Below are 144,179 nucleotides of genomic sequence, written 5' to 3' on the forward strand. Positions count from 1 at the left end.
GTGGATATGTCCCCCGCCCCACCCCACCCTGGAAAAATCCTCAGAAACTGCGCTGTTGAGAAGGTTTGTTTACATGTTTTTAGTAGATTGGTTGTCTAAATGGCGCCCTCAATATCGCTTACTATATTTATAGCCAATGACATCATCCTTTAAAGTGAGACTAACAAAATATAACTCCTTTGCTTTTCACTGCTGTTTCTTTTAACCAAGGACAGTCTGTTATAGAACTATTGCGATGTATCTTTAGCAAGTCATTATGTTTTTTAATGACAAAAAGGAGAAAACATGTTACTAATTGAAAGAAAATGATGTCTCACGTTATTTGGAAAATGAATAACGATGCGTTGGAGTCTACGAAGAACCAGGTCAAAGGTGAACAGTATTTCTCAATTTGGCGGGTTCCCACATCCTCCCAGGATGTTTGTCGTTGAAAAGCATATGTCTCGTGGCCAGCCGGGTACCACTCCTTATTTGTGCCACACTTTTTTGGTGGAACTCTCTTGTTTCGGAGTATGCCCGCTCTTGGAAGACACAAAATAACGGATTTTCGCCAGTTTTGTTCCCAAAATCTGGTTGAAAATGCCTACCAATGGGGCTGCAGACGAGCGGGCCGAAGATCTACATGACAGCTGTGACGATAGCGAAGACGAACAAGAAATACTGGAAGAAAGTCCGTGCGGTCGGTGGCAAAAACGAAGAGTAAAGGTGCGTGCATACGATTTGTGTACAAATGCACACGTTTAGTTGGCCGAATCCCCAGTTGGCCATACGTTTCCAAGTGGCGGGGTATTCTGCAATTACTCCCGTTGTTCTTGTACGTTTTTTTTTATGGAGAAATATCTAGACTATGAAGTGTGGTTGTTCGTAGGATCCATTAAAGCATGTTAAGATTTTTTTTCTCTGCGAAATGAATGTGAGTGGTTTGAAGTTTTATAAAATTTCTCATTTTAATTCAGTGACCATCATGACCATGGTGACTGTAAATAATTAAAAAAATCACACAAACTGTAGCCGTGTGTAGGCCTATACAAAAATTATGCGATTGTGTAGTTAAGGGCCCCTCTTCAGTTTTGATCAAATTAGAGTGAAGTTGCTTTTTATCATTCCAAAATGACCTTTTCAACCTAATGCATACTTTTCTTTTTTGTTATTTAAGAACAGTTTCGTGCGGTAGAAAATGCAATGTTTTTACGCATCTTAAGATTAGTGCCATGAGAATCAACACGATTTGTGTGTGTTCACTGTGCGTTGTGGTGATCGCTAAATTTTTCTTGCATTTGGTTTTGTCATCTTCATCGTTGCTTTACCCCAAAATGCCCCTCAAAATTTTTTAAAAACCTCCAACCTTCATCTGCATGAATGAGTATGACCATGCAAATGCATGCATGATGCATGCCATGATGACATACCTGTTAGGGAGTGTTGGTATGTAAATGTCGCTAACCAGTCTGGTAAAAGTTTACAATATAAACCTGAGCGTGGATTTTTGTTCCCTTATGCTTGGGAACAGGGCCCTACACTACACAAACGCCCTAGTTTTCTACTTAGTTTGAATCAAACATCGAACAAAAAAATCCACCGACGTTTAGTTAATTATTTCTTCCAAAAATCGAATGATTTGCTGCCAGACAATGATTCCACTCTTTGTAAGGGGGGGGGGGCGGAGGGGTGTTCATTTTTGCTCAAAATAAAAGCCCATTTTCTTAGGGTTGCAGATGCCCATATCACAATAATGTAGGTTTTTTTTGTTAAAATAGATGCAAATTGAAAATTTCTTAAGAGAAAAAAACCTTTTTTTGAATAGCGTGGAGTAGTATGTAACTTAAAAAAATAACTGCTTTAGGTTTTTGTTTTTATTTTAAATAAAAAAAATAACATGACAATTTGACAAACCAACACACCATTTCCAAATACATGTTCGAAGAACTTTTTGCCAGTTTACTGTGATGTTTATTTCATCGCAAAGTTGCGGCTTTTGTTGACTGTAAGTTTGTAACTTTTTTTTTTTGACAGCGGTTTGTTGTTCACATCCTTTTAGCAGGTTAAAGCCCTTTCTTTGATTTTTTTAATCCCCTTTGAGGCCGAAATAAAACAAAAATTGTGTGTTTATGGTTACCGACCTACCTGAATTGTTTGTGGCCAAATTTCTGACCTCAAATTTTTTCTTGCCACATTTGGTCAAAAACTAAAAAACAAAAACACATTTTGAAAATAAAGTTTTTCCTTGGAGGTCTTTGTGTGTTATTGATAGAGCAAGTAGTCCTGTCAAACAAATCATTCAAGTGACTGTTTTCAAAACAAAACAAGAATTCCCAGCCTACATAAAGCAGGATTGACTGGCCGTGACTGTGAAGCTCGATACAGCTTTGCTTTGACGGTGGGTGATTGATAAGCCAGCTGTGCACACAACTTGTCTGCTTTGTCTGTTCATGGTCTGTTGACTGAGTTTGACTAGTCACGGTGCTTGCTCGACATATGATCTCACTGCTGGTGACTAACCTATATGTTAAAAGTGTAGCAGGGGAAGTGGATGGAAATTTTGACTGTCTGTGACTGCTTAAATAGCAGGAAGGTTAAACAGGTTACTTGAACGGAATACTGTTAAAGTAATCAAAACAAGTGTGAAAGACAAAAAAAAAACCATTAAAAAAAGTTCTAAATAAAAATAATTTTTCCTAGCTACCAACATTTGCAACTTTTAGGATGTTACCGTGAACATTTTTTTTGGCTGTAGTGTATGGAATGTACATGTACATGTAATTCTTTGCCATTGATTATTTATTGCATATTATTTAAACACATTTTACAGCCGGAACAGGCACCGGATAACATTATACGTGGAACATCTATTATGCACACATGTACTGGTACGTCCATACATACATAATGCTTTCCATGAGCATTTCAAAGCACTCGCGGCTGTGAAAATAAAATGGGTCACCGCATTCATGTGATTTCATGTGCAATTAATGTCATCCAGCCGTAGCGACCCTGTATGGTGACTAATGCGTCACATAGGGCTTAGAGATGGAAATGACTTAATCGGCAGAACATGAGTTACTCGAATTCTAAATCCCTGGTGTATCACTTGGCATACTTTCCCAAATCGATGAAAACTATGAAAACCATGTGCTCCTTTTTTGGCAGTTTAAAGGGAAAATACAACATTTGCAAACATCAAAAAATAAAACTACCAAATCATTTTGAAATGCCTTGCTAGACTGTTAGTGAATGACAGTGTAAAGCATCCTGTAAAATCATGGCACCTGGTATACTGTCATTTTCAAGAAAAGTGGTATTTTTGTATCAATTTCCAACGCTGGTCGGCCGACCAGCGTTGGAAAAAAACTGTATTTTTTTCTTCAAATACTGGCCCCAATTGACCATCGCACTTGTTTGCAATCGATTACATACCTATGAACGGGTACAAGCCAGCTAGACTGGTTCCCTGACCTTACAATTCCCTAATGTATGTAAATTGCTCTGTTTCTTCTTATATGGAGTCACGTAACCAGACTACAGGAAAATGATTGTTTTTCTTGGTTTTTCTAGCATTTTCGAACTCAAAAGAGTCAGTGTAACTATATTTGCTATATATTTCCAACCCCCCAATTCCATCCATTTCTGAAAATTACAGCAAAAGCAAATGATGTACATGTATATTCCCTTTAAATGTAGAATGGACCATATCCCTAACCCTGCTGAATCCAACAGGATCCAACTATGTCACATACCCGATGGAGCCTGTTGGATTGAGCAGTAAACCCCTTGTGTACATTCCTCATGCAAAATGTTGGATTCAGCAGGCAACTGAACCGCATTATAATGCCATGTTTGAAGTTCTTCACTAAAATGTACGTACGCATTACAACAAAAAAAGGGAAAATCCCTCAATTGAACATCAACACTCTGATATTGCGCAACCTTTAGATATCCCCTTTAACAACATACACGGATTTCAACATTTTTTTCCCAATAATTTTTTACCACCAGCCGGGCTACCTTAATAAGAAATAGTGTGACTAGCCCATCGCTGTTTTGACTAGCATTTGGCTAGCGGGCTACTGCTGAAGTCGAACCCTGGTATAACATGAACTTTACTACATGTATACTGCAAAATCTGACAATTGTTTTTCTTTTCCCTGACCATCGATGTGAATACAGTTGGCGTACATCATTTGTGTATATGTTGCACCATGTATACATAGTTTGCACATATCCACCTGTTGAGTGTTGATTCTCATTATTGACCAAGTTACGTCTTCCTCTGACGTTTACGTAACTGTGACCACTGTGGTCAGGGATAGGAAGAGCATCTCGCCTTGATAACCATTATGGTTTATTTATCTAACATTGTCCGACAATGTTTACACTCCCATGATGTATTTGTGTATGGACACACGATAAGTTGAGATCAACATTCCGGGCCTAGTAACACATATAATATCCCTGACCATTACAAACAATATGCACTTTTCTTTGGCACAGATAACGGCAAACTGGTAAGGCAGCTTTCTAATCCATCCCTTAATGTTAAAGGTAATATAACACATATACATGTGCAAACATAAAAAAAAAAAAACCCAATCATTATGAAATACCGTAGCTTACTTGACTGTAACTTTTGTAAGTGAGTAAAGCATCCTGTGTAATCATGGCACCTGGTGTGCTGACATTTTCAAGAAAAGTGGAATTGTATCCATTTCCAAGTTGATGATCAGCCGACCAGCGGCTCGGCAGCATTGGAAAAAAAAGAAGTGACTTTTCAAATACTGCCCCCAAATTACCATATTTGTTTGCCATAGGGTTACACATCCCTGAACGGGTGCAAGCCAGCTACATGTAGTCTGCTTCCCTGATCTGATGTGGTCTATAAATTGCTCCGTTTTGTCGAAAGTAGGGTTAGGGAACCAGACTATAAAACAGCATGTTTTTGTTTGTTGGTTTTTCCAGCATCTATGAACACAAAACTTTACACAGGTCAGTGTAACAATATTTGCTATAAAATACTAACCCTCAATTCCATCCATTTCTGAAAATTACAGCAAAAGCAAATGTTGTATAGTGTATGTATCTTTAACAAGGGACAGTGGTTGCCAATATTCTGTGGTTGTTACACCTGGGAAGGGGGGGGGGGGTCAGAGGAAATTCTTGACACTCCCCATGGGACCCCCAACACATGTGTTAAGTAAATCTGACAAGATCAACTTTGACCTACATCTGATCCCTGTCAACTGGGCATGTAGGGAGTTGATAGGTGAAACCGTAATCATGTTAGACTCTGGATCAAGTCCATAATATGGACTGTAAAGTCTGGCCTGAGGCCAAGACTGACCAGGGACCTACAAGTAAAAACAATATGTGGAGTAGAGCGACATATGACAACTTTATTTGTCGGCAATATTACACAGACAAGGACAAAAAAAATACATATCAATAAATACCAGTGACAGTTTAGCTATACTTATTTGTCGAGAGCCAGTCACATGGTGGTTTTAAATTGTTTGATAAAACACCAACTAGCGTTAAACAAGTTTTTTCCAGTGTCACATGAGTTTGAATCCTATAAATTCTGGTAGCTTTTACCCGTTTATTGGTTGAGCATTCACAGTCTTCACTTAAGCATGTGCATTACTACAGATGAGTCCTTACTTCATAGATGCACACTACACCGGCACTGCTGCGTTCTGCGCCACGCCCGTGCCAATCTCCATGTGCAAGGAGATTTTAAATACTACTCGTGAGAGGTACATGCATATACCATAAACATAGAGCTGTTTCACTAAACATGAACTAAAATTGTTGAACAAACTTGTTGGAAATTTTATAATTTTGGACTTTTTGACCAAAAAGTATTTATGAATGGGGATAAATATGTGCTTGGACTTTTTATAAATTTTTACTGGCGCAGCCCGCAGTTGCAGCTGTCAGTTCCGAATATTCGAATATTCGGTCTAACGCAGTTTTTTGTAATCGAATACTAAATTATTCGAAAATAGACAACCCTATTGAGAATGCCAATATGCAATACAGTTTTGAATACATGTAACATTGTGTAGGCCATTCTCATGTGATATTCATGTTTTCTCATGCATCACATTTACATCTGACTTACATAAATTTTTTTCCTCATGTTTCTGTATAGCCTCGTCCTCCCAATAACATGAACAAAGACATGAAGAATGTGGACACAGCTGCAAATGTATACATGATTTCTGAACGAAAACAACAAAAACATGCGCATGTGTTATGTGTCAGTGTTCCTATGACCAGATTATATTATAATTTATCACAACATTTTCTTTATGTACACAGAAAGTAGGCCTACGTGTGAAATGTACATAACTTTGTGCACAACTTTTTCACCGTGCCGATTCAATGCAAACACAAAGTATTTTTTTGGCACAGTTTTGTGCCCGGTGAAGTGCTTTCAACCAGTGCAAACATTTGCTAAAAGTCCACAACACATGCTGCGTGTACGTGTGAATTCAGCAGGAACTAAGTTGTGGAAGCTAAGGCCAAAAAAAAAAAGTCTCTGGTTTCTGGTATGGAGCTTGCCCCAAAAGTGGTGCGGCGACGCGGCTTTTTTTTTTTTTTACCTGTTTTTTTTTTTTTTTTGGCTTCAAATGTCGGCTGATGACTGCAAATGGTGCCCGACTAAACTTAGTGCAAATATATGGGAGTCCAGAGAGGCCACATAAATCTTATTCTCGATCATAACCCCTTCTAAAAACACGTTAAAATTGTGCAGCAGCAGAATTCCAGTCAAACCAGTGAGTTTGGCGGTTTTGAAACATCATCTTGTATTGAAATTAAAAAAAAAACTTTTTCATTTTGCCGACGCGCATGGCTACGGCGACGCGCGCGCATACCAGAAACCGGAGACTTTGTTTTTTTGGCCTAAAACGACATCATTTTGTGCACAGGAGAAGGAAAATTGCGTTAATTCATTACAGCAGTTTAGTACCTTTCAGTCTAAACAGTTGAAGATCTTAGAAATGACATTTTTGAATTGTAGTAAAAACATGTAAATTTGAGTAACCCTGGAAAAATTACACTTTTTCAGACGCAGATTTCTCAAAATTGGGGAGACATGTTGAAATTGTTTTCAGATTTTCCTAACCTCTACACTTTGGTAATGGTACATTGTGAAAACGGCCTGGAAAATAAAGCCTAAATTAAGAAATGACGGCCAATTACAGAAAAGTGGTCAAAAACCAGTTTGTCCACACACATGTGAAATAACATGGTCATCTTTATTGCAGTTCCTTGTGCGTGCATACAGTGCTATTGTTTTGACCGTGTCTCATAGACTTGCATGTGGACAAACCGGTTTTTGACCATTTTTCTGTAAATGGCCGCAATTAATTAATGAAGCCTTTATTTTCAACGCCGTTTGCACCATTTACCACCAAGATCTTGTTGTTGATGAATATCTGAAAACAATTTCTACAAGTCTCTGCAATTTTGAGAAATCTGCTTCTTAAAGGGAATATACAACATTTGCAAACATCGAAAAATAAAACTACCAAGTTTTTACGAAACACCTTACTAGGATGTTGGTAAATGACAGTCTCAAGCATCTTGTAAAATTATGGCACCTGGTGTGAAGTCATTTTCAAGAAAATTTTTTATGTTTGTATACATTTCCAACGGTGGTCGGCCGACCAGCGTTGGAAAAACCTAACTACATTGTATTTTTCAACTACTGCTCCAAATTTACCATTTTTTTCAGTCCAAATTTTGTTTGCTATTGGTTACATGTTCATGAACGGGTGCAGGCCAGCTAGACTGGTTCCCTTGCCTTACAATTTTCCATCATCTATGAATGGATCTATTATATCTTTTGCGGAGTCAGGGAACCAGACTACTTGAACGTTTTTGTTTTTCTTGGTTTTTCCAACCTTTTCGAACACAAAACATAAAAAAGGTCAGTGTAACAATATTTGATCAATTATACTAACCCCTCAAACAGTTTATTTCTGAAAATTACAGCTAAAGCCAATGATGTACATTCCCTTTAAAAAGTGTCAACTTTTCTGGGCACCACCCTACATGTATATACTGCAATTGCCCTGATGGACAAAAGTCTGATTCAGTTAACATGTATGCCAACAAAATTCCTCTGGTCGGTCGACCCCAGGCCCCACAGACAAGGGACTGAGTGGTCAGTTCTGTTGAGCCAGCTTGTCTCACAGACCTTGAGTTAAGTTTGTGTGCACCTTCTCTGGGATGGCCCCTTGTTGTTTACAAACCAACTGTCACATGTGACAGCCATCCTTTATGTTAATTTGATGGAATAGTGTTCATTGAAAGCTAAGCCCCGATACATAACTGCGTCCACCTCAAAGTGGCAAACCAGGTATTGTTCATGTATTGTAATTCTCCATGCATTACATATTTGTTATTTATGGCAGTTGTAACAATGTTGTTATTCATTGTTTTGATCCGTACGCATGTGAGTGTGCAGTGATGTCCTTTAAGAATTGCTAGCTGTGTTTACAGTGTATAGAAAGTGTCCTTGGGTTAGCTCATTTGTGGCTTAATATAGATCGGTTTACAATGGAATGACACAATCCAGACTCATTGCCTCATGGCTAGTTAGAACTCATGAATATGGATGAAGCCCCAGCCATACATTTTGCATTAAAAGTTCCCTCTCTTCCGCGATTGCAGTATTCATGAATAATTAATGCAACATGCATTCTTTTCTCTCCTCTCTTCCCTGGGAGTAAGGGCTCATGAATAATTCATGAGGACATGCAGCACATGAATATTTCTGAGGATTGGACATTTGAGATCAAGTTCCTTTTTTCCCCATGGCAGTTAGAGCTCATGAATATGAGTGCATGAATATTTATAAATACTGGACCGTTGAATCCCAGTTCTCCTCCCTGGCAGTTAGAGCTCATGAATAATTGATGAGACATGCAGGACATGAATATGAATGAGGGCTGGACACTTGAATCCCAGCTCCTCTCCTCCCTGGCAGTTAGAGTCCATGAATAATTGATGAGACATGCAGGACATGAATATGAATGAGGGCTGGACACTTGAAACCCAGCTCCTCTCCTCCCTGGCAGTTAGAGCCCATGAATAATTGATGAGACATGCAGGACATGAATATGAATGAGGGCTGGACTCTTGAATCCCAGCTCCTCTCCTCCCTGGCAGTTAGAGCTCATGAATTATTGATGAGACATGCAGGACATGAATATGAATGAGGGCTGGACACTTGAAACCCAGCTCCTTTCTTCCCTGGCGGTAGCTCATGAATAATTGAGGACACAAAGTGCATGAATATGAATGAGGACTATCCCATATTGACATGTATCCTGCGAAATTATTCTGCCTGAAATTGTTTTGATCGAAAGAAAACAATCATTTAGGCCTACCTGTGTTAGTAACGGCATCCAGTTACGAAATCCAAGAAAAATTGTTCAACGATGTCTCTGTTATTTTCAAAATGTAAAGGGGCCTATAGCATCCGCTGAGCTAAAACTTCAACCGGATTTTATGCACCCTGCTTACGATTTTGAGCAATTTGGTTGCTTCTTTAAAATGGGGAAAAAGTGTAACAAGAGGCAAATGGGTGTTTTTCTTAGGGGGGGGGGGGGGTGTTGTTTGCAGCTAGGCCAGACACCCAAGGTTGATGACAATTCAATTACTGATCAACGTTCTTCGCCCTTCACAAACAGTGGAAGGAATTTCCTATTAACCAGAATCACAATGCGCATGTAATGAGCTGAGCCAAACAAGATGAATAATAGTGTCGGGTGGAATTCACTTATTGAAGCAAAACTAATGCCCAGACTGAAGCTCGGATTATTAAGTTGCCACAGAAATGTAGATATCTGGGAGTTAGTGTGGTAAAAATCGATTCAAGTCGGACTGATATTCAAACTGTTTTGCAATACTTTTTTTCCACACAATACAGGCCTTGCACTTACTTTTTTTCCTGGCTAGCCCACCGGGCTAGCCGCATGTAACTGCATATTTTACTGGCCCGTTTAGAGTTTTACCAGCCCGTGTATTTTTTGGGTTTTGCAGTTTACAGAGGGCACTGCTTAATACACACGGCTCCGCATAAACTTTGTATCAGATGCTATCTTATCCCTGCACAAAAATCAATCCTTTTCCCCTGCCATGCCTTTTACACAGGCTAGTCACCAACAGTCAGATCAAATTTCAAGCAAGCACTGTGACTAGTCAAATTCAGTTAACAGGCAAAAGCAGGCAAGTGGTAGGCACAGCTGGCTTATCAATCACCTACAGTCAAAGCATAGCTGTAACAAGTTACACAAACAGTCACAGCCAGTCAATCCTGCTTTATGTTGGCTGGGAGCTCTTAACTCTTAAAAACAGTCACTTGATCGATTTTGACTGAATGGACAACTTGGCGCAGAATGTATGTTTGCATAGGAGGGCTCGAAATATGCATTGACAAAAACAACAGTGATATTTGTACTTAATTTGAATTTGAAATAAACCACCTAGCCACCTTACCCCCTTGGCCTCCTTCATCCCAGGTGTGACTCTGCATTCAGACTACAGGATCACACGACCCTGACATTTTGGGTGTGAGGTTGGCTTATCACCTGCCCATTACAGATCCAATCAAGTCCTCAATGTAGGACTGCGAAAAATGCTGATCAGGTGTCTAGCACAACATCTGAGTTAGGCCTGGGCGACAAGTGAATTTCAATAGTCGCGGCGACTATCGATAATAAGTCTTGACTAGTTGACTAGTTGCAATTACCGTGTAGTAACATTGTTTAACCCTAAACCCCTAGGCCTTTTTGCTAGGACCCATCCTCAATCCTCCAAAATCCTCCAAAATTGTGTACTTACCGTTATGTTCAAATGGAGGATACCCAGAGACTCAATCCTTCAAAATCGTCAGACAGTCCTGCTTAGACTCAAAATGCACTCATCCTCAATCCTCCAAAAACCTCATGTGCTTCATCACCATTCATCCTCAATCCTCCAAAATCCTTGTGTTTCTCAAACACCATTCATTCTCAATCGTCCAAAATCCTCACGTTTCTCAAACACCATTCATTCTCAATCTTCCAAAACCCTCCATAACCCCAGAAGGGTTTTGGAGGGTTAGGGTTAATCATCCATTAACCCTAACCCACCTCAATCCTCCAAAACCCTCATTACGGTTTTGGAGGATTCTTGAGGTTTGAGGATGAATGGTGTTTGAGAAAAACGATGATTTTGGAGGATTGAGGATGGATGGTGCTTCAAGTGCCATATGAGGATTGTGGAGGATTGAGGATGAATGGTGTTTGAAGATGAGGATGATTTTGGAGGATTGAGGATGAATGCATTTTGAGGCAGGACTGTCTGATGATTTTGAAGGATTGAGGCGTTGGTTATCCTTCATTTGAACATGAGTGCAACATTTTGAGATGAGGAAGATATTGGAGGATTGACGATGAATGCATAAATTTTAGAAACAGGACTGTCTGACGATTTTGAAGGATTTAGGTGTTGTTGCAAAAATTATGAAAAATTTGGAAGGATTGAGGATGGTTCTTAGCAAAAAGGGCCTAGGGGGTTAGGTTAAAACTGCTGAACGCTGGTAGTACAAACTAACACGTGTCTGCCCTTGCATTATATGAATCTGGGGATGTATGGTGTCTCACACAGCTTTCAGTTTTACGTTGGTGGAGTTGAATACATTTTTTTACGGATCGTGTAAACAAGTGCGATATATTCAGGACAGCTCCGAATTGAATGCTCAATTATTTGAAACTGCACTGATTATGCAGTGGATTCGTCAATCAGTACATTGAGTCATTCAGGCTGGATTTACAATGTGAATTGCATGGTGAGAGGGTATTATGCGATGCGAGATGGGGGAGACGATGAGCAGGGGAGGAAAGTCACCAGACAGACTGGCACAGTCTTAAGCCGTGTCCGAATTATATGGCTGCGGCTTGGAATTACATACGAGTCTATGGTAGCGGCTGCAGCCACTTCACGTAGACTCATGTGTAATGTGCCGCAGCCAAGTACCGTAATTTGGACATGGCCTTATTGAGTATCGCAGGAGAGAGTCCACGGCTCAATCAAAGGAACCTAACTGATGACCAAGATCCTATCTGATAAATACTGCACTGTACTTTGCAATGTATTTAAAGCTACAGTTCATCATTTGCAGCTATCCAAAAAGTAACTGACTTAAAGGGAAGATACAACATTTGCAAACATCACAAAACGTAATGATCAAATAATCACGAAGTACCTTACTAGATTGTTAGGGAATGACAGTCTAAAGCGTCCTGTAAAATTGTGGCTCCTGGTGTGCTGACATTTTCAAGAAAAACTGTATTTTTCCAACGCTGGTCGGCCGACCAGCGTTGGAGAAAACTGTTTGTTTTTTTCAAAAAATGCTCCTAATTGTCCATATTTAGTTATTCCGCATTTTCTTTGCAATAGATTACACACTTGTGAAGGGGTACAAGCCTGCTAATGCTAGACTGATTCTTTGACCTTACAATTCCCTAAAGTCTTTACATTTCTCCGTTTCATCTCAGGGTTCTCCCCAGGATTTTTTCAAACCTGTGGGGGAAGTTTTGTTGTGATTCACCAACCTGCGAAGCCACGGCGTGGGGTTCGGGGCCCGCTTAAGGGCCCCGAAAAATTTTGAACTTTAGAGGCTCTCTGGTGCATTTTAGAGCAAATCTGGGGAGTCTTTAAGGAAGATTTTTCCTAAAAAATTTAGAGGAGATCTTGTGATATTTTTTTTAATTAGAGAAAAAAAATATCAACGTTTTTAACTTAAAAAAAAAAAATTAACATTTCAAAACCTGTGTTAACGATTTTTGATCTAGAAAGTATGGATTATATTTACAAGCAAGTTTCAAATTAAGAAATTAAGGTGAAGAAAAAAATCACTTTTGCTTCCGACTACATGGCTTTCAAAATAGCGTCGGTAGGTCGGAAAAATTATTTCGCCATTTTGTTGGGCTGCTGTTTGAATCATGGAGGAATAAAAATACATGATTGAATGGAGCATATTGAACAAGGAATCATGTAGTTTTGTGCCTGGATTATTTTCCTTTGCACCACGAAAATTATCAAGACTGACCATCAGAAGTGATTAAAACTTGCCTCACCTAATTAAAAATATATTTGAGGAGGTTGATTCCACTATGCTTAACGTACATCGATCACGGCCCCTGGCACTGCCAACATTCAGTCTGGCCGGCCGTACATCGCGCAGTATCAGTGTGCATTACTGCACTGTGTACGGCCCTACTGCTTCTAAGAAGCACGCTACGATGTTTCGCCACAAGTTCGAGCTTTGCAATCTCGTCATTTTAATGGAAAATACATACACAGAAAATAAAGATCACGTTCTGTGAATTAATTTGCAGAAATTCTCTTTCTCCATCGATGTTTGTTTGGTGTTTTTACGATCCAACTTCGGCCGACATCATCATCATGTATGCACGCACGAGGCAGTAGTCACTGGTTCCGGTCCTTCATCATAGCATTGATACTGTTAGCACGCGAAGGGAACCAGTGTACCGTGCTGTATGCGCTAATATATAGCTGGCGGTTGACGCGAAAGACCCGTCATCGTGTGCATTTTGATCACGCATGCATCAGAAATGCGGGATTTTTGTCAAGATTTTGCATGTCAAGATGAAATAATGGTGTATGAAACGATTATGTTGTGCATTTTAATGGCTTGTATAATAATTATATTGTGCGTATCGGGGGCTGAAAAATGTGATCGGCATTTTTGTCGGCGTATCGGGCCGCAATTCCAGCGTATCGGGCCGATACGCACGTTTGTACGTGGGGAGAACCCTGCATCTTAAGTAGGGTCAGGGAACCAGACTTCAAGAACATGATTTGTTGTCTTGGTTTTTCCAGCATATACAAGCCCAAAACGTGATACAAGTCAGTTTAACAATATTTGCTATAACATACTAATCCTCCAAATCGATTTATTTCTGAAAAGTGCAGCAAAAGTAAATGTTGTACATTCCCTTTAAAGCTACAGTCCATCATTTGCAGCTATCCAAAAAGTAACTGACTTAATTATTGTTGAAAAACATACTGGGTTGAAAGATAGTAAGGGGACTAACTTCCTGTGAAATTATTCTTTCTGGCATGCTGTCATTTGAAAAAATCAAGATGCATCGTTACAAATTTCCATCAGGAGTTCGTTTTTTTAATTCAAAGAAGCGCGCGCAAACATTGATGCAAAGCACACGCTCGCGCGGTTGCTATAAATTGTCAGTTCAGTGCGCGACATCGCGAAGATGCAATCGGCTGAATGAGAATATGTCTCGGACGTTGAATTCAGACCTAATTCAGCAACTTTTGATTTGAAATCGAGATCCTAAAATGTTGTTTTTCTCGAAATATACAGCTGAAGCTGAGCTGAAACTTCATCAGGTTAGTTGTTCAGCACCTGTCTTTAGATTTTGAGAACTTTTGTTGCTTCAAACGAACAAAATGCACAAATGACATATGATGGACATATGATGGTTGAGTAGATCATTTGCAGCTATCCAAAAAGTATTAAATTGACAAAATTGTTCTTGAAAATCTTACATGTACTTGGTTTAAAGATAGTAATGGCAATAAACTCCATCTGTATTTGTTCTTTCTGGCATGCTGTCATTTTGAAGAAAACAAGAAAAGAACTCAATTTCTAAAGATGCGTCAAGTGACGCATTTTTTATTCAAGGAAAGAATTCACATTAGTTACATTCAAGGAAAGAAAACAATTCCTAAAATGCACTCAGATTTAGAAGTCGAAAGAATCTCCCTCAACCTCAAAGATGCAAATTTTACCCCGTGATAAAAAAAAAACTGCGATGAAAAACCTACCTCAAAAGTCATAAACCTTTATGAAAAACTGTAATTGTAGCAGGAAATTTTAACGCCGAGCTGTGATATTGGATGTCAGCCTTAATTCAGCAATCATTTACTCACAAATTCAATAGTATAAAATTGAAAAACTTTGGATCAATGATAAAAAAAGGACAAGAAGAAGTAACCAAAAATAGACTGACCACTACATGTATATCAGATACAATGCTCGATAGTGAAATACTAGACTGGCCGGTTTTATAGATTTTATTTCTTAGTTTTCGCTACTCATATTGAATTGCAATTTTGTCTTGTGAACAAAGGCAAGATGTTCAGTGTGATATTGAGAGCAAGGCTCATTTTAGATACTGTCTGTCGTGGATCTTATTTCTCCAAGCAGCAATGAAAGATATCAATTTTTTGCAGGCAGTGCGATTCAGGAACGGTCTAGGCTTGAAGCCTGGGGGATTTAATAAAGTCAAACATGTACATTGTATCGAATGCAGTTAGATTTGATCTTGATCACAGTTTTCATTAGAACTTGCATCATAATTACATGTACGTAGCACTTTTTTTGCTTTTGTGAGAATGTGCTTAAAACTACTCACGAGTACTCGACTTTGAGTTAAAAAACTCACAACTCGCTCGGCACCCGATTTCATGAAACTCATCGTACGATGCATCGCAGCACTGCGATGCGTCGTATCCCTACGAAGCGTCGCAGCTGCAACACGTCCTGTGATCCATTTCACAAAATAATTCGTAAATGCGATTTGTCGTAGGTGTATTTGGTGACTGTTTTATGTATTTATTCAGCGTACAGTAAATAGTCGTCTGTTACTCAACAAAGAGTCATCGAATCTCCTCTTGAAAAGGGTTTAAAATGTAAAACAAAACGGCGGGTGTGTGACGCAATTTTAAAGGAAAACAAGCTCTCAGTGGACTGTATAGCTACTTTGAAATTTCAACTGCAATAATCCAGGCTAATTCATAATTATTATTCAAGGCATTTTCAATTTACAAATTTACACACATTGTCTCAGTATTATTGTCTCGTTTATGTAATTTCATGGCATAAAACTGGCTAAGAAAAGGACTCTTCTTATTTTGCGATGACCATTAGACACATCGTAACTTGCGACGTGTTTTAAGCCGTTATCAACATGATCAAGGAACTTACGACGCGTTCGCAAGTTTCATCAAATGGATCATACGTTACATGTCATAACACGGTTTGCAACGCATCGCAGTGCTTCGTGAAATTAGGTGCAGGCCTAGTATTTACATGTAATAGATTTTTCAAGTTTCCGGGCATTTTTCTGAAACATTTTTTTAAACTTCACACAAAAGTCATGGCCCTGAATATTTCTTCTCTTTCTGAGAAAACCCTCCAAAATTTTGGGTCAAAAAATTGTCTTTGCATAAACATGGCACATGTACTTTTGTACTACATGTGTTATTGGAAGGAAAATTTTACAGGCATTTAATTTTTCCTCAGATCCGCTGATTTCCTCGTTTTTTATTTCTCATGAATGCCAATACAAATTGAAAAATACTTTACAAAGTCTTGTGAGGTTTGGAATTTCCTCGTTTTTTTTCTAAATTCATGTATGTTAGGCACACATTCATGTAAAATTTATGAGCGAATGCACATAACTCCCACGGCCAGGCTCATGTTCAACGACAGTTAGGCCCCGACGTCCTAATGTATTCCATTAATGATTGATGCTCATTGTGCATAATACATGCGCCAAGATTGTCCGTCCCGTTCTTTTGAATCCACCAAATAAATACACTTGAACGGACATGGTTTATTAAAGAGCAGATTTCGCGGCAGTGTGGCAAAGTTACATAAATTCATGTTTGAATGCAGATTAAAATCTATACTCAGTTAAATAAATCATGAGAAATATAGCACAGATGTTGCAGACTTCAAAAAGTAAGTGTTTTTCACACAGTTTAGATGTAGACTTGACTGTCATGTCGTCAGACAGTTTGTCCCTCGACACTGCTAGCAAGGTTTATAACACTGTACTGGGTTTTGAACATGTACAAATAGAATGTTGCTTTGATATTTATATTCCATGTGGAGAAGAAGGAAATGTGTAAATAGGGCCGACATTTAAAAAAAAGAATAATTAACCCTAACCCCTTGAGCTCTTTTACTAGAAAGATCAAATCCTGAATCCGCCAAAATCCATCAATTTTGCCTTGCAAAAAAAGGAATGGTGGCCAGTGAGTCCATCAGAATCCACCAGTTAGCCAGGAGTAAATCTGTTGAGATCCTGAATCCGCCAAAAACCCCCAACAGCTCAATATAGAGGTATCCTGAATCCATCAAAATCCTGCTGTACCGCTTGGCTTCATGTCCTGAATCCATCAAATTCCCCCAACTTTTGCAGATATGGAGGTATCCTGAATCCGTTGAAATCCCCCGAAACAGGGGTGTGGATTTTGATGGATTCTGGTACATGTACGGTGGGGTTAAAAAATGTTTGTGTGTACATTTAGGTTGACAGTGAGACAGTAAAAAGTTTAGTGTATTCTTGTTTCAAGGTAGAGTATATCATTTGCAGCTATCCAAAAAGTAACTGACGAAATTATTGTTGAAAAGCGTAGATGATAATGGCACTAAACTCCCGGTGAAATTATTCTTTCTGGCATGTTGTCATTTTGAAGAAAACAATAAAAGAAGGTCATTTCCATAGATGCGTCTAAAGACGCAGTTTTGGAAATTTCCGTTAGTGGTTACTTCCACTATGTTTAATTCAGCCAAGCCGTGAATGGGTGCATGCAAGTATTGACACGACAAACACGCACGCGAAGGTGCTAACATTTGCCGGTTTAATGCGTGACATCACGTACATATGTAGCTGCAATCAGCTGAATGAGAATGTGTCCAAGACACTGATTTCGGGCACAATTCAAAACATGACACGGCAACTTTTGAATTGAAATTGAGATCCTAGAATATTGTTTATTCGGAATATGCAGTATTCACTGAGTTAAACTTCATCAGGTTAGTTGTTGAGCACCCTTCTTTAGATTTTGAGCACTGTTGTTGCTTCAATCGAAAAAAAAACCCCAAATGATATACTCTATTACCCAATAATAATGTGTTTTCCCTTTATACATGTAGGCTGTGTTTGCATTCTCCCACTTTTGTAAACACGTTCGCTTTGTAATCCACAGTGCCCAGACGATTCTGACACCCCTGCGGTTTCCCTCACTTTTCTGTTTTCATTCTGGCAACTGACCTTTTCAAAAATGCAGTTGATTAACCACATTGGGGGATAGTTTTGGTAAACCGTCGCAGAACAAGTTTGTACATGTTTTGTTCTCATTGGTTGCACATTTTGAGGGATTCTATTAAAGGGAATTTGTCTTAGGAATTTTCTGTGTCTTTAATACTCAGGTTCTTGATCACAAATGTGCTAAGAAAAGAGATCAGCAGGGTACCAGTTACATGCAGTGGCCATGTCTATCCTATGGCATTTTTGGCTGGTAACCAATTTTGCTCAGGAAATGTCTGTGCTAAGTGGCTTCATGACGTGATGCATGAACATAATTTACACCGTCGCGAAATTTACATCTAGTCATGGAAATGTTCACAACAGTGCAAAAAAGTTTCATGAAAAATATCACGATGTCGCCAAAATATTTGAAGACATTAACACCCCTCGTATGCCAATGGCGCTGTAGGTTTTTTCCATCAGCCTGATTATGATGAGCAGTGGCGTGTTGTCCAAGTCCCTCAACATTTCCCGTGGGCGTGATCGCATCATGATACCTGCAGACAGTGGATTTAGACAGACAACCTAATGATGCTTTATGCATCCACGGAATAACGAGGCCACACTGTAGGCCTCACTGTCCCAATGAGGGTTTTTCTCTTCCTCGAGTTTTGAATTTGAGTTTACTTTTTGAGTTAAAGGTTGACTTTTTGAGTTTTGGGTGGAATTTCCAAGTTTGGGGTGAACTTTTCTAGTTTTGGGTTGAATTTCCAAGTATGGGGTTAATTTTTCTAGTTTCGGGTTGACTTTTTGAGTTTCGGGTTGTGAGTTTCAATTTGAGTTTTCGAGCCTTGGGTTTTGAGTTGAATTGTGGAGTTTAGAGTTGACTTTTCTAGTTTTGAGTCGTCTCTTCGAGTTTCGAGTTGACTTTTCGTGCTTTGATTTTTGAGTTGACTTTTAGTTTTGAGTGGACCTTTTGAGTTTTGAGTTGACTTTTGAGTTTTGAGTTGACTTTTGAGTTTCGAGTTCAGTTTTTAAGTTTCATGTTCACTTTTTAAGTTTCGAGTTAACTTTTCGTGCTTCAAGTTTTGAGTTTTGAGTTTGAGTTGACTTTTCCAGTTTCAATTTCGAGTTTTGGGTTGAGTTTTTTCAAGTTTTGAGTGAACTTTGAGTTTTGAGTGGACTTTTTGAGTTTCTCGTTGACTTTTCAAGTTTCAGGTCCACATTTTGAGTTTCCAGTTGAACCTTTCGAGTTTAGACTCTGTTGCAACCAAGTGCCCAATTTAACAGTGCTAATTTCCCTTCGAAAATGTTAGCACCCAAATAAATTGGTTACATTTGTCACAGCGAAAATCCAGTGAAGCAAGGAGTTTGAGAATTTATGGCAATTCAAATTTTTAAAATTTTTGGTACATCTCACAGAATACTGCTGGATAACATCCCCCCCCCCCCAGCCAATCGAGGACGTCCTCGATTGGACTCCTGTCCTCATTTTAGGATGTTTCACTTGTGTGTCCTCGATTTGTACCATGTACAGACATGCACACACACACACTTGTAATACATGTGTGTACTGGACATGTACATGTACAATGAACAGCATTTGAAGAAAATCGACTCTGGACACATAAAAGTCTTCCCAGCTATCAAACAGTATTTGTGTCATAAAGGAATGTTTGATTCTCCGGGCATGGATGACCTTTTCATGTAATCAGTGTTAATAGTCCAGCCCCCCCCCCCCCCTTATCACTGCTGAAATGTCAATTGTTGACAACTCTCTCTGGACAAAGATCATGAGCGTTTGACATGTAGCAGTGTCCATTATAAACACACGTAAAGCAATAGACTATTACACGCTTGAATTAATATAACTTCCTGGTAGAACTATATAGTGGTGTTCCCTAATCTGGCGCACTTCGACGTTTCCCTCGACTTTCCTCATGCAGTGTTGCCAAACCTCTTTGTTGACAAGCTTCAAATTCATTCAGATAAATACTGGTATTTTATTTCCTGAATAATGCTTGCTGTTGAACCTTTGTGAAAAATTTCATTGTCTTGAAATTTAGTCTGGAATTTGAAAATGGTGGCACCGAAAATTGGGCGCAAATTCGGACGAGTGTTCCCTAACTTGGCGCACGTGAACAAATCTTGAGAAAGCCCATGTTAACATTGAAGAATTTCTTTAAAGTTGATAAATTCTGATCAAATTGTTATTATCTCCACTCACGTACCCAGCGACAAGTTTGTTTGAAAATTATTTTCGTATTTTTGGGCACATTTTAAAAGGGTTAATTGTGCACTTCGAAATACAAGTGGAAAATCACGCCAAAATAGAAATTAAGTCAACAGACAAAAGCAGGCAAGTGGTAGGCACAGCTGGCTTATCAATCACCTACAGTCAAAGCATAGCTGCATCAAGTTACATAAACAGTCACAGCCAGTCCATCCTGCTAATGTAGCCTGGGAGCTCTTAACTGTTAAAAACAGTCACTTGATTGAAATAACAACTTTGCACAGAATGTTTGTTTGCATAGGAGGGTTTTAAAGAGAAAAACTGAAATTGATTTGAACTCATGTATCACCTTGCAATTCAAATAATCGTGCCCGTTTTCTTTGTTCAACTGACAATTGACTTCCAAAATCATATTTTAAATATTTTTTTTTCATTCTTGGATTGTTTTTGACTTCAGGTCACGCAGCGAGATGTGCCCGGTATCGACGTGGCCTATCTGGCCATGGACACAGAGGAAGGCGTGGAAGTGGTCTGGAACGAAGTGCAATTTTCGGCTCGGAGAGTCTTCAAAGAACAAGAGGTAGATTAATAATAGTCCGAGTCATTCCCCATCATTTAACCCTCCTGCTATTTAAACAGTCACAGACAGTCAAAATTCACTTCCACTTCCCCTGCTACACTTTTAACAAAGGCTAGTCACAAGCAGTCAGATCATATGTCAGCAAGCACTGTGACTAGTCAAACTGGGTCAACAGACAAAGCAGGCAAGTTGTGGTCACAGCTGTTTTATCACTCACCCGGAGTCAATGCATAGCTGTATCAAGTTACTTCAACAGTCCCAGCCAGTCAATCCTGCTGTATGTAGGCTGGGAATTCTTAACTTGTTTAACTGAAAGGACTACTTGGCACAGAATGTATGTTTGCATAGGAGGGTTACTTAATGATGTTGTCAAATCACAGCCGTCACTGCGCAACAAAATGTCTGACAAATGTCTTTTATGTAAAAATGACATACAGGACTGGGACATTTATAGGGCATTTGGAGACATACTTATTGCATACATGCGAAGTGGGGGTTCCATTGTAACAGTGTGGTGATAATGTGGTTTTTTCAGGGGGTAGCTTGTATTTTTATAAAAGAAAATGGTAATATGTTCTGCAAATCTGCAAAAAGTAGCTGAAATAAACTGATGTCATTAAATCCACTGTGCGTTGATGACGTTAGTTGAATATCAAAAAATGGCTGATTATTAGTATCAGACTCCAAAAATAGCATCACAGAAACGATAGCACCATTTGCATTTACGGCAACAAAACGAACAGCTGTCAGGTTTAAGTTGTTGCACAGGAAACCATACAGTTGATTCATTGCGCAATTGTCAAGTGTTTCAAACGGCCAGACATTTTGGGGATTATTTTTTCGGAGGAAATTCATTTTAAGAGAAAAGTCAACATGTGTTGGCATATGTATGGAGGTGACCACTTGTCCGAATGCTATTAGTACTTTGTCGATAATGGATTGTATCCTGAGTCATGTTTTAAAATAAATAACATGCACATGTGCACATTATCATGAATTCTTACTGCGGAGAGATTTTGACATGACAGGATGTTGGTAATGTTCATTTTCGCCATCGGGTGGAATCCGGGGAAAAAATGACATGTAATGAAACTATAAAGGCGTATACATGTAGAACCATTTGCTTTTCATGAATTTTGTTCATTTCCAATACTAACACTGTTTAACCCTAACCCCTTGGGTATATGTACTAGAAAGTATCCTGAATCCGCCAAAATCCATCAATTTTGCCACGCAACAAAAATTTGGTGGCCAGTGAGTCCAGCAGAATCCACCATTTAGCCGGGAGTAAATCTGTTGAGATCCTGAATCCATCAAAATCCCCCAATTGCTCAATTATGGAGGTACCCTGAATCCATCAAAATCCTGCAGTACCGCTGGGCTTCATGTCCTGAATCCATCAAAATCCTCCAACTTTTTCAATATGGAGGTATCCTGAATCCACCGAAATCCCCCGAAACAGGGGTGTGGATTTTGATGGATTCAGGTACTTTAGGTTAAAATTTCAAAGAAGAATGATCAAAACCTGAGCTGAAACTTCAACAGGTTAGGTTTTGAACATCCTTCTTTGAAATTTTAGTGTTATTGTTCTGTGAATAACTGTGAAACACCACGCACGACCTTTTGATCATGAATCACAATTTTGCCAACAGAACCCTGGTTTGACTAAATATTGATGGAGTGTGATGGACTTGGGCCTGGAGGTCTAAAACAAAGCACGCGTTGGAAGCAGTGTGATTGATGGATTTTGGCGGACTTGGTCCAGTACTTAGTAAAAGACAGTGGGGTTAATTTAGGGTTAATGTTTAGCTCGGCAGAATTTTCCCACCCTTCCCCCCCCCAAAAAAAATGGGTATGGCTGATGGCTTCATTGATGACACAAAGTTATCTCTTTCACCTCATTGCGGTCAGAAATTAGGTCGAGATTCTACTTCATTTGATGATCCATTCTTTTGTGTATTACTGAGAAAAAAAAAACCTTCACCCATTTTTTTTCTCCTGGACAAAGAACAAAGAACCGCAAAGTTCACTGAACATTCACGTTTTCTTTAAAACATCAGACGACATGTACCTCTACTACATGCACATGTCCGTAACAACGGAAGCCACCTAAGTCAATTACCACTGAATGAGTTTTAAGCTCTGGGACCTTTTGTCCGAGAATAATAAGCAAAGTCTGTCGCTGCTGCGGCCGACAATCGTCTGTTTGCACAGGAGATTGTAAAAAGGCGGGAACTACTTATCGGAAACCCGGCAGTTGGTGTCCAGGTTCATAATTAAAGAAGAAAAAAAGATAAATAAAGATAAAAGGTTTGTTCAAAAATATCACGCTGTTGTCACATGTACATGTACATGTACATGTACGTAACTGGTTCAAACTGGAATTCTTCTGTTTTTCAATCTGATTGAGTTGTTCTGTTCTGGTTGTGACTGGTGGTCTGTTCATGTTTACTTGGCAAGCAAAAGTGAAATATTAATTCATTTGTTTTATTTTTTCATTAATTTTTTTTGGAGTAGGATCTGGGCCATCGTATAGAGACATAAATTTTTGACTGATACATGTATCGCAAGTGTGAACAAAATAATATTCAATGAAAAAAAAAATGCAAATTCCAACTTGTTATTTTCCCAAACATCATAAGTGGAGCTGGGTTAGTTCCTGATGCAGAGATAAACAAAGAGTTGTTTTCCTTGCAGATTGTTATTTTCACGTTCGGCCTGCTTTGGCACCAATACATGTACATATGGACATTCTGTGTGTCTGAAAATGGAGTATTTTTAGTTTTTAATCTTGCCAGTCTAAAAAGAAATTTGTAAGCAAAGAAAATTTCACAGTTTAAAAAGGGGGTGGACGGGACTAGGCCGGTACGACTAGTCCACTAGCAATACTAAAAGCATTGGTAGTCGTGACTATTAATTTCTAAACAGTCAACTAGTCGTTATACCGTGACTAGTCGCACCTTTTAAATTTGGTCGCGACTATTGAAATTTACTAGTCACCCACACCTGAAAATTGTGATCCAAGTTATTAAAAAATAAAGATGTTTTAAGCAATAAGGGTTTTATAATAGTAACAATGACAGAACATGAGCGCCAATTTCAGAGGCAAAAGTGTATTTTCTAGTGTGATCACTCACAACTGAGTAAATCGGGGTTATCCCTACAATGAATGATATGTAGTAGGCCTACACATGTGATTCCGTCATTACTTTGCAAGTGTATCAAAAGCTTAGTATTTTGTAGTACGCAGACATTATTCATGTGCAGGGCCCTGTTCTGATTGTAACGGAACATTTGAAAGTATGGGGATTGCTACTGAATTTCACTGGAAAGTATGCATGTACATGTATGTGAAATGAAAGATGATGTTTGCTTGTAAATAGTAACTCCATAATATACTCATTGATCAAACCATGTGTATTCATTACAGTCTGTTACTAGTCATGACTAGTCGACTATTCGGGACTATTTATCGCAACTAGTCGCGACTATTGTAATTCACTAGTCGCGACTATTGTAATTCACTAGTCGCCCAGGCCTAGGTGGGACGGGCAGTCTTTTACCCCTTGAGCACTTTTACTAGAAAGTATCCTGAATCCACCAAAATCCACCAAATTGTCATGCAAAATAATGTTGGTGTCCTGAGCCCATCAGAATCCACCAGTGAGTCCATCAGAATCCACCAGTGTACATACCCGGTACATGTATACCTCGTTCACACCAAACATAACCAAGTTAAACTGTTGAGATCCTGAATCCATCAAAGTCCCCCAACTGTGCAATGTGCAGGTATCCTGAATCCATCAAAATCCTGCAGTACCGCTAGGCTTTCTGCCCTGAATCCATCAAAATCCCCAAACTTTTTCAATATGGAGGTATCCTGAATCCGCCGAAATCCTCCAAAACAGGGGTGTGGATTTTGATAGATTCAGGTACGTTAGGGTTAAGGTTGCAAAAGTTTTTTGTTCCTTGCCAACAAAATATTCCTTTGCCAAAAATAATTCGCAACGCTTTCTACATTGCTTAGTAACGGGGTCTCACTCCCACCTGTCAGTACGAACCAAAGTCCCCTCCTGATTAGCGGCAACAACATCAATTTCCTGAGTTGTCAGACGGAGGGTATACGGGCGGATTATCCGATTTCCCGTTCCCGTCATTACGAATCAGCCTCAGACGCCAAAGACAGACTCGTGACAGCACGCCTGTCCTTTCCCACCGACGGGGGGAGACGCGCTGACCCCGCGTGCCAGGGTTACCGCTAACTAGGACATTGATTTCCTGCAAAGTGTGTAGTGTTTCCTCTTTGGCAAGCTGGACCTTAATTCGAACCCGCTTGGGAAAAGAAAACTTCCTCCATGATATTTTTTTCCCCTGATTTTTGTGTGTGTGGACATATCCAGGTGCGAAGCGCGTATGGGATGCTTTAAAGGGACGTCAACACCTTTTCTTATACCCCACCCTAATCCGGTCAATTTCTGGAACTGTTTTTTTTGTGTCAAAGATCTGTCCAAGTTATCGCTGTTGAAATTGCTGCCGATTTCTGAACCGATAAATCTTTAAGTTGTCTCCGAAGTTAATTGCAAATTTTATAACACAAGATCCACATGTGGCTCATAATACCAAGATTGCATCCTCACCACTTCCGCAGTACATAACATAATTTACATAATTCCTAACCACGCACCAACTCATTTTACTGTTATTGTGCTGAATTGACCCATCGCGTTAGAATCGCGTTAGAATCGCGTTAGAATCGCGTTAGAATCGCGTTAGAATCGCGTCAACACAGCTTGTGAAATATTGTCCAGTTACATGTTCAATTCAGTTTTCTGAATAATGCTACAGTTTGTGTTTATGCGGAAATCCCTCATTTTGGCTGGTGGCCAAAAAAAGGTTTTTGCACTCTGGGGATCTTAACAATGAAAATTGACAACGGTTTTCAGTGACGGTATGCAAAAGTGTACATGTATGTGTACAAATATGGTAGGCATAGGCAGTTCATATGTGTAACTGTGCATGTACATGTAGGCACTTACATGAGCTTAACACTTAACACGCACGTTTGACCACAAATCACTACATTTACATGTACATCATACGTGTATCCAAAATGGCAACCCATTTTGACCGTCAGAATTCCTGCACCCGATTTCACGAAGCGCTGCGACGCGTCGCAACTCGAGTTACGACGTGTAACACGTCGCAACTCGCGACGCATCGTATCATACATTTCACAAAAATTGCGATGTGTTGAACGCGTCGTAAGTTCCTTGACAACGGCTTAAAACACATCGCAAGTTACGACGTGTCTAGTGGTCATCGCAAATAAGAAGTGTCATTTTCTAAGCCAGTTTTATGCAATAAACATTTCATAAACGAGATTATAATACCGAGGCAATGTGTGTAAAGTTGTAAATGGACAATTCATTGAATAATTATGAATTAGACCGGAATATTAGAGCTGAAATTTCAAAGTACATGTAGCAATACAGTCTAATGAGAACTTGTTTTCCTTTGAAATTGCATCGCACGGCCGCCATTTTGTCCTACTTTTTAACAAATTTCGAGCGGAGATCCGACGACTCTTTGTTGAATATCAGACGACTATTTACTGTACGCTGACTTAATACATAAAACAGTCACCGAGTTGTGCTATAAATACACATACAACGCGTCGCACGTACGACATGTTTTGTGAAATTGATTGCAGGACGCGTCGCAGCTGCGACGCATCGTAGAGATACGACACGTCGCAGCGCTGCGATGCATCGTAAGTTACGATGAGTTTCATGAAATCGGGTGCAGCTCTTGTTCGAAAAAAAAATCCATTTACCAGGTGGATTTTCCCTGAAATCTACAGATACATATTTTTAAACAAGATTTGAAAAGAAAGAATTCCAGCTCTTGTTCGAACAAAAATATGACCAATTCTATTCTATCCACAATATTTTGTCAGGAAAAATCCATTTGCCAGGTGGATTAACCCCGAAATGTTCAGATACATATTTTCAACAAGATTTGAAAAGGAAGTATTTTTATTGGAGTATGTAAAATATAAAAAAAAAAGTGAAACAGATTTCTGCCATTACAAGAAAAACAATCGGTTCTGTTTTTGTGGATGATCGACAAACCATATGGACAAAATTTGCACAAGTTAAACATTGCTGACAGTGTTCAAAATCTCTACACTGATGGTTTGCAAAACTGGGGCTCAGTTCCAGCTGTGGATCCATGTTTTTTATTTAAGAAAAAATACTATGATAATGATGCCAAAGTTTAGAACATTCTATTTTAATAATATTAGCAACGTGGTGCTTATACTATACTGCTTAATATCAAAGGTCTCAAAACGTTTCACAATTATTACCCCTGTTCATCAGGCCATGAGACAAGTCTTTGCAGCAGCTCAAGATCAGCGCATTCTGGTCTCCTTCACTGGTACCCATTCATACTCCTGGGTGGAGAGAGGCAATTGTAGTAAAGTGTCTTGTCCAAGAACACTAGCACCATGCTTCCCCGTCAGGGTTCAAACCCACGTACCACGGCAATTGAGTCGAACACCATTATAAGCACTGCACCACAACTCCCCACATTTTGTTTGGCTTACTCATTTTTCTAAACTAAGCCAGAGATTGAGGCAAGTCTGCAAAAGAGGCCAAGATTTCAAAAAAATATGGGACATGATTGTTTGCACTTTTGTATCGGTATGTACAAGTGTATGTGCATGTTAATGGTGTAAATCGAGTACACACACGTGCAACATCATCAATGAATTGAGGACAGGAACCAAATCGAGGACGACCTCGATTAGAAAACGTGTACAATAGCAATGAGAGCTGTTGGAGAAGGGAAAGGGAACAATAGAAAATGCTTGATTTACACCATAAGGCCCCCCAAAAAAGTCTCCGGTTTCTGGTATGCGCGCGTGTCGCCGTAGCCATGCGCGTCGTCAAAATGAACAAGTTTATTTTTCAATGAAAGATGATGTCTCAAAACTGCCAAACGCACTAGTTTGACTGGAATCCTACTGCTGCACAATTTTAACCAGTTTTATGATGGGGTTACGATCGAGTATAAGCTTTATGTGGCCTCTCTGGACTCCCATATATTTGCACTAAATTTGTTTTTGGCCTGAATAAACCTGTGTGTACATTTTTTTGTCAAGTGTACATGTGCCCGTTCCCCCCCCCCCCCCTAAAAAAAAAAATAGAATTCATCTTTTTTTTCCCTGCTGAATGCTTAGGTACATGTAATCATCACTCGCCTCACTAATTTCTCCTTTTTTGGGTGCACGTAGACACGTTTGTAAAAACCTTGGACTTGTTGAACCATTGATTGTCTCTTGGGTACATGTACTTTGATGCATAGCACACAGTAGATATGACAGAATATACACGCAGGGTAACTGTACTTAATTGTGTGTAGTTGTGAACATGATCAACCATGCATTACATACACAGTGTGGATAAGGCATAACGTAAACAGATCAGCGAAGCGTGACATGTTCGTTGGGATTTATGATCTATTAAACTTGGAGTACAGTGCCTTGACATCATGTGAATTGCATGGGGCTGAACGTGGAGTTGGGGGAAAGGTCCTTTGCCTGTTAAAGCTACAGTCCATCATTTGCAGCTATCCAAAAAGTAACTGATGTAATTATTGTTGAAAACCATACTCGGTTGAAAGATAGTAAGGGAACTAAACTCCATGTAAAATGATTCTTTCTGGCATGCCATCATTTTGACGAAATCAGCGAAAGAAGGCCTTTCCAAGAAGACGCACCATTGGACATTTCTGTTAGTAGTTCGATTTTTATTTGGTGAAGTGCGAATAAGGTTTATTCTAACGATGGTCGGCCGACCATCATTGGAAATTGATACAAAAATTCCACTTTTCTTGGAAATGACAGCACACCAGGTGCCATGATTTCACAGGATGCTTGAGACTGTTATTCACTTACAGTCAAGTAAGGTATTTCATGATAATTTAGTAGTTCTATTTTTTTATGAGTGCAAATGTTGTATATTACCTTTAACTTTCTCTTGACATGCACCTTCTTGAATTGACCTATCACGTTCGAATCGCGTCAACGCAGCTTGTGAAATATTGTCCAATCACATGATATACAAATGAAAGCGGAACACGCAACATCTGAGACAAACAAAACTTAGCGTACAAATATTCCATAGGGTTGTCTAAGGGGCGTGGCCAACTCGCAAACAGCGAGAGGTCAATACTGTAATGGCTTCACATTTAACATTTTCCAGTTCATGATTTTTAACCTGATGTTGTTTTCCCTGTTCTTCTTATTTTTCAGGAGAAGATTCGAGTCAAGTTTGACAACCTGATACAGCTGGAGCATTGTAATATAGTCAAGTTTCACAAATACTGGGCCGACATCAGGACAGACGTCAAACCAAGGGTAGGTGGCTACGGCTAGCAATAACACACATGTCTATGGCAAGTGGCTGCAGCCGCTTCCATAGACTGTGTGTAATAGCAAGCCGTAGCCAAGTAGTTTGGACCTAGTCTTAAGGCTCACTGATTTAAAAAGGCGTGAGATTTTTCAGACTCTTGTTTGAATTCAGACTTTTTGAATCTGAGAGAAAGACATTCTTAGTATTCAGAAAGATACCGGTATGCATCTTTCAGGTCTTTCATCAATTTTCAGACTTTTTTTTTTAAATCACAATCTCATCCGTGCTTTAGGTGGCAGGTTATCATTGGAATTAGATAAATGTCATAAACCCTTGTGGTCCAGTGGTTATGATGTTCGACTCGTGGGCCCATGGTACGTGGGTTTCGACAGTGCTTGTGTTCTTAGGCAAGACACTGTACTACAATTGCCTCTCCCCACCCAGGAGTACATGTATAAATGGGTACCTGTGAAGGTAGAGACCAAATGCGCTGATCTCGAGCTGTTGCAGAAAAAGGTCTCATGGCCTGTTGATTAGGGGTAATAATTGTAAAGCGCTGTGAAACCTTGGGTATAAAGCATGTGTTCAACAATTGCTTCAACGTGGCATCATGCTCGCAATTGGCTCCGTGCGTGAAGTAGAGAGGGCGCCTGTAAAATCATGGCACCTGGTGTGCTGTCATTTTCAAGAAAAGTGGTATTTTTGTATCACTTTCCAACGCTGGTCGGCCAACCAGCGTTGGAAAAAAACTGGCATTTTTTCAAATATTGCCCCCAATTTACCATATTTAGTTAGTCCACATTTTGTTTGCAATCGATTACACACCTTTGAATGGTACAAGCCAGCTAGACTGGTTCCCTGCCCTTACAATTCCCGGACGTCTATAAAGTGTTCCGTTTCATCTTAAGTGGGGTCAGGAAACCAGACTGCAAGAACATAAATGTTTTTCTTGGTTTTTCCAGCATCTACGAACACAAAACTTAAAACAAGTCAGTGTAACAATATTTTCTATATAATACTTACCCCCAAATCCATCCATTTGTGAAAATTACAGCAAAAGCAAATGTTGTATATTCCTTTCAAATATGAATAATGTACCACTGGTCTCTCCTGAAGACGTTCAGAGCATACTGACCGGAACGTCGAGTTTGTACCTCTGGTTCTTTTCAGAACCATTCTCTTAGTTGAGAAATTATTCGCACATGGTGTTTCCGCAAACCTTTCATTATTTAGTATCTCCACCATGCAAAGCCTCAAATCTTACGTACCACTGGTTGTAATGTTAGATTTTTTAGGATTCAAATATCATTTGCTGCAATCTGTGATGTTTGTTCTCTTTTTTTTTTTTGTGCACAGGTAATCTTTATCACTGAATACATGTCCTCTGGTTCGCTACGGCAGTTTCTGAAACGCATCAAGAAAGACAAAAGGAACATCCAGGAGAAGTCTTGGAAACGTTGGTGTACACAAATCCTGTCAGCATTAAGGTAAAGGGCAAAAACTAATGAATTCAAACTTTAAAAAACATTTTATTCAAGAAAATAAAATGAAAAATGAAACATTCAGTAGGCCGAATCAATAAACAGGCCTGCAACTTTTCCTCGGATCCGCTGATTTCCTCGTTTTTTACTTCTCATGAATTCCATTACAAATTGAAAAATACTGTACAAAGTCTTGTGTGGTTTGGCGTTTCCTCGTTTTTTTCCCTAAATTCCCAGTTGCATGCCTGAGTAAAGAAATTTAAGAATTATTTAAATCCTAAGTCACAATAGTGACTGAAACATTTTTTCTTTTAAAGTGTTCGAAAATTTAAATGTCCAGAAGTCAATGTAACAAATATATATATTTTTTACGGTGGGGGACCTTTTTTCCATTGCAAAAGTTCCAAGCCTCAATTGTAAGCAGGTTTTTTAAAAAGATATACAGAACTATTACAAACTGATCAGAAATCCTCAAAACATGCAAGAAGTCCCGTTTTAATTTGTGGGTTTTAAATATTGATGCTGATTTTTCTTTGTTATGTTAACAAAATGTGGTTTTCTGCAACCGTGATAATTGCCAAAATTTGTCATAATGTTTCTCAATTCCTTAAAGCCATCATTACATGTTTACTATTTGCCTCAGTAATAGACCATTATCATGTAGCGGCCATCTTTATTTCTTCCCATTCAAATCAACGTAACCAAAGTGAGGCTGGAAGAAAAATAGTCTGGTTCCTTTTTGCACAAAAACATTGTCATTCTGTACTGTTACTGGATACAGGGAACATGACTGAAATGGTGGCAGGATGATAAAGGTCTATGGCCTCATGTTTTGGTCATCGTGTTTTTCAAACCTAAATGAAGTTTGACCGTATGTGTATGCTCTTTTTCCGTGATAGTTATCTACACACGTGCGATCCTCCCATCATCCACGGTAACCTGACAACAGACACCATCTTTATCCAACACAACGGTCTGATCAAGATCGGTTCAGGTCAGTTCTTGAATAACCGTATTGACTATGCAAAGAATAAACTCTGTGCATGGACAGTAGAGGGCGCTGTGTAAATACTTTCAAAAGCCCCATTGGAAGGCGCACATGGGAAAACTGGTTGACTGTATGTATTGTACTACATCTTGGTTCAATAAATTCTGCCTACTTTTTTTGTCTCGGTTCAGTTGCGCCCGATGCCATCCATAACCACGTGAAGACATACCGGGAAGAACAGAGGAACATGCACTATATCTCACCAGAGTATGGAGGTAGGTTACCAGCTAAGTTTCTGGTTTACTTTGATCGTTTCATGATATTGTAAAATATGAAATTGTGTCACAAAAGCTAGGTTCAATGAACTGTGTCAAAGGCATTCCTTTTCTCATTGTTCATTCCATGTAACTTACGATATGCTTGTGATTGACTTGTGATGGACTTGTGATGGACTTGTGATGGACTTGTGATGGACTTGTGATAGACTTGTTATTGACTTGTTATTGACTTGTGGTTGACTTGTGGTTGATTTGTTATTGACTTACAGTTGATTTGTTATTGACTTGTTATTGACTTGTGATGGACTTGTGATTGTCTTGTGCTTTGACTCGTGATTAAGTTGTGATTGACTTGTGATTTACTTGTAATTGAGTTGCGATTGACTTGCGATTGATTTGTTATTGACTTACGATCGATTTGTTATTGACTTGTGATGGACTTGTGATGGACTTGTGATTGTCTTGTGATTTGACTCGTGATTAAGTTGTGATGGACTTGTGATTTACTTGTGATTTACTTGTAATTGAGTTGCGATTGACTTGCGATTGATTTGTTATTGACTTACGATTGATTTGTTATGGACTGGTGATGGACTTGTGATTCACTTGCGATGGACTTGCGTTTGGCTTGTGATTTGCTTGCGATTGACCTGCAAGTGGCTTGTAATTGGCTTGTGATTGACTTGTGATTAACTTGTGATAGAGGTCACAGGCTCAGATTCTACTCTTTGATTACTCTGAACATTAATTTCTGCAAGCTCGTTAGTCTTCCGATCCCATTCATTATTTTAATCCTTTGTTCTTCAGAGTCGCAAGATCTTCTGACGACGGGGGTGGATATCTACGCCTTTGGTATCTGCGCCTTGGAGATGGCAGTGCTTGAAATCCAAACCAACGGCGACAACAAGCATATATCACGAGAAGCTATCGACAACGCAATAGAGCAACTAGAGGACCCGCTACAGAGGGTTGGTTAATCCTAGAAATAGCTAGCATTAGACTGTTTTGAAACTATTTTACATTGTGTACTCGGTCAATTTTTTGACTTTGCTTAATTAAAACCTTCCCTCTCTGGCTGGCAAATTCAACAAAGCCATCCCAGCAGTCAAAATCAATCAAGTGACTGTTTTTAACAGTTCAGAGCTCCCTTTTTATCCCCCTGGCTTTCAACCGGACAGGGGGATATTGCGATTGCGTATTCCTTCTGTGTGTCGGTGTGTGTGTTCCATTTGACTATAAAGTTCAGTCATCAATCTCAACCAAACTTGAAAGATGGTCTGTGGAGAGAAGGCCGACGACATCAAAAAAAATCCTTTCCAATATGGACATTTACGAGGTCTCTGGAGAGCTCAGCTCCAGTTGTATTACTAATGAATCTAACATAATGTCAGTAGCAGGTCTACATGTAGTCTTTGTGCAAGGGGAATGCACCAAGACTACATACATGTAGGCCGCATGGTGGCCCGTTTCTCACCCAAACTCTCCATTCAACCCAAACTCCCCATTCAACCCAAACTCCCCATTCAAGTGAGAACTGGTTCCTGCCGATTGGACCATCAAGGCCGTCACTGAAAATTATGCTTACTAACAGCCTGTACATGTATACAAACTGCCAGGATGCCGAGGGGATCGCACAAGTTTTACTTGCAGTATTTTTGCATCAAGCAGAATTGACTAGCTCTGAGTGTTTATGATATACCAGTAGCTTTGTCATGACTGTAGGAGTTTGACAAACCTGCTGTGCGTACCTGCCTTTCTCTGGGTGCAGACCAGTAAATAGGCCCAACATTGCCTACGCGGGCCAAATTACAATTGTATGCCCTCATTTTTTGCTATTAGAGCATTTTGTGGGCCATGAACTTGAAGAATTCATGAAACTGAAATGTTGCATAGCGTGAAATGTTGCGCAACTTACGCAATAAATTGTGGCGCAAGTGGACGTATGCCATTGCGTAAAGTTTCGTGAAATTTGCTGCAGACCACGAGGACATGTGCTTCCACAATATAATACTTATATTTTGTTGGTTTTAATGTTATTTTTTGTTGTCAGGATTTCATCCGTAAGTGTGTCGGTCCCGTCACCACCCGCCCCTCAGCCAGAGAGCTACTATTCCACAAGGTTCTCTTTGAGGTTCATTCCCTCAAACTCCTATCAGCACACTGCTACGTCCAAAACGAAAGTAAGTGTTTTACAGGGAATATACAACATTTGCAAACATCAAAAATAACAAAACTACCAAATTATTATGAAATGACTTAGGCCAAAAAAAAAAGTCTCCGATTTCTGGTATGGAGCTTGCCCAAAAAGTCCTTTTTTTACCTGATTTTTTTGCTTCAAATGTCGGCTGATGACTGCAAATGGTGCCCGACTAAACTTAGTGCAAATATATGGGAGTCCAGAGAGGCCACATAAAGCTTATTCTCGACCATAACCCAATCTAAAAACACGTTAAAATTGTGCAGCAGCAGGATTCCAGTCAAACCAGTGAGTTTGGCGGTTTTGAGACATCGTCTTTCATTGAAAAAAAAAAACGTTTTCATTTTGCCGACACGCATGGCTACGGCGACGCGCGCGCGCATACCAGAAACCGGAGACTTGTTTTTTTTGGCCTTACTGGACTTTTAGTGAATGATAGTCTAAAGCATCCTGTACAATGATGGCACCTGGTGTGCTGTCATTTTAAAGAAAAGTGGTATTTTTGTTTCAATTCCCAACGCTGGTCGGCCAACCGTCATTGGAAAAAAATGGCTATTTTCAAATACTGCCCCCAGTTTACAATATGTAGTTAGTCCGCATTTGTTAACAATCGATTACACACCTGTGAACGGGTACAAGCCAGCTAGACTGGTTCCCTGACCTTACATTCCATGATGTCTATAAATTGCTCCGTTTCATCTTAAGTAGGGTCAGGTAACCAGACTACAAGAACGTGATTGTTTTTCTTGGTTCTTGCAGTATCTACGAACACAAAACTTCAAACAAGTCAGTGTAACAATAATTGATATAAAATACTAACCCCCCAAATCCATTGTTTTCTAAAGATTACAGCAAAAGCAAATGTTGTATGTTCCCTTTAAGTCAATATATTTTCACCTGCGAAACAATTTTCTAATTTTCTGTACCAGGACTGTGTCATTCATTCTTTGCATTTTCTCAATACTTATTGCTTTACATGCTTTTCGTAAAGGCCTGTCCTGCGAATCCCAACTCGTAACAACTCTGGATGACATCTCCTACAATTACGATAATCAAATCACCACAGACATGGCAGTACTCGACTTCTCCAAAGCGTTCGACGTAGTTTCTCATCAAAAACTGGTTCAAAACTTAGACTACTACGGGATAAGGGGAAAAACACAGAAATGGATCAAGGAATTCTTAACCAACAGGTTACAAAGAGTTGTGGTAAATGGAAAATCTTCGAAATGGCAAAGTGTCGACAGTGGCGTACCACAAGGCACCGTGCTTGGCCCCCACCTGTTTTTGCTTTTCATCGACTACATTAGCAAATCAGTGACTGGCACAACTCGCCTTTTCGCCGACGACTGCCTGTTATACCGGAAGATCTGCTCATCAACTGATGCATTGATGTTCCAAAAAGACCTGGACAACTTGGCTAACTGGGCACAAACCTGGGGAATGAAATTTAACTCCAGCAAATGTAACATCATGCGAATCTCCAGGAAGCGGGTCCCTGGCAAAACTAACTACACCATGTTAGGATCCAACCTCGTAGAGAAAACCAACATCACATATTTGGGAATAATCATTCAGAATAACCTAAGCTGGAATCGTCAAACGGAACATGCCACATCCAAAGCAAGTCGTATATTGAACTTCATCAAAAGAAATTTTCATTCTGCATCCAGATCAGTCAAAGAAAAGCTGTACTTAGCACTAGTCAGACCACACCTAGAATATGGCAGCATTGCTTGGAACCCTCACATAGCTAAGAACATAACATCCCTGGAAAAAGTGCAACGGAGGGCTGCTCGCTTTGTAATGAATTCCAGGCTGAGCAGTGTGACCGACATGTTGACAATCCTAGGCTGGTCTTCACTGGAAGAGAGAAGGAAAGTTAACCAACTTACCTACTTCTACAAAATAATACATAACATAGTTCACATTAACCCAGCATCCATAGTCCCCAAACCAGCACCGGCTCGTAGAATTCACAACCACCAGTTCACAGAAATTGCAGCCAGGACAGACATCTATATATGCAGTCATTCCTACCCAGAACTATCCGGAAATGCAACAAGCTCCCTCAAGAGAGCATAGACGCCCCAAACCACAACACCTTTAAGGATTTAATTTAGTTCCACTTCCCCAAGGCCTCCTTGTTACACTTCCGGGTGGAGTATTCAGGAGGATAACTATAAACAGATAGCTTGACCTGAATTTTGCATTCAATACTCAGTTACCATTGAAAGCTCTGAAAATTTTAATTTTGAAAATATCATTTTACCGTCTGTAAGCACAGGTTTGATTCTGAAAACATGACGAAAGCATTTCCAATCAGGCAGTGTTTCAGATATTAAGCCATGTCCGAATTACTTGGCTGTGGCTTATAGTTATACATTCTATTGAAAGGCTTAAGCCACTTCCCATAGACTTGTGTGTTACTGCTAGTCATAGCCATAGTTTGTAAGGAAGTGGATAGTGTAGTGCTAGCCGTATACTAGTGAGTAACCTTGATATTTGTATTTTGTAGCTGTATTAGACCATGCTGACAACACGCTGATTGAGAGACTATCACCAGACACAGTCATAGCCAGTGTAGTACATGACGGCCGGGAAGGCGTGCAATGGAGGTTAGTACATGTACATAGCCATAGCCGCTCTATGTGTGTCACACTGTTCATATACAAGGTTCCTAATGGGGTAAAAAACACAATAGAACAATAGACCCCTTAAGGACGTCTGGAGAATTTGTCAAGAAGTTACATTGATTCTGTTTGTACACAGCATTGGGCGCTGTATGGGCACACATACTGAAATTTGTATCCTTGTTGAGACATTTCTTTGTTCTCGTGTATAAAGTTTTCGAATTTGAAAGTACAGTTTCAAAATGCTCTTATTTTAACCAGAATTAATTTCCTTGGCTGAAGTTCGGACTTAATATCCCTTTTCTGAAACTCGACCATTTGCGACAGATCAACATACCTTGGGAAATTCCTAGTTTTAGAGTAAAATCCATATATCTATTTCGTGAAAACCTTGTGGAGACGTATTCATCTATAGAAATTGCCCTGTGGAGACGTATACAATCTTTTGTTCCCTATTGTGTGCATGTCTCCAGTGGGCACGGTGTATCAGATCTTGCGCACAAGTACCCCTTCAACGGCCAAAAATGGAGAGTTGGGAGAGACCTAGACTAGTTCCCGGTTCATCTGCTGCGTATTTCGAATGATCCAAAGTTATTGGGGTTGGGGATTAGTCTGGGAGACCATCGCAAGATAAAACGCATTTGCGCGCCGACAACGCCCGACGCTCACGCGAAGACGCTGTGGCTAATAGCTTTGGCACATTCAGGAAGTCGTGTGTACTTCGCGCACAAACTAGTACAGTACAGTACGCACACACTGTGTATCCCGTACACGGGCTCTAAAAATTGATAATAAATCGCCCTCTTTTGTTGGCGCACGGAGCCATAGGCAGTGTATTGTTTAAGTCAACAAATGCAGCAGACATTATACGATTAAATTCTCACTATGTTCTCTACGTTCCGTAGACTGATTTTCATTCCTGTAAGGAAACTTCCAGTTAGATTTTCTAACAGCTTTTCATTGGACGATTCCTTTTTCTCTCTCTTTTTCGAAATACAGAGTTTCCCAGGTTCCAGCCCTCGAAATCGAGAAGTTCATCGAAGAAGTCAAGTGAGTTTTTAAATTTCTGTTTATTTCTTTTCGTCGCATGGCATGACATAGTGGAGATCCAGCAGTGCTGTAAATCTTCAGTGTACATGAAGGACAAAGTTTCTGAGGTCTAAAAATGGTAGATTTAACAAAAAAACATACTTACAGTCACAATACTTAGAAAATGAAACAAAGAAACTCTGGAGCAGGGCTTGAACCTGCGACCTTAGGGTTACCGGTCCAGCGCTCTACCTACTGAGATGTACTGTTTCCTGACTAGGCCTGGGCGAGTAGTTGATTTTCCAACTCAAGTGCTCGAAGAGAAATTACACTGAGTAGTCCAGCACTTGTGAGAAGTTAACTAAATTCCAACCAAAGCAGAAAAATGACATTTAAACATTATTGTGATTGACTTCGTCCAAAATAACATCAAGCATAATGAGGGATAAAGACACCTGGCGTGGCATTGTGAACGAGATCTCGGTTGTGACCGCTAGAGGATGATGACGAACATCAAGCAAATTGCATGCAAGTCACAGCTCATTCTGCACCGAGTCATTTCTTGTTGACTAACTTGTTGTACTTGCTTCTACTCATTCCATGACAAGTACTCCAGAATATGAAAACTCATGAGTAGAACAATGATTAACATAAACTACTCGCGAGTACTCTAGTTACTCGCCCAGCAGTACTCCAGACAACAGGCAGAGTATACTGTCCGAAAAGTTGAGTTTCCCCGGTTCTTTTCAGAACCTCACAAACTCACAAAAGAGACTTGTCACAAGGTGCTACCGTAAAGCTTTATCTTATTGCTACCTTCATAAAAATAATACTGAAGTCTTATATAGCACACTTATCCACCAACAATAAGTACTCAAGGCGCTGGAAATTATGTCTATTATTAAAGACAGGTAAATGAAGTACATGAGAAATACGAGAACCATTAGGCCAAAAAAAAAGAGTCTCCGGTTTCTGGTATGCGCGCGCGTCGCCGTAGCCATGCGCGTCGGCAAAATGAAAAAGTTTTTTTTTCAATGAAAGATGATGTCTCAAAATCGCCAAACTCACTGGTTTGACTGGAATCCTGCTGCTGAACATTTTTAATGTGTTTTTAGATTGGGTTATGGTCGAGAATAAGCTTTATGTGGCCTCTCTGGACTCCCATATATTTGCACTAAGTTTAGTCGGGCACCATTTGCAGTCATCAGCCGACATTTGAAGCAAAAAAATCAGGTGAAAAAAAAAAAAAAGCCGCGTCGCCGCACCACTTTTTGGGCAAGCTCCATACCAGAAACCAGAGACTTTTTTTTTTTGGCCTTATGTAGCACCTTTATAATGGTTTACAAGGTGCTGCGGCGCATATTGCAGCCACTGCCAGAAACACCGGGGCAAACCCCTTCTCTTAGCGATAAGTGTTACTGGGTTCTTTAACATGCATTGCACAACACACGGGACCTACGGCTTCACGTCCCATCCGAAGGACGAAGCAATAATGGTAAAGTGCCTTGCTGAGTTGCTCAAGCGCACAAGCACCATGTTCCCACGGTCAGGATTCGAACCCATGTACCACGGCACACGAGTCGAACACCGTAACCATTGGACCACAGCACCCCACAAACCTCATCATGCAAACCTTCAAATCTTACACAGCCCTCTGTTGGCAATCTTATACAGCCCAATTTGTCAATAACTTACAGTCACTTAAGATTTAATTTTGAAAATTTGACCCTGCAGAATCGGTGTCTATCCCCTAACGGCGTACGCGTTACCAGAACCCCACCCAGCCAAGACGAGGCCAACGTCTCCTGAGACGGCGGAGTCAGTCAAGAGCACGACCCCAGAGCCGGTGGAGGTGGAGAGTAGGGCCATCGTGCTGATGCAGTGCGATATGAAGGAGGAGGAAGAAGGGAAACTCAAGGTATGTATAGGATCCTTGCATGCACAGTAGAGGGCGGTATGACTATTCGTGAAAGCTGTATAAGAGGGAATCCTCAACCTCGCCCCCAGGGCTTACTCTGTAGTAACCCCTGGGCAGGAAACTTGCTTCCTGTATCCTGATGGGCTACCGCAGTAGCAAGTAATGGATTTATATCGCGTACTTGGTGTTGTTATTTCCATTGTGTTTTACACGTTTATGTTCACTTTCAATATATTACATCCACTCCTCCTGATAAACAATCCCCCTTTTCCATTTTGCGTATAATAATATGTTATGTGATAACTGCATATTGGATGGGTACAATTGTAACATTATAACTTTGAAGAAAAAAATATTGTTTTCGGCTTCGTGCCGTGATAAATTGATTCTGTTTTTACCCCCAGACACCGCATACAAAAACAAACGCTTATTTTAAAGCATGGACAACTCTGCCCGAGAATCAAATAAAATGGATCCCAAATTTGAAATTGGCTATCATGCGTAGCAGTGTGATATGAAGTAGGAAAGCAAACTTAAAAAGCTCGGCAAGGTTTGGTGACGCCGCCAACATATTGAATAGAACTTAAACCAAACTTGAGCTATCATGCTATCATGCCAAGCTATCATGCCCCACATTTTGTTTGCTCTGTTCTGCTGATAGATTGGTGATTACGTTTCAAGAAAAAAAATCGTTATAAATCAGTCTTTCTTCTTCTTTTTTGCGTGCAGTTGGAGTTACTACTACGAATGGATGATAAGATGAACAGGCAGCTGAGTTGTGAGATAGGAGCAGGTAGGGTCACTTCAACTATCCGGTGTTAATTATTCCCCCTCTCTCCCTAAGCATGGGTGGCATTGTGTGTAAAGCGCTCGCCTCTCACCACTGTGGCTCGGGTTCGATTCCCGGCTCGGGTCATACGTGAGTAGAGTTGTTCGTTGATTATCTCCTGTGCCATGAGGGTTTTCTCTGGGTTCTCTGGTTCTCCCTCTGCAAAATCAACCTTCCGATCAAGAGTTGTAATGACTCAAGTCAATGACTCGACTTGAGTCTGACTCGAGTCGCAATTTTTGGTGACTCGATTCGAGTCCCGACGGGTAACTGACTCGACTCAACTCGAGTCACTGTAAGCAAATCACTTGACTCGACTTGAGTCCCTTATCAGAAGACTCAATTTGACTTGAGCTAATAACACTCAAGTCCCAAAACTTCGCAAAAATATACTTGCGGTGACTTATGCAGGCATGCAACTTTTCCTCAGGTCCGCTGATTTCCTCGTTTTTTACTTCTCATGAATGCCATTTCAAATTGAAAAAAATACTGTACAAAGTCTTGTATGGTTTGGAGTTTCCTTGTTTTTTTTCTTCTAAATTCCCAGTTGCAAGCCTGCTTACGGTACAAAGTTGTTAATGTTCGCACGTGTACTTCGCGTTACCGCCAAGTTGTGGCTGCTTATCACGTACAAATATACGCCGCATCACGGACACTTCTGTCCCACCTGGTGGTTTTGTAATGTAACGCACAAACCACTATCCCGGAACCAGACTTTAAACGCATTTCCAAATTCTTGGTTTCATCATCGGCTTCAGGCGATTTCTTAAACCGTTGATGGAACTCCGGCTAAATTTATGTCCTGCTTTCAAAAAAAAATAATTAGATATTTTGTGTATAATCAGAAACAGTTTCGTTTGTTGCAATTTGGTTTTGACATTATCAGTGTAAAGATTATTCCCGACCTGATAAAACAGAAGTTTCACTTCTTGTTAACTGTTAAATGTTAAATGTCATGGTGCGTGTGCTCTTGGGCAAGGCACTTTGTCACTGGTTGCTTCTCTCCACCCAGGAGTAAATGGGTACCTGTGAGGGCAGAGACGGTTATTGTGGTTGATTAAGCTTCCTTGAGCCTAACAGGCAGCATCAAGCTGTATACTCCCCCAGGGAGCTGAGAAGGTTTCAGGAGTGTTTGCCCGTTGAAACAGGGGTAATATCAATTGTAAAGTGCTTTGATACCCCGTTGTGGCGTAAAAGCGCTATATAAATGCTTGTTATTATTATTATGTTATTATTATGTAGATCTTTGGTACGTCCAACAGAAGCTGTCTATTGGGTACCATGCAGCATATTTTAAGTCTTTTGATCTTCATAGTAAACGGGTGCCTTGTGTTTCTTATTCCATTCTGTAATTTATTATATGGTGTTCAAATGTCGGTGACTCGAATCGACTCAATCATAAATTTGACTTGACTCGACCACACACTGTGACTCAACGTGACTCGACACGACCTTTCACCTAATGACTAGACTTGACTCAAGTCACTTCCTTGAAATGACTTGATTCGACTTGAGTCACAAAATTCATTAAATTTTTTGTGCTCCATTTTCAGACGACAGTCCATGGGGCCTTGCAAATGAACTCGTAGAATACGGCTTCATCAACGACGTGAGTATCTGGTCATTGCGCAGTGGTTGAGGGCGCTCTATTGCATTAGGGCTGTCCATTTTCAAATATTTTAGTAGTTGATTATTCGAAACTGTGTTTGACTGAATATTCGAACCTCGCCGATCAAGTTTACAATGCCGGCTGCAACTGCGTAGTCTGAGTATCACCCGTATATATCCAAGCATGCGTGATGTCATTTCATACGAAATCAGGACTAAGATTGTGATTGGTCAATTTCGATGACGCGTTTTTGTAATACAACAACCTGTACAAAAATGCTACTCATCGTGGGCGTGATGTTTACGCACGTGGGGAGCTCGAATTACGCAGGTATAGAAAGCGCCTGCTGATTGGTCAGTTTCTCGAGGTCATATGCAGTCTAGTTGCATAATTAATCGCTGAATCTGTTTACGTATCATAGACTATGGTCGGCTTCGCCACCGCCAGGGTCTATTACATAGACTAGCAACTGCGTGCCATGCCAGTAAAATGTTGCACGCAATGTGCACTTATTAAAATTTGTGTGCATCGATTGATGTTACTGGACGCTCGAATGACTTGATGATCGAATATTCAATATTCAGGCAGCCTTATATTGCGTATCACTGGAGCTCAGTGTGGCACGCTTAATGTTCTAGGGCGCAGTTTCTACATCTCACTCAAGCTTTGTTTGGAAATAGACTTACTTAAGTTTTTAAAAAACCTAAACAGCTGTATTTAAGCTCTCTTAATTTTTTTCCCCCATTTTATTCCTGGTAATTGACATATTGAATCCCGTTGTCCTCCGAAATGGTGCTGATTGCATTCCATTGTAATATCAGGGATGTAGCCGAGTCTATCACAAGTCCTCCAGTCCCAACTCAACTCACAAGCTATTCAAATGAGCTTTGACAAAGGCCACTTGTGACTGGACTTGTGAATTGACTTGTGATTTACTTGTGACTGGACTTGTGGATTGACTTGTGATTTACTTGTGACTGGACTTGTGATTTACTTGTGACTGGACTTGTGATGTACTTGTGATATGCTTGTGAGTGGACTTGTGGATTGACTTGTGATGTACTTGTGACTGGACTAGTGATATACTTGTGACTGGACTTGTGGATTGACTTGTGATATACTTGTGACTGGACTAGTGGATTGACTTGTGATGTACTTGTGACTGGACTAGTGATATACTTGTGACTGGACTTGTGGATTGACTTGTGATATACTTGTGACTGGACTTGTGGATTGACTTGTGATGTACTTGTGACTGGACTAGTGATATACTTGTGACTGGACTTGTGGATTGACTTGTGATGTACTTGTGACTGGACTAGTGATATACTTGTGACTGGACTTGTGGATTGACTTGTGATATACTTGTGACTGGACTTGTGGATTGACTTGTGATGTACTTGTGACTGGACTTGTGATATACTTGTGACTGGACTTGTGGATTGACTTGTGATATACTTGTGACTGGACTAGTGTACAGACTTGACTACTTCCTGGTAAATATGCCCAAGAGGATTTAAGTGTGGTCTCCGTTGTTTTCCTTTCAGTGCGACCGAACGCGAGTCGCAGCCGTGATTGAGGAGAAACTCAACTTTCCAAACAGCCAATCCTCCGCCATTCCCGTCTCCGTCAGCTAGTAGCAAGACGTTCGCGCCGTCGACGTCACTTACACCCTGGGGTCGGAAGCCCGCAGGTTTAATATCAATGCAATTTGGATCTTGTAAAATACCAGTCTGTATATTGTTTTAACTTGTCGCAGTGTAGAGAGGAATAACACGTTAAGCTTCTGTAAAACTTTTTTTGAAATCAACTCAAAGGAAGAAGTTTAAAAGTATTGCCTGTTTGCAAGTGATCTGCTCTGTGAATGTGAGTTTTTTAATTGGCCAGTAAAGGAGCAGATACTGATTTTCTTTATTTGATGATATTTTGCTTATTTTGTTCTACAAGAAAGTTACAGGTAATTCTTGTGAACTATAACAAATTAGCTGTGACTATTCATACGATGGATTTTTTGCGTCGGGGTGATGTAAATTTAATATTAAATTTTGACCTTCACCGACATATAGACAACTCTGGCGACGGCCATTTTTCTGCGGTGGTGCAAGGCTCGTGCATAGCACGCTCAGCACGCACTCCAGGTTCCTTCTACCAATAGGAATACCAAAATGGGCACGCGCCTCAACGTTAAGAACGTGTGCAGTACGCGCGTCAGCATGACACCATCGCAGTAAAAGCTTCTAATTCTGGTCGCCGGATTCCTGTACTCTCTGGGGAAAACACTGAGTGATTTTTCACACTTTCACTCGGGAGGTAACACACTGAGTATACAGTGTTTATACATCGGTGAAGGGCAAAACTTAATATTGAAATTAGCTGTAGTTAACCAGCTCGCGTCGGAGGACGTGATACCATGCACTGGCCGTTCTTATACACAGGCACGGCTGACGGATTAAAACGTCAAGATTGCCTCGACTCGCCTCCGGGTGACGTCTACACACGCTAATCCCTCGTGCCTTTTGTACACACACACAAAGTCTGTGAAGTCTGTGGAGGCGGACCGTGTGTTGATCTTGAATTGGCCGTTGTGCACGGCCTGTTGTTGTACAATTTATGCTCCAGTGCACACCCCGGAGTATTGAAACATGAGGTTTCGGCAAGAAAAATCGTACAAAAACTGTTGAAATGACTCTTGCGAATCAGTATTTGTGGCGTTTGGCTGTATATCAGAAGTTGGCTGCAAAATTCTGCCTTTTGCAAAAATCAAGATTTTTCGGCAAAAATAATCCTGGCGCAAAGTGGTTAAGAAACTTTGGTTCAATTGGGAACATTCTCATTGTTTTAAAGTTATACTCTGAAAAAAAACCTGTAATATTCAAACATGCATGTCCCAAGAATCAGATTTAGCACAAAAGACCAAATTATGTTTAAAGCAAACTTTGAGGATATATTATGAAATATATCCAAAAAAAAGCAGTTTTGAAAATGTGCAACTCAGTTTAAAAGAGGGCGCTTGAAATGAATAATATCAGACTTAAATTTCGAAACATACTGTTACAAAAATGGAGACGTTAAGAAATTTCTAAACAAGTTTGCACTTGGTGTGCATGGCCACTTTGTTCGACCTTAAGTAAACTGCAATTTTTTTTCCTGGACATTGAATGTGCTATCAAGCTTTTGACAAGTCAGTCCACTTGTCCATTTCTGCTTTGTGGCAATAAATAACTTAAGTATGTATTCTCTGTCGCATGTCTCTAAGAAGCAAGTAACGAAGAAGGACAATTTACTCACTTTATCAATCGTATGGTAACCAATTAATACTATTCCAAAATAAATATGTATCCCACTTTTTCCTCCCTATAAACTTGCAACATATAGTGGACTTTAAAAAAAAAAATTATAAGTATCGGAAAGTCAGTTTTTATCCTTTCTCCACAAGGAAAGGATTTAACCTCAATTCAGAAACTCAGAGAGTTGTAATGCTTACGTATTGTGCATGAATGGCATATACTTATGGTTATTAGGCCCTCCTGATACATGTACATTAGTTTGAGTCTCAAGCTTTAACACGCGCTACCTCTTCATTTAACCATAATTTTAACATGAAATCTCGAGTAGTTTTAAAGGCCATTTTATCATCTGCAATATACCTCGAAAAAAATTACTCGCCAAAACGTTATTTGAGGTCATTGTACATGTAGATCAGAAACCCAAAGGGACATGACGGCCTGAAATCCCCAAAAATTTCATGTTTTGGATTGTTTACTTATCCGATTTCAAAAATCTGGTTGAAAGGAAACCCACCTAATGTCTTACCGTTCCTGAGAAAAGACAAAAATAACCCTGGTTGTTTACATCGGACACGACGGAGTATGCATACGTTTTTCCTGTCGTTTTCATTCAATGTACGATACACGTATTGTGTGTCACATAACTTACACACAAGAGTAAAAATCATTCTCAAAAATATACCGTAAAGCTGCAATCCTCCTTGTCCAAGATTTTAAAAAATATTTAAACATTGTAGAGTTTACCAAATTTGCGAAATCACTCTACGCAACACTGTGTTTCCATCAACAAAGTGCGCATTAATTGGTTCTTTTCTAAAAATATATATATATACACGTATATATTCTTCACTTGCTGTTACATAAATATTTAAGGTTAGGAATATTCAAGTTTCGATTTTGAGCGTTGTTACTCAAATCCCCCACCCCCTGAAAATAAAAAATCAAAATAAACTTCAAATGGTCTATTTGGCCTCAAAATAGTAACATTTGCTAATTATGCAAATAGAAAAGTGACAGTTTAATAGCTTCATTACCCCTAAACGTAACCCAAGAAATATTTATAAAAAAACACAGATATTATTTTAGTAAATTTTTTTAGCCAAAGACTGTAAAGACATGGAAGTAGAAACTCAGAAATGTTCAATTCTTTACGAAGCATGAAAACTGCTTATACTGCATTGTGATGCGTCCATGCTTAAATATTTATACTTGTAGATAAGTAAACTACGAAATGTTTAAAAACAGTACGTTGTAGCGTGATATAGGCATTAATAAGTCGGTATGCCAAAAACGCAAAAAGGCTTAATGCTAGATATTGTTAAATTAGTGTAAATAGTAGAGAGTTATTGCTATCGGCTTTTAGTGTTAACAAGTTAGCTCAAACTCATCTCGATATTTCGTTTCGAAAGAGTTGCTTGTAGAATACTTCTCCCTTTTTTTGAAAGCCATGTTTACTAAGTCTTCCGTCAAGTTGTACGAATTTTGCCTTTCTGTTTCAGCTATTTTACTTGAAAAGTTCACCTTTCAATTGCTATCTTTTGTGCTTTTCAGCGGTTTCCACTGTTTGGAAACAACTCCCTCACAAAACTAACAACAAGGTTCTGTCTCCTTGACACTCATTGAAAAAAAAAAGTGACCAAAATAAAAAAGTTGGTTTTTTTTTTATACAGGTTGAGTAAAAAAAACGAAACCCAAATGTGGGGACTATTGTTTCAGTGAAGTTCTGCATGTAGCACTTTCAAAATCTAGGATATGAAAGCCCAATTCATAAGCTTTATTTTAGTACAAGAATCATTCAAATCACTCATGTACTTTTCAAGTTACAGAATTTGAAACGCAACTACCGTTTTAAAGTTCTGTCCATGGATCACAAAAAAGTTGTGCGTTCTTTCAGCAAAACGAAAACAATTCACACACATCCTTATTTCGTTTTGCTGATAGAACACTTACTTGAAAATTACATGAGTGATTTGAATTATTCTTGTACTAAAAGAAAACTTGCTACAGGCAGAACTTCACTAAAACAATGATCCCGACATTTGGGTTTCAGGTTTTTTTACTCACCCTGTAGTTATAGTGACTATGAAAGGTTTCTTAAAGCATGTATTACTTGAAAAGTTACTAACAGTTTTAATTAGTCCCTTGCTCATAGTTTCACCATTTTGGGTATAGTTGTAAACTTCCACGGTCCCGGCTCGTACATGTTGACATGCTTTCTGAACACAAACCTATCTTAACTGGTGACCAGAGAATTGCTTGACTGTGTAATTCAGTGAATGCGGAGTACCAGTGCTGGGTTTTCAGAGACTACTCAGAAATGGCAACTATGGCATTAACAAGAATCAGAGAGTTAATAAAACTGAATTTTAAGCAGAAATGTCCGCCTTGCAAAGAAACTATTGACAGACGTTTCCTTCTGAAGTAATTCCTTGACAAATAACAATGGAGGAAAGAAGTGCTCATTCCCCAAGTTAATTCCATACTGAAACACAAATTTAAAAACTCAAGTCTTCAAAAATCAATTCTTCAAAAATACATTTGTAATCCACCCCTTTCGTATTTTGAGGGTACAAAAGTTAACATTGCGTATCTTCTTCAGTCTCCTGAAGATGACTAGAGCAGGCTAATCGAAACGTTGATACTAAACTTATCTCACTCCGCCTCAGTAACGATAATTGCGAGAAGTCCCACAAGGCGGTTAGCGAAAGTAGATAATAAGCAGGACAAGTTCTTTTTTAACTAAGCAGGACCGCTCTTATCAGAACTAAATCTACTGAACGACGGTAGTTATTATAGTGTTACCACAAACCGAAACTATCTTATTGCCCAAATTTCTATTTAAGAAACTGCTGAATGATTGTTGACAAAGGGATCTTTGTAAAAAGACAACAGACGTGACAGTTGCCCAGAAATATCTGTTTGGTTAGAATTACCGCGTTTTACTGATGTAGTCTCTGAAGATCTGGTTTTCCAGATTTGCATGTCGCAAGCAAATTTCAGTAAAAGCTGAGCCAGCATGATTTTTTGACAATTTAACCCAAAATTGTGAAACTTGGTATGAGCATCGACCACAACTGTACATATAACTCAAACACTATTTGGTCCTTTCCCTCCATTTAGTGTTAACAAAGGTGCAGTAGTTCCATTTGACATCGTCAATCATTCCAGATCAGTTTTGTCGCAGTGGTTTGTACAAAATATCGCTAGTCTGCAAAGAGTGAAACTCTCTCCGTCTGGGGACAATTTGGGGCCAGTTCAAAGTTGTTTGTTTTTGTTAAACAGTTAATAAATGTGTCATTTTACCAAAAGAAAATGACATGCACTGGTTCAAGTTGTGCATGATATTACCCTTTAACCCTCCTGCTATTTAAACAGTCACAGACCGTCAAAAAATACTTCTCCTGCTGTACTTTGGCTAGTCACCAGCAGTCAGATCATATTTCAAGCAAGCGCTGTGACTAGTCAAATTCAGTCAAGCCTAAAGCAGGCAAGTGGTAGACACAGCTGGCTTATCAATCACCTACAGTCATAGCTGTATCAAGTTACATAAACAGTCACAGCCAGTCAATCCTGCTATTTGTAGGCTGGGAGCTCTGAACTCTTGAAAACCGTCACTTGATTGATTTTGACTGAAAGGAAACTTTGTACGGAATGTATGTTTGCATAGGAGGGTTATTGATGAAAATACAAAGTAACTGCATGCTTATACACCACATGCGCATGAAGGACGTTTCCCTAGTTGAAAAACAAAAAGATGTACTGCATGGAGAATGGCAAGGTATCCTTTTAGGGGGTGTCATTATTATAAATGTTTTGAAAGTGTGACATGAATAATAAAAACCTTTATTTCAGGATTTGATCCAAACTTAGTGTATCTTAAATCCTGCCCAGATATCACACGCATACGCATTGAACCCTAATCCACATACGATTTTCAAATTGTGACTTGTTTTATTCTTTAAAAATGGCTCTGAAAGTTTTGTTCCCCCTTCTTTTTCTCTCAAAAAGTTTTTTGAATTTGTATTATATTTCGAGGCTTTAACAGTTTCCAAACCTTTTTCCGCCACACTTTTCTCGTTTTGTTGTACATTTCAGTGTGTGTGGAACACAGTCTTTTGCTGTTTTATATGAAAACTGCTTGTATTAAAATGAACTAACTTATCGGTTGTTAAATGATAATGTGCTTTATACTTCGACACACACACACGAAAATAATTGAATTGATATGTTTAATAATTGTACATATTTGAATTTCAGTATTGTTTAGTTTCATTTAAAAGTTAGTGGAGTAATCTACTCTCATAATATGTAATTGCTGTTGATTTGGGCCAAAATGAAACTAATTGCGTTTTCAAATTGTTGAAAACCGGAGTTGATTTAGCCCAAAAGGCGAGAGTGTAAATTGCTGAAGAAATCATAAATTGTGCATAAATTCTGTTTAATGTGAAAAAAAGCAAATATTGAAAACGCTTTTGTAAAATCTGTGAATCAAATTCAAAGTTGTGATGGTAGACATTGAAAACCCGCTTCACTTCGGGCATGTAAAGGCCCGCTTCAATAGTGGGAAATAAATAGTAACCATAGAGCTATATTTAAATTACTAGAGCGCTGACTCATGTACAAAATAATGCCAGCTGGGCGCATCCATGTTTGTACACAAACCTATGGAGAACTAGAAATTTTGTACGGCTATTTGCATATCTGTGTTTGTATTCCATACCGGTGCGTCTTCGAAGCCGATACGCCAAAAACCAAATGCACGATCAGCAAATGAGCGTGTCATTTTGCTCTACGCAAACAGTGCAACGCGTGTGCGTATCCGCTGCAGATGATTAACCGTGTTTTATTTTTAAAACCGTAACACGCGTAAGAAATTTCAGTACATTCTAGTTGCGCGTTGCATTTGGAGTACACTTTCAAAATTCACTCCATTTAATTTCATTGTTCTACAAACACGCACATGAATTCAAAATGTCTGCACCCAGGACGGCTTCAAAGCGTCTCCGCACACAAGAATGAGGAGTTGGCGCTCTAGTAATTTAATACAGCTCTATGATAGTACCGCAAAATTCATTTGCATAATTTAACAGCAAAATTCTGGGACTGTGAAATTTGTACCCAAACAACTTTTTTTTTTTGAATGGCCCTTATGAATATGTACATGCTTATTTATGTTTAGACATCTGTATCATTATTTCAGTTATACATGTATTTACATGTACTCTAATATTTTGTATATGCACTTTAAGTTTTTCTTTATTTGACGCTATGAAATATTCTATATTAAACTTTTCTTGTATCTATACCTTTTTTTTTTACCCCTTTTCTTTTTGTTTATTTTTGGAGAAACCCAAGGCTTTTGTTGACTTGTAAATATTGTCCGACTTTCAACGTTAAGCATTTTTCAGTTCCTTTTGCGAATGTGCAGTTGATTCCAATCAAATTTTAATCGTTTAATCCTTGACAAGATTTTGGGAACAAACGTTAAAGCTGAAGCGAAAAGAAATTTTCAAAATGCAGTCGATAATCCAGAACGATTGATAGCATTCATCAGTTGCTTGAATTAAAGTGCAATTTATTTGGCAATTATTTTTTTTCTACCTGACATCTGTGCTAAAAATGGGTTTCTGAAAGTAGCATTTGCCGTTGTATTTTCTTTTTTTGTTCAAATAATTTTTAAAAAATATCAAGATTTAGGTTCATCTCAGTCACTGTTATTTTACAAAGGGATGTGACTAGGGTGAATTTTGATCTTAGAAACCTGAAACATTTTGTAAATACACGTATTCATTTTTTTTTTAGTTTTCGCTCAAATTTTCATTATCAACATTACAGGACAGTTCTTGAGAAATATTGTTGCAGATAGGGAAATATTTGGGGGAATTGTGCCTTTGATGATACAAGCATAGTATTTGGCGCACAGAGTATGTCATGAGAAAGATATTTGGCTATAGGGCCATCGCAGATTTGTCCTTTGAAAAAAATATTGGTAGAATAACAAGCAATTTTCATAATTTTCAAAATGCTGCCATTGCTATATGTTTGTGACTGTACCAAATTCCACTCTTGTATCATCGAAGGCACAATCCCATCACCTATCTGCCGTACTAAAAGCTAGTCTGTCTTCTTCCAATATGTTTTCTTTGGGGATTTTTAGGACTAAGTATGTATTTTAGAACATTGCTACAGCCACAGAACCAAGAAACGCCATGAATAGGTTGACTCTCAGTAAATATTTTAAAACCATGGGCACATCAAGTAATATTGGGCACATCAAGTAATATTGTACACTTTTTCTGTAAAGGAACACCCAAATTTGAACTTTGAAATTTGACTGATTGAAGATCCATATTAAATCACACTTTTAATGTAATCAAAATGGCTATGTTATTAAGGCATTGGTGTTTGAAATTTGCATTTAATCGCATTGACAGCACATTATCTCCTTGACCTTTGAATGACCTATGACCTAAAGGTCAACATTTCTTCATGTACAAGCCCAGAATTTCAGCACAGTTATTAGTATTAATGTACTTTTGTGTAACGCTTATCCTAGTAGAAGATGTCGATGTACTATCACTATGCACTACACCTGCACGTCATGAATTTAACAATCTATATATTACTTATCTATTATTTCCTCGGCAGAATATGAAGATATTTTGAAATATTGTCTCAAAACTTTGAAGGGATTAAAACAAGATCTACCCAAGATTTGTGATGGATTAAGAGGGATTATCAGGTTCTAAGACATAAGTTTCCACATTTTTGGGGTTGCTTTAAACAAAGGTTTATAAAATGTAAGATTCCACAATTATGGAAAATGCAAATTTGGATTCTTTTGAGGGAAATGACTGAAACACCTCAAACTTTTGTTTTGAGAATAATTGCTTCAAATTTGACCTAAACGTTTATGGGCTCTGTCCATCCTCCTTTAAAACCACATTACAGGGTTTTGACTACTAAAAAGCATCAGATTGTATTGGTTATCAGTCGAGAAAATGAATCGGTGCATTTTGCTACTCTTGCAAAAAACCTACAAGTTAAATTGTCAATTGTAATCAGCAAAATCTTTGAAGCTTGTCTGTTGCATGCATTTATATTTGACATGTACAGCCACTAAAAAGTACATTAACATGTCTGATGTAATGCCAAAGTTTCTCAAATCTTGGAAGAATATGTACATTAAGTTTGTTGTTATTAGTAAGAATGTTCATTGTACTGATATGTATGCGCATATATAATATTGTTGGATGATGGCTGTTTAACCACTGGGCGAGTGTGGCGAGTACTCGTGAGTAATTTCTTTGTGAGTACTCATGGCTCATGTTGAAAAGAAATCACTACTCACCCAGGACTAATTACAGCTGGGCGAGTATTGAGACTTCTGGAATACTCAGGCTCACGAGTAACTTCTTCCTGAGTATTTGAGTTCAAAGAATCATTACTCAACCAGGACTATTACGGCTGGGCGAGTATTGAGACTACTGGAGTACTCAGGCTGACGAGTAACTTCTTCCTGAGTACTTTGAGTTCAAAGAAACATTAGTCATCCAGGACTAATCACAGTTGGGAGAGTATTAGGAGTACACGAGTACTCGGAAGTATTTTTTCACGAGTACTCGACTTGTAAAGACTCGCCGCCCAGGACTAAACTGTTGTATTAATGCTTATTTTTTATAAGTCTGTTTTGTTAGTTTTTCCTTCACTATGTCACTACTATGTGCCTTTAATGCTTGGCCTTGCATTTGTCTCTGTGCATTATCATCGTCTTCACGTAGGCGTTCTTCTGTCACTAATTAATAGGCTTTGTTATGATGACCAATGCCGCTAAAAAATATATGTTAACCTTGCTGGTTGACTGCACTAAAAACGAGCCACATTTGGTTGTTGGAAACGAGTGCATTATTACTGCGAGGATAATGTTGAGTGGTAAAGACTGGTGCTCAGCTCAAGACACTGGGGGAAATGTATTTCTTTCTGCAACAATATAGACAGGGTACCAGTCAAAAGTCATGTGTCCTAAGAGTAGTAGTTACAATGTTTTAGTCATGCAAAACATATTCGATGAAAGAACATGCCATGATCATCACAAATTGCTACAGTCAACTTTTTTGTTAACCAATAATTTTTGTAAAAGCATTAATTTTCATGTACATTACCATGTCGATATGACATAATTATTTCAGTTTATGTGAAGGAGAAGTTGTCCCCCTTTTGTCCATTTAGTAGATTTCTCAAATTGAGGAAATTTATTTATGAAGGATGTCAGATGTTGAAGCGAATATATTTACCAAGGGGTACTGTTCCCAGTGGCTGGTCAGATTTTCTAGAGACGAGTGAAAGATCATTGGCAAAAGCATGTCAAAACCTGCCAAAACCTGCAACACCCTCCCCCCAAAAAGGCCGAGAAATCGTTTGACCATGTTAAGACATAACCACCCTCATTTGGGTTTCATGTCTGCTCTTGGTTTTTCGATTTCTCTTGACATTTCCTGAATTTATTTTTAATTCCCATTTTATTACTTTTTGACGTCATATTTTTGACGTCATATTTCGTGACGTCATATTTCTTGACATCATATTTCTTGGCGTCATATTTCTTGACGTCAAAATAGTGTATGTACACAGGTATATAACTTACTGGTATGCGCTGCCACTCAATATGATGTAACAATTGGCCTTTCATAACTTTGTTCCTGGATTTTATTTGCAGGTTTTGTCGTGGTCACACAAGCAATTCAGAGAAATTAACCTTTTTTTTCTAATTCGAAAGGGATAATGGCTCTGAAAAAATTCTTGATCTGATGCAGTCACAACTTAGTTTGTTTTTTTCCTCCAGCGATATCACAAACTTAATTCTAAATTGTTGTACATTTTGGGGTTTAATTTTATTTACACTTCAAGCAATTGTAATAATTATTAATATGAAGGTTCACAGTGATTTGTCTTTTACTGTGCTGAACGATGCAAATAAAAAAGAAAATGCTGAATAGAGATATACAAACATGAGCTAGAGCCAGATTTCAAAGATGTCCGTCACGCCCGTCTGCAAATGGACCGATCCATTAAGCCCGTTATGCCCCGCCCAATGGTGCTTTGACCAATCACAGCCGTGGCTAATGTCTAACATGCGTGCACGCGCGTATGACCCGCGCGTCTGTAACATGCGGTCATGCCTGGAGGATCACGTACTGGAGGCATGATACAAAACATGCACGCTAAACGTGACGTGACGTGACGAACGCTTATTTCGAAATTATCCGTTATTAGCCTGCACCTTTTTGAGCAGGAATTTACTTGAGGAAAATTGCAAGTTCTGCCAGCTGGATTGGCGTAAAGGTTTGTTAGTTTGCAGAAAATGGAATTATCGTACTACTTCCATCCGGTTCGTTAGTAAAAACGTCATACACGCGCGCCCACCATGGATTACTAGCGCCCATTGGCTACAAACGCTCGAGCTGCGTTAACTTCCGGTTCCAATCGTGCAGAAAGTGCTGGAGGTGACGTCACACTAACGAACCGGATACCGAAACGGAAAGTGGCACGCCGACTTTGTGTGTGCGCGGCTCGTGCATGCATGCTCGCTGTCATTTCATATTCTAACTTCGCGCGCGTTGAGCTAGTCGCGGACTGGATGAAAGGCAAGTTCTATCATAAAGGGCCATATGCATAGTGGGACTAATGCTGTGTTCCAATCACTTCGTATTTCTCGTGTTCACGAGTCGTGAACTCGAGAAACAAATGTCCACATTTTGAAACTTTCCAACTCGAAAACTTTAGTACACGAGAACAAAGAAAGGACTCCACACGGATACATATTTCAGCATGGGTGTGTAACTTACATTCAAAATGCTCCTATTTAAACTAGAATTAATTTCCTGGGCTTAAATTCGGACTTAATATCCCTTACATAAAATACTTCATTTTGCGACGATCAACACACCTTGGAAATTCCTAGTTTTTGAGTAAAGTCCATATATCTATTTCATGATAACATTGTTGAGACCTTGTATTCACCTGTAGAAATTGCCATGTGGAGACGTATACAATGTTCCTTATTATGCACATGTCTCCACAGGGTACCGTGTACCAGATCAGCCGTACTGGTTGTGTGTGTGATACATAATATACACAGCACCGATACCCAAACGTTGTTGTTTCTCGCACGTCCGTAGAATGCGATGCACTCACTGGTGGAACATGTGCGGCAGGATTCACGATTAGCACCCAACAGCTCGATTTTTTAGAGTCAAAAGTTTGACCCCGATATCCGTTCTTGCAAAAATAACACAAAAAATCCCAGTCTTTGAAGGATGATTGTGTGGACGTTTATATCCATGGTCTTTCCAATTAAAGGGGCACTAGGTCCTAAAATCCCCGAAAATTATATGTTTTGGATTGTTTACTTAGCCTATTTCAAACATCTGGTTGAAAGGAAACCATCCTAATGTCTTACCGTTACAGAGAAAAGAAGGGGGGGGGGAAATCGCTTGTTTACATCGGACATGACGGAGTACGAATACGTTTTTCGTGTCGTTCTCAGTGTACGCTATACACGTTGTGTTTCTCGGGACCAGCGGTGACCAATCACCAATGCAAAAAAGTGGTCTTCAACGGCCGCAAAAGGCGAACACTTTACGCGCACGAATGAAATCACAACTAGCATCCAAACAGCTCGAATTTATGGGGTCGCAAAAGTGGACCTCGAAAATCGTTCTCGCATGCATAATACAGGAATTACACAAAAACGCCCAGTTTTGAAAGGATAGTTGTGTGTATGTTAATATCCTACTTTTAAATGCTATTTCCGACAAAATCTTCTCGTTCAAAGCGCGCTTTGTAGCCCATTTGGGCTGTTCCAGGACCTAGTGTCCCTTTAACATCATTTCGTTTAAAACGCGTTGAGTAGCTCAATTAGGCACATTCCACGGAGTAGGTTATGTCCCGAAATTATATTTTATTAATTTATTAATTATTAATATTAGGGGGTCCTCTCGCGTGTGACAGTCCTTCAGTGTATTAAGCGAATGAATTTGGTAACTATGGCAACATTATATTGTAGCCATGGCAACGGACTGAAACACTGTACACGAGTGTGTGGCTCATCGCCCTTATTGCTTGCCGCCGCTCGGAGTTGTCATTTCGAGCCAGCCAGTCATTCTCGCCGTTTCACAGCCAAGTCCGATCTCAGAAATATTGACACTTTGTAAACTTGAGTAACTGAAAAGCGAAGGTTTCGAATTGTCCGCTCATCATGGCGTTTATGTCCGAGTTCTTTGCCATTGTGGTTGCCGTTTTATCGATGAGGGCCCTCTCTGAGTCAGATTTCTGCCCCTCTCGGTCCCCTGTCAAATCCTCTTGCCCGCCAGAGTGGCAACTGTGGGGGAGCGCGTGCTATCGCCTCACTTCCTCAACGTATTATTGGGTTGACGCCAAGACAGCTTGCCAAGACGTGGGAGGCAAGATGGCCGCTCCTCGCTCGCTCGAGGAACTGAACTTCATGGTGGACTTGGCACGAAAGGTGGACAGTGAATACTGGGCCTGGATTGCTTGCAATGACAGAGATGTTGAAGGAACTTGGGAGTGTGACGGTCAGGAGGGAGGCGAGCCCTTCTTGGTATGGGATGATGGAGAACCAAATGATGGTGGTCTATTTGACAATCAAGATTGTGTTGCAATAGCCGCACGGCACAATCACAGGATGGATGATGGTCGCTGTGATGGTTCAAACAGGGCATTTTGTGTTCGTCATGCAGCTTGTGCTCATCTCTCAACCCAACCCCGTCAATACTGCGTCTCTACCGACACCCACGGCCGCATTCTCAACTCAACCTGCCTCCTCGACCACAACATCCGGGAGTTTATCACCAAGGGCGTGGTCGCCTGTGGCTCAGCCTGCGCCAAGGAGCCCGGATGCCGCTCCTTCAACATCAAGAAAACCGAAGGAGGGAAGAAGATATGCCAGCTGAACAACAGCACAAGCTCCGAAGATAAGGACAAGTTTCAGAAGACTGATTATTTCTGTACTATGTACGGAGAAGAAATGTGCTCTGACTAGTCGTTACAATAATAGAACAATTTCAGAGATGCACTCTACGAACTTGTGAATTCGGATTTGGTCTTAGATGATGAAACATTCGCGAGACACTTGTCCTTAATATTTAGATCACGTGGCAACTATTTCATTTTCTTTCGTTCTGAAGAGAAACAAAAGCTTTGGATGTACTTTGAAGTAAAGAAGATGAATGTTTTGCTCTTTTGCGAACAAGAAAAGGATTAGATTAAAAACGTTTTGAACTGATGAAAATCGTTTGATTTTTGTTCACAGATTACATAACAATTTGAAACGCTAATGCATTGTACATTCGCAAGTAGTGCTTAGTTTTTGCAATGTTTGTATTTGTCAAAACAGCAACAAAAATATAAGATCGATTTTATCGCTGATTTAATATATCTTAAATTATTACCGTCGTCATTTTCTTCACTTACAAAAAAAGTTAATTCGAAATCACTTGCGTGTGTCATAAAACAGTCCTTTCAATTGTGGCTGCCCCTATGTTTTTAAAAACTGATTTTCATCAGTTTTGGAGCGAATAAGAATTTCTCAAGTTTGCGATATGTACAAATCAAATTCTTTTGAAAATTTCAAATCGTTGGCATGACAACATGAACACATTTACTTCATTAGATTTCACATTAGTGTGCGCTAAGAAGAATCTGCACCCTCCTGCTTTGTAGGAATCTATTTTTTTTCCCGAATAAATTAATTATTGGTGTTGTAGGTAAAGGACAAATAAGTCTCATCACTTCTTGATCTTTGTGAAAGATTTAGTGGGATTTTACAGCAACTTTATCAACCCAACTTGATATATGGAGAACGGGGGAGGGCGTGGTCATATACCCATCGCGATATATGACAGTGGGGTACCCCTATGTCCCTATACCCTATTCAGTATTCACATCCTAGACTATTATTTTGTTACCTAACACATCCCCATTGACAACTCAGAAAAATTCCTCAGATTCTGGTAACACAATGACCAACACAAAAGAGGGGGGGGGTTCCCTCTGTCACATATCTTGCTACATAATTATGCGTGGTCAGGTGACCTGCACGTGACTGTGATGGAATGAACCGACATGCACGGATCTCGAATAACCATTCAGTATATTGATACATGAAAATGGCCGTTGTTTGACAAGGGCGGATCAAGAACCATTTTTTTAGGGGGGGGGGAGAGGCAAGCCTGATGTTTCAAACTAGAAAATCGCTTGGGGTGGGTGGGGTGGGGTCAGTGGCGTAGCCAAGGGGGGGGGGGGGGGGCGTGGGGAGGGGCGAAAGCCCCCCCCCCATGAAACCTTGTCGCCCCCCAGTCGCCCCCCCACTGAGATTTTGAGTTTCTGAAAAATTATCATTGATCCACATGACGCCCCCCATGAAATGTTCAGCCCCCCCAGCGCCCCCCCCCCCCCACTGAAATTGGGTGGGTTTTTTGGTGTGGCTGGTCCCCCTTTTTACACGTATTTCGAAAATCCGTAAAGGCTAACATCGATTTAAAGCCGTCCACCTCTTTTCTGGTTTAATTGACTAAACAGAAGTTTAAACTTTTCTGGAGGGGACATTCCCCCCCCCCCCCCGTTGCATTCCCTCACCCCCCCCCCCCACCTCTCGCCGGATCCGCTTTTGGCTGTCGAATGATTTATCCGAACATCGGTATCTTTGTCTTGGGTTATGCTATAGATCATAGAAAAGTAGAAATATAATTATATTTTGAATTTGTCATTATGCTCCCCTCGGCTTAATCCATTATCTGGCTCAATTATCATCAATCAAACTGCCGGTCACACTCTTTGATCGCGAGCTTGCATTTGTAAGGTTGTCTCCAAAAGATGACATTTATAATTAATTAACGTCTGATGAGCATATGCCGCTTGACAAAGACGCCATCCGGTGGTCAAATGAATTGAAGGTAAAGAGGAAGAAAAAATGATATTAATTTCACTGATATCCGGCGGATGTTTGTTGTCTCCGAAAAGACCACATAAATTGACTCAATGCCCTTGTCCCCCAAAAAATGTTTTTTTCTTAGCTGCACTTTAGGGAATATAGCTGAAAAGTTATCCCATTTTTGAATAGTATAACATTTAGTACAACATCTAGTCTAAGGATCAGATGTTCACGTGTGCAGAGCCACACTGCGAACGTCTAATATTATATCCGTGCATGTACAGCCAATCAGAGTCATCTGTAAAAGTTGTGACGTCATGTAGAGCAGAAATCCGGCCAATGCTGTTGAATGGTCAATAGCTGCCATGTTTTTTGTTTTTCACGCACCATCGCGTTACCGAAAACACGATGAAGGCGACTGCTGATTGGTCAGAATCTGGAGGTCAAGACGCAATGTTGTTTTGAATAATGGACTATACAACATCAATCATTTTGACAAAATTGCTGACAACATTGCTTCAAAAGATACTGTTTTGTTTCAAATTCTTTTTAGAAGTATGAAATTGAAAATCGTCATTGTAAATTTGTACTGATATGTTGGGATAATGAATTTTTAATCAAACATGTTCCATAATTTGTATAAGACAATGTTTTCCTGTTTTGATGTATACATGTATATATAATTTAGACTCGGTTTGAATTTTTTTTCCGACGTCTAAGTTGAGAATAACCACCAATACTGAACACGTTTTAAAAAATGTAGTTTGAAAACCTAATGATGTAATTAAAATCTAACGAGTGGTTGGGACTGACTGTGAAAATTGCACGTCATACAATCATGAGAACACTAGTGTCACACGCCGTCGAGGTCACGCGTTGCTCAGTGTGATAATGTCCAAACAAACATGGCCTTTACGTGGCGATAGCACGGTGCCTACCTTTTCAGCAATTTGTCATCCGTCGGAAAATAACATAACATAAAACGGCATTATTCACGTTCTGATCGATGATTACTGTCAGCTACAAAGCAATGTTCCATTTCTAAAACCATATTGATTCTTGATTTTCGAGAAATTTCAACCTGAAAGTGTTTAGGCAAATCACCCGTGCAAATCCTATGGTAAAAATGGCGTACCAGACATTGTTTGAACTGATCACTACGAGAGATGACCCGTCGTGACGTCACACTTCTTCGTCTTATTGCAAATGTAGGCTTAAAACCCTAACCCACCTCACTACTCCAAAATCATCATTGCGGTTTTGTAGGATTTTTGAGGATTGAGGGTGAATGATGTTTGAGAAACACAAGGATTTTGGAGGATTGAGGATGAATTGTGTTTAAGCACTTGATGATTATAGAGGATTGAGGATGAATGGTGTTTGAAGATGAGGATGATTTTGGAGGATTGAGGATGAATGCATTTTGAGGCAGGACTGTCTGATGATTTCGAAGGATTGAGGCGTTGGTAATCCTTCATTTGAACATGAATGCAAAATTTTGGGATGAGGAGGATTTTGGAGGAATGACGATGAATGCATTTTGAGGCAGGACTGTCTGACGATTTTGAAGGATTTAGGCTTTGTTGCAAAATTTTGGAGGATTGAGCATGGCTCTTAGGGTTTAGGGTCAACAGCCCTAGTTATTTTCTTATTATAAATTAGTCAGATTTCTTGTGAGACAAACCTTCCTCATTAACTTTTTAGTGACAAGAATTTGATTATAACATTTAAAAAGGCATTCGGTGGTAGAATTCTCGCTTGCCAATCAGGGAGGCCCGGTTCGATTCCCGGCCGATGCAAACAGTGAATTCTGTTTTATTGTTATTGCCACTAGTGTGTTGTTGCTCTATTTCCTTTGTAATTACATTGTGAATAAAATTGGTAACATCGTGCATCATTACGGAATGAGTAGCAGAAAAAAGGTAGTCAATCAAAAACAACATATACTTTCCCAAGTATTCGTTATTTGTTATTGCACTTCCATTGTTTTTGGCGAAATTATACAAGCTTTGTGAATAGGTGTACACACTATTGTGTATCTTAGGGCATTTCAATGCGGTCGAACGCTAGAAACAAACTTGTGCAAATGAGAAATGTCTGTGTAGTTATTGTTGCCTTATTTTGTGAGCATTTTAACGAATGAAATATATATACACGTATTCAATTTTTCGTTTTAGTTCACGTTCAACCTATAGGCCGTTAGGCCAAAAAAAAAAGTCTCCGGTTTCTGGTATGGAGCTTGTCCAAAAAGTGGTGCGGTGACGCGGCTTTTTTTTTTTTTTACCCGACTTTTTTGCTTCAAATGTCGGCTGATGACAGCAAATGGTGCCCGACTAAACTTAGTGCAAATATATGGGAGTCCAGAGAGGCCACATAAAGCCTATTCTCGATCATAACCCCATCTAAAAACACGTTGAAATTGCGCAGCAGCAGAATTCCAGTCAAACCAGTGAGTTTGGCGGTTTTGAGACATCATCTTTCTTGAAAAAAAACCTTTTTCATTTTGCCGACGCGCATGGCTACGGCGACGCGCGCGCATACCAGAAACCGGAGACTTTTTTTTTTGGCCTTATCAGAGACACACAGCCGCTGGTCTCGCTTGATAGCCGGCTTTCGTTATTTCTCTCATTATTATACACAAATATATTATTTATTTGAAATGAGCATCTGCCCCTTGAAAAGAAGCTAAAATTAATTTGAAAAAGGCATCAACTATTTATAATGGCAATTATGTCGCTTTGCCTGTGGAAACCGTTAAAGGCAATATACAATATTTGCAAACATAAGAAAACAAAGTTTAAAAATAATAACGAAATATCCTACTTGACTGCAATTGAATAATAGTCTCAAGCATCCTGAGAATTCGAGGCACATCAAATTTTGTGTATCAATAAGCCTCTGTACTAATGACGTCACACTTTATTAGATTTGAGACTATTCATAAGATGGGAATTTTGCGTCGGGGTGATGTGTTTCATATTTAGGTTTTGCCCTTCACCGACGTATAAACACTGTATACTCAGTGTGTTACCTCCCGAGTGAAAGTTGGAGAGAATTTTTTTTGAGACGTCACACTCTGTTTACATGTGCACTTTCCTATGGAGCAAGTGGGGCCTACGGTCCACTGAGCACCATAGGAAAGCACACACGTAAACGGAGTGTTACGTGATTATGACGGAGGCTTATTTCCACCGTCTAAGTTCCGCTTTGTTTTCATGCAGTTGGCATTCTTTGTTGCTATTTTCAATATTTTTTTGTCGTTCTGGCTAGAGTGACAGATTTAGGCAGTACCACACAACGGCTGTTAAATTTTACTGCAAACTACACAAGTAAAGACCACTATATAGTAATATAAGTGTTTATGAAATCGTACGATAAAACGATTACAATCAGTTTTTCAATTCAATTCAATATAACATTTATTCATATCCAACCAAGAACAAAATATGTACATTAAAGGAAAATAAATATAAATTTGGTATCAATCGTTCTCTTGAAGTGTTTAACGAGTTCAATTCTGATTCCCTACTTGGTTGTGCTACCACGTAGTATTCCTCGCTTACTTGTTTAAATTCGACATATGAACGTTTCATCATTTCGACATTATATTTAGCCTTCCACCCAACCTTGACTACTAAAATGTCCTGCAGTTTTTGGTGGTAACTGGCGAAGGTATATAAAGCTGAATCCTGCAACTGACTGAGTTTTTATTCCGTAGTTATGAAGCAAAATGAAGCCGTGGAAATTGTCCAGATGTTTGACCAAAAATCCCTTACCAACAGTTCTACTATCATTATGGTTGGCACACAAACTCAAGCATTTTTCATACGTTTTTCTTGCAGAACGTTTCAGTAGCAAACCGCAGGGAGGCAATGGAAGAATCAACCGTTTTCATTTCAATTTGCGTCCTCACTCAACTTGTACCAAATTCAGTCGTGCGGGTACATACGTGTGAGTATTTTGGAACTAATTGTCTGAAGGTAGAGTAGGTCATTTGCAGCTATCCGAAAAGAAACAGACCAAATTTTGTTGAAAAGCTTACTTTGTTTTAGAGATAGCAATGGCACCAAACTCCCTGTAAAATTATTCTTTCTGGAATGCTGTCATTTTGAAGATAACAATGAAATAAGGCAATTTCCAAAGATGCGCCAAGTGACACATTTTTGGAAATGTCCATAAGTAATTGGTTTGTAATTGGGCGAATCCGTGAATGGGTACTTTGATGCGCGCAAGCGTTGACACGACGCACACGCGCGCGCGGTTGCTGTTACTCGTAGGTTCAGTGCGTGACATCACATAGCTACGATCGGCTGAATGAGAACGTGTCCCGAAAGCAGATTTTGGGCGCATTTCAAAACAAAGGCAAAGATAAGCTGATGTGAAGAGCTGAAATCATCTGTCAAAAACATAAATGCAGTTTCGTTTTGATACCTAATCATGGTGTATGCGCCGAGAAAGATCCGGACGTAGTATTTTCTTTGCTGTAAATGTCGCGTGTGTGATCTCGATAAACAATAATGCGCAGGCGCGGATCCATAGAGGGGGGGGGGGGGGGGGGGGGGTTCAAGTGGTTAGGGGGTCAACCCCCCCCCCAGCTTTGACTCAATTTGTTTCATAGAAATACATAAAAACAATCATGTGAACCCCCACCCCCGCTCCGACACCCTAAAATGATTATACTGGTAATAATGTCCGCCTGTGCCCAAAATTCGGAGAGAGCCAGCTGTGTTTAATACGGGGTTATTGTACACTATTCTATGATATAGTGTTAATGATGGTCGGATTTGAACAGCGCCCCCATTGAAAGTATAGTACGAGGCCCCCCATCTGATTGATTGCAGTAACACTAGTTAAAGACCCCGGTGAGATGCAGTAGTTCAGCCCTCAACGTTGGAGCACTATTTTCATGAAGCTCTTCTGGAGCTAGTTCGACACCTAGAAATCACTTCACGCTTTGGGGATTTGGCTGAACCGATGCTTCGCCTTGTCTACTCTAAGTGCGAATGCGAACTCACGTTGTTCTATCTTCTTGACTTCTTTGATTCTGCTTGCTTGAGTTCTGTCTCTCATGTTTATACATCTTGCTTGCTTAATTGATATGCTTTCTGAAGCTGTCATTAATGGTGCTGTTTCTTTTGTTGAAGCCAATTAATGGCACACAGATGAACTCGTTACCATACTTTGGTGATTCTAATTTAGAAGTAAACATTTAAATGCTGAAATTTACTAAACCTCGTTGTTGATCAATTTTAATCAAATCTCGTTGTCGTCGGTAGATTTGTATTTAAAATTGCAGCTGTGGTGCTGGGCGTTTGCAGATAACGGGAGCGCGATCCTCACATTTTACATCATTCCAAACACCACTATCTGTCGCCACCGCACAGTCTTCTCTGTGGCCGTTGTTAGGTTCACCCCGCCCCCAGTCGGTGTACACCACATCGGTAGTACCATCCCGACACTCCCACGAACCTATTATGCACAACACGGAGAATAATCCAATCAATATCGCTTATTGAAGAAAGAATTTTTTTTTTCGAATGATTGTTCGAATTTCAGATTTGTTTTTCGTGAAATTACAGAAAACTACTCACAAAAAATAGGCACTGCGAAAATTACTGTTGGAGTCTTCAAAATACTCTGAACATCTTTAAAACAATGTCTCTTTCCATAAACTTTTGAACTAAATCAGTCAGGATTAATAACCGTCTCAGTTACGAAAACAGTTTTTTAAATAAATATTTTATCTTCATCTTAGTTTTTTGCTTCAACGAATTCATTTAAATATGTGGTTAATTTCTAAACATGATCATTTTCGTTTTCTTAGAGCCAGCAATAAAGTGATGACGAGTAAACAAGGCATATACAGTGGCGCACCCAGGATTTGGTTTTGGGGGGCTCACAGTTTTTGTTTTGTTTTAGAAGTTAAATTTTGTCAAAAAATTTTGGCCAAAATTTTGGGCCGCAGAAAAAAATTGGTGTTTTTTTGTGGGGGCTGACTATTTTGACGTTGGTGGCGCCACTTACAACCCTATTATACTACTCGAAAATAGGCCACATACATATCACCAACGTAAGGTCAAATCGAGGAACTAACAAAAAAAATTACCAGAAAAAAATTGACAACCTCAAGGGGGGCTCAAGCCCCCGAGCGCCCCCCCCCCCCCCTTGGGTGCGCCACTGGGCATCTTTTATGACAAACCTTCCAGATCGTTACAGTCGATCCAAAACCAGATGCTTAGGTTCTCCCGAAGGTACTCAGTTTCCTCCTGAGACTGCGGCATGACCAAGACGCTTCCTATCTTGATGCACTCCTGTTTTGCCTCAGCCCATGGTAGATTCTCGCTGAGTTGCTTGTAGCATTTGTCACCCCACTGGCTCCAAGCAGGAGGACACGCCCCTCTTATGGAGGCCCCACACCTCTCATTACCACCAGTGCATCTGATCATAAGACAAAGGCTTATCAAGCCACAGGTGTAACGTTTAGGCAACATCATTTCAACTGTTACCAGACTGGTTCCGAGTGTAGACCCATCCTCCCACACCCTCAATTGCCCCTAAGATGCCAATATCCCAATTGTCTTCACCGCTATGGTCATGGCCTCGTGGTATTTATTAAACGCTGCATCACACAAAAGAATTTCGTACTCGGCGAGTATAATGTAGCCCATTTCTTAATAGCTTTTTCCGAGTTGCCTATTATTTCTGGCCTTCACAAGCGCCATCCATGCGTAGCTTTACATTTTCATCAAATTTGTATTTACCGTAGTTACCATGACAACTATCTGTGTACAGTTGCCAAAAAAAACATTTTAAACCAGGAGGTAGATGATTTATTGGCAAATTCTGTAATTGACTGCAGTCCTGTGGCTTCTATGAATAGAGTACGCAGCTTCACAAAACAGATTCTCTTGATCGTGTGGTTTTTTTTTTTTTTTTTAGGGCAGTGAGCATGTTTTTCGGAACGAAGTCGGTTGTTTCTCTATGTGTTATTTTGTGAATTTTGTTGAACATGAATTTAAGAATTTTGTCTGCGATTTGGTGGGCAAATTGGCACTAGCTGGCAGAGTTTTGAATTAGTTCAAAAATTAGTTTTTATAATTTCGTCCGCGATTTTGGGGACAAATTGGCACTAGCTGGCGGAGTTATGATTCGAAAAACGGGCGGATTTCTAGATTTCTAGTTGGCAAAAGTGTGCGGGTAAGATGCCCAAACAAAATAGTAAAACAGACGAACTTCAAATTCATTAAAACGGGTTTTTTTTCCTATGCAAAAGGAATGTGTTGCTTTTATTCCAGGAACATTGACTTTCATTCGGATTGTATTTGTCGCGTGTAAAGACTTGATTGTTTCGGTCAAATGTTTTTTTTTATTAGTTGATGATTTCTCATGAAATTAAATTTCAAAATATAAAATATCATGAGAAATCACCTGGTATTTCTCGGGTTATTGCTAGAGAATTTTTTCCCAAGTGTTTTAATGCCCGAGTGTTTTATTTTTCAATGAACGTTGACTTTCATTCGGATTGTATTTTTCGGCGTAAACATCGTATCTCCCAAAGTTACAGCAGATTGACAATCTATAAATGGATAAATAGCTCAAATTCCCCCAAACTATCAATGTGTATTCCAAGTAGGTCATGTTGCATTGCATTTCAATGAAGGATTTTAAAACAGTTGCCGAACTAAAGTTTTTCCATGCAGTACTCACTAGACGCCCCAGCATCGCAATCAATGTCAGACTTTCTATTTTCACTTTTCCATCCGTGGCGTTTTCTGAGCTGAATTTGCATCTATTTGGGAGGAATTATTACATTATAACGCTATCCGTGAATTGCCATTCGCATGCACCGGACCTGTCTTTTCCCATAAATAAAAGAGGAATTGGAGCCCGATACGAACATGAAAAAAAGGCTCCTCCATGCAGACATTTCTCGGCGGTGGTGCACTGTACCCCGACTCGTTTACGTGAAAAAACGATACGGGCCTTCGGGACGCCCGTCTGTTAAACTGATAATGTAATAACCAACGGATAACGTATCAACAGCCGATAATGTCACACGTTATACATGTATGTGTAGGAATTTTGTCACCAATAAAACCAAGGGTTTGTGCTAATGATTACCAAAAAGACACAGAAGGCCATAGACAGGAATCCAATTAGTTAATGATTGGTGGGATAATAAAGTAGCAATTATGAGCAAAGTATGCAATTACTCAAAGGTTTCACTCTTTGTCAAGTAATTTGGTACGTGCTCGGCGAGGCGTTTATCATTTATAATAAAATGGTGGCTAATTCCTTTCGATGGGAAACTGTTTAACCTTGCATTAGTGTAGACTTGATGACAAGTCGTTTGATAGTGGTATTTTGTCCGCGAACTTCAGTCGAACATAATCGGCCGCCGGTTGCGACAAATCTAACGACTTGACGATTGCGTTCTCGCACTGTTGCGCAAGCAGCGTAATGCGTATGCAGTGCGTTTTTGCGGTGAGATCCAATCAGGCCTGCAGACGGCTTTAATTCCAAATTTTGTTTGTATTTTGTTCGACGGTTTCTCGTGAATATTTCAGTGTAAATGATGTGCTGGTGTTGCTAATCGGTATGCGCTGCCACTCAGTACGATGTTAAACAATAAAGACGTATTAAAGGGCCGCTAAGTCCTGAAATCCCCGACAATTTCTTGTTATGAATTGTTTACTTATCCTATTTCATTGCAAACATCTGGTTGAAAGGAAACCAACCTAAAATGTTCTATCCTGCAAAATGTATTATTGCATTCAGTCGTCGTTTGTATTTGGTGTGGCTATGGCAACGATGATTACTGTAGCCATGGTAACGCACTGAAACACTGTTGACGAGTGCGACACGTTGCTCATATTGCTGTTCCATAGCGCGGAGTTGTCATTTCGAGCCAGCCAGTGATTCTCGCCGTTTCACAGCCAAGTCCGGTCGCAGAAATATTGACACTTTGTAAACTTGAGTGACTGAAAAGCGAAGGTTTCGAATTGTTCGCTCATCATGGCGTTCATGTCCGAATTCTTTGCCATTGTGGTTGCCGTTTTATCGATGAGGGCCCTCTCTGAGTCAAATTTCTGCCCGTCTCGGTCCCCTGTCAAATCCTCTTGCCCGCCAGAGTGGCAACTGTGGGGGAGCGCGTGCTATCGCCTCACTTCCTCAACGTACAATTGGGATGACGCCAAGACAGCTTGTCAAGACGTGGGAGGCAAGATGGCCGCTCCTCGCTCGCTCGAGGAACTGAACTTCATGGCAGAACTGGCACGAAAGGTGGACAGTCAATACAGGGCCTGGATTGCTTGCAATGACAAAGAGGTTGAAGGAGCTTGGGAGTGTGACGGTCAGGAAGGAGGCGAGCCCTTCTTGGTATGGGCTGATGGGCAACCAAATAGTTGGGGCGGCAATCAAGATTGTGCTAAGTTAGCCGCACGTTTTAATGACACGATGGATGATGCACGATGTGAGAGTCCATGGAGGGCTTTTTGTGTTCGTCATGCAGCTTGCACTCATCTCCCAACCCAACCCCGTCGATACTGCCTCTCTACCGACACTCACGGCCGCATTCTCAACTCAACCTGCCTCCTCGACCACAACATCCGGGAGTTTATCACTGAGGGTTTGGTTGCCTGTGGCTCGGCCTGCGCCAATGAGTCAGGATGTCGCTCCTTCAACATCAAGAAAACAAAAGAAGGGAAGAAAGTATGCCAGCTGAACAACAGCACAAGCTCCGAAGTTAAGGACAAGTTTCAGAAGACCGATTACTTCTGTATGTACTCTGAGGTGTGCGTTGGTTAATCAGTGACTGGAACCGAAAAGATGCACTCTACAAACTTAAACTTGCAAACTGACTAAAAACAATTCGAATTTGGTTCTTGAAAACCGGATTACAAAATATTCGCAAGACATTTGTTCTTAATATTAAGATCACGTGGCATTTCTTTCTTTCTTTCCTTTTTTTGTTCTGAAGAGGAAAAAAAGCTTGGGATATACTTTGAGGTAAAGAAGATGAATATTTTGTTCTTTTTGCGAACACGACAAGGATTGGATTGAAAGCGTTTTGAACTGATGAAAATCGTTGGAAGGTTTTTCCCCCGCAAATTACATAACAACTTTGAAGCGTTAATGCATTGTACATTCGCAGGTAGTTCTAGTTTTTGCAATGTTTGCATTTTTTCAGCAACAAAAATATAAGATCGATTAGGCCAAAAAAAAAATAAGTCGGTCTCTGGTCAGCGCGCGCGTCGATTTTAATCATGCGCGTCGATCTTTTTTTCCCCCAAAATGTTCCGCGGTAGCTCCAACAGCGCCCTCTATTGCCGCACCTCCTCATTTTTTTTTTTACCAAAGAGCACCAAGGAATGGGAAATTGCACCAAGGCAAATGATCGAGAGCACCAAGGCAAATTATGGAGGAAACCAATGTACATGAGGACACCAAAAAAGCAAAAAAATACCCCACCTTGTCTGTTCAATCCAAGCTTGAAAAAAAAAGCGGCGTCCCCGCGTCAATTCCGGAACTTTGGTCTGACTAGAGACCGAATGGCTTTTTTTTTGGCCTTATATCGGTGATTTAATATTTCTTAAATTATTACCATCGTCCTTTTCTTTATTTACACAAACTGAAGGAATTTTAAATCACTCACGTGTATCATTAACAGTCCTTTCAATTATGGCTGCCCCAATGGTTTTGAAAACTGAATTGTATCAGTTTGGAAGCGAATTAGAATTTCTCAAGTTGCCCAATGTGTTCAAATCACATTTATTTGAAAATTTCAAAACGATGGCATGAAAACATGTCTACAGTCCATTCATTTGAATTCACATTTGTTTGCGCAACGATGAATCTGTACCCTAGTTGCTTTGTAAAATTTCATTTTTCGAATAAATTAATTATTGGTGTTGTAGGTAAAGGAAAAATAACTCTCACAATATTTTTCTTTGTGATATATTGATTGGGATTTTATAACAACTTTAAGCAATCTAACTTCATAACAGGAACCGGGGAGGGGTGGGCATACACCTGTCACAATATGTGACAGTGGGGTACCCCCATGTCCGTATAATATACACACCCTAGACTATTGCTGTGACCCCCCCCCCCCCCCCCGATATCTCCAAAGAATTCCTGAGATTCTGGTAACACAATGACCAACACAAAAGACGGGGGGAGGGGGTCCCTCTGTCACATATCTTGCTACATAATTGTGCGTGGTCAGGTGACCTGCACGTGACTGTGATGGAATGAACCGACATGCACCGACCTGAAACTAATGTTTCAACTTGGATAAGCGGGAATCATGGGTCGAGTGAGGGTTAAGGGTAGCATCGATTTAAAACAGGGGTCTTCACAACCTCGTCCCCAGGGTGTCGAACAGAACGCGCCCATCACTACCTGCTCTCTCACCCTGGTATTGGATCATTTGCATGTGCAAGATTTTTGAACACGTATGCAAATGAGGAACAGTCTGGTGCCTGGATATGCGTTACATAAGCACTCCTGTTTTGCCTCAGCCCATGGTAGTTTCCCGCTGAGTTTCTTGTAGCATTTGTCACCCCACTGGCTCCAAGCAGGAGGACACGCCCCTCTAATGGAGGCCCCACACCTCTCATTACCACCAGTGCATCTGATCATAAGACAAAGGCTTATCAAGCCAATGATGAGACGTTTAGGCAACATCATTTAAACAGTTACCAGACTGGTTCCGAGTGTAGACCCATCCTCCCACACCCTCAATTGCCCCTAAGATGCCAATATCTCAATTGTCTTCACCGCTATGGTCATGGCCTCGTGGTACTTATTAAACGTTGCATCACACAAAAGAATTTCGTACTCAGCGAGTATAATGTAGCTCATTTCTTAATAGCTTTTCCTGAGTTGCCTATTATTTCTGGCCTTCACATGCGCCATCCATGCGTAGCTTTACATTTTTCATCAAATTTGTATTTACCGTAGTTACCATGACAACGATCTGTGTACAGTTGCCAAAAAAAACAACATTTTAAACCAGGAGGTAGATGATTTATTGGCAAATTCTGTAATTGACTGCAGTCCTGTAGCTTCTATGAATAGAGTACGCAGCTTCACAAAACGGATTCTATTTAGCGTGTGGGTTTTTTTTTTTTTTTTTTTTTTTTTTTTAGGGCAGTGAGCATGTTTTTCAGAACGAAGTCGGTTGTTTCTCTATGTGTTATTTTGTGAATTTTGTTGAACATGAATTTAAGAATTTTGTCTGCGATTTGGTGGGCAAATTGGCACTAGCTGGCGGAGTTGTGAGTTGGAGCATGTGGACTTATTGATTTGCCCGCGATTTGGGGTTCAAATTGGCTGTAGCTGGCAGAGTTTTGAATTAGTTCAAGAATGTGTTTTTATAATTTTGTCCGCGATTTTGGGGACAAATTGGCACTAGCTGGCGAAGTTATGATTCGGAAAACGGGTGGATTTCTAGATTTCTAGTTGGCAAAAGTGTGCGGGTAAGATGCCCAAACAAAAAAGTAAAACAGACGAACTTCAAATTCATTAAAACGGGTATTTCTTCCTATGCAAAAGGAATCGGTTGCTTTTATTCCAGGAACATTGACTTTCATTCGGATTGTATTTATCGCGTGTAAAGACTTTATTGTTTCGGTCAATTTTTTTATATTAGTTGATGATTTCTCATGAAATTAAATTTCAAAATATAAAATATCATGAGAAATCACCTGGTATTTCTCGGGTTATTGCTAGAGAATTTTTTCCCAAGTGTTTTAATGCCCGAGTGTTTTATTTTTCAATGAACGTTGACTTTCATTCGGATTGTATTTTTCGGCGTAAACATCGTATCTCCCAAAGTTACAGCAGATTGACAATCTATAAATGGATAAATAGCTCAAATTCCCCCAAACTATCAATGTGTATTCTAAGTAGGTCATGTTGCATTGCATTTCAATGAAGGATCCTAAAACAGTTGCCGAACTAAAGTTTTTCCATGCAGTACTCACTAGACGCCCCAGCACCGCAAGCAACGTTAGACTTTCTATTTTCACTTTTCCATCCGTGGCGTTTTCTGAGCTGAAATTGCATCAATTTGGGAGGAATTATTACATTATAACGCTATCCGTGAATTGTCATTCGCAAACACGGGACCTGTCTTTTCCCATAAAAAAAAGAGGAACTGGAGTCCGATACGAACATGAAAAAAGGCTCCTCCATGCAGACATGTCTCGGCGGTTGTGCACTGTACCCCGACTCGTTTACGTGAAAAACGATACGGGCCTTCGGGACGCCCGTCTGTTACAACTGATAATGTAATAACCCAACGGATAACGTATCAACAGCCGATAATGTCACACGTTATACATGTATGAGTAGGAATTTTGTCACCAATAAAACCATGGGTTTGTGCTAATGATTACCAAAAAGACACAGAAGGCCATAGACAGGAATCCAATTAATTAATAATTGGTGGGATAATAAAGTAGCAATTACGAGCAAAGTATGCAATTACTCCAAGGTTCCACTCTTTGTTAAGTAATTTGGTATGTGCTCGGCGAGGCGTTTATCATTTAAAATAAAATGGAGGCTAATTCCTTTCGATGGGAAACTGTTTAACCTTGCATTAGTGTAGACTTGATGACAAGTCGTTAGATAGTCATATTTGGTCCGTGAACTTCAGTCGAACTCCATCGGCGCGGCTGGTATCAGACGTAATCGGCCGGGTTGCGACAAATCTAACGACTCGACGATTGCGTTCTCGCACTGTTGCGCAAGCAGCCTAATGCGTATGCAGTGCGCTTTTGCGGTGAGATCCAATCAGGCTGGCAGACGGCTTTAATTCCAAATTTTTGTTTGTATTTTGTTCGACGGTTTCTCGTGAATATTTCAGTGTAAATGATGTGCTGGTGTTGCTAATCGGTATGCGCTGCCACTCAGTACGGTGTTAAACAATGAAGACGTATTAAAGGGCCACTAAGTCCTGAAATCCCCGAACATTTCTTGTTATGAATTGTTTACTTATCCTATTTCATTGCAAACATCTGGTTGAAAGGAAACCAACCTTAAATGTTCTATCCAGCAAAATGTATTATTGAATTCAGTCGTCCTTTGTATTTGGTGTGGCTATGGCAACGATGATTACTGTAGCCATGGTAACGGACTGAAACACTGTTGACGAGTGCGACACGTTGCTCTTATTGCTGTTCCACAGCGCGGAGTGTCATTTCGAGCCAGCCAGTGATTCTCGCCGTTTCACAGCCAAGTCCGGTCGCAGAAATATTGACACTTTGTAAACTTGAGTGACTGAAAAGCGAACGTTTTGAATTGTCCGCTCATCATGGCGTTTAAGTCCGAGTTTTTTGCCATTGTGGTTGCCGTTTTATCGATGAGGGCCCTCTCTGATTCAGATTTCTGCCCCTCTCGGTCCCCTGTCAAATCCTCTTGCCCACCAGAGTGGCAACTGTGGGGGAACGCTTGCTATCGCATCACTCCTTCAAAACACACTTGGGATGACGCCAAGACAGCTTGCCAAGGCATGGGAGGCAAGATGGCCGCTCCTCGCTCGCTCGAGGAAATGAACTTCATGGCAGAACTGGCACGAAAGGAGGACGGCGAATACTACGCCTGGATTGCTTGCAATGACAGAGATGTTGAAGGAACTTGGGAGTGTGACGGTCAGGAAGGAGGCGAGCCCTTCTTGGTATGGGCTGATGGGCAACCAAATAGTTGGAAAGGTAATCAAGATTGTGTTGCAATAACCGCACGGCACAATCACAGGATGAATGATGGTCGCTGTGATGCTTCAAACAGAGCATTTTGTGTTCGTCAGGCAGCTTGCACTCATCTCCCAACCCAACCCCGTCAATACTGCGTCTCTACCGACACCCACGGCCGCATCCTCGTCTCAACCTGCCTCCTCGACCACAACATCCGGGAGTTTATCACCGAGGGCGTGGTCGCCTGTGGCTCAGCCTGCGCCAAGGAGCCCGGATGCCGCTCCTTCAACATCAAGAAAACCGAAGACGGGAAGAAGATATGCCAGCTGAACAACAGCACAAGCTCCGAAGATAAGGATAAGTTTCAGAAGACTGATTATTTCTGCATGTACTCAGAGGTGTGCCTGGGCTAGTCATGACAATAAAGGAACAATTTCAAAGATGCACTCTGCGAACTTGAGAATTTGGATTTCGTTCCGATGATAAAACATTCGCGAGACACTTGTTCTTATCTTTACATCACGTAGCAACTATTTCATTTTTTTTTGTTCGTTCTGAAACGAAAACACAGCTTCGGAGGTACTTTGAAGTAAAGAATATACATGTAAATATTTTGCTCTTTTTGCGAACGTGAAAAATGATTGGATTGAAAGCATTTTGAACTGATGAAAATCGTTGGATTTCTTTCCATAGATTGCATAACAGATTTAAATCGCTAATGCATTGTACATTCGCAAGTAGTTATTGTTTTTGCAAGGTTTGCATTTGTTAAAACCGACAACAAATATTGTAGATCAATTTTATCGTTTATTTCATGTTTCTTAAATTATTACCATCGCCATTTTCTTTATTTACACTAAAAAACAACACGAATTTTTAAATCACTCATGCACGTGTATCATAAAAGCAACATTCTTTTCAGTAATGGTTTGAAGACTGATTTTTATCGATTTTGAAGCCAGCTATGAATTCTTAAGTTGTTCGACAGTCACGTACAAATCAATTTTTTTGAAAATTTCAAATCGTTGGCACGATAACATGAACAATATATTTTACATACAGCGGTGAATCTGTACCCTGTTGCTTTGTAAGAACCTATTTTCGAATAAATGTCATTATTGGTGTTGTAGGTAAAGGACATCATAGCTGTCATAACTTGTTAGTGTTGGTGATGAACTTATTGGAACTTTATAGTAAGTTTTAAAATGGACGTGGTCAGGTGACCTGTTTGGAGAATGCGATACCCGAGTACAGAGCATAATGTTCGGGTTTTTGCCGAAGTTTGTAGCAGGATTTTAACTCTTTCTTTTCTCATAATTTAAAGCCCCTGGGAAGTTTATTACCGATTGAATGCCCACAACCAGCAGGAAGCAATTAGTATCACTTGACTGAATGACTTAACCTTTGCCTTAACCCTTGGGTGTCACATTTGCTTATGTCCAGAAATGAAACTTTTTTCCCTTCCTTTTTTGATCATTGAAATTGTCCCACATAAACTGGAAATCATGAATTATTGGGCTGTACATGTATATAATGTGGCTGTATGGGTGTATGTGTCCAGAGACGATGGCCTCGAGTGGCCACCTGTGGTTCAGCAAACTGCTCATTGGATTAACCTTCTGTTACAGTGGGCCGAGTAAAACATAAACAACGAAGTCCTGGTAACTGGTATTGAAAAGACATTGGCTTTTACAAGGCAAAATCACCTCAGGCATCGTGCACGAATGATGAACTCCGACGACAGATTAACAAAAAAATATATATATGCAACTAAAATTAAGTTTAAGGGTCAATTTTAATATAACTGACTACTAACTGCACCTAATTAAAACCCATGCAGTATCGAGCGTGTTACTCTTGCTACTCATGAGTGCAGGAAAATGTTGCGTGCGCATATACTCTCGGTGCAGGAGTATACTCCCGGTGTCACGGTCTCACTTCTCCGGCGTGCTAGCTTCTCCAAAAGGGAAATTTCGCTTCAACACGCATGCACAAAATTGCGCAGTAGTGTACATTTTCGTCACTGTATTAGTGTGCTGAGTTCTTTGGGGTTGTAAGTGTGCACGTAAGATCTTATTTGTATGAATGGATACAGGGTACCAGTCCAATCCAGAATTTTCGTGGCACGCACTAATATCTCCCAATAACAAAAAAGACTTGAAATGCACATTTATTTTAAGCCATGGTTGCAATGATAAAGACAAAATGGACCACGAACGAGCAAGGAACACGGACCAAGGAGTTCGTTCTTAATTATTCCTCCATGAACACACACACACACATGCATGACGCTGGGAACACAAATCAGAACTTTGCAAGACCATGGAATGACTTGACCCACAGAAAGTGTTACATAACACATTCTTGGGTGTCCCCATAGAGCTCGGACCCATGGTGTCCCTCACTGTTTTATTAATGGACATGGTAGACTTCAGAACACAGCCCGAGGAAAAGTAAGCACAGCGGCAGTGGCGTAGCCAGGAATTTTTCAATGGGGGGGGGGGGGGGGGGGGGGCGCGCTGGGGGGCTGGAACATTTCACGGGGGGCGTCAAGCAGGGGCGTCAATCGCTTCACAAAAGTGGGGGGGGGGGGAACATACCTTGATCATAACTGATGCAAGCGCGAAGCCCTTACGGCGTGGGGTTCGGGGCCCGCTTAAGGGCCCCGAAAAAAATTGGATTCCAGATGTTCTGTGGCGTGATTTGACGCAATTTCTTACGACTTTCCTCCATGCTTTAACTAATTTTTTCTTGGCAAAAGATAATTATTTGAACATCGTTTTCGAGGTTGGAGACATTGAATCAGCTATCGGTATTCTGAGCTATTGGCGTGGGGTTCGGGGCCAAGGGCGGATCCAGAAAAATTTTGGTCCCCCAAATCACCTCAGGCATCGTGCACGAATGATGAACTCCGACGACAGATTAACAAAAAAATATATATATGCAACTAAAATTAAGTTTAAGGGTCAATTTTAATATAACTGACTACTAACTGCACCTAATTAAAACCCATGCAGTATCGAGCGTGTTACTCTTGCTACTCATGAGTGCAGGAAAATGTTGCGTGCGCATATACTCTCGGTGCAGGAGTATACTCCCGGTGTCACGGTCTCACTTCTCCGGCGTGCTAGCTTCTCCAAAAGGGAAATTTCGCTTCAACACGCATGCACAAAATTGCGCAGTAGTGTACATTTTCGTCACTGTATTAGTGTGCTGAGTTCTTTGGGGTTGTAAGTGTGCACGTAAGATCTTATTTGTATGAATGGATACAGGGTACCAGTCCAATCCAGAATTTTCGTGGCACGCACTAATATCTCCCAATAACAAAAAAGACTTGAAATGCACATTTATTTTAAGCCATGGTTGCAATGATAAAGACAAAATGGACCACGAACGAGCAAGGAACACGGACCAAGGAGTTCGTTCTTAATTATTCCTCCATGAACACACACACACACATGCATGACGCTGGGAACACAAATCAGAACTTTGCAAGACCATGGAATGACTTGACCCACAGAAAGTGTTACATAACACATTCTTGGGTGTCCCCATAGAGCTCGGACCCATGGTGTCCCTCACTGTTTTATTAATGGACATGGTAGACTTCAGAACACAGCCCGAGGAAAAGTAAGCACAGCGGCAGTGGCGTAGCCAGGAATTTTTCAATGGGGGGGGGGGGGGGGGGGGGGGGGGGGCGCGCTGGGGGGCTGGAACATTTCACGGGGGGCGTCAAGCAGGGGCGTCAATCGCTTCACAAAAGTGGGGGGGGGGGGAACATACCTTGATCATAACTGATGCAAGCGCGAAGCCCTTACGGCGTGGGGTTCGGGGCCCGCTTAAGGGCCCCGAAAAAAATTGGATTCCAGATGTTCTGTGGCGTGATTTGACGCAATTTCTTACGACTTTCCTCCATGCTTTAACTAATTTTTTCTTGGCAAAAGATAATTATTTGAACATCGTTTTCGAGGTTGGAGACATTGAATCAGCTATCGGTATTCTGAGCTATTGGCGTGGGGTTCGGGGCCAAGGGCGGATCCAAAAAAATTTTGGTCCCCCAAAAAAGTTGGTCAAAAAAATTACGGCGTGGGAAATTTTTTTGGATTCTAGATGCTCTGTGGTGCGATCTGAGGCAATTTTTGACCACTTTAACCAATGCTTTTTTGAGGAAAAGATGGTGGTGTACTCATTGCCTGCCTTTATTGCGATGTCACATAAAAAAAAAATGGTTTCGTTTTTTTTTTTGGGGGGGGGGACATGGCCCCCTTTGGCCCCCCCCGGATCCGCCCTTGTTCGGGGCCCGTTTAAGGGCCCCGAAAAAAATTTGATTTTCGATGCTCTGTGGTGTGATCTGAGGCAATTTCTTACCACTTTAACCAATAATTATCTTAGCACAAAAGATAATAATTTAAACATAATTTGCGAGGTTTTCTCAGCTAAAGGCATAAGAAAATTTTGTGAACATTGTTTTCGAGGTTGGAGTCATTGAATCAGCTACCAGAATTCTGAACTATAGGCGTGGGGTTCGGGGCCCGCTTAAGGGCCCCGAAAAATTTTGGATTCTAAATGCTCTGTGGTGCTATCTGAGGCAATTTCTGACCACTTTAACCAATATTTTCTAAGCAAAAGATACATTGTAGTACATAATAGGGCTCATGGCGTCATGTAGATCAATGATAATTTTTTTAGAAACTCAAAATCTCAGTGGGGGGGGGGGCGACTGCGGGGGGGGCGACAAGGTTTCATGGGGGGCGGTCGCCCCCCACGCCCCCCACGCCCCCCCCCCCCCCCCCCCGGTGGCTACGCCACTGCACAGCGGACACATGAGCATCACGTAACGTGCACTGTAACGTGCTCAATTATCCGCCGCGTTCACCCGGAGAAGCTAGCACGCCGGAGAAGTGAGACCGTGACACCGGTATGACGGAGAGCATACACTTGCTAACTCGCGGGTCATATTCCTGCCGTTCGTGCGCTCAGGAGTATACTCGCGTTAAGCGCGCTCGAACGCTGCACACCCTTAGTGTTGACTAGGGCGGAGCAAGAACCACTGGGTGCCCTTTTGACTCTAGGGGGCGCTCTTTACCCCTTTACTTATCTCTTATATTATTCATATTTCACAAATCCGTAGGGGTGGCAGCTATTTCAAAACAGTAGTCCACTTGTCCTATAGTTTAATTACTTACACAAAAAAAATTGGGGGGGGGGGCATTGCTCCCATTGTTGGTCGAATACAAGTCTGGCTAGTCAGTTTCAAAATTATGACCCTCACTGAGTGTGGACTTCTCTTTTTTTGGCGGTGTTCATTTGTTATTTTACTATTATTCATTAAGTGTTATTCTATGCATAATAACTGCGACATTTATTATTTACTGCTAATCGCATCTGGCGCTTGACAAAGTAGACACTAGCGGTAAAATGAATTGAAGATATTACAATGGACATAATGGCCTGCAACTGTTGTCTGTTTAAAGATTTTGAAAAGGCTACATGAAATTTAAAAAATGCGTCAGCTTGAAAAATCCCACTTCATCTCTTTTTTTTTTTAAATATTTGTTTACCCCTCAGCCGAGAGGGTCGAGGGGTAATGTCATCGCCTTCGGCGTCCGTTCGTCCGTAGTCCGTCAGAGCGGACGTCCGGGCAGCTCAGTTTCCGGATGACATCTTGAGTTAGCAATGTCGTATGGATTTGAAACTTCGGTAGGGGGTTGCCCTTGGGAGAAGGCAAGTTGGAATTGGTTTTGAAGTCAAAAGGTTGAAGGTCAAGGTCACCGTGGTGAGTTAAAGGTTAATGGTTTCCAGGTGATAACTTGAGTTAGAAATAAGATTTTGGTGTCACACTTTGGTAGGGGGTTGCCCTTGGGTACAGGCAAGTTGGAATTGGTTTTGGGGTCCAAGGTCAAGGTCACCGTGGTGAGTTAAAGGTTAATGGATTTGGCATGATAACTTAATTGAGTTTTTGCACCCAAGGCCTTGGTTATTGAAATATCAGCAACAGCCTTATTTTTGCAAGTCTCACTTGATCAGGCGCAGATCAAGAGGGGGTCAACTCCCCAGCTCTGTCGAAAAACCAAAATTATCATACAAATGCCAAAAAAATAAGTCGAGCCCCCCCCCCCCCCCCCCGCGTGACACCCCCAAAAAAATTATACTGGTATAATGTCCGCCTGTTCAAAATACGGTACACCATTCTGCAATCTAGTGTTAATAATCGTTGAATTTGAACAGCGCCCCCTATTGAAATATGGTACCAGCAAAATGTTCAATATTCTGGTAATTTTTGGTGCTGAAATAGCTGTAACATTGAGGTTTCTGCCTGAAATGACATCACACTTTTGCTCATGAATATGTAAATTCGCATGAAAATGAAAAAGCACCAAAATACCCTTGAAAATGGCAAAATATAAATTGAAATAAGGTTGAATAGGACACAAAGGTTTATTTTCAAGGATTGCATTAAACAAATTACATTGCATGGCCCTATAAAGTTGTACTGTTCATGGGTGCATACCTGCAAATAAACTCCCATAGACACTAGTGCTAAATGCCCATACTTCAAAATTCTTTTAAAAATACTCAAAACTCTCACAGGTATTCAAGCTGCACAGAAAAATGATGATCAATGTGTCATCTTTCAATTTCTTTTCAATTTATGGTGGGTTGACCATTGACTTTTCGAGATATTATCACGCAAAGAAGACGACCCCTATTTTCCCCAAAGCGGAAAAGTAGCCATCTTGAAAAACGATCCCTCCACAACATGGCAAAATAGCGCCACTTTCGAGCCCAATATCATCCAAAATGCTCAGAATTGGAAGCCCCAAGTCCGGGCCAGAGGTTCACTACCATATCTCTTCAATTCCCCAATTTTACGGCGCTCAGAACTCTCTAATATAGAATATTTTGAGGGTATAACTTTTATTCATGAGCTTGGCGGATCGATTTACCGGTGTGTACCCTATAATAGCAGGCAACTTTTAAATTTTAACACAAAATCACATTCAGGACAAGCAGAATATCTCCAAAGTCAATATTTTGAAAAAAAAAATGAAAGAAAAATATTATGCGAGGTCGATATTAAGCCCGAAAATAGTGATTGTTTTGCCCCTGCTAAGCTGTAGAGCGCCCCCAGCGACAATAAATTGAGTTCCAGCTACTTTTAAGCTCAAAATACCCCCCCCCCTTTTCAACTATCAATTGTTGTAATCGAGTGATAGCCTACTCCTCCCTTATGATTTGGAAGCATCCGTTACGGAAAAAACCCTTGTTGATACCTTTTAAACACTTTTCCCCCCTTCCCGTAGGTTCCGCCCACTGAAAAGACCACTGCCGCGGCACAGCGCATGCGCGAAACGGCCATCTTTGTGATTCTTTATAGGGTGCATACCTGCAAATAAACTCCCATAGACACTAGTGCTAAATGCCCATACTTCAAAATTCTTTTAAAAATACTCAAAACTCTCACAGGTATTCAAGCTGCACAGAAAAATGATGATCAATGTGTCATCTTTCAATTTCTTTTCAATTTATGGTGGGTTGACCATTGACTTTTCGAGATATTATCACGCAAAGAAGACGACCCCTATTTTCCCCAAAGCGGAAAAGTAGCCATCTTGAAAAACGATCCCTCCACAACATGGCAAAATAGCGCCACTTTCGAGCCCAATATCATCCAAAATGCTCAGAATTGGAAGCCCCAAGTCCGGGCCAGAGGTTCACTACCATATCTCTTCAATTCCCCAATTTTACGGCGCTCAGAACTCTCTAATATAGAATATTTTGAGGGTATAACTTTTATTCATGAGCTTGGCGGATCGATTTACCGGTGTGTACCCTCATGGGTTTTTTTTAGTAATAATTCCAACTTCTCAACTAACTTGTAATTGTAGAGCACAGGGTGAAACTTAGAACAATACATTGCTTCAACATTAATTTACCATCGTCATCGTTTCGATATTCACAATACGTCTTGAAATGGATAACAAACAATCCAGGCAGTTTATGCACAAACCTATGGGTGTGGTCAAACAGTCAACTTTAAATCATTGGTTTTCTTCCGTATTTATCCAAATTATATCTGACCATCGATTCGCATATGAATGCGCGTAATAATAAGATTATTTTTGTAAATAAAATTAAGATTTAAAACTTTAGAAAAAAAAGAAGAAGTAATGTTGGAATTTCTTTCAGGGTACCAGTCAGCAGTCCCAGAGGAACGATTGTAATTGGTCAGTGTTTGGAGGCGTTGGCTTGAAATCTCGATTCTGATTGGCCAATATTGGCAAGGTCATGATATTCCCAGAGGGATTCCCAGAAATGTTCTTCATTCTGATAAGCTTTGAAACATGATTATTTTTTTTTTAATAAATTAGATTTCAAATTACCAATGCAATGTGTGAAAAGATTATCAAATTTGTATGGTTTGTTTGTCATTCAAACCCGAGTGCAAGGCGAATATCAAAAGATTAATTCCGTTTAACAAACACTCCTATCGTATGGCTGATGAGAATTCAACAGTTGCTTGATAGATAACGATAACAATTAACGCTTGTTAATGCTTAAAACCCTGACTTGGGGAGATATTAAACAAGAAGCATCGGTGGTTCAGTGGTAGAATTCTCGCCTGCCACGCGGGAGACCCGGGTTCAATTCCCAGCCGATGCAAGCTTTTTTTTTTTTTTTTTTTTTATATTTTTCATTTAAGCTATTTTATTGCCACCCCTTTCTTTATAAGTTAACTTGAATTTTGCATCATCAGAGTTGCGATGTCTAATTACAGGAGTTACTTTGAACATTTCCTTGCTGATCGCCTCGTGATTTATTCAAAATAAGTGGACATGACAATGATTTTCACGATTGTAGCATTATTTGGGCAATTTCCAAATATCTCGGCTTCGTTCTGGGTTGCCTACTTAACACGCTACATTGCTTTGGTTATATTTTTTTTTTCATTGTTTGACGATTCCTCTTCAATTTAAAACACTTTGTGTTGTTTTTGTTCCATGAAAGTTGTATTTTGTATTTTCGCGCCTAACATGCTACATTCTTTTGGTTATAATATTTTTATTGATTAATGATTTCTCTCCAAATTCAACAGATTTGTGTTACCTATCACGACCAATCACGAGATATAATTTCATCTCAATACAACAAATATTTCTGGATTTATCGTCTCCACAACGAGTGTTTTGTTTTTGTTCCATGAAAGTTGACTCAAATTCGACTTGTATTTTTTTGCGCTGAACACGCTATTGATGTTTTGGTCATAATATTTGTATTGATTAATGATTCCTCCTCAAATTCAATAGATTTGTGTTACCTTTAACGACCAATCACTAGATGTAATTTCACCTCAATGCAACAAATATTCCTGGATTTATCGTCTCCACAACGAGTGTGTTGTTTTTGATCCATGAAAGTTGACTCCAATTCGCCTTGTATTTTTCGTGCTTAACACGCTACATTGTTTTGGGCATGACATTTTTATTGATCAGTCATTCCTCTTCAAATTCTACAGATTTATGTTATCTTTTTAGTTTAATCAGCATACGAAATTTTAATTCAATGCACAATGTACTTCTTGTGTTATCGTCTGGAAAGCGAGAGTGTTGCTTTCGTGTCATGAAAGTTGACTCAAATTCGCCTTTTTTCGCGCTTAACACGCTACACTTTATTTCGGGTTTGGCCTATATTGTGTTTAATTGTTTGACGATTTCTCTCCAATTTCAAACTCTTTGTGTTACCTATAACGACCAATCACAAGATTGATCAGTGTTTTGAGGCGTTGGCTTTGTTTTGTGATGTTTGCAAATGTTGCTTATTACATTTAAACCTTTTTTAAGACTCTGCAGACCATGAACAGATCAGTAATTGAGGTAAGGTCCATTGCACATGGACACAAGTTCCTCATTCGTTTTGCTATTCATTTCATTCACTTTCACCCTTTTTGCAGTGAGTTCGTGCAGTGACCAGGACGTCTCCTCATCAATTCAAACCCACTGCAACAGTCGAACCCAGGTAGATTAGATAAAAAAAAAGAAGTGCAATTGTCATTTTGATCAAACCAGACTGAGTTTGGTATTTCTGCATGCAGCAGCAGCAATGATTTAATTACATTCAATCAATAATTTGAACCTTAAAGACATGATATAAACAAGCTTTACAGAACCATCATTACATCGTAAGAGCCTTTCCTTTATTTGAGTAAGAAATTATTATACAGAATTAAATGATAATCATTCCTGGATGTTGTTACCACGTTTTGTATTACATTTAATCCCACTGCTGTGTTAACTGCCAGATACGAAAAACCACAAAACTATATATGGAAAAACAGAAACGTGTTCAGGCTGGCGCCAGCAATGTCCATCTCTTAGAATTAACTGTTTAAGACTTTGAACAACATTGACTATACAATAATAACAAAACTTGACAACTACAGGTGTTAAAAGTGGAGTGTGTTCGTTGCTACTCGCAAGCGTGAAGTGATCTAGCTTCAATCCAAACACATACATGTGCCACTCCCTATTTACATTAGCAGTCCTAAACCACTGAACTGTGTGCTCCGTAGACATGGGTCATATGGCGGCAGCCTGAGGCATCTTAATATGCCCTCGACTCGACCACGTTGTAGCCGCGTCCTTCGCAGTTCAGCTTCTCAGCTGCGAGTAAGAATGATTAGCCTCCAAGCTATTATTATTATTATAATTTATAACACCCATGTTCTATTTGATACAGGTTGGCAGTTCGTCCCTCGTTTGCCCACATTCAAACGGATACGACGACACAACAACATGTCGCTCAACAGACATTCTGGACATTGTGAAGGCTTATTGTCAAGAGCGCTCTTGCAGTCTTCCCGTAAGTAGGTCGCACCTTGAACACACAGCTAAGTCTGTTATGCTCTTAATGTTCTTTAACTGTTTACACCTGTACTACATTGTATTATATTGTATCTATTCCCTGACGAATCCATGAAACCATACAGTACTTGGGCAGTTTTGGATAGTACAGGGAGTAGCAGGCAGGGTGGTTTGGGGCAGTACATACAGGGAGTAACAGACAGGGTGGTTTGGGGCAGTAGAGGGAGTAACAGGCAGGGTGGTTTGCCGGCAGTACAGGGAGTAACAAGTAGAGTGATTTTGGGCGTTACAGGGAGTAACAGGCAGGTACGTGGTTTGGGGCAGTACAGGGAGTAACAGGCAGGGCGGTTTGGGGCAGTACAGGGAGTAACAAGCATGGTGGTTTGGAGCGGTACAGGGAGTAACAGGCAGGGTGGTTTGGGCAGTACAGGGAGTAACAGACGGGTGGCTTGGGGCAGTACAGGGAGTAACAGGCAGGGTGGTTTGGGGCAGTACATACAGGGAGTAGCAGGCAGGGTGGTTTGGGGCAGTACAGGGAGTAACAAGCAGGGTGGTTTGGGGCAGTACAGGGAGTAACAGTCAGGGTGGTTTGGGGCAGTACAGGGAGTAACAAGTAGAGTGATTTTGGGCGTTACAGGGAGTAACAGGCAGGTACGTGGTTTGGGGCAGTACAGGGAGTAACAGGTAGGGCGGTTTGGGGCAGTACAGGGAGTAACAAGCATGGTGGTTTGGAAGGTACAGGGAGTAACAGCCAGGGTGGTTTGGGCAGTACAGGGAGTAACAGACGGGTGGATTGGGGCAGTACAGGGAGTAACAGGCAGGGTGGTTTGGGGCAGTACATACAGGGAGTAGCAGGCAGGGTGGTTTGGGGCAGTACAGGGAGTAACAAGCAGGGTGGTTTGGGGCAGTACAGGGAGTAACAGTCAGGGTGGTTTGGGGCAGTACAGGGAGTAACAAGCATGGTGGTTTGGAGCGGTACAGGGAGTAACAGGCAGGGTGGTTTGGGCAGTACAGGGAGTAACAGACGGGTGGCTTGGGGCAGTACAGGGAGTAACAGGCAGGGTGGTTTGGGGCAGTACATACAGGGAGTAGCAGGCAGGGTGGTTTGGGGCAGTACAGGGAGTAACAAGCAGGGTGGTTTGGGGCAGTACAGGGAGTAACAGTCAGGGTGGTTTGGGGCAGTACAGGGAGTAACAAGTAGAGTGATTTTGGGCGTTACAGGGAGTAACAGGCAGGTACGTGAGTAGTGTGTTGGGTCTTCATCGGACAAGACAAAAGAATTTTATGCATAATGCACAAAGACAATGGACTCATTAGCATATCAATGAAACTAATTAGCATATGGATGGATGATGTTAGCATAATAAAAGAGCGCATGGGCGTATGTAAGGTTTACCGGACAAGGGATGGGTCTAAAAAATGTATTGGACAAAGGGGGCAGCCCACCCGGCTAGATGGAATAGCGGACAGAGGAAGACCTGAACCGGAATAGCGGACAAAGAGAGATTTGAGCCGGATTATGAATGTCAAACGTTTGAAATGACCAAGACTATCATTTGTATTCATTCAAAGCAGTGTGCAAACAGTGGATAATAAAAACAAAATGCAGGCCACACCAACAGAGCGCCAATTAAGCCGACTAGCTGGAAATCTTGTGAAAAAATGTTTTTACTCTGGTAAAAATGGAGAGTGCGAGCGACCTTGGGAGAAGTTAATGATGAATCTCGGTCTATCAAGAGCCGCTATGTATAGACATTTAGAGGAAAACAAATTTTGTGAATGGGGGCAATGTTTTAACGCGCTTATACAGTTACTCATTTACTCATTTGATTAAATAATGAGTAATGATGAGTAACAAAATGAGTAAATGAGTAACGAAATGAGTAAATGAGTAACGAAATGAGTAAATGAGTAACGAAATGAGTAAATGAGTAACGAAATGAGTAAATGAGTAACGAAATGAGTAACGAAATGAGTAACCAAATGAGTAGCAAATGAGTGAATGAGTAACGAACTGAGTAAATGTGTAACGAAATGAGTAGCAAATGAGTGAATGAGTAACCAAATAAGTAGCAAATGAGTGAATGAGTAGCAAATGAGTAACCAAATAAGTGACGAAATGAGTAACCAAATGAGTAGCAAATGAGTGAATGAGTAACGAAATGAGTAAATGAGTAACGAACTGAGTAAATGAGTAACGAAATGAGTAAATGAGTAACGAAATGAGTAACCAAATAAGTAGATATATATTAAATGATTTCATCCGTTCCTTACCATTCGGAGATTAACCGTCAAAGCTTCAACATGAATACTATTTCTGCAGTCAAACCCTATGCTTGTCACCAGTGTGACAAACGCTTTGGACGGAGATATAACCTCTTGAGACATACCGAAAATGCACATGCTGAAGATGAATCCGACATAGACGAAGTTGAGGTGGATAATTCTGAACCTGAATTTAAAAGCAGTAGATTTGAAGATCCGGAAATGGAAAACTATGAAACTGAATCTACGTATGATGAAGAAGAAGATCTTGAGGAAAATGATTCCGAATCCGTCACGGAGGTGGAAGATGACGAATCATCTGATGAAGATGAGTCTAGTTCTGATTTGGAAGACAATGCAGCCTATTTAGACTGGTTGGGAGAGGCAAAAGAAGCGATTGATGAGATGTGGAGTGAAAAACATGAAAAGTACATCAACGAGGGCATAAGTGAAGATCAGGCCACGGAAAAGGCCAACAGGAAGACCTTGTGGGCAGTCAAGCGAATCTTTTTCAACAAATACAAAGATTTTTTGTCAAGTTACATACATCTGAAAGATAATGATACTCATCAAGAAATTATGGACGAGATCGAAGACAGAGTCAATCATTCCGGTATTCTACTGCCCACGGCTGTCAGCCGGGTCATATCTAAACACCAGGCCAAATTTGACGGCCTGTTCCATCAATTAGATGAAGATGACGTTAACGAGGAAGACAGTGACGATTAAAGACTAGTCAATGTTACATTAAGATCACTGATGATTTAATTGCAAAGAATACATTTAAAAACAAATTAAAAAAAAACACGAGTGTTTCATTGAGAAATGACGTCAATAAAGCAATGATGTTATCATGTATACACTTTCTGCAGTTTTTCTTTGTTGGTGTTGTCTTACAGTTAAACAATCGGGAAAGCCCTACTGTCAAGCAGTCATATAATTAGTGTTTGGGCGCCCTGTCAATAATCCCCGAAATGTTTACGGTCTTTAATGCTTCATGTATGGCTTTATCACGCACCGTGTCCAACTTTGGGACTTTGTTGGGGTAAAAAAGTTAGTTGCCTTATGACACTCTAAATCTTCAATATAAAATAGAAGTACGTACTATTGCTTTAACACAAAAAGACCTAGTTATATATATATATATCCTTGATTTTGTAAACAAGTCCGGCACGGTGGTACACTAGGGTTCGGTGCATTCCTGTACAGACAACGGTAGAGGGGTATTAAGGCTTGAAATCATGTTTAGTCAGTCAACTTCATTGACTTCTTTCACGTACAGATTTTTGAAGCTCCCGCACATGCCGTGCGCTGCCAATTAAGTCCCATTGTCCAATAAAGGGAGTCAGCGTTCACTACTGTTGCGTAACTCCTGGCAATCGATATTTAGAACGCTCAATAATCCATCCCCCACTGTACATGCAGGTAGGTTCAGTCGGTGAAAGATAATCGATATAATGAACACGTCTTGAAAGAATTACGTCTTTATGGATTAGGGAAACAGCGCTATCTGATCGGACGGTGTAAATATACAATGTGTACATGTAGGATGCAGTCAGTCCCTTAATACAGATGTACGTGTACATACTGTACACACCGAGCCGACCCTGAAAGTTTGTATTTTCTACGACCACCGCACACAGATATACGTACATAGATGGTTCTGGCGGTAATGTGGAAGAATACAGTCGACTCTCGTTATAACAAGGTCGATGGGACTAGCCAAATTACCTCTTTATTACCTCTTCTTTGTTATGAAAGGACAGCGAAACAAAGAAACACAAAGAGAACCTGAGATTTGGGACCTCAGAATTTGCTCTTTATAAGCAGAACCTCTTTATAAAAGTGCTCTTTATAATATAATGAGAGTCGACTGTATTGTGCAATTGTTATTGCACCTGGATAACACACGCGATATGACAAGGCAAATATCGGTGCAGAAGCACGGAGTTATTTATTTGCTCCATGATCGGTGCGGTCATCGAGGGGTGATTGACCATCGGTCTCCGTATGGAACGCATGGATTCATTAGCTCTCTGATCTATTATTAACACAATTCCTCCCTGGTTAAAACAATCATCGGACTATACCGTGCAAGTACGCTGTTCACCGGTGAGTGTTTGTTTACTATAAATACATAAATTAATTTTTTCAAACTTTTTTAAAACTCGACCAGAAGAAACTCTTGCATGTCTGTACACATACACGAACTTGTCTGTGTGGATTGCACAATGGACTACCGAGATGAGTCATTCAAAACAAATCTTAAGGGGTGTTTCATTCTAGACCATGTTCGCCGTACTCGATAATAATTTACTAAAAGATAAATTCTTCAATTAGACAATCATAATTTTTTCTTTCTTTCTTTCTTTCTTTTGGAAGGGGGGAAGGGTAATGGTTAACTGCAGCAAAAAAAATTGTAAGCGTTATGATCAATACCGCAAAATCGACAGGCATTCAATAATCGTTCAATCGTGGCATTTTTATATTCGCGTCGTTTCCACTCTATAAGCGCGTTAAAACATTGCCCCCATTCACAAAATTTGTTTTCCTCTAAATGTCTATACATAGCGGCTCTTGATAGACCGAGATTCATCATTAACATCTCCCAAGGTCGCTCGCACTCTCCATTTTTACCAGAGTAAAAACATTTTTTCACAAGATTTCCAGCTAGTCGGCTTAATTGGCGCTCTGTTGGTGTGGCCTGCATTTTGTTTTTATTATCCACTGTTTGCACACTGCTTTGAATGAATACAAATGATAGTCTTGGTCATTTCAAACGTTTGACATTCATAATCCGGCTCAAATCTCTCTTTGTCCGCTATTCCGGTTCAGGTCTTCCTCTGTCCGCTATTCCATCTAGCCGGGTGGGCTGCCCCCTTTGTCCAATACATTTTTTAGACCCATCCCTTGTCCGGTAAACCTTACATACGCCCATGCGCTCTTTTATTATGCTAACATCATCCATCCATATGCTAATTAGTTTCATTGATATGCTAATGAGTCCATTGTCTTTGTGCATTATGCATAAAATTCTTTTGTCTTGTCCGATGAAGACCCAACACACTACTTACGTGGTTTGGGGCAGTACAGGGAGTAACAGGTAGGGCGGTTTGGGGCAGTACAGGGAGTAACAAGCATGGTGGTTTGGAGCGGTACAGGGAGTAACAAGCATGGTGGTTTGGGGCAGTACAGGAAGTAACAGGCAGGGTGGTTTGGGGCAGTACAGGGAGTAACAGGCAGGGCGGTTTGGGACAGTCACAGGGAGTAACAGGCAGGATGGTTTGGGGCAGTACAGGGAGTAACAGGCAGGGCAGTTTGGGGCGGTACAGGGAGTAACAAGCAGGGTGGTTTGGGGCGTCACAGGGAGTAACAAGCAGGGTGGTTTGAGGCGGTACAGGGAGTAACAGACAGGGCGGTTCCGCGCGGCACTGAGAGTAATGGTACAGGGAGCATAGCAAGAATAATGCATGAATCGGATTACTTTTGATTGCAGACTGACCAGGAAGATTTAACATCAGATGAACCATGCAGCTCCATCAAGACCAAATGTCTAGAAGTCACATACAGCTGTGAAGGTTAGTTAGCAAAGGGAGGGGTGAACTTTGGCAATGGGGGTCCTTTTTCAGAGTTGTAATGACTCGAGTCATTGACTCAACTCGAGTCCCAACGGGTTATTGACTCGACTCGAGTCCCTCATTAGAAGACTTGACTTGACTCAAGTCCCAAAACTGTACTAAATATACATGCAGTGACGTACGGTACAAAGTTACTTATGTTCGCGTACTTTGCGTTACTGTCAAGTAATACAAATAATACATGTATCACAGACGCCCACCTCGTAGTCTTGTAATGTAGCAAACAAACTACCACGTGTTTCCCGGAAGCAGACTTTGCACGCATTTCCCAATTCTTGGTTTTATCATCGGTTTTGGGTGATTTCTTAAGCCCTTGATGGAACTAGACTAAATGTATGCACTGCTTTGAACAAAATATTTATATACATTTGTACAAAATCACACCAGTTTCGTATGTTGCAATTTTGTTTTGATGTTGTCAGCATAAAAAAAGAGATTCCAGACCTGAAGTCAAACCAGAGATAAAACCGACTTTTACTTCTTGCTCACTGTTGCTGTGTGGATCTTTAAACTTGTGATCTTTGTTATAAATGTCCAGCAGAAATTGCCTATATTTGGTACCAATGCAGCATAAACTTCGTTTATATCTTCATAATAAACTGGTGCCTTGTGGTCCTTTCTTCCATTCTGTAATTTATTACTTGGTGTTCAATATCAGTGACTTGAATTGACTCGAGCACTATGAAGAAGCTCCCAGTGTTGTTACAAATAGCGATTAGAGTTGCTATATATAGTTTAGTTTAATACAAAGCTCGCCCTCCGTTTAGAACGATCAATGATAATTATGCACAGTATTAAACTAATCACTAATTGATGGCACGCAACGTTGGCCTAAATGCGACGTGCCAGTAATAAAAGAGATTTCGTCTAATTGCGAAAAAAAATGACCCAACACGATGACGCTTCTAGTATTTAATCGTGCTTTTTTTTTCTTCCCTGGATTTTTTTCTACCACAAGAACACAATGAAGAGATTGACAAAGTGAAAATAAGCTATCAGACCAGACTTTATTAAACAATGAAACATAACATGTAGTTGACGGGAATTCAGAAACGTGTACATCATCAAGCAGTAAGGATTGCCCGACTTACTTCCCTGAATGCAAATTAGTCACATGGCACCAAGTTGTTGCCAAGTGGTGCCAAATTCACACTGGCTTGCCATCACTCGGGATATTATTTAAATTCGGTGCACGCATCAAAGACGACATCAAAGAAAAGTCCAAATCTATGTATTTACCATTTACCTTCACCAGAAGCAAGCTTCGTTGTCATGGTTGCCATTCGTACCTTCTTTATTGTAAAGCCCACATGTATATAATGGAGCAAAAAGCGTATTCTTGAGATATTTTTACGAGTAAATGGATTACTGTGAAGTCCTTGGTGCGAAATATGAAGCTTTTTCAATGATGCCGAAACATCTCTTTTGATGCCCAGAGTTCATTGTCAAAGCATAATAATTTCATCAGACTTTCGTGTTATAAAATGCATTTGCAAACGACAATCTAGTTCCCGGTTTCCCCAAAATTGCCTGAAAAGTGAACAATTAACAGTTTCATATAGGGTGTGTTCGTATTAGCACACCTGGGTCGACACGGGTCAGCCTCGTGAGCAAAGTCACTGGTGAAAATACGTCACACGCAAGCGTTGTTCATCCCTAGAAACGGACAAATATGGCAGCCGGACAGCGGGAATGTCAGGTGGACCCCAAAATCACCTTAATTTGAAGTCTAAAGGTAATTATTTATTAAGCTTATTGCAACTTTAGAGGCTATTATTCCAGCCCAACTTTTTGATTTGTGCAATTGACTGAAAAGCAGAAAATCTCAAACTAAAACCCAATCCGAAATGGCCGTTTTTGTCTGCGGCTACGGCCATGACGGCCGTTCCTACGGGCGTCACGTGAGGATCGTGATGGCCCGCGGTTAAGCGTTCGATTAGCCCGGCTGTTGTTGCTAACCCATCTGCCTTTACCCGAGTCGATCCGGGTGAGCTACTCCAACGCACCCATGATATTTTTAGGAGGTACGTGTAATACCTGCTTGAATCTTGATGATAACTGTGGATTTTATTGACAGTTTTGTTTAGCTCAGTCTGCAACCACATATGTCAATCAAGTCACATGACTATTTCAGGTCATTCCATTGGCTGGAAATGATGTTTACAATCTACACAGTGATGCCATGTGATTTTGTAGATTATAATTCGACTTTCCTGATACATATCCATAGTGATGCGATGGTAAATTATACTTTAACCCCAACCTAATCAAGTTTCATTGAGATTGTGTGATTTTTTCTTCGCTAACCATGTTTTATGGTTTCACAGTTGAATCTTTAGTTAAAAAGGTTACACGTGCTTCAATGCATTTACATTATAAATGGCACTAATTACCCTCAATTAACATTTCTCTAAAGTTGATAACTTCCCTAATTATGGGTCGTAGAGACACGATCCTGGTGTCATTTGAAAGTTCATATCATACTCCTTGGCTCTTGGTCGATGATTCATCTAGGTCCTTTTGTCTTCACAAGTTGGAGGGAAAAGTGGATATTCGTAGTATTTGACTCAGTTATTGGGGATTCAATTGCCAGTGAGATAGCTTGCCACTTAGAAGTGCAGCTGTGGTGCTGGTCGTTTGCAGATGACGGCATGGGGTATCTCACATGTTACGTCATTCCATCCCAATGTTTCTGTTCGTGCACAATCTTCTCCGACGAAGTAATTATTAGGTTCACCAGTCTCCACCCTCCAGTTTCTGTACTGCACATCAGTAGTGCCATCTCGACATACCCATGTACCTAGAGCATATATCAAAGAAAAGTAATAGTCGTTTTGATGCAATTTATTATTTGGTAAGTTAGAAGCAAACTGAATTAATACAAGCATTCTAATTCATGCAAGCATTCTAATTCATGCAAGCATTCTAATTCATGCAAACATTCTAATTCATGCAAACATTCTAATTCATGCAAGCATTCTAATTCATGCAAGCATTCTAATTCATGCAAGCATTCTAATTCATGCAAGCATTCTAATTCATGCAAGCATTCTAATTCATGCAAACATTCTTATTCATGCAAGCATTCTAATTCGTGCAAACATTCTAATTCGTGCAAACATTCTGAATTATAGCAATCATTCTGAATTAATGCAAGCATGCTTCAAAATGCAAGCATTCTTTAATATTACAAGCACTCTTAATTAATGCAAGCATTCTTTATTAATGCAAGCATTCTAAATTAACATTCTTCATTTATGCAAGCATTCGTAATTCATGCAAGCATTCTTAATTTTTGCAAGCACTCTTAATTAATGCAAGCACTCTTAATTCACGCAAACATTCTTAATTCGAGTATTTTTAATTATTGCAAGCACTCTTAAATATTGCAAGCGTTCTTAAATAATGCAAGCATCCTTAATGACATTATTGTTAATTAATGCAACCAATCTTAATTAATGCAAGCATTCTTAATTAATGCAAACATCCTTCACTTATGCGAGCTTTCGTAATTCATGCAAGCATTCTTAATTATTGCAAGCAATGCACGCCCTCTTAATTCATGCCAACATTCTTAATTCAAGTATTTCTATAATTATTGCAAGCACTCTTAAATATTGCAAGCGTTCTTAAATAATGCAAGCATCCTTAATGACATTATTCTTAATTAATGCAATCATTCTTAATTACTTCATGGGGGTGGACACCACTAGGCACTAGGGTTATTATTTATGATACAAATGTTCATCTTGTATGCAAACAGCACGCTTACAATACAGCAAGACGGTTCATTTCACTGTTTGTGCTGTTCGTTCTCAACAGATTTAACACCAAAATATCCAAAAAAAATAAAGTATTGAAAACTTGGACTGAACTGTATGGTATGCAAACCTTCAACTTGAAGATCATTGCAGTCGATCCAAAACCGACGACTGAAACGGCTCTGAAGGTATTCAGTTTCCTCCTGAGACTGTGGCATGACCAAGACACTTCCCATCTTGATGCACTCCTGTTTTGCCTCAGCCCATGGTAGATTCTCGCTGAGTTGATTGTAGCATTTGTCATCCCACTGGCTCCAAGCAGGAGGACACGCCCCTCTAATGGAGGCCCCACACCTCTCATTACCACCAGTGCATCTGATCATAAGACAAAGGCTTATCAAGCCAAAGATGAGACGTTTTGGCGACATCATTTTCAGATGTCACCCCACTGGTGCTGATTGTAGAAGAGAAGACTGTCTCAAATCAGCTCCTCCCCTGTATTGATGCGCTTAGAGTTGCCTTTAATATTTTCTTTGACTTTCAGTCCGCCATTCACACAGCGGATCGATCGATGATGAGAAAAGCTAACCACTAACTGATGACACGCAACGTAATTTCCTTCAAGAGATTTCATCTCAGTCTTATTCTGACAACAAAAAAATAGACCCAATAGTTTCACGCTTCTTGTGTTTAACAGCACTTTTTCCTGGATTTTTTTCTACCCTTAGGACGTAATAAAGAGATTGATGGAATCGTAGTCTTAATTCAGATGTTGAAGTGTTATAGGCTGTCAGACCAAACTTTATTCAAGACTGAACATTGGATAATGGGAATACAGTTACATATGCTACATCAAATACAATCAGAAGTGAACAACATCCATCCTTGAATAAGACTACAAACACTTACAATAGTGAAATCAAACAGGTGCTTTGAAAAATACTTTGAATCTACTTCTTACAGAAATTGTTAATTAATTGTCTATAATTATTCAACCATCGGATATTTTATTTCGAAGAAAAAATGTGCACAAATGACAAAATAATGATCTACTCTACCTTCAAGATCTAACTTGTATCCTGTTTGTTTCCGTCTGTCAGCTGTTTATGAATTGATTTTAACATTAAAAAATGAAAGAAAAATAAAAACACTTAATGAAAAGCTATTATTATTGGGGGTGGTTTGGGGTTTGTGGGTTTTATTGCTTTAAAATGATTGTATCGCAGATAAGCCAATACGTCCTGTTTGTGTAGTATTCAGCTATGTTTACTGTCCGATTTCTGGCAAAGGAAAGCTGATGTGAATAGCTGAAATCATCTGTCAAAAAGATAAATGCAGTTTCGTTTTGATACCTAATCATGGTGTATGCGCCGAGAACGATCCGGACGTAGTATTTTCTTTGCTGTAAATGTCGCGTGTGTGATCTCGATAAACAATAATGCGCAGGCGCGGATCCAGAGGGGGGGGGGGGGGGGGGGGTTCAAGTGGTTAGGGGGTCAACCCCCCCCCCCCCCCAGCTTTGACTCAATTTGTTTCATAGAAATACATAAAAACAATCATGTGAACCCCCCCCCCCGACACCCTAAAATAATTATACTGGTAATAATGTCCGCCTGTGCCCAAAATTCGGAGAGAGCCAGCTGTGTTTAATACGGGGGTATTTGTACTCTATTCTATGATATAGTGTTAATGATGGTCGGATTTGAACAGCGCCCCCATTGAAAGTATAGTACGAGGCCCCCCATCTGATTGATTGCAGTAACACTAGTTAAAGACCCCGGTGAGACGCAGTAGTTCAGCACTTAACGTTGGAGCACTATTTTCATGATGTTCTTCTGGAGCTAGTTCAACACCTAGAAATCACTTCACGCTTTGGGGATTTGGCTGAACCGATGCTTCGCCTTGTCTACTCTAAGTGCGAATGCGAACCTACGTTGTTCAATCTTCTTGACTTCTTTGATTCTGCTTGCTTGAGTTCTGTCTCTCATGTTTATACATCTTGCTTGCTTAATTGATATGCTTTCTGAAGCTGTCATTAATGATGCTGTTTCTTTTGTTGAAGCCAATTAATGGCACACAGATGAACTCGTTACCATACTTTGGTGATTCTAATTTAGAAGTAAACATTTAAATGCTAAAATGTACTAAACCTCGTTGGTGATCAATTTTAATCAAATCTCGTTGTCGTCGGTAGAATTGTATTTAAAATTGCAGCTGTGGTGCTGGGCGTTTGCAGATAACGGGAGCGCGATCCTCACATTTGACATCATTCCAAACACCACTATCTGTCACCACCGCACAGTCTTCTCTGTGGCCGTTGTTAGGTTCACCCCGCCCCCAGTCGGTGTACACCACATCGGTAGTACCATCCCGACACTCCCACGAACCTAGTATGCACAACACGGAGAATAATCCAATCAATATCGCTTATTGAAGAAAGTGAAGATTATTTTTTCGAATGATTGTTCGAATTTCAGATTTGTTTTTCGTGAAATTACAGAAAACTACTCACAAAAAAATGAGCACTGCGAAACTTACTGTTGGAGTCTTCAAAATACTCTGAACATCTTTAAAACAATGTCTCTTTCCATAAACTTTTGAAGTACATCAGTCAGAATTAATAAACGTCTCAGTTACGAAAACAGTTTTTTAAATAGATATTTTATCTTCATCTTAGTTTTTGCTGTAACATTTTCAACGACTTCATTTAAATATGTGATTAATTTCTAAACATGATCATTTTCGTTTTCTTTGAGCCAGCCTAAGTGATAATGAGTAAACAAGGCATAGGCCTATACAGTGGCGCACCCAGGATTTGGTTTTGGGGGGCTCACAGTTTTTGGGTTTTTTTAGAAGTTAAATTTTGTCAAAAAAATTTGGCCAAAATTTTGGGCCGCAGAAAAAAATTGGTGTTTTTTTTGTGGGGGCTGACTATTTTGACGTTGGTGGCGCCACTTACACCCCTATTATACTACTCGAAAATAGGCCACATACATATACCAAGGTCAAATCGAGGAACTAACACAAAAAAATTACCAGAAAAAAATTGACAACCTCTAGGGGGGCTCAAGCCCCCGAGCGCCCCCCCCTTGGGTGCGCCACTGGGCATCTTTTATGACAAACCTTCCAGATCGTTACAGTCGATCCAAAACCAGATGCTTAGGTTCTCCCGAAGGAATTCAGTTTCCTCCTGAGACTGCGGCATGACCAAGACGCTTCCTATCTTGATGCACTCCTGTTTTGCCTCAGCCCATGGTAGATTCTCGCTGAGTTGCTTGTAGCATTTGTCACCCCACTGGCTCCAAGCAGGAGGACACGCCCCTCTAATGGAGGCCCCACACCTCTCATTACCACCAGTGCATCTGATCATAGGACAAAGGCTTATCAAGCCACAGGTGTAACGTTTAGGCAACATCATTTAAACTGTTACCAGACTGGTTCCGAGTGTAGACCCTTTCTCCCACACCCTCAATTGCCCCTAAGATGCCAATATCCCAATTGTCTTCACCGCTATGGTCATGGCCTCGTGGTTTATATTAAACGCTGCATCACAAAAAAGAATTTCGTACTCGGCGAGTATAATGTAGCTCATTTGTTTTAATAGCTTTTCCTGAGTTGCATATTATTTCTGGCCTTCACAAGCGCCATCCATCCGAAGCTTTACATTTTCATCAAATTTGTATTTACCGTAGTTACCATGACAACGATCTGTGTACAGTTGCCAAAAAAAACCACATTTTTAATCAGGAGGGAGATGATTTATTGGCAAATTCTGTGGTTGACTGCAGTCCTGTGGCTTCTATGAATAGAGTACGCAGCTTTACAAAACAGATTCTGTTTATAGTGTGGTTGTTTTTTTTTTTGTTTTTTTTAGGGCAGTGAGCATGTATTCCGGAACGAAGTCGGTTGTTTCTCTATGTGTTATTTTGTTATTTTCAAATTGGCAGTAGCTGGCAGAGTTTTGAATTAGTTCAAGAATGTGTTTTTATAATTTTGTCCGCGATTTTGGGGGACAAATTAGCACTAGCTGGCGGAGTTATGATTCGGAAAACGGGCAGATTTCTAGATTTCTAGTTGGCAAAAGTGTGCGGGTAAGATACCAAAACAAAAAGTAAAACAGACGAACTTCAAATTCATTAAAACGGGTATTTCTTTCTATGCAAAAGGAATGTGTTGCTTTTATTCCAGGAACATTGACTTTCATTCGGATTGTATTTATCGCGTGTAAAGACTTTATTGTTTCGGTCAATTTTTTTTTATATTAGTTGATTCCCAAGTGTTTTAATGCCCGAGTGTTTTATTTTTCAATGAACGTTGACTTTCATTCGGATTGTATTTTTCGGCGTAACTTCGTATCTCCCAAAGTTACAGCAGATTGACAATCTATAAATGGATAAATAGCTCAAATTCCCCCAAACTATCAATGTGTATTCCAAGTAGGTCATGTTGCATTGCATTTCAATGAAGGATTTTAAAACAGTTGCCGAACTAAAGTTTTTCCATGCAGTACTCACTAGACGCCCCAGCATCGCAATCAATGTCAGACTTTCTATTTTCACTTTTCCATCCGTGGCGTTTTCTGAGCTGAATTTGCATCTATTTGGGAGGAATTATTACATTATAACGCTATCCGTGAATTGCCATTCGCATGCACCGGACCTGTCTTTTCCCATAAATAAAAGAGGAATTGGAGCCCGATACGAACATGAAAAAAAGGCTCCTCCATGCAGACATTTCTCGGCGGTGGTGCACTGTACCCCGACTCGTTTACGTGAAAAAACGATACGGGCCTTCGGGACGCCCGTCTGTTAAAACTGATAATGTAATAACCAACGGATAACGTATCAACAGCCGATAATGTCACACGTTATACATGTATGTGTAGGAATTTTGTCACCAATAAAACCGAGGGTTTGTGCTAATGATTACCAAAAAGACACAGAAGGCCATAGACAGGAATCCAATTAGTTAATGATTGGTGGGATAATAAAGTAGCAATTATGAGCAAAGTATGCAATTACTCAAAGGTTTCACTCTTTGTCAAGTAATTTGGTACGTGCTCGGCGAGGCGTTTATCATTTATAATAAAATGGTGGCTAATTCCTTTCGATGGGAAACTGTTTAACCTTGCATTAGTGTAGACTTGATGACAAGTCGTTTGATAGTGGTATTTTGTCCGCGAACTTCAGTCGAACATAATCGGCCGCCGGTTGCGATAAATCTAACGACTTGACGATTGCGTTCTCGCACTGTTGCGCAAGCAGCGTAATGCGTATGCAGTGCGCTTTTGCGGTGAGATCCAATCAGGCTGGCAGACGGCTTTAATTCCAAATTTTGTTTGTATTTTGTTCGACGGTTTCTCGTGAATATTTTAGTGTAAATGATGTGCTGGTGTTGCTAATCGGTATGCGCTGCCACTCAGTACGATGTTAAACAATAAAGACGTATTAAAGGGCCGCTAAGTCCTGAAATCCCCGACAATTTCTTGTTATGAATTGTTTACTTATCCTATTTCATTGCAAACATCTGGTTCAAAGGAAACCAACCTAAAATGTTCTATCCTGCAAAATGTATTATTGCAATCAGTCGTCGTTTGTATTTGGTGTGGCTATGGCAACGATGATTACTGTAGCCATGGTAACGCACTGAAACACTGTTGACGAGTGCGACACGTTGCTCATATTGCTGTTCCATAGCGCGGAGTTGTCATTTCGAGCCAGCCAGTGATTCTCGCCGTTTCACAGCCAAGTCCGGTCGCAGAAATATTGACACTTTGTAAACTTGAGTGACTGAAAAGCGAAGGTTTCGAATTGTTCGCTCATCATGGCGTTCATGTCCGAATTCTTTGCCATTGTGGTTGCCGTTTTATCGATGAGGGCCCTCTCTGAGTCAGATTTCTGCCCGTCTCGGTCCCCTGTCAAATCCTCTTGCCCGCCAGAGTGGCAACTGTGGGGGAGCGCGTGCTATCGCCTCACTTCCTCAACGTACAATTGGGATGACGCCAAGACAGCTTGTCAAGACGTGGGAGGCAAGATGGCCGCTCCTCGCTCGCTCGAGGAACTGAACTTCATGGCAGAACTGGCACGAAAGGTGGACAGTCAATACAGGGCCTGGATTGCTTGCAATGACAAAGAGGTTGAAGGAGCTTGGGAGTGTGACGGTCAGGAAGGAGGCGAGCCCTTCTTGGTATGGGCTGATGGGCAACCAAATAGTTGGGGCGGCAATCAAGATTGTGCTAAGTTAGCCGCACGTTTTAATGACACGATGGATGATGCACGATGTGAGAGTCCATGGAGGGCTTTTTGTGTTCGTCATGCAGCTTGCACTCATCTCCCAACCCAACCCCGTCGATACTGCCTCTCTACCGACACTCACGGCCGCATTCTCAACTCAACCTGCCTCCTCGACCACAACATCCGGGAGTTTATCACTGAGGGTTTGGTTGCCTGTGGCTCGGCCTGCGCCAATGAGTCAGGATGTCGCTCCTTCAACATCAAGAAAACAAAAGAAGGGAAGAAAGTATGCCAGCTGAACAACAGCACAAGCTCCGAAGTTAAGGACAAGTTTCAGAAGACCGATTACTTCTGTATGTACTCTGAGGTGTGCGTTGGTTAATCAGTGACTGGAACCGAAAAGATGCACTCTACAAACTTAAACTTGCAAACTGACTAAAAACAATTCGAATTTGGTTCTTGAAAACCGGATTACAAAATATTCGCAAGACATTTGTTCTTAATATTAAGATCACGTGGCATTTCTTTCTTTCTTTCCTTTTTTTGTTCTGAAGAGGAAAAAAAGCTTGGGATATACTTTGAGGTAAAGAAGATGAATATTTTGTTCTTTTTGCGAACACGACAAGGATTGGATTGAAAGCGTTTTGAACTGATGAAAATCGTTGGAAGGTTTTTCCCCCGCAAATTACATAACAACTTTGAAGCGTTAATGCATTGTACATTCGCAGGTAGTTCTAGTTTTTGCAATGTTTGCATTTTTTCAGCAACAAAAATATAAGATCGATTAGGCCAAAAAAAAATAAGTCGGTCTCTGGTCAGCGCGCGCGTCGATTTTAATCATGCGCGTCGATTGTTTCCCCCAAAATGTTCCGCGGTAGCTCCAACAGCGCCCTCTATTGCCGCACCTCCTCATTTTTTTTTTTACCAAAGAGCACCAAGGAATGGGAAATTGCACCAAGGCAAATGATCGAGAGCACCAAGGCAAATTATGGAGGAAACCAATGTACATGAGGACACCAAAAAAGCAAAAAAAATACCCCACCTTGTCTGTTCAATCCAAGCTTGAAAAAAAAAAGCGGCGTCCCCGCGTCAATTCCGGAACTTTGGTCTGACTAGAGACCGAATGGCTTTTTTTTTGGCCTTATATCGGTGATTTAATATTTCTTAAATTATTACCATCGTCCTTTTCTTTATTTACACAAACTGAAGGAATTTTAAATCACTCACGTGTATCATTAACAGTCCTTTCAATTATGGCTGCCCCAATGGTTTTGAAAACTGAATTGTATCAGTTTGGAAGCGAATTAGAATTTCTCAAGTTGCCCAATGTGTTCAAATCACATTTATTTGAAAATTTCAAAACGATGGCATGAAAACATGTCTACAGTCCATTCATTTGAATTCACATTTGTTTGCGCAACGATGAATCTGTACCCTAGTTGCTTTGTAAAATTTCATTTTTCGAATAAATTAATTATTGGTGTTGTAGGTAAAGGAAAAATAACTCTCACAATATTTTTCTTTGTGATATATTGATTGGGATTTTATAACAACTTTAAGCAATCTAACTTCATAACAGGAACCGGGGAGGGGTGGGCATACACCTGTCACAATATGTGACAGTGGGGTACCCCCATGTCCGTATAATATACACACCCTAGACTATTGCTGTGACCCCCCCCCCCCCGATATCTCCAAAGAATTCCTGAGATTCTGGTAACACAATGACCAACACAAAAGACGGGGGGAGGGGGTCCCTCTGTCACATATCTTGCTACATAATTGTGCGTGGTCAGGTGACCTGCACGTGACTGTGATGGAATGAACCGACATGCACCGACCTGAAACTAATGTTTCAACTTGGATAAGCGGGAATCATGGGTCGAGTGAGGGTTAAGGGTAGCATCGATTTAAAACAGGGGTCTTCACAACCTCGTCCCCAGGGTGTCGAACAGTACGCGCCCATCACTACCTGCTCTCTCACCCTGGTATTGGATCATTTGCATGTGCAAGATTTTTGAACACGTATGCAAATGAGGAACAGTCTGGTGCCTGGATATGCGTTACATTAGCACTTCTGTTTTGCCTCAGCCCATGGTAGATTCTCGCTGAGTTGCTTGTAGCATTTGTCACCCCCACTGGCTCCAAGCAGGAGGACACGCCCCTCTAATGGAGGCCTCACACCTCTCATTACCACCAGTGCATCTGATCATAAGACAAAGGCTTATCAAGCCACAGGTGTAACGTTTAGGCAACATCATTTAAACTGTTACCAGACTGGTTCCGCGTGTAGACCCATCCTCCCACACCCTCAATTGCCCCAAAGATGCCAATATCCCAATCGTCTTCACCGCTATGGTCATAGCCTCGTGGTTTATATTAAAGAATTTCGTACTCGGCGAGTATAATGCAGCTCATTTCTTAATAGCTTTTTCCGAGTTGCCTATTATTTCTGGCCTTCACAAGCGCCATCCATGCGTAGCTTTACATTTTTCATCAAATTTGTATTTACCGTAGTTACCATGACAACGATCTGTGTACAGTTGCCAAAAAAAACATTTTAAGCCAGGAGGTAGATGATTTATTGGCAAATTCTGTAATTGACTGCAGTCCTGTGGCTTCTATGAATAGAGTACGCAGCTTTACAAAACAGATTCTGTTTATAGTGTGGTTGTTGTTGTTGTTGTTGTTGTTGTTTAGGGCAGTAAGCATGTTTTCCGGAACGAAGTCAGTTGTTTCTCTATGTGTTATTTTGAAATTGGCAGTAGCTGGCAAAGTTTTGAATTAGTTCAAGAATGTGTTTTTATAATTTTGTCCGCGATTTTGGGGACAAATTGGCACTAGCTGGCGGAGTTATGATTCGGAAAACGGGCAGATTTCTAGATTTCTCGTTGGCAAAAGTGTGCGGGTAAGATGCCCAAACAAAATAGTAAAACAGACGAACTTCATATTCATTAAAACGGGTATTTCTTTCTATGCAAAAGGAATGTGTTGCTTTTATTCCAGGAACATTGACTTTCATTCGGATTGTATTTGTCGCGTGTAAAAGACTTTATTGTTTCGGTCAGTTTCGGGCTGGCACCATATTTCAATAGGGGGCGCTGTTCAAATGCGACGATTATATGCACTAGATTACAGAATGATGTACCGTATTTTGAACAGGCTGACGTTGTACCAGTGTAATTTTTTTGGAGGGTGTCGGGGGGGGGGGGGGTTCGACTTATTTTTTTTGGAATGTGTATGAAAATTTTTTTTGTGGACAGAGCTGGGGTTTTTTGACCCCCATTAACCCCCCCCCCCCCCCTGGATCCGCGCCTGGCGCGGCTGGTATAAGACGTAATCGGCGGGTTGCGACAAATCTAACGACTTGACGATTGCGTTCTCGCACTGTTGCGCAAGCCGCGTAATGCGTATGCAGTGCGTTTTTGCGGTGAGATCCAATCAGGCTTGCAGACGGCTTTAATTCCAAATTTTGTCTGTATTTTGTTCGACGGTTTCTCGTGAATATTTCAGTGTTTGTGCCTGTGTTGCTAGTCGGTATGCGCTGCCACTCAGTACGGTGTTAAACAATGAAGACGTATTAAAGGGCCACTTAGTCCTGAAATCCCCGAACATTTCACGTTATGAATTGTTTACTTATCCTATTTCATTACAAACATCTGGTTGAAAGGAAACCAACCTAAAATGTTCTATCCAGCAAAATGTATTATTGAATTCAGTCGTCGTTTGTATTTGGTGTGGCTATGGCAACGATGATTACTGTTGCCATGGTAACGGACTGAAACACTGTTGACAAGTGCAACACGTTGCTCATATTGCTGTTCCATAGCGCGGAGTTGTCATTTCGAGCCAGCCAGTGATTCTCGCCGTTTCACAGCCAAGTCCGGTCTCAGAAATATTGACACTTTGTAAACTTGAGTGACTGAAAAGCGAACGTTTCGAATTGTCCGCTCATCATGGCGTTTGTGTCCGAGTTCTTTGCCATTGTGGTTGCCGTTTTATCGATGAGGGCCCTCTCTGATTCAGATTTCTGCCCCTCTCGGTCCCCTGTCAAATCCTCTTGCCCGCCAGAGTGGCAATTGTGGGGGAGCGCGTGCTATCGACTCACTTCCTCAAAGTATAATTGGGAAGACGCCAAGACAGCTTGCCAAGACGTGGGAGGCAAGATGGCCGCTCCTCGCTCGCTCGAGGAACTGAACTTTATGGCAGAACTGGCACGAAAGGAGGTAGGTGAATACTACGCCTGTATTGCTTGCAATGACAGAGATGTTGAAGGAACTTGGGAGTGTGACGGTCAGGAGGGAGGCGAGCCCTTCTTGGTATGGGATGCTGGGCAACCAGATAATTACGGAGGCAATCAAGATTGTGTTCATAACCGCACGTTTTAATGACACGATGGATGATGCATACTGTGGGGATCTGTTGAGGGTTGTTTGTGTTCGTCATGCAGCTTGTGCTCGTCTCCCAACCCAACCCCGTCAATACTGCGTCTCTACCGACACTCACGGTCGCATTCTCAACTCAACCTGCCTCCTCGACCAAAACATCCGGGAGTTTATCACCGAGGGCGTGGTCGCCTGTGGCACAGCCTGCGCCAAGGAGCCCGGATGCCGCTCCTTCAACATCAAGAAAACCGAAGGAGGGAAGAAGATATGCCAGCTGAACAACAGCACAAGCTCCGAAGATAAGGACAAGTTTCAGAAGACCGATTACTTCTGTATGTACTCTGAGGTGTGCTTTGGTTAATCAGTAACTGGAACCGAGAAGATGCACTCTACAAACTTAAACTTGTACACTGACTAAAAAAAAAAAAATCGAATTTGGTTCTTGAAAACCGGATGACAAAATATTCGCAAGACACTTGTTCTTAATATTAAGATCACGTGGCATTTCTTTCTTCCTTTTTTTTTTGTTCTGAAGAGGAAAAAAAGCTTGGGATATACTTTGAAGTAAAGAAGATGAATATTCTGTTCTTTTTGTGAACACGACAAGGATTGGATTGAAAGCTTTTTGAACTGATGAAAATCGTTGGAAGTTTTTTCCCCAGCAAATTAAATAACAACTTTGAAGCGTTAATGCATTGTACATTCGCAGGTAGTTCTAGTTTTTGCAATGTTTGCATTTTTTCAGCAACAAAAATATAAGATCGATTAGGCCAAAAAAAAATAAGTCGGTCTCTGGTCAGCGCGCGCGTCGATTTTAATCATGCGCGTCGATCTTTTTTTTCCCCAAAATGTTCCGCGGTAGCTCCAACAGCGCCCTCTATTGCCGCACCTCCTCATTTTTTTTTTAACCAAAGAGCACCAAGGAATGGGAAATTGCACCAAGGCAAATGATCGAGAGCACCAAGGCAAATTATGGAGGACACCAATGTACATGAGGACACCAAAAAAGCAAAAAAATACCCCACTTTGTCTGTTCAATCCAAGCTTGAAAAAAAAAAAAGAAGCCGCGTCCCTGCGTCAATTCCGGAACTTTGGTCTGACCAGAGACCGAATATTTTTTTTTTTGGCCTTATATCGGTGATTTAATATTTCTTAAGTTATTACCATCGTCCTTTTCTTTATTTACACAAACTGAAGGAATTTTAAATCACTCACGTGTATCATTAACAGTCCTTTCAATTATGGCTGCCCCAATGGTTTTGAAAACTGAATTGTATCAGTTTGGAAGCGAATTAGAATTTCTCAAGTTGCCAAATGTGTTCAAATCACATTTTTTTGAAAATTTCAAATCGTTGGCATGAAAACATGACTACAGTCCATTCATTTGAATTCACATTTGTTTGCGCAACGATGAATCTGTACCCTAGTTGCTCTGTAAAGTTTCATTTTTCGAATAAATTAATTATTGGTGTTGTAGGTAAAGGAAAAATAACTCTCACAATATTTTTCTTTGTGATATATTGATTGGGATTTTATAACAACTTTAAGCAATCTAACTTCATAACAGGAACCGGGGAGGGGTGGGCATACACCTGTCACAATATGTGACAGTGGGGCACCCCCATGACCGTATAATACACACACCCTAGCCTATTGCTGTGACTCCCCCCCCCCCCCGATAGTTGTCGCCCATCGCCCATCCCCACTCCCCCCACGTCCCCACCCCTCGCCGGATCCATCTTAGGTTGTTGAATGATTTATCAGAACATCAGTGTCTTTGTCTTGGGGTTATGATGCTATATATCATAGCCATTCAACTATTTCTTTTGTTATGGTGCCATCTCGTTGGAGATTGGAAGATCAGATACATAAATTGACGGGAAAAGTGCAGATGTCAAGTCGCAGCCTGACTGTAATTTTATTCCCTGGCAGACTGCAGATCACAATTTGTCTGTTTTAATCGGGTTGGCGCAGAAGTTCTTCCTGGCCTTTCACCTCCATGGCCCGAGTTCAATTCCTGGCCAGGTCCACATGTGGATTGGGTTTTCAGTCTTCCCATGGGGCTGCCGTTCAAATCGGACTATCATGGACAGTATCGGACAAAATTGGTGCTCTTCAATCCGGCAAATTTGCCGACGGGGCTGATGTTGCCGACAAGACAACGATTTTGCCGACAAAAACGATTAAGGGGGGGGGGGGGGGGGAGGGGGAGGGGGTCATATCCTCCATGCCCCCCCCCCCTCCTTTTTCCCCCTGTGGAGTCGTCATGATCTCTAAACAGAAAAAAATTATGTCTACGGGCTCTTAACATGAACTATTATATTGGAGAAAAACCCCTGAAAACTAAGGAAGCTCCTTCGTCTTTGTTTAAAACATTTCACTGCCCACTGCCTGCCAATTAAGTTATCACAATGCTCTCTACAAAGTAAAGGCACACAACAGCGTGAAGTCATGCCTGAGAGCCTTCACGGATGTCACATAAAAGTAATACATGTAATTGGACATTGTCACCACTATATGTATGACGCCCCATTACCACAATGCGTGACAATGCCAAATGATGCCACCAGTAAATTTCAATTAACTTGGAGCAATAACCGACCCCCGCACAAATTAGCCTGGAACATTAAATTCCGGTGTCTCAAAGAACACAACAAATCTCCCAATTACTACAGTATACCCATTCATGATTGTTTTTGCAAATTTAGCCCCCCGATCGCCTCATTCCTGGGCTGGTGCTGCACTTTTTTATAGCGGCAATGAATAATAATTGCCTTATATTGAACATTTTGTGTTCCCAGACACAAAACCGCATGACCTTCACTTCCGGTGTTACCGGAAGTGCAATAAAAACTGAATATAACTCAAAAGCGGAAGCATTTTACTACAGACACATATATTATGAAAGTGTTTAGTGAGGAATGCCAGACACAAAAAACCAGTGTGATGACGTCATCATCCGAAAGGGCGCCCCCTAGCGGCACATAAAATATTGTTTCTTTTCTTTACTTTTAAAACCATGGGTTCAAATTCTACCAAATCGACCCTTGATATTCTTTGATTAACCACAGATAACTTGGCAAGGTTTCAAACTCATGACGTCATCAGACTGGAAGTTACTTTTATGAGAATTTGCCAACGACCATATTTTAAATTTAATTTCTCTCATTATTATACACAAATATATTATTTATTTGAAATGAGCATTTGCCGCTTGAAAAGAAGCTAAAATTAATTTCACAAAGGCATCAACTATTTATAATGGCAATTATGTCGCTTTGCCTGTGGAAACCGTTAAAGGCAATATACAATATTTGCAAACATAAGAAAACAAAATTTGAAATTAATAACGAAATATCCTACTTGACTGCAATTGAATAATAGTCTTAAGCATCCTGAGAATTCGAGGCACATCAAATTTTGTGTATCAATAAGCCTCTGTACTAATGACGTCACACTTTATTAGATTTGAGACTATCATCATAAGATGTGATTTTTGCGTCGGGGTGATGTATATCAAATTTAGGTTTTGCCCTTCACCGACGTATAAACACTGTATACTCAGTGTGTTACCTCCCGAGTGAAAGTTGGAGAGAATTTTTTTTGAGACGTCACACTTTGTTTACATGTGCACTTTCCTATGGAGCCAGTGGGGCCTACGGTCCACTGAGCACCATAGAAAAGCACACACGTAAACGGAGTGTTACGTGATTATGACGGAGGCTTATTTCCACCGTCTAAGTTCCGCTTTGTTTTCATGCAGTTGGCATTCTTTGTTGCTATTTTCAATACTTTTTTTGTCGTTCTGGCAAGAGTGACAGATTTAGGCAGTACCACACAACGGCTGTTAAATTTTACTGCAAACTACACAAGTAAAGACCACTATACAGTAATATAAGTGTTTATGAAATCGTACGATAAAACGATTATAATCAGTTTTTCAATTCAATTCAATATAACATTTATTCATATCCAACCAAGAACAAAATATGTACATGAAAGGAAAAATAAATGTAGATTTGGTATCAATCGTTCTCTTGAAGTGTTTAACGAGTTCAATTCTGATTCCCTACTTGGTTGTGCTACCACGTAGTATTCCTCGCTTACTTGTTTAAATTCGACATATGAACGTTTCATCATTTCGACATTATATTTAGCCTTCCACCCAACCATGACTACTAAAATGTCCTGCAGTTTTTGGTGGTAACTGGCGAAGGTATATAAAGCTGAATCCTGCAACTGACTGAGTTTTTATTCCGTAGTTATGAAGCAAATTGAAGCCGTGGAAATTGTCCAGATGTTTGACCAAAAATCCCTTCCCAACAGTTCTTCTATCATTATGGTTGGCACACAAACTCAAGCATTTTTCATACGTTTTTTTTGCAGAACGTTTCAGTAGCAAACCGCAGGGAGGCAATGGAAGAATCAACAGTTTTCATTTCAATTTGCGTCCTCACTCAACTTGTACCAAATTCAGTCATGCGGGTACATACGTGTGAGTATTTTGGAACTAATTGCCTGAAGGTAGAGAGTAGGTCATTTGCAGCTATCCGAAAAGAAACAGACTATTTGCAGCTATCCGAAAAGAAACAGACCAAATTTTGTTGAAAAGCTTACTTTGTTTTAGAGATAGCAATGGCACCAAACTCCCTGTTAGTGGAATGCTGTCATTTTGAAGATAACAATGAAATAAGGCAATTTGCAAAGATGCGCCAAGTGACACATTTTTGGAAATGTCCGTTAGTAGGCTAGTTGGTTTGTAATTGGGCGAATCCGTGAATGGGTAAGTGATGCGCGCAAGCGTTGACACGACGCACACGCGCGCGCGGTTGCTGTTACTCGTAGGTTCAGTGCGTGACATCACATAGCTACAATCGGCTGAATGAGAACGTGTCCCGAATGCAGATTTTGGGCGCAATTTAAAACATGACTTTGCAACTTTCGAATTGAAATCGAGATCCTAGAATATTGTTTTCTCGGAATATACAGCATTCACAGACCTAAAACTTCATCAGGTTAGTTGTTGAGCACCCATCTTTAGATTTTGAGAACTTTTGTTGCTTCAAACGAAGAAATGTGCACAAATGACAAAATAATGATCTACTCTACCTTCAAGATCTAAATTGTATCCTATTTGTTTCCGTCTGTCAGCTGTTTATAAATTGATTTTAATATTAAAAATTGAAAGAAAAATAAAAACACTTAATGAAAATATATTATTATTGGGGGTGGTGGGGGGTTTGTGGGTTTTATTGCTTTAAAATGATTGTATCGCAGATAAGCCAAAACGTCCTGTTTGTGTAGTATTCAGCTATGTTTACTGTCCGATTTCTGGCAAAGATAAGCTGATGTGAAAAGCTGAAATCATCTGTCAAAAACATAAATGCAGTTTCGTTTTGATACCTAATCATGGTGTATGCACCGAGAACGATCCGGACGTAGTATTTTCTTTGCTGTAAATGTCGCGTGTGTGATCTCGATAAACAATAATGCGCAGGCAGGAATCCAGAGGGGGGGGGGGGGGGGGGGTTGTTCAAGTGGTTAGGGGGTCACCCCCCCCCCCCCCACAGCTTGGACTCGATTTGTTTCATAAAAATACATAAAAACAATCATGTGAACCCCCCACCCCCGCTCCGACACCCGAAAATAATTATACTGGTAATAATGTCCGCCTGTGCCCAAAATTCGGAGAGAGCCAGCTGTGTTTTATTACGGGGGTATTTGTACACTATTCTATGATATAGTGTTAATGATGGTCGGATTTGAACAGCGCCCCCATTGAAAGTATAGTACGAGGCCCCCCATCTGATTGATTGCAGTAACACTAGTTAAAGACCCCGGTGAGATGCAGTAGTTCAGCCCTCAACGTTGGAGCACTATTTTCATGACACTCTTCTGGAGCTAGTTCGACACCTAGAAATCACTTCACGCTTTGGGGATTTGGCTGAACCGATGCTTCGCCTTGTCTACTCTAAGTGTGAATGCGAACCTACGTTGTTCAATCTTCTTGACTTCTTTGATTCTGCTTGCTTGAGTTTTGTCTCTCATGTTTATACATCTTGCTTGCTTAATTGATATGCTTTCTGAAGCTGTCATTAATGGTGCTGTTTCTTTTGTTGAAGCCAATTAATGGCACACAGATGAACTCGTTACCATACTTTGGTGATTCTAATTTAGAAGTAAACATTTCAATGCTAAAATGTACTAAACCTCGTTGTTGATCAATTTTAATCAAATCTCGTTGTCGTCGGTAGATTTGTATTTAAAATTGCAGCTGTGGTGCTGGCTACTGCTGGGCGTTTGCAGATAACGGCAGCGCGATCCTCACATTTTACATCATTCCAAACACCACTATCTGTCACCACCGCACAGTCTTCTCTGTGGCCGTTGTTAGGTTCACCCCGCCCCCAGTCGGTGTACACCACATCGGTAGTACCATCCCGACACTCCCACGAACCTATTATGCACAACACGGAGAATAATCCATTCAATATCGCTTATTGAAGAAAGGTGAAGATTTTGTTTTGAATGATTGTTCGAATTTCAGATTTGTTTTTCGTGAAATTACAGAAAACTACTCACAAAAAAATGAGCACTGCGAAAATTACTGTTGGAGTCTTCAAAATACTCTGAACATCTTTAAAACAATGTCTCTTTCCATAACCTTTTGAAGTAAATCAGTCAGGATTAATAAAAGTCTCAGTTACGAAAAGAGTTTTTTAAATAGATATTTTATCTTCATCTTAGTTTTTGCTGTAACATTTTCAACAACTTCATTTAAATATGTGATTAATTTCTAAACGTGATCATTTTCGTTTTCTTGGAGCCAGCAATAAAGTGATGATGAGTAAACAAGGCATATACAGTGGCGCACGCAGGATTTGGTTTGGGGGGGCTCACAGTTTTTTTTTGTTAGAAGTTAAATTTTTTCAAAAAATTTTGCCCACAATTTTGGGCTGCAGAAAAAAAATTGGTGTTTTTTTTGTGGGGGCTGACTATTTTGACGTTGGTGGCGCCACTTACACCCCTATTATACTACTCGAAAATAGGCCTCTATAGGTTCTCCCGAAGGAATTCAGTTTCCTCCTGAGACTGTGGCATGACCAAGACGCTTCCCATCTTGATGCACTCCTGTTTTGCCTCAGCCCATGGTAGATTCTCGCTGAGTTGCTTGTAGCATTTGTCACCCCACTGGCTCCAAGCAGGAGGACACGCCCCTCTAATGGAGTCCCACACCTTTGATTACCACCAGTGCATCTGATCATAAGACAAAGGCTTATCAAGCCACAGGTGTCACGTTTAGGCAACATCATTTAAACTGTTACCAGACTGGTTCCGAGTGTAGACCCATCCTCCCACACCCTCAATTGCCCCTAAGATGCCAATACCCCAATTGTCTTCACCGCTATGGTCATGGCCTCGTGGTATTTATTAAACGCTGCATCACAAAAAAGAATTTCGTACTCGGCGAGTATAATGTAGCTCATTTCTTAATAGCTTTTCCTGAGTTGCCTATTATTTCTGGCCTTCACAAGCGCCATCCATGCGTAGCTTTACATTTACCATGACAACGATCTGTGTACATTTGCCAAAAAAAAAACATTTTAAACCAGGAGGTAGATGATTTATTGGCAAATTCTGTAATTGACTGCAGTCCTGTGGCTTCTATGAATAGAGTACGCAGCTTCACAAAACAGATTCTGTTTATCGTGTGGTTGTGGTTGTTGTTGTGGTTGTTGTGGTTGTTGTGGTTGTTGTGGTTGTTTACGGCAGTGAGCATGTTTTCCGGAACGAAGTCGGTTGTTTCTCTATGTGTTATTTTGTTATTTTCAAATTGGCATTAGCTGGCAGAGTTTTGAATTAGTTCGAGAATGTGTTTTTATAATTTTGTCCGCGATTTTGGGGGACAAATTGGCACTAGCTGGCGGAGTTATGATTCGAAAAACGGGTGGATTTCTAGATTTCTAGTTGGCAAAAGTGTGCGGGTAAGATGCCCAAACAAAATAGTAAAACAGACGAACTTCAAATTCATTAAAACGGGTTTTTCTTCCTATGCAAAAGGAATGTGTTGCTTTTATTCCAGGAACATTGACTTTCATTCGGATTGTATTTGTCGCGTGTAAAGACTTTATTGTTTCGGTCAATTTTTTTTTAATATTAGTTGATGATTTCTCATGAAATTTAATTTCAAAATTTAAAATATCATGAGAAATCACCTGGTATTTCTCGGGTTATTGCTAGATAATAAGTGTTTTAATGCCCAAGTGTTTTATTTTTCAATGAACGTTGACTTTCATTCGGATTGTATTTTTCGGCGTAAACATCGTATCTCCCAAAGTTACAGCAGATTGACAACCTATAAATGGATAAATAGCTCAAATTCCCCCAAACTATCAATGTGTATTCCAAGTAGGTCATGTTGCATTGCATTTCAATGAAGGATCCTAAAACAGTTGCCGAACTAAAGTTTTTCCATGCAGTACTCACTAGACGCCCCAGCATCGCATTCAATGTCAGACTTTCTATTTTCACTTTTCCATCCGTGGCGTTTTCTGAGCTGAATTTGCATCTATTTGGAAGGAATTATTACATTATAACGCTATCCGTGAATTGTCATTCGCATGCACGGGACCTGTCTTTTCCCATAAAAAAAGAGGAACTGGAGTCCGATACGAACATCAAAAAAGGCTTCTCCATGCAGACATTTCTCGGCGGTTGTGCACTGTACCCCGACTCGTTTACGTGAAAAAAACGATACGGGCCTTCGGGACGCCCGTCTGTTACAACTGATAATGTAATAACCAACGGATAACGTATCAGCAGCCGATAATGTCACACGTTATACATGTATGAGTAGGAATTTTGTCACCAATAAAACCGAGGGTTTGTGCTAATGATTACCAAAAAGACACAGAAGGCCATAGACAGGAATCCAATTAGTTAATGATTGGTGGGATAATAAAGTAGCAATTACGAGCAAAGTATGCAATTACTCAAAGGTTCCACTCTTTGTCAAGTAATTTGGTATGTGCTCGGCGAGGCGTTTATCATTTATAATAAAATGGTGGCTAATTCCTTTCGATGGGAAACTGTTTAACCTTGCATTAGTGTAGACTTGATGACAAGTCGTTAGATAGTCATATTTTGTCCGTGAACTTCAGTCGAACTCCATCGGCGCGGCTGGTATCAGACGTAATCGGCCGGGTTGCGACAAATATAACGACTTGACGATTGCGTTCTCGCGCTGTTGCGCAAGCAGCGTAATGCGTATGCAGTGCGTTTTTGCGGTGAGATCCAATCAGGCTTGCAGACGGCTTTAATTCCACATTTTGTTTGTATTTTGTTCGACGGTTTCTCGTGAATATTTCAGTGTAAATGATGTGCTGGTGTTGCCAATCGGTATGCGCTGCCACTCAGTACGGTGTTAAACAATGAAGACGTATTAAAAGGGCCACTAAGTCCTGAAATCCCCGAACATTTCACGTTATGAATAATTTGTTTACTTATCCTATTTCATTGCAAACATCTGGTTGAAAGGAAACCAACCTAAAATGTTCTATCCAGCAAAATGTATTGTTGAATTCAGTCGTCGTTTGTATTTGGTGTGGCTATGGCAACGATGATTACTGTAGCCATGGTAACGGACTGAAACTCTGCTGACGAGTGCGACACATTAATTGCTCATATTGCTGTTCCACAGCACGGAGTTGTCATTTCGAGCCAGCCAGTGATTCTCGCCGTTTCACAGCCAAGTCCGGTCTCAGAAATATTGACACTTTGTAAACTTGAGTGACTGAAAGGCGAACGTTTTGAATTGTCCGCTCATCATGGCGTTTATGTCTGGATTGTTTGCCATTGAGGTTGCCATTTTATCGATGAGGGCCCTCTCTGAGTCAAATTTCTGCCCGTCTCGGTCCCCTGTCAAATGCTCTTGCCCGCCAGAGTGGCAATTGTGGGGTAACGAGTGTTATCGCCTCACTCCTTCAAACTATAATTGGGATGACGCCAAGAAAGTTTGCCAAGACATGGGAGGCAAAATGGCCGCTCCTCGCTCACTTGAGGAACTGAACTTCATGGCAGAACTGGCACAAAAGGTGGACAATCAATACTACGCCTGGATTGCTTGCAATGACAAAGACGTTGAAGGAACGTGGGAGTGTGACGGTCAGGAAGGAGGCGAGCCCTTCTTGGTATGGGCTGATGGGCAACCAGATAATTGGGGAGGCAATCAAGATTGTGTTGCAATAACCGCACGGCACAATCACAAGATCAAGATGGATGATGGTCGCTGTGATAACTATAAATGGGCATTTTGTGTTCATCAGGCAGCTTGCACTCATCTCCCAACCCAACCCCGTCAATACTGCCTCTCTACCGACACACACGGCCGCATTCTCAACTCAACCTGCCTCCTCGACCACAACATCCGGGAGTTTATCACCGAGGGCGTGGTCGCCTGTGGCTCAGCCTGCGCCAAGGAGCCCGGATGTCGCTCCTTCAACATCAAGAAAACCGAAGGAGGGAAGAAGATATGCCAGCTGAACAACAGCACAAGCTCCGAAGATAAGGACAAGTTTCAGAAGACTGATTATTTCTGCATGTACTCAGAGGTGTGCCTTGGCAAGTCATGACAATAATGGAACAATTTCAAAGATGCACTCTGCGAACTTGTGAATTCAGATTTCGTTCCGATGATAACATTCGCGAGACACTTGTTCTTGTCTTTACATCACGTAGCAACTATTTCATTTGTTTTTGTTCGTTCGTTCTGAAACGAAAACACAGCTTCGGAGATACTTTGAAGTAAAGAATATACATGTAAATACTTTGCTCTTTTTGCGAACATGAAAAATGATTGGATTGAAAGCATTTTGAACTGATGAAAATCGTTGGATTTCTTTCCATAGATTGCATAACAGATTTAAAGCGCTAATGCATTGTACATTCGCAAGTAGTTCTTGTTTTTGCAATGTTTGCATTTGTCAAAACCGACAACAAAATATTGTAGATCAATTTTATCGTTTATTTCATGTTTCTTAAATTATTACCATCGCCATTTTCTTTATTTACACTAAAAAAAAGGAATTTTTAAATCACTCATGCACGTGTATCATAAACAGCAACATTCTTTTCAGTAATGGTTTTGAAGACTGATTTTTATCGATTTTGAAGGCAGCTACAATTTCTTAAGTTGTTCGACAGTCATGTACAAATCATTTTTTTTTGAAAATTTCAAATCGTTGGCACGATAACATGAACATTATATTTTACATACAGCGGTGAATCTGCATCCTGTTGCTTTGTAAGAACCTATTTTCGAATAAATGTCATTATTGGTGTTGTAGGTAAAGGACATCATAGCTGTCATAACGTGTTATTGTTTGTGATGAACTTATCGGAACTTTATAGTAAGTTTTAAAATGGACGTGGTCAGGTGACCTGTCTGGAGAATGCGATACCCGAGTACAGAGCATAATGTTCGGGTTTTTGCCGAAGTTTGTAGCAGGATTTCAACTCTTTCTTTTCTCATAATTTAGAGCCCCTGGGGCAGTTTATTACCGGTTGAATTCCCACAACCATGAGCAGGAAGCAATTAGTATCACTTGACTGAATGACTTAACCTTTGCCTTAACCCTTGGGTGTCACATTTACTTATGTCCAGAAATGAAACAATTTTTTTTCTTCATTTTTTGATCATTGAAATTGTCCCACATAAACTGGAAATCATGAATTATTGGGCTGTACATGTATATAATGTGGCTGTATACGTGTGTGTCTAGAGACGATGGCCTCGAGTGGCCACCTGTGGTTCAGCAAACTGCTGTATGGGATTAACCTTCTGTTACAGTGGGCCGAGTAAAACATAAACAACAAAGTCCTGGTAACTGGTATTGAAAAGACATTGGCTTTTACAAGGCAAAATCACCTCATGCATCGTGCACGAATGATGAACTTCGACGACAGATAGACAATTTTGAAACCCCCAAAAAATTATGCAACTAAAATTAAGTTTAAGGGTCAGTTTTATTATAACTGACTACTAATTGCACCTAACAATGTAAACCCATGCAGTATTGACACTTGGGGTGCGTTCGAGCGTGTTACTCTTGCTACTCCTGAGTGCAGGAAAATGTTGCGTGCGCATATACTCTCGGTGCAGGAGTATACTCCAGGTGTCACGGTCTCACTTCTCCGGCGTGCTAGCTTCTCCGCAGAGGGAAATTTCGCCTAAACACGCATGCGCAAGTTGCGCAGTAGCGTACATTTCGCCAACTTTATTGTGTGCTGAGTCCTTTGGGGTTGTACGGGTGCACGTGAGATCTTTTGATATTTGTATGTACAAATGTATACGTTACAAGGTACCAGTCGAATCCAGAATTTTCATGGCGCGCGGAACTCCCAATACACTGTACACATGTAAAGATGTGAAGGATACACATGGTTGCAAAAAAAAATACAACCACGAACGAGCAAGGAACACAGACCTTTCACAGACCAAGGAGCCATGCACAGACCAAGGAGTTCGTTCTTAATTATTCTTCCATACACACACGTACACGCCCACGCTGTTGCACGGACCATGGAATGACCCAAGCAAAATACTCCAGTCCTCTCTAAGCTTGACCCACAGGAGTGCTCAATTATCCGCCGCATTCACCCGGAGAATCCAGCACGCCGGAGAAGTGAGACCGTGACACCGGTATGACGGAGAGCATACACTTGCTAACCCGCAGGTCATATTCCTGCCGTTCGTGCGCTCAGGAGTATACTCGCGTTAACACGAGTAGCACGCTCGAACACACCCTTAGTGTTGACAAGGGCGGAGCAAGAACCACTGGGTGCCCCTTTGACTCTAGGGGGCGCTCTTTACCCCTTTTTATGCCCCGCGGCGAAGCCGAAGGGGCATACTGTTCCCGCCTTGTCCTTCCGTGGGTGGGTGGGTGGGTGGGTGGGTGTGTCCGGACAAATCTTGTCAGCACGATAACTTGAGAAATACTTAACATATGAACTTCAAATTTGGTCTGTGTATTGTTCTTGGTAATCATAAGAGGCCTATTGCATTTGGGGCCGAAAGGTCAAGGGTCAAGGTCACAATGGCTGAAACAATAGAAATTTTGTCAGCGCGATAACTTGAGAAATACTTTACATATGAACTTCAAATTTGGTTTGTGGATTGTCCTTGGCAATCCTGAGAAGCCTTTTGCATTTGGGACTGAAAGGTCAAGGGTCAAGGTCACAGTGGCTAAAACAAAAGAAATTTTGTCAGCGTGATAACTTGAGATATACTTTACATATGAACTTCAAATTTGGTTTGTAGATTGTCCTTGGCAATCCTAAGAGGCCTATTGCATTTGGGGCCGAAAGGTCAAGGGTCAAGGTCACAGTGGCTGAAACAATAGAAATTTTGTCAACGCGATAACTTGAGAAATACTTTACATATGAACTTCAAATTTGGTTTGTGGATTGTCCTTGGCAATCCTGAGAAGCCTTTTGCATTTGGGGCCGAAAGGTCAAGGGTCAAGGTCACAGTGGCTAAAACAAAAGAAATTTTGTCAGCGTGATAACTTGAGATATACTTTACATATGAACTTCAAATTTGGTTTGTGGATTGTCCTTGGCAATCCTAAGAAGCCTATTGCATTTGGGGCCGAAAGGTCAAGGGTCAAGGTCACAGTGGCTAAAACAAAAGAAATTTTGTCAGCGCGATAACTTGAGAAATACTCTACATATGAATTTCAAATTTGGTTTGTGTATTGTTCTTGGTAATCCTAAGAAGCCTATTGCATTTGGGACCAAAAGGTCAAGGGTCAAGGTCACAGTGGCTGAAACAATAGAAATTTTGTCAGCGCGATAACTTGAGAAATACTTTACATATGAACTTCAAATTTGGTTTGTGGATTGTCCTTGGTAATCCTAAGAAGCCTTCTGCATTTGGGGCCAAAAGGTCAAGGGTCAAGGTCACAGTGGCTAAAACAATCGAATCTTGTATTTATTCTGAGATCATAGGGATTAGGGATTAATTCATATAAAACCTACAGAAGACACTAATGCTGTCAATGAACATTCCATGTGACCAAGGTACATGTAAGTTGATGTTAAAAGAGTGGTGTTATGTCATGGGAACCGTCACGGTTGCGGGGCATTTGTGTTTGTAAACACACCTGACTTGTCTTATCTCTCATATTATTCATATTTCACAAATCCGTAGGGGTGACAGCGATTTCAAAACAGTAGTCCACTCGTCCTCTAGTTTAATTACTTACAAAAAAAACAATGGGGGGGGGGCATTGCTCCCATTGTTGGTCGAATACAAGTCTGGCTAGTCAGTTTCAAAATTATGACCCTCGTAGAGTGTGGACTTCTCTTTTTTTATGTTCATTTGTTATTTTATTATTATTCATTAAGTGTTATTCTATGCATATTTTTTAACTGCGACATTTATTATTTACTGCTAATCGCATCTGGCGCTTGACAAAGTAGACAATAGCGGTAAAATGAATTGAAGATATTACAATGGAAATATAATGGCCTGCACCTGTTGTCTGTTTAAAGATTTTGAAAAGGCTACATGAAATTTTAAAAATGCGTTAGCTTGAAAAATCCCACTTCTTCTCTCTTTTTTTTTTTTAAATATTTGTTTACCCCTCAGCCGAGAGGGTCGAGGGGTAATGTCATCGCCTACGGCGTCCGTTCGTCCGTATATGCCGTCAGGGCGGACGTCCGGGCAGCTAAGTTTCCGGATGACATCTTGAGTTAGCAATGTCGTATGGATTTGAAACTTCGGTAGGGGGTTGCCCTTGGGAGAAGGCAAGTTGGGATTGGTTTTGAAGTCAAAAGGTTGAAGGTCAAGGTCACCGTGGTGAGTTAAAGGTAGAGTCCATCATTTGTAATTTGTGCATTTTGTTCGTTTGAAGCAACAAAAGAGTTCAAAATCTAATGAAGGATACTGAGCAACTAACCTGATGAAGTTTCAGCTAAGCTTCAGCTGTACATTCCGAGAAAAACAGCATTCTAAGATCTCAATTTCAAATCAAAAGTTGCTGAATCATGTTTTGAATTGTTTTGAATTGCAACTATACGCGCGACGTCGCGCACTGATCCGACGAATTATAACAACCGCGCGCGCGTGTGCGTCGTTCGAATACTTGTGCGCGCTGCGCTGAATAACAAAACGAACTACTAATTTAAATTTTCCTACGGTGCTTCTTAAGAATCACCGTTGGAAATGCCTTCTTTCGTTGATTACTTTAAAATGACAGCTTCCCAGAAAGAATAATTTCACAGGGAGTTTAGTCTCCTTACTATCTTTCAACCAAGTTAGTTTTTCAACAATAATTACGCCAGTTACTTTTCGGATGGCTGCAAATGATGGACTCTACCTTTAAAGGTTAATGGTTTCCAGGTGATAACTTGAGTTAGAAATAAGATTTTGGTGTCACACTTCGGTAGGGGGTTGCCCTTGGGTACAGGCAAGTTGGAATTGGTTTTGGGGTCCAAGGTCAAGGTTACCGTGGTGAGTTAAAGGTTAATGTATTTGGCATGATAACTTAATTGAGTTTTTGCACCCGAGGCCTTGGTAATTGAAATATCAGCAACAGCCTTATTATTGCAAGTCTCACTTGATCAGGCGCGGATCAAGAGGGGGGGGGGGGGGGGGGGTCAACCCCCCAGCTCTGTCGAAAAACCAAAATTATCATACAAATACCAAAAAAAAATAAGTCGAGCCCCCCCTCCCCCGCGTGACACCCCCCAAAAAATTATACTGGTATAATGTCCGCCTGTTCAAAATACGGTACACCATTCTGCAATCTAGTGTTTATAATCGTTGAATTTGAACAGCGCCCCCTATTGAAATATGGCACCAGCAAAATGTTCAATATTCTGGCAATTTTTGGTGCTGAAATAGCTGTAACATTGAGGTTTCTGCCTGAAATGACATCACACTTTTGCTCATGAATATGTAAATTCGCATGAAAATGAAAAAGGACCCAAATACCCTTGAAAATGGCAAAATAAAAATTGAAATAAGGGTGAATAGGACACAAAGGTTTATTTTCAAGGATAGCATTAAACAAATTACATTGCATGGCCCTATAAAGTTGTACTGTTCATGGTTTTTTTAGTAATAATTCCAACTTCTCAACTAACTTGTAATTGTAGAGCACAGGGTGAAACTTAGAACAATACATTGCTTCAACATTAATTTACCATCGTCATCGTTTCGATATTCACAAGACATCTTGAATATGGATAACAAACAATTCAGGCAGTTTTTGCACAAACCTGTGGGTGTGGTTAACAAGTCAACTTTAAATCATCTGTTTTCTTCGGTATTTATCCGAATTATCTGACCATCGATTCGCATATGAATGCTCGTAATAATAAGAGTTATTTTTGCAAATAAAATTAAACTTTTAAACTTTAGCAGAAAAAAAGAAGAACAAATCATGTTGGAATTTCTTTCAGGGTACCAGTCAGCAGTCCAAGAGGAACGATTGTGATTGGACAGTGTTTGGAGTCGTTGGCCTGAAATCTCGATTCTGATTGGACAATTATATTGGCATCGTCATTATATTCATGTATAATGAAACTGAAATATCAAAAAGTGATTCCCAGAAATGTTCTTCATTCTGATAAGCTAACATGATTTGTGTGGTTTTTTTTCAATAAATTAGATTTTAAATTATCAATGCAACAACGTGTGAAAAGATTATACCACTGAATAATCGACATATAACAAGGAGCCTGAGAATCAACTGGATCATCATTCATACCCAAGTGCATGGCGAATATCAAAAATATTAATTCCCGTTTGACAAATACTCCTACCGATTGGCTGATGAGAATTCAACAGTTGCTTGATAGATAACGATAACAATTAACGCTTGTTAATGCTTAAAACCCTGACTTGGGGAGATATTAAACAAGAAGCATCGGTGGTTCAGTGGTAGAATTCTCGCCTGCCACGCGGGAGACCCGGGTTCAATTCCCGGCCGATGCAAGGTGGTTTTTTTTTTATTAATTCTTCTTTAAAGCTATTTCATTGCCACCCGTTTCGTAATAATTTGAATCTTGCATCATCAGAGTTGCGATGTCTAATTACAGGAGTTGGATGGGCGTAACTTTCAATATTTTCTTTCTGGACATTTTCACGATTGTAGCATTATTTGGGCAATTTCCCACACCTCGGCTTCGTTCTGGGTTAACTACTTAACACGCTACATTATTTATCAATCATTCCTCTTTAAATTCTACAAATTTATGTTATCTTTTTAGTTTCATCAGCATACGTAATTTTAATTCAGTGCACAATGTACTTCTTGTATTATCGTCTGGAAAGGGAATGTTTTGCTTTCGTGTCATGAAAGTTGACTCAAATTCGCCTTGTATTTTTCGCGCTTAACACGCTACACATTATTTCGGGTTATATTATTTTTAATTGTTTGACGATTTCTCTCCAATTTCAAACTCTTTGTGTTACCTATAACGACCAATCACAAGATTGATCAGTGTTTGGAGGCGTTGGCTTCTTTGTTTTGTGATGTTTGCAGATGTTGCTTATTACCTTTAAACATTTTTTAAGACTCTGCAGACCATGAACAGATCAGTAATTGAGGTAAAGTCCATTGCACATGGACACAAGTTCCTCATTCGTTTTGCTATTCATTTCATTCACTTTCACCCTTTTTGCAGTGAGTTCGTGCAGTGACCAGGACGTCTCTTCATCAATTCAAACCCACTGCAACAACAAAAAGACTTGCTTTATCAGGCACACTGACTACTGGCTAGGCAACAGTTTTTCCGGAGCTATGCGTTTACACCTGGAACTGGCTTTCACTTGTAAAGGTGAGACAAATTTGAAGTACAGTATACTCCGGCTAAGTCGGCACTTTTGGGACCCGGCAGTTTGTGACGATTTACGGGAATGCTGACATCTGCTGTAAGTTGTCATTTTGCCAACTTACATGAATGGCCATTTTGCACATGTTTCATTGCAGTAATTGGCTTTGATTTACCCTGGTTTATCTCCTTAATGCTTGAGTTGATTTCAGCAAATTAATCCTCAAATTTTATCATCATCACGTTTGGGGTATTGATTGTTGATACCCCGAGTACAACATAGTAATACATGTACATGTATATGTACAGTTAGGAATTAAATGCTGCATGGTATTTACTGCATCATTCAATAAGATGACCCCCAAAATGGACAGAGCGCATGCGTACAGGACTAGGGTACTAATATTGATATGCTCACGATGCAGTAGTACACAGTGGAGCCCCTTGGCTTGGCACGAGCGGCGCTGTGCAGCGACCGCCCGATGCGTGCTTCAATCATGCGGGTCTAATTGCCAACCGCAGTACAGGACGTCGATGCCAATGCGTGATTTGTTGAATGCCGATTTACACAAAGGATTTTGTAATGCTCTTTATGGAAAGGGACCGAGACTCCGAGAGTAACACGACGACTTCAGCGAAATGGCGAATTGTCAAAGCCGACTAACAAATAAAAAAATTCAATGGAAATGAGCTACGGACAATCGGGACTTTAATCCGACGGCCGACTTGAGTGATTTGATGAGTTGTACGATGTCGACTTGGCCGGAGTTTACTGTACATCACTTGCAGATGGCACGCCTAAGGCTGTTCTTTGCATAATTTTAAAAACTCAACGGAATATCGTGTTACTGAATGTTGTTTCTTTTTTTCTTCTTCCAGCAATCCAGAGGACGTCCCATCTGGCGGTATTACTTTATTCGCCTGCGAGAATCTGGAGTATGAGTTGAGTCTGACCTGCCCGGACGGGAAATACATCAAGATACAAGATGCCTTCTGACAATGGTCGAACCCAGGTACATTAGATTAAAAAAAAGTGCAATTGTCATTTTGATCAAACCAGACTGAGTTTGGTATTTCTGCATGCAGCAGCAGCAATGATTTAATTACATTCATTCAATAATTTGAGCCTTAAATACATGATATAAACAAGCTTTATAGAACTATCATTACATCGTAAGAGCCTTTCCTTTATTTGAGTAAGAAATTCTTTATACAGAATTAAATGATAACCATTTCTGGATGTTGTTACCACGTTTTGTATCACATTTAATCCCACTGCTGTGTCGACTACCAGAAACGAAAAACCACAAAACTATATACGGAAAAACGGAAACGTGTTCAGGCTGGCGCTAGCAATGTCAATCTCTTAGAATTAACTGTTTAAGACTTTGAACAACATTGACTATACAATAATAACAAAACTTGACAACTACAGGTGTTAAAAGTGGAGTGTGTTCGTTGCTACTCGCAAGCATGAAGTGATCTAGCTTCAATCCAAACACATACACGTGCCACTCCCTATTTACATTAGCAGTCCTAAACCACAGAACTGTGTGCTCCGTAGACATGGGTCATATGGCGGCAGCCTGAGGCATCTTAATATGCCCTCGACTCGACCACGTTGTAGCCGCGTCCTTCGCAGTTCAGCTTCTCAGCTGCGAGTAAGAATGATTAGCCTCCCAAGCTATTATTATTATTATAATTTATAACACCCATGTTCTATTTGATACAGGTTGGCAGTTCGTCCCTCGTTTGCCCACATTCAAACGGATACGACGACACAACAACATGTCGCTCAACAGACACCCTGGACATTGTGAAGGCTTATTGCCAAGACCAACGTTCTTGCAGTCTTCCCGTAAGTAGATCGCACCTTGAACACACAGCTAAGTCTGTAATGCTCTTAATGTTCTTTAACTGCTTACACCTGTACTACATTGTATTACATTGTATCTATTCCCTGACGAATCCATGAAACCATACAGAACTTGGGCAGTTTGGGATAGTACAGGGAGTAACAGGCAGGGTGGTTTGGGGCAGTACAGGGAGTAGCAGGCAGGGCAGTTTGGAGCGGTACAGGAGTAACAGGCAGGGTGGTTTGGGCATAGGGAGTAACAGACGGGTGGCTTGGGGCAGTACAAGGAGTAACAAGCAGGGTGGTTTGGGCAGGAGAGGGAGTAGCAGGCAGGGTGGTTTGGGGCAGTACAGGGAGTAACAGACGGGTGGCTTGGGGCAGTACAGGGAGTAACAGGCAGGGTGGTTTGGGGCAAAAGAGGGAGTAGCAGGCAGGGTGGTTTGGGGCAGTACAGGGAGTAACAGGCAGGGCGGTTTGGGGCAGGAGAGGGAGTAGCAGGCAGGGTGGTTTGGGGCAGTACAGGGAGTAACAGGCAGGGCGGTTTGGGGCAGTACAGGGAGTAACAGGCAGGGTGGTTTGGGCATAGGGAGTAACAGACGGGTGGCTTGGGGCAGTACAGGGAGTAACAGGCAGGGTGGTTTGGGGCAAAAGAGGGAGTAGCAGGCAGGGTGGTTTGGGGCAGTACAGGGAGTAACAGGCAGGGCGGTTTGGGGCAGTACAGGGAGTAACAGGCAGGGTGGTTTGAGGCAGTACAGGGAGTAACAGACGGGTGGCCTGGGGCAGTACAGGGAGTAACAAGCAGGGTGGTTTGGGGCAGGAGAGGGAGTAACAAGCAGGGTGGTTTGGGGCAGGAGAGGGAGTAGCAGGCAGGGTGGTTTGAGGCAGTACAGGGAGTAACAGACGGGTGGTTTGGGGCAGTACAGGGAGTAACAAGCAGGGTGGTTTGGGGCAGGAGAGGGAGTAACAAGCAGGGTGGTTTGGGGCAGGAGAGCGAGTAGCAGGCAGGGTGGTTTGAGGCAGTACAGGGAGTAACAGACGGGTGGTTTGGGGCAGTACAGGGAGTAACAGGCGGGTGGCTTGGGGCAGGAGAGGGAGTAACAAGCAGGGTGGTTTGGGGCAGGAGAGGGTGGTTTGGGGCAGGAGAGGGAGTAGCAGGCAGGGTGGTTTGAGGCAGTACAGGGAGTAACAGACGGGTGGTTTGGGGCAGTACAGGGAGTAACAGGCAGGACGGTTTGGGGCAGTACAGGGAGTAACAAGCAGGGTGGTTTGGGGCAGGAGAGGGAGTAACAAGCAGGGTGGTTTGGGGCAGTACAGGGAGTAACAGGCAGGACGGTTTGGGGCAGTACAGGGAGTAACAGGCAGGGTGGTTTGGGGCAGTACAGGGAGTAACAGGCAGGACGGTTTGGGGCAGTACAGGGAGTAACAGGCAGGGTGGTTTGAGGCAGTACAGGGAGTAACAGGCGGGTGGCTTTGGGCAGTACAGGGAGTAACAAGCAGGGTGGTTTGGGGCAGGAGAGGGAGTAGCAGGCAGGGTGGTTTGAGGCAGTACAGGAAGTAACAGGCGGGTGGCTTGGGGCAGTACAGGGAGTAACAGGCAGGACGGTTTGGGGCAGTACAGGGAGTAACAGGCAGGGTGGTTTGGGGCAGTACAGGGAGTAACAGGCAGGACGGTTTGGGGCAGTACAGGGAGTAACAGGCAGGGTGGTTTGAGGCAGTACAGGGAGTAACAGACGGGTGGCTTGGGGCAGTTCAGGGAGTAACAGACAGGACGGTTTGGGGCAGTACAGGGAGTAACAGGCGGGTGGCTTGGGGCAGTACAGGGAGTAACAGGCAGGGCGGTTTGGGGCAGGAGAGGGATTAGCAGGCAGGGTGGTTTGGGGCAGTACAGGGAGTAACAGGCAGGACGGTTTGGGGCAGTACAGGGAGTAACAGGCAGGGTGGTTTGAGGCAGTACAGGGAGTAACAGGCAGGACGGTTTGGGGCAGTACAGGGAGTAACAGGCAGGGTGGTTTGAGGCAGTACAGGGAGTAACAGGCAGGACGGTTTGGGGCAGTACAGGGAGTAACAGGCAGGGTGGTTTGAGGCAGTACAGGGAGTAACAGGCAGAGCGGTTTGGGGCAGTACAGGGAGTAACAGACAGGGCGGTTCCGCGCGGTACTGAGAGTAATGGTACAGGGAGCATAGCGAAAATAATGCATGAATCGGATTACTTTTGATTGCAGACTGACCAGGAAGATTTAACATCAGACGATCCATGCAGCACCATCAAGACCAAATATGTAGAAGTCACATACAGCTGTGAAGGTTAGTTAGCAAAGGAGGGGTGAACTTGGCAATGGAGGTCCTTTTTCAGAGTTGTAATGACTCGAGTCAATGAGTCCCAACGGGTTATCGACTCGAGTCCCTCATTAGAAGACTTGACTCGACTCAAGTCAGAGCCTAAAACTAAATTGATCCCAAAACTGTACTAAATATACATGCAGTGACGTACGGTGCAAAGTTACTTATGTTCGCGTACTTCGCGTTACTGTCATAGTAATAATATCACAGACGCCTACCCCGTAGTCTTATAATGTAGCAAACAAACTACCACGTGTTTCCCGGAAGCAGACAATGCACGCATTTCCCAATTCTTGGTTTCATCATCGGTTGGGCGATTTCTTAAGCCCTTGATGGAACTAGACTAAATTTATGTTCTGCTTTGAATTTTTTTTTTATATACGTTTGTACAAAATCACACCAGTTTCGTATGTTTCAATTTGGTTTTGATGCTGTCAGCATAAGAAAGATTCCAGACCTGAAGTCAAACCAGAGATAAAACCGAATTTTACGTCTTGCCCACTGTTGCTGTGTGGATCTTAAACTTGTGATCTTTGTTTTAAATGTCCAGCAGAAATTGCCTATATTGGGTACCAATGCAGCATAAACTTCGTTTATATCTTCATAATAAACTGGTGCATTGTGGTCCTTCTTCCATTCTGTAATTTATAACATGGTGTTCAAATATTGGTGACTTGAATTGACTCGAGCATAAATTTATGATGAAGAAGCTCCCAGTTTTGGTAACAAATAGCGATTAGAGTTGCTATATCTAATTTATTTTAATACAAAGCTCGCCCTCCATTTACAACGATCAATGTTATGCACAGTATTAAACTAATCACTAATTGATGGCACGCATCGTTGGCCTAAATGTGACGTGCCAGTAATAAAGAGATTTCGTCTAATTGTGAAAAAAAATAATCGTACTTTTTTTTTCTTCCCTGGATTTTTTTTTCTACCACAAGAACACAATGAAGAGATTGACAAAGTGAAAATAAGCTATCATACCAGACTTTATTAAACACTGAAACATAACATGTAGTTGATGGGAATTCAGAAACGTGTACAGCATCAAGCAGTAAGGATTGCCCGACTTTCATATCTACCTTCCCTGAATGCAAATTAGTCACATGGCCCCAAGTTGGTGCCAAGTGGTGCCAAATACACACTGGCTTGCCATCACCCGGGATATTATTTAAATTTGGCGCACGCATCAAAGACGACATCAAAGAAAATTGTATTTACCATTTACCTTCACCAGAAGCAAGCTTCGTTGTCATGGTTACCATTTGTACCTTCTTTATTGTAAAGCCCACATGTATATGATGGAGTAAAAAGCGTATTCTTGAGATATTTGTACGAGTAAATGGATTACTGTGAAGTCCTTGGTGCGAAATATGAAGCTTTTTCAATGATGCCGAAACATCTCTTTTGATGCCCAGAATTCATTGTCAAAGCATAAGAATTTCATCAGATTTTCGTGTTATAAAATGCATATGCAAACCACAATCTAGTTCACTGTTGTTACCAAAATTGCCTGAAAAGTGAACAATTAACAGTTTCATATAGGGTGTGTTCGTATTAGCTCGCCCGGGTCGACACGAGTCAGCTTCGTGAGCAAAGTCACTGGTGAAAATACGTCACACGCATGCGTTGTTCATCCCTAGAAACGGACAAATATGGCAGCCGGACAGCGGGAATGTCAGGTGGACCCCAAAATCACCTTAATTTGAAGTCTAAAGGTAATTATTTATTAAGCTTGTTGCAAATTTAGAGGCTATTATTCCAGCCCAACTTTTTGAGATGTGCAATTGACTGAAAAGCAGAAAATCTCAAACTAAAACCCAATCCGAAATGGCCGTTTTTGTCTGCGGCTACGGCCATGACGGCCGTTCCTACGGGTGTCACGTGAGGATCGTGATGGCCCGCGGTTGAGCGTTCGATTAGCCCGGCTGTCGTTGCTAACCCATCTGCCTCTACCCGAGTCGATCCGGGTGAGCTACTCGAACGCACCCGTGATATTTTTAGGAGGTAAATGTGATACCTGCTTGAATCTTGATGATAACTGTGGATTTTATTGACAGTTTTGTTTAGCTCAGTCTGCAGCCACACATGTCAATCAAGTCACATGACTATTTCAGGTCATTCCATTGGCTGGAAATGATGTTTACAATTTACACCGTCATGCCATGTGATTTTGTAGATTATAATTCGATTTTCCTGATACATATCCATAGTGATGCGATGGTAAATTATACTTTAGCCCCAACCTAATCAGGTTTCATTGAGATTGTGTGATGTTTTCTTCACTAACCATGTTTTATGGTTTCAGAGTTGAATCTTTAGTTAAAAATGTTACTCGTGCTTCAATGCATTTACATTATAAATGGCACAAATTACCCTCAGTTAACATTTCTCTAAAGTTAATAACTTCCCTAATTATGGGTCGTAGAGACACGATCCTGGTGTCATTTGAAAGTTCATAATCATACTCCTTGGCTCATGGTCGATGATTCATCTAGGTCCTTTTGTCTTCACAAGTTGGAGGGAAAAGTGGATATTCGTAGTATTTAACTCAATTATTGGGGATTCAATTGCCAGTGAGATAACTTGCCACTTAGAAGTGCAGCTGTGGTGCTGGTCGTTTGCAGATGACGGCATGGGGTATCTCACATGTTACGTCATTCCATCCCAATGTTTCTGTTCGTGCACAATCTTCTCCGACGAAGTAATTATTAGGTTCAGCAGGCTCCACCCTCCAGTTTCTGTACTGCACATCAGTAGTGCCATCTCGACACACCCATGTACCTAGAGCATATATCAAAGAAAAGTAATAGTCGTTTTGATGCAATTTATTATTTGGTAAGTTAGAAGCATACTGAATTAATACAAGCATTCAAGCATTCTAATTCATGCAATTATTCTAATTCATGCAAGTATTCTAATTCATGCAAGTATTCTAATTCATGCAAGCATTCTAATTCATGCAAGCATTCTTGTATATGCAAGCATTCTAATTCATGCAAGTATTCTAATTCATGCAAGCATTCTAATTCATGCAAGTATTCTAATTCATGCAAGCATTCTTGTACATGCAAGCATTTTAATTCATGCAAGCATTCTAATTCATGCAAACATTCTAATCCATGCAAGCATTCTTGTACATGCAAGCATTCTAATTCATGCAAGCATTCTAATTCGTGCAAACATTCTAATTCGTGCAAACATTCTGAATTATAGCAATCATTATGAATTAATGCAAGCATGCTTCAAAATGCAAGCATTCTGATATATTACAAGCACTCTTAATTAATGCAAGCATTCTTTATTAATGCAAGCATTCTAAATTAACATTCTTCATTTATGCAAGCATTCGTAATTCATGCAAGCATTCTTAATTTTTGCAAGCACTCTTAATTAATGCAAGCACTCTTAATTCATGCAAACACTTTTAATTCGAGTATTTTTAATTATTGCAAGCACTCTTAAATATTGCAAGCGTTCTTAATGCAAGCATCCTTAATGACATTATTGTTAATTAATGCAACCAATCTTAATTAATGCAAGCATTCTTAATTAATGCAAATATTCTTCACTTATGCAAGCATTCGTAATTCATGCAAGCATTCGTAATTCATGCAAGCATTCGTAATTCATGCAAGCATTCGTAATTATTGCAAGCACTCTTATTTAATGCACGCCCTCTTATTCATGCCAACATTCTTAATTCAAGTATTTCTAATTATTGCAAGCACTTAAATATTGCAAGCATTCTTAATGATATTATTTTAATTAATGCAATCATTCTTAATTACTTCATGGGGGTGGACACCACTAGGCACTAGGGGTATTATTTATGATACAAATGTTCATCTTGTATGCAAACAACACGCTTCTAATACAGCAAGACGGTTCGTTTCACTGTTTGTGCTGTTCGTTCTCAACAGATTTAACACCAAAATATCCAAAAAAAATTAAAGTATTGAAAACTTGGACTGAACTGTATGGTATGCAAACCTTCAACTTGAAGATCATTGCAGTCGATCCAAAACCGACGACTGAAACGGCTCTGAAGGTACTCAGTTTCCTCCTGAGACTGTGGCATGACCAAGACACTTCCCATCTTGATGCACTCCTGTTTTGCCTCAGCCCATGGTAGATTCTCGCTGAGTTGCTTGTAGCATTTGTCACCCCACTGGCTCCAAGCAGGAGGACACGCCCCTCTAATGGAGGCCACACACCTCTCATTACCACCAGTGCATCTGATCATAAGACAAAGGCTTATCAAGCCTATGATGAGACGTTTTGGCGACATCATTTTCAGATGTCACCCCACTGGTGCTGAGTGTAGAAGTGAAGACACTGTCTCAAATCAGCTCCTCCCCTGTATTGATGCAGATAGCGCTTAGAGTTGCCTTTAATATTTTCTTTGACTTTCAGTCCGCCATTCACACAGCGGATCGATCGATGATGAGAAAAGCTAACCACTAACTGATGACACGCAACGTAATTTCCTTCAAGAGATTTCATCTCAGTCTTATTCTGACAACAAAAAAATAGACCCAATAGTTTCACGCTTCTTCTGTTTAACAGCACTTTTTCCTGGATTTTTTTCTACCCTAAGGACGTAATAAAGAGATTGATGGAATCGTAGTCTTAATTCAGATGTTGAAGTGTTATAGGCTGTCAGACCAGACTTTATTCAAGACTGAACATTGGATAATGGGAATACAGTTACATATGCTACATCAATTTACAATCAGAACTGAACAACATCCATCCTTAAATAAGACGACAAACACTTACAATAGTGAAATAAAACAGGTGCTTTGAAAAATACTTTGAATCTACTTCTTACAGAAATTGTTAATTAATTGTCTATAATTATTCAACCATCGGGGGGTTTTTTTGGAAGAAAAAAAAAAGTTTAAAAAATAGACACAAGTTCTATATATATTTTTACTTGGAAGATTAGTCTGGTGCTAATAAGCCTGTTATCGTTAACATCATTGGGATTGTCGACATGTCTTTAATTTTGTTCACGTACGGCATTCAGAGAGATTTTTAAAATGAGCTGACATCAGAACCAAGCCCGCTTTATAAACGACATTGTAATGGTTACCATTCGTACCGTCTTGCTGTTTGGGCCTGGGGCCTGCATGTATAACGGATTGCATACAGACGCTTTGCATAATGGTTTGTAAGTTAGAATTATTGTCTGCCCTTGAAATAAAAAACAAAGCTCTCAAATTTATCTTGAAACTACCACATCCAAAATGGCCTTTTAGTTGGTATCAGAAAAAAATATCTGCTTTTTTTCACAAAGAAAAAGGGAAGATGAATCAGAATTGTATATAAATACAGCAAATTGAGAATATAATTAACGTCTCATTTTGGTAGTTTTTGTTCATCATGTCATAATAATGCGCCAAGTGACACATTTTTGGAAATGTCCGTTAGTAGTTGGTTTGTAATTGGGCGAATCCGTGAATGGGTACTTTGATGCTCGCAAGCGTTGACACGACGCACACGCGCGCGCGGTTGCTGTTACTCGTATGTTCAGTGCGTGACATCACATAGCTACAATCGGCTGAATGAGAACGTGTCCCGAATGCAGATTTTGGAAGCAATTCAAAACATGACTTTGCAACTTTCGAATTGAAATCGAGGTCCTAGAATATTGTTTTCTCGGAATATACAGCATTCACAGAGCTAAGACTTCTTCAGGTTAGTTGTTCAGCACCCGTCTATAGATTTTGAGAACTTTTGTTGCTTCAAACGAAGAAATGTGCACAAATGACAAAATAATGATCTACTCTACCTTCAAGATCTAAATTGTATCCTATTTGTTTCCGTCTGTCAGCTGTTTATGAATTGATTTAAACATTAAAAATTGAAAGAAAAATAGAAACACTTAATGAGAAGCTATTATTATTGGGGGTGGTGGGGGGTCTGTGGGTTTTATTGCTTTAACACAATTGTATCGCAGATAAGCCAATACGTCATGTTTGTGTAGTATTCAGCTATGTTTACTGTCCGATTTCTGGCAAAGATAAGCTGATGTGAATAGCTGAAATCATCTGTCAAAAACATAAATGCAGTTTTGTTTTGATACCTAATCATGGTGTATGCGCCGAGAACGATCCGGACGTAGTATTTTCTTTGCTGTAAATGTCGCGTGTGTGATCTCGATAAACAATAATGCGCAGGCGCGGATCCAGAGGGGGGGGGGGTTCAAGTGGTTAGGGGGTCACCCCCCCCCCCCCACAGCTTGGACTCGATTTGTTTCATAAAAAATACATAAAAACAATCATGTGAACCCCCCCCCCCCCCGCTCCGACACCCGAAAATAATTATACTGGTAATAAAGTCCGCCTGTGCCCAAAATTCGGAGAGAGCCAGCTGTGTTTAATACGGGGGTATTTGTACACTATTCTATGATATAGTGTTAATGATGGTCGGATTTGAACAGCGCCCCCATTGAAAGTATAGTACGAGGCCCCCCCATCTGATTGATTGCAGTAACACTAGTTAAAGACCCCGGTGAGATGCAGTAGTTCAGCCCTCAACGTTGGAGCACTATTTTCATGACGCTCTTCTGGAGCTAGTTCGACACCTAGAAATCACTTCACGCTTTGGGGATTTGGCTGAACCGATGCTTCGCCTTGTCTACTCTAAGTGCGAATGCGAACCTACGTTGTTCAATCTTCTTGACTTCTTAGTTCTTTGATTCTGCTTGCTTGAGTTCTGTCTCTCATGTTTATACATCTTGCTTGCTTAATTGATATGCTTTCTGAAGCTGTCATTAATGGTGCTGTTTCTTTTGTTGAAGCCAATTATAATAGCACGCAGATGAACTCGTTACCATACTTTGGTGATTCTAATTTAGAAGTAAACATTTAAATGCTAAAATGTACTAAACCTCGTTGTTGATCAATTTTAATCAAATCTCGTTGTCGTCGGTAGATTTGTATTTAAAATTGCAGCTGTGGTGCTGGGCGTTTGCAGATAACGGGAGCGCGATCCTCACATTTGACATCATTCCAAACGCCACTATCTGTCACCACCGCACAGTCTTCTCTGTGGCCGTTGTTAGGTTCACCCCGCCCCCAGTCGGTGTACACCACATCGGTAGTACCATCAGTATAATCATGTGAACCCCCCCCCCCTCCGCCCCCACGCCCTAAAATATTTATACTGGTAATAATGTCCGCCTGTGCCCAAAATTCGGAGAGAGCCAGCTGTGTTTAATACGGGGGTATTTGTACTCTATTCTATGATATAGTGTTAATAATGGTCGGATTTGAACAGCGCCCCCATTGAAAGTATAGTACGAGGCCCACCATCTGATTGATTGCAGTAACACTAGTTAAAGACCCCGGTGAGATGCAGTAGTTCAGCCCTCAACGTTGGAGCACTATTTTCATGACGCTCTTCTGGAGCTAGTTCGACACCTAGAAATCACTTCACGCTTTGGGGATTTGGCTGAACCGATGCTTCGCCTTGTCTACTCTAAGTGCGAATGCGAACCTACGTTGTTCAATCTTCTTGACTTCTTTGATTCTGCTTGCTTGAGTTCTGTCTCTCATGTTTATACATCTTGCTTGCTTAATTGATATGCTTTCTGAAGCTGTCATTAATGGTGCTGTTTCTTTTGTTGAAGCCAATTAATGGCACACAGATGAACTCGTTACCATACTTTGGTGATTCTAATTTAGAAGTAAACATTTAAATGCTAAAATGTACTAAACCTCGTTGTTGATCAATTTTAATGAAATCTAGTTGTCGTCGGTAGATTTGTATTTAAAATTGCAGCTGTGGTGCTGGGCGTTTGCAGATAACGGGAGCGCGATCCTCACATTTGACATCATTCCAAACGCCACTATCTGTCACCACCGCACAGTCTTCTCTGTGGCCGTTGTTAGGTTCACCCCGCCCCCAGTCGGTGTACACCACATCGGTAGTACCATCCCGACACTCCCACGAACCTAGTATGCACAACACGGAGAATAATCCAATCAATATCGCTTATTGAAGAAAGTGAAGATTATTTTTTCGAATGATTGTTCGAATTTCAGATTTGTTTTTCGTGAAATTACAGAAAACTACTCACAAAAAAATGAGCACTGCGAAACTTACTGTTGGAGTCTTCAAAATACTCTGAACATCTTTAAAACAATGTCTCTTTCCATAAACTTTTGAAGTAAATCAGTCAGAATTAATAAACGTCTCAGTTACGAAAACAGTTTTTTAAATAGATATTTTATCTTCATCTTAGTTTTTGCTGTAACATTTTCAACGACTTCATTTAAATATGTGATTAATTTCTAAACATGATCATTTTCGTTTTCTTTGAGCCAGCCTAAGTGATAATGAGTAAACAAGGCATATACAGTGGCGCACCCAGGATTTGGTTTTGGGGGGCTCACAGTTTAGAAGTTAAATTTTGTCAAAAAAATTTGGCCAAAATTTTGGGCCGCAGAAAAAAATTGGTGTTTTTTTGTGGGGGCTGACTATTTTGACGTTGGTGGCGCCACTTACACCCCTATTATACTACTCGAAAATAGGCCACATACATATCACCAAGGTCAAATCGAGGAACTAACACAAAAAAATTACCAGAAAAAAATTGACAACCTCTAGGGGGGCTCAAGCCCCCGAGCGCCCCCCCCCCCTTGGGTGCGCCACTGGGCATCTTTTATGACAAACCTTCCAGATCGTTACAGTCGATCCAAAACCAGATGCTTAGGTTCTCCCGAAGGAATTCAGTTTCCTCCTGAGACTGTGGCATGACCAAGACACTTCCTATCTTGATGCACTCCTGTTTTGCCTCAGCCCATGGTAGATTCTCGCTGAGTTGCTTGTAGCATTTGTCAACCCACTGGCTCCAAGCAGGAGGACACGCCCCTCTAATGGAGGCCCCACACCTCTCATTACCACCAGTGCATCTGATCATAAGACAAAGGCTTATCAAGCCACAGGTGTAACGTTTAGGCAACATCATTTAAACTGTTACCAGACTCGTTCCGAGTGTAGACCCTTTCTCCCACACCCTCAATTGCCCCTAAGATGCCAATATCCCAATTGTCTTCACCGCTATGGTCATGGCCTCGTGGTTTATATTAAACGCTGCATCACAAAAAAGAATTTCGTACTCGGCGAGTATAATGTAGCTCATTTGTTTTAATAGCTTTTCCTGAGTTGCATATTATTTCTGGCCTTCACAAGCGCCATCCATCCGAAGCTTTACATTTTCATCAAATTTGTATTTACCGTAGTTACCATGACAACGATCTGTGTACAGTTGCCAAAAAAAATACATTTTTAATCAGGAGGGAGATGATTTATTGGCAAATTCTGTAATTGACTGCAGTCCTGTGGCTTCTATGAATAGAGTACGCAGCTTTACAAAACAGATTCTGTTTATAGTGTGGTTGTTGTTTTTTTTTTGTTTTTTTTAGGGCAGTGAGCATGTTTTCCGGAACGAAGTCGGTTGTTTCTCTATGTGTTATTTTGTTATTTTCAAATTGGCAGTAGCTTTCAGAGTTTTGAATTAGTTCAAGAATGTGTTTTTATAATTTTGTCCGCGATTTTGGGGGACAAATTGGCACTAGCTGGCGGAGTTATGATTCGGAAAACGGGCAGATTTCTAGATTTCTAGTTGGCAAAAGTGTGCGGGTAAGATACCAAAACAAAAAGTAAAACAGACGAGCTTCAAATTCATTAAAACGGGTATTTCTTCCTATGCAAAAGGAATGTGTTGCTTTTATTCCAGGAACATTGACTTTCATTCGGATTGTATTTGTCGCGTGTAAAGACTTTATTGTTTCGGTCAATTTTTTTTTTATATTAGTTGATTCCCAAGTGTTTTAATGCCCGAGTGTTTTATTTTTCAATGAACGTTGACTTTCATTCGGATTGTATTTTTCGGCGTAACTTCGTATCTCCCAAAGTTACAGCAGATTGACAATCTATAAATGGATAAATAGCTCAAATTCCCCCAAACTATCAATGTGTATTCCAAGTAGGTCATGTTGCATTGCATTTCAATGAAGGATTTTAAAACAGTTGCCGAACTAAAGTTTTTCCATGCAGTACTCACTAGACGCCCCAGCATCGCAATCAATGTCAGACTTTCTATTTTCACTTTTCCATCCGTGGCGTTTTCTGAGCTGAATTTGCATCTATTTGGGAGGAATTATTACATTATAACGCTATCCGTGAATTGCCATTCGCATGCACCGGACCTGTCTTTTCCCATAAATAAAAGAGGAATTGGAGCCCGATACGAACATGAAAAAAAGGCTCCTCCATGCAGACATTTCTCGGCGGTGGTGCACTGTACCCCGACTCGTTTACGTGAAAAAACGATACGGGCCTTCGGGACGCCCGTCTGTTAAAACTGATAATGTAATAACCAACGGATAACGTATCAACAGCCGATAATGTCACACGTTATACATGTATGTGTAGGAATTTTGTCACCAATAAAACCGAGGGTTTGTGCTAATGATTACCAAAAAGACACAGAAGGCCATAGACAGGAATCCAATTAGTTAATGATTGGTGGGATAATAAAGTAGCAATTATGAGCAAAGTATGCAATTACTCAAAGGTTTCACTCTTTGTCAAGTAATTTGGTACGTGCTCGGCGAGGCGTTTATCATTTATAATAAAATGGTGGCTAATTCCTTTCGATGGGAAACTGTTTAACCTTGCATTAGTGTAGACTTGATGACAAGTCGTTTGATAGTGGTATTTTGTCCGCGAACTTCAGTCGAACATAATCGGCCGCCGGTTGCGACAAATCTAACGACTTGACGATTGCGTTCTCGCACTGTTGCGCAAGCAGCGTAATGCGTATGCAGTGCGCTTTTGCGGTGAGATCCAATCAGGCTGGCAGACGGCTTTAATTCCACATTTTGTTTGTATTTTGTTCGACGGTTTCTCGTGAATATATCAGTGTAAATGATGTGCTGGTGTTGCTAATCGGTATGCGCTGCCACTCAGTACGATGTTAAACAATAAAGACGTATTAAAGGGCCGCTAAGTCCTGAAATCCCCGACAATTTCTTGTTATGAATTGTTTACTTATCCTATTTCATTGCAAACATCTGGTTGAAAGGAAACCAACCTAAAATGTTCTATCCTGCAAAATGTATTATTGCATTCAGTCGTCGTTTGTATTTGGTGTGGCTATGGCAACGATGATTACTGTAGCCATGGTAACGCACTGAAACACTGTTGACGAGTGCGACACGTTGCTCATATTGCTGTTCCATAGCGCGGAGTTGTCATTTCGAGCCAGCCAGTGATTCTCGCCGTTTCACAGCCAAGTCCGGTCGCAGAAATATTGACACTTTGTAAACTTGAGTGACTGAAAAGCGAAGGTTTCGAATTGTTCGCTCATCATGGCGTTCATGTCCGAATTCTTTGCCATTGTGGTTGCCGTTTTATCGATGAGGGCCCTCTCTGAGTCAAATTTCTGCCCGTCTCGGTCCCCTGTCAAATCCTCTTGCCCGCCAGAGTGGCAACTGTGGGGGAGCGCGTGCTATCGCCTCACTTCCTCAACGTACAATTGGGATGACGCCAAGACAGCTTGTCAAGACGTGGGAGGCAAGATGGCCGCTCCTCGCTCGCTCGAGGAACTGAACTTCATGGCAGAACTGGCACGAAAGGTGGACAGTCAATACAGGGCCTGGATTGCTTGCAATGACAAAGAGGTTGAAGGAGCTTGGGAGTGTGACGGTCAGGAAGGAGGCGAGCCCTTCTTGGTATGGGCTGATGGGCAACCAAATAGTTGGGGCGGCAATCAAGATTGTGCTAAGTTAGCCGCACGTTTTAATGACACGATGGATGATGCACGATGTGAGAGTCCATGGAGGGCTTTTTGTGTTCGTCATGCAGCTTGCACTCATCTCCCAACCCAACCCCGTCGATACTGCCTCTCTACCGACACTCACGGCCGCATTCTCAACTCAACCTGCCTCCTCGACCACAACATCCGGGAGTTTATCACTGAGGGTTTGGTTGCCTGTGGCTCGGCCTGCGCCAATGAGTCAGGATGTCGCTCCTTCAACATCAAGAAAACAAAAGAAGGGAAGAAAGTATGCCAGCTGAACAACAGCACAAGCTCCGAAGTTAAGGACAAGTTTCAGAAGACCGATTACTTCTGTATGTACTCTGAGGTGTGCGTTGGTTAATCAGTGACTGGAACCGAAAAGATGCACTCTACAAACTTAAACTTGCAAACTGACTAAAAACAATTCGAATTTGGTTCTTGAAAACCGGATTACAAAATATTCGCAAGACATTTGTTCTTAATATTAAGATCACGTGGCATTTCTTTCTTTCTTTCCTTTTTTTGTTCTGAAGAGGAAAAAAAGCTTGGGATATACTTTGAGGTAAAGAAGATGAATATTTTGTTCTTTTTGCGAACACGACAAGGATTGGATTGAAAGCGTTTTGAACTGATGAAAATCGTTGGAAGGTTTTTCCCCCGCAAATTACATAACAACTTTGAAGCGTTAATGCATTGTACATTCGCAGGTAGTTCTAGTTTTTGCAATGTTTGCATTTTTTCAGCAACAAAAATATAAGATCGATTAGGCCAAAAAAAAAATAAGTCGGTCTCTGGTCAGCGCGCGCGTCGATTTTAATCATGCGCGTCGATCTTTTTTTCCCCCAAAATGTTCCGCGGTAGCTCCAACAGCGCCCTCTATTGCCGCACCTCCTCATTTTTTTTTTTTACCAAAGAGCACCAAGGAATGGGAAATTGCACCAAGGCAAATGATCGAGAGCACCAAGGCAAATTATGGAGGAAACCAATGTACATGAGGACACCAAAAAAGCAAAAAAATACCCCACCTTGTCTGTTCAATCCAAGCTTGAAAAAAAAAAGCGGCGTCCCCGCGTCAATTCCGGAACTTTGGTCTGACTAGAGACCGAATGGCTTTTTTTTTGGCCTTAAATCGGTGATTTAATATTTCTTAAATTATTACCATCGTGCTTTTCTTTATTTACACAAACTGAAGGAATTTTAAATCACTCACGTGTATCATTAACAGTCCTTTCAATTATGGCTGCCCCAATGGTTTTGAAAACTGAATTGTATCAGTTTGGAAGCGAATTAGAATTTCTCAAGTTGCCCAATGTGTTCAAATCACATTTATTTGAAAATTTCAAAACGATGGCATGAAAACATGTCTACAGTCCATTCATTTGAATTCACATTTGTTTGCGCAACGATGAATCTGTACCCTAGTTGCTTTGTAAAATTTCATTTTTCGAATAAATTAATTATTGGTGTTGTAGGTAAAGGAAAAATAACTCTCACAATATTTTTCTTTGTGATATATTGATTGGGATTTTATAACAACTTTAAGCAATCTAACTTCATAACAGGAACCGGGGAGGGGTGGGCATACACCTGTCACAATATGTGACAGTGGGGTACCCCCATGTCCGTATAATATACACACCCTAGACTATTGCTGTGACCCCCCCCCCCCGATATCTCCAAAGAATTCCTGAGATTCTGGTAACACAATGACCAACACAAAAGACGGGGGGAGGGGGTCCCTCTGTCACATATCTTGCTACATAATTGTGCGTGGTCAGGTGACCTGCACGTGACTGTGATGGAATGAACCGACATGCACCGACCTGAAACTAATGTTTCAACTTGGATAAGCGGGAATCATGGGTCGAGTGAGGGTTAAGGGTAGCATCGATTTAAAACAGGGGTCTTCACAACCTCGTCCCCAGGGTGTCGAACAGAACGCGCCCATCACTACCTGCTCTCTCACCCTGGTATTGGATCATTTGCATGTGCAAGATTTTTGAACACGTATGCAAATGAGGAACAGTCTGGTGCCTGGATATGCGTTACATAAGCACTCCTGTTTTGCCTCAGCACATGGTAGTTTCCCGCTGAGTTTCTTGTAGCATTTGTCACCCCACTGGCTCCAAGCAGGAGGACACGCCCCTCTAATGGAGGCCCCACACCTCTCATTACCACCAGTGCATCTGATTATAAGACAAAGGCTTATCAAGCCACAGGTGTCACGTTTAGGCAACATCATTTAAACAGTTACCAGACTCGTTCCGAGTGTAGACCCTTTCTCCCACACCCTCAATTGCCCCTAAGATGCCAATATCCCAATTGTCTTCACCGCTATGGTCATGGCCTCGTGGTTTATATTAAACGCTGCATCACAAAAAAGAATTTCGTACTCGGCGAGTATAATGTAGCTCATTTGTTTTAATAGCTTTTCCTGAGTTGCATATTATTTCTGGCCTTCACAAGCGCCATCCATCCGAAGCTTTACATTTTCATCAAATTTGTATTTACCGTAGTTACCATGACAACGATCTGTGTACAGTTGCCAAAAAAACACATTTTTAATCAGGAGGGAGATGATTTATTGGCAAATTCTGTAATTGACTGCAGTCCTGTGGCTTCTATGAGTACGCAGCTTTACAAAACAGATTCTGTTTATAGTGTGGTTGTTGTTTTTTTTTGTTTTTTTTAGGGCAGTGAGCATGTTTTCCGGAACGAAGTCGGTTGTTTCTCTATGTGTTATTTTGTTATTTTCAAATTGGCAGTAGCTTTCAGAGTTTTGAATTAGTTCAAGAATGTGTTTTTATAATTTTGTCCGCGATTTTGGGGGACAAATTGGCACTAGCTGGCGGAGTTATGATTCGGAAAACGGGCAGATTTCTAGATTTCTAGTTGGCAAAAGTGTGCGGGTAAGATACCAAACAAAAAGTAAAACAGACGAACTTCAAATTCATTAAAACGGGTATTTCTTCCTATGCAAAAGGAATGTGTTGCTTTTATACCAGGAACATTGACTTTCATTCGGATTGTATTTGTCGCGTGTAAAAGACTTTATTGTTTCTGTCAATTTTTTTTTATATTAGTTGATGATTTCTCATGAAATTAAATTTCAAAATATAAAATATCATGAGAAATCACCTGGTATTTCTCGGGTTATTGCTAGAGAATTTTTTCCCAAGTGTTTTAATGCCCGAGTGTTTTATTTTTCAATGAACGTTGACTTTCATTCGGATTGTATTTTTCGGCGTAAACATCGTATCTCCCAAAGTTACAGCAGATTGACAATCTATAAATGGATAAATAGCTCAAATTCCCCAAACTATTAATGTGTATTCCAAGTAGGTCATGTTGCATTGCATTTCAATGAAGGATTTTAAAACAGTTGCCGAACTAAAGTTTTTTCCATGCAGTACTCACTAGACGCCCCAGCATCGCAATCAATGTCAGACTTTCTATTTTCACTTTTCCATCCGTGGCGTTTTCTGAGCTGAATTTGCATCTATTTGGGAGGAATTATTACATTATAACGCTATCCGTGAATTGCCATTCGCATGCACCGGACCTGTCTTTTCCCATAAATAAAAGAGGAATTGGAGCCCGATACGAACATGAAAAAAGGCTCCTCCATGCAGACATTTCTCGGCGGTGGTGCACTGTACCCCGACTCGTTTACGTGAAAAAACGATACGGGCCTTCGGGACGCCCGTCTGTTAAAACTGATAATGTAATAACCAACGGATAACGTATCAACAGCCGATAATGTCACACGTTATACATGTATGTGTAGGAATTTTGTCACCAATAAAACCGAGGGTTTGTGCTAATGATTACCAAAAAGACACAGAAGGCCATAGACAGGAATCCAATTAGTTAATGATTGGTGGGATAATAAAGTAGCAATTATGAGCAAAGTATGCAATTACTCAAAGGTTTCACTCTTTGTCAAGTAATTTGGTACGTGCTCGGCGAGGCGTTTATCATTTATAATAAAATGGTGGCTAATTCCTTTCGATGGGAAACTGTTTAACCTTGCATTAGTGTAGACTTGATGACAAGTCGTTTGATAGTGGTATTTTGTCCGCGAACTTCAGTCGAACATAATCGGCCGCCGGTTGCGACAAATCTAACGACTTGACGATTGCGTTCTCGCACTGTTGCGCAAGCAGCGTAATGCGTATGCAGTGCGCTTTTGCGGTGAGATCCAATCAGGCTGGCAGACGGCTTTAATTCCAAATTTTGTTTGTATTTTGTTCGACGGTTTCTCGTGAATATTTCAGTGTAAATGATGTGCTGGTGTTGCTAATCGGTATGCGCTGCCACTCAGTACGGTGTTAAACAATAAAGACGTATTAAAGGGCCGCTAAGTCCTGAAATCCCCGACAATTTCTTGTTATGAATTGTTTACTTATCCTATTTCATTGCAAACATCTGGTTGAAAGGAAACCAACCTAAAATGTTCTATCCTGCAAAATGTATTATTGCATTCAGTCGTCGTTTGTATTTGGTGTGGCTATGGCAACGATGATTACTGTAGCCATGGTAACGCACTGAAACACTGTTGACGAGTGCGACACGTTGCTCATATTGCTGTTCCACAGCGCGGAGTTGTCATTTCGAGCCAGCCAGTGATTCTCGCCGTTTCACAGCCAAGTCCGGTCGCAGAAATATTGACACTTTGTAAACTTGAGTGACTGAAAAGCGAACGTTCCGAATTGTCCGCTCATCATGGCGTTTATGTCCGAATTCTTTGCCATTGTGGTTGCCGTTTTATCGATGAGGGCCCTCTCTGAGTCAAATTTCTGCCCCTCTCGGTCCCCTGTCAAATCCTCTTGCCCACCAGAGTGGCAACTGTGGGGGAGCGCGTGCTATCGCCTCACTTCCTCAACGTACAATTGGGATGACGCCAAGACAGCTTGTCAAGACGTGGGAGGCAAGATGGCCGCTCCTCGCTCGCTCGAGGAACTGAACT

The 144,179-nt window shown here is 40.7% G+C and overlaps 10 protein-coding genes, 2 non-coding genes and 1 pseudogene across 12 annotated transcripts in view; 12 read left to right on the forward strand and 1 right to left on the reverse strand.

Moving 5' to 3' along the window:
* Positions 1-457: 457 nt before the first annotated feature.
* On the forward strand, positions 458-44,699 carry LOC119728521 (nuclear receptor-binding protein-like). The gene is made up of 14 exons (XM_038200793.1): positions 458-705; positions 20,768-20,890; positions 29,208-29,312; positions 30,664-30,794; positions 31,688-31,782; positions 31,968-32,051; positions 32,862-33,022; positions 34,105-34,234; positions 36,770-36,869; positions 37,884-37,934; positions 39,648-39,831; positions 40,561-40,624; positions 42,214-42,269; positions 43,817-44,699. Exons 1-14 carry the CDS (start codon positions 580-582, stop codon positions 43,904-43,906), a joined length of 1,500 nt encoding a protein of 499 aa, XP_038056721.1. The 5' UTR covers positions 458-579; the 3' UTR covers positions 43,907-44,699.
* Positions 44,700-56,615: 11,916 nt separating this feature from the next.
* LOC119727394 (lactose-binding lectin l-2-like) lies at positions 56,616-57,996 on the forward strand. The gene has a single exon (XM_038199262.1). The coding sequence runs from the start codon at positions 56,814-56,816 to the stop codon at positions 57,615-57,617; it is 804 nt and encodes a 267-aa protein (XP_038055190.1). The 5' UTR covers positions 56,616-56,813; the 3' UTR covers positions 57,618-57,996.
* A 6,795-nt stretch (positions 57,997-64,791) lies between these two features.
* LOC119727988 (hepatic lectin-like) lies at positions 64,792-65,897 on the reverse strand. The gene is made up of 2 exons (XM_038200069.1): positions 65,707-65,897; positions 64,792-64,976 (listed from the first exon to the last, which is right to left on the reverse strand). Exons 1-2 carry the CDS (start codon positions 65,786-65,788, stop codon positions 64,792-64,794), a joined length of 267 nt encoding a protein of 88 aa, XP_038055997.1. The 5' UTR covers positions 65,789-65,897.
* A 2,481-nt stretch (positions 65,898-68,378) lies between these two features.
* On the forward strand, positions 68,379-69,714 carry LOC119729045 (C-type lectin mannose-binding isoform-like). Its single transcript, XM_038201543.1, has one exon. The coding sequence runs from the start codon at positions 68,523-68,525 to the stop codon at positions 69,312-69,314; it is 792 nt and encodes a 263-aa protein (XP_038057471.1). The 5' UTR covers positions 68,379-68,522; the 3' UTR covers positions 69,315-69,714.
* Positions 69,715-73,822: 4,108 nt separating this feature from the next.
* On the forward strand, positions 73,823-74,619 carry LOC119729332 (lactose-binding lectin l-2-like). The gene has a single exon (XM_038201956.1). The coding sequence runs from the start codon at positions 73,828-73,830 to the stop codon at positions 74,617-74,619; it is 792 nt and encodes a 263-aa protein (XP_038057884.1). The 5' UTR covers positions 73,823-73,827.
* Positions 74,620-82,799: 8,180 nt separating this feature from the next.
* On the forward strand, positions 82,800-82,870 carry Trnag-gcc. The gene has a single exon. It is a non-coding gene; the product is annotated as a tRNA-Gly (tRNA).
* A 4,502-nt stretch (positions 82,871-87,372) lies between these two features.
* On the forward strand, positions 87,373-88,062 carry LOC119727989 (transcriptional regulator of yeast form adherence 4-like). Its single transcript, XM_038200070.1, has 2 exons — positions 87,373-87,781; positions 87,908-88,062. Exons 1-2 carry the CDS (start codon positions 87,373-87,375, stop codon positions 88,060-88,062), a joined length of 564 nt encoding a protein of 187 aa, XP_038055998.1.
* A 12,349-nt stretch (positions 88,063-100,411) lies between these two features.
* On the forward strand, positions 100,412-101,746 carry LOC119729112 (C-type lectin mannose-binding isoform-like). Its single transcript, XM_038201628.1, has one exon. It carries the CDS (start codon positions 100,556-100,558, stop codon positions 101,345-101,347), a length of 792 nt encoding a protein of 263 aa, XP_038057556.1. The 5' UTR covers positions 100,412-100,555; the 3' UTR covers positions 101,348-101,746.
* A 2,938-nt stretch (positions 101,747-104,684) lies between these two features.
* LOC119729060 lies at positions 104,685-105,732 on the forward strand (annotated as a pseudogene).
* Positions 105,733-115,215: 9,483 nt separating this feature from the next.
* On the forward strand, positions 115,216-116,042 carry LOC119729364 (C-type lectin domain family 4 member M-like). Its single transcript, XM_038201987.1, has one exon. It carries the CDS (start codon positions 115,226-115,228, stop codon positions 115,979-115,981), a length of 756 nt encoding a protein of 251 aa, XP_038057915.1. The 5' UTR covers positions 115,216-115,225; the 3' UTR covers positions 115,982-116,042.
* A 6,239-nt stretch (positions 116,043-122,281) lies between these two features.
* Positions 122,282-122,352, forward strand: Trnag-gcc. Its single transcript has one exon. It is a non-coding gene; the product is annotated as a tRNA-Gly (tRNA).
* Positions 122,353-138,635: 16,283 nt separating this feature from the next.
* On the forward strand, positions 138,636-139,971 carry LOC119729092 (C-type lectin mannose-binding isoform-like). The gene has a single exon (XM_038201600.1). The coding sequence runs from the start codon at positions 138,780-138,782 to the stop codon at positions 139,569-139,571; it is 792 nt and encodes a 263-aa protein (XP_038057528.1). The 5' UTR covers positions 138,636-138,779; the 3' UTR covers positions 139,572-139,971.
* Positions 139,972-143,706: 3,735 nt separating this feature from the next.
* The window catches only part of LOC119729311 (C-type lectin mannose-binding isoform-like), a 1,420-nt gene continuing 947 nt past the window's right edge, over positions 143,707-144,179 (forward strand). Inside the window, exon 1 of the mRNA XM_038201933.1 lies at positions 143,707-144,179. This exon is cut by the window's right edge and continues 947 nt beyond it. Within this exon, the coding sequence (XP_038057861.1) occupies positions 143,936-144,179 (244 nt within the window). The 5' untranslated portion in view covers positions 143,707-143,935.

The sequence above is a fragment of the Patiria miniata genome, unplaced genomic scaffold (genome assembly GCF_015706575.1).
Source record: "Patiria miniata isolate m_02_andy unplaced genomic scaffold, ASM1570657v1 HiC_scaffold_20, whole genome shotgun sequence".
Classification (NCBI taxonomy): Eukaryota; Metazoa; Echinodermata; class Asteroidea; order Valvatida; family Asterinidae; genus Patiria; species Patiria miniata.

Bases quoted from the DNA above. Each gene is read 5' to 3' on its own strand.
- LOC119729332 (XM_038201956.1), top strand. From the start codon at position 73,828: ATGGCGTTTAAGTCCGAGTTTTTTGCCATTGTGGTTGCCGTTTTATCG.
- LOC119729364 (XM_038201987.1), top strand. From the start codon at position 115,226: ATGAGGGCCCTCTCTGAGTCAAATTTCTGCCCGTCTCGGTCCCCTGTC.
- LOC119729092 (XM_038201600.1), top strand. From the start codon at position 138,780: ATGGCGTTCATGTCCGAATTCTTTGCCATTGTGGTTGCCGTTTTATCG.
- LOC119727989 (XM_038200070.1), top strand. From the start codon at position 87,373: ATGAATACTATTTCTGCAGTCAAACCCTATGCTTGTCACCAGTGTGAC. The intron at 87,782-87,907 runs GTGAAGATCAGG...ATACTCATCAAG, and splicing joins GTACATCAACGAGGGCATAA to AAATTATGGACGAGATCGAA.
- LOC119727988 (XM_038200069.1), bottom strand. From the start codon at position 65,788: ATGCCGCAGTCTCAGGAGGAAACTGAGTACCTTCGGGAGAACCTAAGC. The intron at 64,977-65,706 runs GTTTGTCATAAA...TGTGCATAATAG, and splicing joins CGACTGTAACGATCTGGAAG to GTTCGTGGGAGTGTCGGGAT.
- LOC119729112 (XM_038201628.1), top strand. From the start codon at position 100,556: ATGGCGTTCATGTCCGAATTCTTTGCCATTGTGGTTGCCGTTTTATCG.
- LOC119728521 (XM_038200793.1), top strand. From the start codon at position 580: ATGCCTACCAATGGGGCTGCAGACGAGCGGGCCGAAGATCTACATGAC. The intron at 33,023-34,104 runs GTTGGTTAATCC...TTTTGTTGTCAG, and splicing joins TAGAGGACCCGCTACAGAGG to GATTTCATCCGTAAGTGTGT. The intron at 36,870-37,883 runs GTTAGTACATGT...TTCGAAATACAG, and splicing joins CGGGAAGGCGTGCAATGGAG to AGTTTCCCAGGTTCCAGCCC.
- LOC119729045 (XM_038201543.1), top strand. From the start codon at position 68,523: ATGGCGTTCATGTCCGAATTCTTTGCCATTGTGGTTGCCGTTTTATCG.
- LOC119727394 (XM_038199262.1), top strand. From the start codon at position 56,814: ATGGCGTTTATGTCCGAGTTCTTTGCCATTGTGGTTGCCGTTTTATCG.